The sequence below is a fragment of the Triplophysa dalaica genome, chromosome 18 (genome assembly GCF_015846415.1).
Source record: "Triplophysa dalaica isolate WHDGS20190420 chromosome 18, ASM1584641v1, whole genome shotgun sequence".
Lineage (NCBI taxonomy): Eukaryota > Metazoa > Chordata > Actinopteri > Cypriniformes > Nemacheilidae > Triplophysa > Triplophysa dalaica.
The window spans coordinates 19,360,604-19,477,489 of record NC_079559.1 but is presented as its reverse complement, the minus strand read 5'-3'; the positions used below and the strand labels follow the sequence as shown (position 1 = coordinate 19,477,489).

The 116,886-nt window shown below is 38.0% G+C and overlaps 7 protein-coding genes across 14 annotated transcripts; 1 reads left to right on the top strand and 6 right to left on the bottom strand.

Annotated features, from left to right (window-relative positions):
• Positions 1–300: 300 nt before the first annotated feature.
• si:dkey-90l8.3 (LIM domain transcription factor LMO4) lies at positions 301–6,755 on the bottom strand. Of its 2 annotated transcripts, none has more exons than XM_056772305.1 (5): positions 6,674–6,755; positions 4,509–4,731; positions 2,246–2,342; positions 1,666–1,815; positions 301–1,542 (listed from the first exon to the last, which is right to left on the bottom strand). In XM_056772305.1, the coding sequence occupies exons 2-5, from the start codon at positions 4,721–4,723 to the stop codon at positions 1,534–1,536; spliced, it is 471 nt and encodes a 156-aa protein (XP_056628283.1). In that variant the 5' UTR covers positions 4,724–4,731; positions 6,674–6,755; the 3' UTR covers positions 301–1,533. The 2 variants fall into 2 exon arrangements, with proteins under 2 accessions (XP_056628283.1, XP_056628281.1); XM_056772303.1 differs by lacking the exon at positions 6,674–6,755 and adding an exon at positions 5,874–6,604.
• Positions 6,756–9,490: 2,735 nt separating this feature from the next.
• On the bottom strand, positions 9,491–14,799 carry ccn1l2 (cellular communication network factor 1, like 2). The gene is made up of 5 exons (XM_056772300.1): positions 14,516–14,799; positions 13,661–13,874; positions 12,631–12,966; positions 11,903–12,102; positions 9,491–11,324 (listed from the first exon to the last, which is right to left on the bottom strand). Exons 1-5 carry the CDS (start codon positions 14,594–14,596, stop codon positions 11,022–11,024), a joined length of 1,134 nt encoding a protein of 377 aa, XP_056628278.1. The 5' UTR covers positions 14,597–14,799; the 3' UTR covers positions 9,491–11,021.
• Positions 14,800–28,353: 13,554 nt separating this feature from the next.
• Positions 28,354–33,016, bottom strand: LOC130440011 (uncharacterized). 4 transcript variants are annotated; one of them, XM_056772761.1, is made up of 9 exons: positions 32,975–33,016; positions 32,661–32,755; positions 32,261–32,403; positions 31,822–31,963; positions 31,434–31,500; positions 31,240–31,364; positions 30,814–30,880; positions 30,378–30,594; positions 28,354–30,032 (listed from the first exon to the last, which is right to left on the bottom strand). In XM_056772761.1, the coding sequence occupies exons 2-9, from the start codon at positions 32,663–32,665 to the stop codon at positions 29,917–29,919; spliced, it is 882 nt and encodes a 293-aa protein (XP_056628739.1). In that variant the 5' UTR covers positions 32,666–32,755; positions 32,975–33,016; the 3' UTR covers positions 28,354–29,916. The 4 variants fall into 4 exon arrangements, with proteins under 4 accessions (XP_056628739.1, XP_056628741.1, XP_056628740.1 ...); XM_056772763.1 differs by having other exon boundaries at positions 31,240–31,352; XM_056772762.1 differs by having other exon boundaries at positions 32,661–32,989.
• Positions 33,017–33,058: 42 nt separating this feature from the next.
• fkbp15b (FKBP prolyl isomerase family member 15b) lies at positions 33,059–51,361 on the top strand. 3 transcript variants are annotated; one of them, XM_056772756.1, is made up of 30 exons: positions 33,059–33,260; positions 35,476–35,582; positions 35,752–35,830; positions 35,996–36,065; positions 37,054–37,128; positions 37,884–37,982; positions 38,059–38,208; positions 38,304–38,372; positions 38,449–38,592; positions 39,539–39,666; positions 39,820–39,868; positions 40,069–40,185; positions 40,370–40,457; positions 41,490–41,566; positions 41,955–41,997; positions 42,148–42,257; positions 42,344–42,442; positions 42,531–42,625; positions 44,071–44,173; positions 44,522–44,554; positions 44,850–45,021; positions 45,569–45,705; positions 45,789–45,944; positions 46,166–46,318; positions 46,420–46,509; positions 47,465–47,578; positions 48,325–48,432; positions 48,510–49,114; positions 49,510–49,618; positions 50,782–51,361. In XM_056772756.1, exons 1-30 carry the CDS (start codon positions 33,211–33,213, stop codon positions 50,857–50,859), a joined length of 3,507 nt encoding a protein of 1,168 aa, XP_056628734.1. In that variant the 5' UTR covers positions 33,059–33,210; the 3' UTR covers positions 50,860–51,361. The 3 variants fall into 3 exon arrangements, with proteins under 3 accessions (XP_056628734.1, XP_056628735.1, XP_056628736.1); XM_056772758.1 differs by lacking the exon at positions 33,059–33,260 and adding an exon at positions 33,372–33,411; XM_056772757.1 differs by lacking the exon at positions 44,522–44,554.
• Positions 51,362–51,511: 150 nt separating this feature from the next.
• Positions 51,512–57,660, bottom strand: stambpb (STAM binding protein b). Of its 2 annotated transcripts, none has more exons than XM_056772759.1 (10): positions 57,499–57,660; positions 56,593–56,822; positions 56,103–56,178; positions 55,891–55,986; positions 54,232–54,598; positions 54,027–54,151; positions 53,735–53,872; positions 53,444–53,556; positions 53,189–53,288; positions 51,512–51,857 (listed from the first exon to the last, which is right to left on the bottom strand). In XM_056772759.1, the coding sequence occupies exons 2-10, from the start codon at positions 56,793–56,795 to the stop codon at positions 51,801–51,803; spliced, it is 1,275 nt and encodes a 424-aa protein (XP_056628737.1). In that variant the 5' UTR covers positions 56,796–56,822; positions 57,499–57,660; the 3' UTR covers positions 51,512–51,800. The 2 variants fall into 2 exon arrangements, with proteins under 2 accessions (XP_056628737.1, XP_056628738.1); XM_056772760.1 differs by having other exon boundaries at positions 54,232–54,595.
• Positions 57,661–58,543: 883 nt separating this feature from the next.
• Positions 58,544–63,397, bottom strand: tgoln2 (trans-golgi network protein 2). The gene is made up of 4 exons (XM_056730085.1): positions 63,203–63,397; positions 61,159–62,060; positions 60,910–60,993; positions 58,544–60,146 (listed from the first exon to the last, which is right to left on the bottom strand). The coding sequence occupies exons 1-4, from the start codon at positions 63,246–63,248 to the stop codon at positions 60,144–60,146; spliced, it is 1,035 nt and encodes a 344-aa protein (XP_056586063.1). The 5' UTR covers positions 63,249–63,397; the 3' UTR covers positions 58,544–60,143.
• A 5,584-nt stretch (positions 63,398–68,981) lies between these two features.
• tcf7l1b (transcription factor 7 like 1b) lies at positions 68,982–116,474 on the bottom strand. The gene is made up of 12 exons (XM_056729665.1): positions 115,642–116,474; positions 115,462–115,534; positions 115,239–115,366; positions 84,576–84,659; positions 76,369–76,501; positions 76,184–76,286; positions 74,499–74,582; positions 73,612–73,752; positions 72,768–72,927; positions 72,017–72,124; positions 70,936–70,987; positions 68,982–69,877 (listed from the first exon to the last, which is right to left on the bottom strand). Exons 1-12 carry the CDS (start codon positions 115,825–115,827, stop codon positions 69,411–69,413), a joined length of 1,719 nt encoding a protein of 572 aa, XP_056585643.1. The 5' UTR covers positions 115,828–116,474; the 3' UTR covers positions 68,982–69,410.
• Between the last annotated feature and the right edge of the window lie 412 nt (positions 116,475–116,886).

Here is a 116,886-nt window from a genome sequence, read left to right as displayed (position 1 = left end):
TCTTAATTAACTAGGCGGCAGATTAGTCCTTATTAAATTCAAACATGGGTTCAGAGTAAAGTTCAGCCTCCCTAGTGCAACAGCAGCACAGATAGCACTCTCGCACACTCCGCGCTCACATTTAATTGCTTCTGTAATGGTCCGAGCCCGAGCTCTATTCATATACTAACCCTTTGGGTAATCAGGTTTGCACCGCTGAGACCGAAGCTAATAACTAGCAGAAAATAGTAATAAACAATGAACAATGAAATCTGTGCGGTTAAAAGGAACGACAAAATTGTTTCTTGATGGATGGGGTTTGTTGTATTTTTCATTTATTAGATAATTACACCTTAAATAGACATCACATGTTTAGCAGATAATTTGCCCGTTACAGAGAGTATGCGTATAAAAAACTATTTACAATTCTACACCCTGAATGACGCCCAAAAGATGTGTTTTTCATTCATTCTGTATTTGACATAAAACATTAAAGTCAACATAACGACTCGTAATAAAATCATAATGATAAAAATACACATTTCTGGTCTTATCGTAATAGAAAACGTATTAAATGTAATTACGTCCTTCGCCTCTGAATTGATTTTCCTTTTTGTCGAATACCATAATAACTCTCCCCTTTCTTTTAAAACCCTTATTAAACGGACACAAATGAATAAAAAAAATTGGCTGATGCCACAACACCTCTCACTTTTTATCCTCTCCCCTCTAGCCACCTGACTCTATTTCTGTAGGTAACACCCACTTTTACATTTACAGTTATGCATTTTCTGATGCTTTATCCAATGCCACAATTCAAGATATAAATATTTTCAGTATGTGTTCCCTGGGAGTCCATGACCTTGTCGTTGCTAGATCCATGTATTATCAAAGCTAGTCAAATGGACTTTTTTCCTGTATATGGGTAGTTGACACACAAATTTGCAAATTTATCATATGGAGTGATGGCAAAAATGTAGAAAAAAAACTAACAAAGAAGATAAATCTCTCTTTTCCAATTTTATACGATACATATAACTAATAAATATAGATAATATAAAACAATGTAATATTAACAGTTTATTCTCTAAATGTTGCTACATCACACCATAGGACACATGTACAATTTAATCGTCAACTACTCATATCCTGTTTCACTCAATATGTAGCATGTTATCTTGTGTATACTAAGCATTATGTAAAATATAACTGCTTTAAAATGATTCCTCTATGAGGTTAGTTAGGCAGGATATCCTGTGTTAACAAATAAGTGTTGTAGTCAGATGTGAGGGGAGAGACAAGGCCTCTATATATCTCATCATGAAAGGTAACATCAGGCTGGCCAAAAGGAGTTAAAGGAAAAATCTGATATTTAGAAAGCTTCCGTTACTTTTACAGCCCATCCTCAATGTCAGTACCTTCTGTAAATTTGAGCTGTAAAAATGTAAGTGCATCAATGGAGAAATGTGTGCCGTTGAATGGCGTCAGACACTGAAGGGCCTCTGAGGAGGAAGTGAACCGAGGGAGAAAGAGGTGAAAGAGACCAGAAACCCTTCAGCAAACCTACAAGACACAAGGGTACAATTATTTCATGTTTATATTTTAGTACAGACTTAGACTGGAAACCACATATCTGTACAGTAAAATGACAAAAGCATCTGTCAGTGATCTAAAACATGTACTCACTTTTTGGTCTGTGAGCACTGGGTTATTCTGCAGGTGAGTATTAAGTAGAGCCGCTCCTGGTCGGTCGTGTTCGCAAAATAAGGTGCCGTTTACATAGTGAAAGCGGTCACCAGGGACCAGCTGGTTTCTGCACGTTGCACAGGAGAAGCACTGTAACAGAACCAGACTCAACTTTAGAAGAAACATGAGTGAATTTAACCCTGTTGGCATGCCAAATTAGCGTGCATCGCGGCTAGTCAGGGCTAACTATGCGTCTTGGCCAACGTGGCCTCCTATCGCTTCAAATGATTTTTAATGAGTCAATCCTTTTGAGATCAAGGCCGACCCAGCTTTCAAGAAATGAGCTCTAAACAAGGTTATCATTGGGAAAACATAATAATGAGGGGCTGTAATAAATGCAGCCTTCGCCCAGCCTTACAATCACACATTTAATTCAGCTCTAATGAACATCTGCTATAGGTGCTTCAGACTTGAGCTACAGCCAAATCTCTGGGACTCACGTTCGGCTTTGGTTCTCGGTCACATGAGCCGATACTAAGACAAATACAAACATTAGAGATAAAACGTTTATATTACTAACCTTGAGGTGATAGACGTTGCCTTGTGCTCGCATGACCATCTCACTAGCAGGAATGGACTGACCGCATGCACTGCAAGCACCCGTGTGCCCAAACAATCTGGAACAGAAAAACAAACATCTTGGTCAAACCATCCCGTACAACCAAGAACATACTGAGGCACTTCAAAAAAAGGAGGGTTCGATTTTATTTTAACAAACAGCCAATGCAAGAAGGTGCTTAAATTTAGAAAATGTTTAACCTTAACTTACAAACATGTTACCAGCATTTGTGATTTGTCAGCATACAGTTGTAATTGATTAGAAATGTAAAGAATTAAAGAAAATAGTCTTTCAAAGATAACTTAACAACTTAACTGCATTGTGATTTGGGTTGTTTCATAAAGTATAAAATATAGATAACATTTAGACAAGCCCATACCATTTGTTTAAATTAACCTAAAAATGTTTGACCCAACCATGGGTTGAAACAACCCAACATGTGGGGGACGGGAATACTCTTATATTAAAAACACAATTACGATTATTGTGTTGATTCTATACATGTTGTAATATCGTAAACTTAAAAAAGAGACTCTCTCTCTCTGCCTACACCTTGATTTTTAGAAACTCATTGTCCAAATTAAAGACTGTCAAACACAAAATAACCCAAATTAAAGATTAATGTTACTGATAGCATATTTATTCATTTTTAAAAAACATTTCAGTAGATATCGCAATATTCATATGAGGAATTCTTCTGAACATAATAACTGTGAGGTGGAAATCTGATATCGTGGTGGCCCTTTTATAGGGATATTGTTCACCAAAAAAATCGGTCATAATTTGCACACCTTCAAGTTGTTCCATATCTGTATACATTTATTTGTTCTGATGAACACAGAGAAAGATATTTGGAAGAATGCTTATAACCAAACAGTTTTTGTACCCCATTGACTTCCATAGTGGGAAAGATTATTTTATCATTTCTTTGTTCTGTTGAACATAAAAGAAGATATTTTGAAGAATGTAGGACAGCAAACAGATCTGAGCCACTTTTTACTACCATTGTAATTTTTACTACTATGGTAGTCAATGGGGTCCAAGAACTGTTTGGTTACAAGCATTCGTCCAAATATCTTCCCCTGTCTTTATCAGAACAAAGAACTGTATCCAATTTGGGAACAAATAGAGAGTGAGTAATTTGTGACAGAATTTTCATTTTCGGGTGAACTGTTTTTTAACAACCATTAATTAAAATGAATGAAATATTAATATAGTACAAATAATGGTTATTAAAGCGATAATGTATTACAATGTTGTGTGCTCCAGTATAGACACATTTTTGGGTATAGACGAGATGAAAAATATTGTAAATGAAAAAATCTTTTAATTTGATAAAGACAATTAATGTGTTTAAAACCGTTCATCCTTTATTACTTTAATAGTAGGTAATAGTTTATGAAAAATATTTACCAAACACTGGTGATTTGTGCCACTAATGCTATAAAAAACATAATGGAACACCAAAGTGTACCATTTCTGACTGCAAATCTAGCGTTTGCTTCGGTTTGAGTGTGTTAATGTTAAATGATCCTCAACGATGTATCTGAGATAACATGCAGTGTCTGTAATGTTCTCTGTGGGAGCATGTGAGAACGCATATGCAGATATCATCAGCACCCGGATGCAAATACGTCTAATGCAAATCAACACGAGAACAGAATTCTTGTCTGCATATCAACACAACTACTGCTTCAGACAACTTTGCCGGGCTATTTGCATTGTAAATGACTGTGGAGACTCATACAGTCTCATTATCGACTAAGGTCCTTGTTGTAATAATAATCTTGGACATAGTCACCACTAAATAAAGAGCTTGTGTGAGGTCAAAATGCACAGGTCTATGAGTTAAAAGCCTTTTTACACTCATTATTAGTTGTTAAAAATACACGTGGGAATTGTGAGTGTAAGATTGGTGTGCAGCAGGCAGAGCTCATAAGTTTAACAGGCTAACAGGGTTCTGATCTCTTTTGAGCGAAGAATTTTAATGACTTACAAGTCTTTCTTGATTACCGGATAAAGATTTGAACGTTTATACTTTGTAGTGCACAAATGTCTGTGGAAAGACAACAAACTTTTCATGATGAGCATTACTAGATATATATACATTAGAAATGGACATTTATTTCTATGAATTTCCATGACTTGGAGGACACTTGGATTTCCAGGTGCACATTTGAGTGTTTATATAGGAAGACGTAATATAAGAAGGGTGGCGTCTGACCTGATGTAGTCTGTTCTGCAGAGGATCATGCCTCCTTTACTGTAGCAGGTGGTGCCGATATCACCCAGCTGAGCCTGACAGCATGAGCACTTGAGGCAGCGCGTGTGCCAGTAGCGATCCATGGAGAAGAGCAGGAAGCGGTCAGCGATATGACCCCCACAGCCCGCGCAAGATCTGGACACACACGCTCCGCCTGTAACCTGGCTGTTCACCATAGCAATGGCTGTGAGAGCCAAATGAAAAGACAGCATGTATTAACACAAGTCTGACAGTAACAACCAAAAAAACTAACTATGTGGTGTGCTTAGCCTTGGAAATTGTGTTAGTGATGAGTTTTAACATTAACATTTGGCTGAATCTTGATTTGAAAACTATTGGATATTATAATTCTACAAAGTTGGTTGCTCACAGGGAATCTAACACATCACTGAGAACCACTAACAAAGAAACACTATAATTTTAGTGTATAAGTCTATTGTCAAATAAAAGACAGAAAAGGACATGAATTTAAACAAAAAAAACATTTATTCACCATCGTGTCAGTCAAAACCTGTATGACTTTCTTTTTCAGAACAAAAAAATAAGATATTCTTAAAAACACTGGTAACCAAACAACATTAGTCTCCATTGACTTTACATTTACATTACATTATTTACATTTAGCAAAAGCGACTTACATTGCTTTATCCTATACATTTTACATAGGTATTTGCAATCCCCTGGGATCGAACCCACAACCTTGCATTGTTGACGCAATACTCTTTCCACTGAGCTACAGGAAATGGATTGACTTCCATTGTATGGACACAAACCCGCCAGACATTTCTCAAAATATCTTCTTTTGGTTTGCGCAGAAGTTTTAAAATTTTTGGCTGAACTATTGCTTTGAGAATCTTATGGATCATTGTTTTTAAGATGAGGTCAATTATAATGCATTAATGCTTTATTATAACCTTACCTAAATAGCAATTGCATGTCTTATTACAGTTCCTGGATTTACTAATAGGAAATTGACATAATAATTGACTTGTTTGTCTGAAGTTATTATGAAGAATGTAACTCTTTGATATAAAAATGTCTTAATATAAATGTATGCACATTTTCAAAGCTAGCGCATATGATAAAGCTACATATTTATTGAAGTTCAGCCATGGAAACATGGACCCCACATCTATCTATGACCTGATAACAGCCCACGTTTGAAATAATATCTTACAGTAAAACAACTAACGTTAATGCAACTAACAGAACCCAATGACCGCTTTCAATCCACTTTGGGGGAAATGTTACGCATACGTGTGCAATTTTATAAATATTAATATCTGTTCAAAATTCGCTTGTTTGGAAAGACGTGGGGTGACTTACCTAAAAATGGTTCCAGAATGGAATGTGATGTCGACTTTATAAAGTTAAAGGTATCCGATACTTCAAGATCTCTTCTGATGGTCTTCTTCAGAGCGCGCGCCCGCACGCGCACATTGTCAAAGTCAGTGAAATAACGGCGCTTTGTTAAATGGAGACTGAAGTGTGTAAGAACTAAACACTGCAAAGCGAAGAGTGTTTCGGCTTCGACGATGTTGTTTTACTCCGTATATGGTTTCAACGAGCAGACCAGCAACCAGCATCTGCTGTCCCGGAGCTTTTAAGGACGAACGACACGCGCGTCTTTTTAACGTTTCACTGGCGTGACGTAAACAGCAACACACACTTTAGAGGTGTGCTAAAGTACACTACGCATAGCGTATGACAATAAACTACAGCTGTGCTTTTCGCATAAGTTTGATGCTTTAAGGGCGTGAAGCCAATATACTTAAATTAATTTACGTGACATCTATTAAATCTTAATATAAAATACTTGAAAAATGAAAATGAATCATGCTACAGACGAATTTGACGTCATTTATGCATGCGCTGTAATTTAAGGACTTAGAAATAGCCTCGGTCACGTATTCCAACGACTTTGATTGCGTTATTTACACATTAACAAGAATACAAGTGATTCAACACGATGGACATATGGAGCTATTGCGGCTATCTAAAGCAAAGAGAGTCAGACTGAAGTTCATTAATGTAAGTTTATCGAATAAGATAGCCTGTATGGAAACCATAGGCCTACATCAACCTATACCACACAAAGATTAATGACATTTATTGCTCATACTTACAGATGTTTTTCCATTGGCAAAGGGCCAAATATGGCGTCACACACGTTCAAGTATCCTTGACGTCTTCTGTGCTGTGTGTTTTAATGGACACCACTAGAGGGCGGTGTTTGAGTGTTTATCAAATCGAGTACTTCACATTCTAAACAGATTATACTTAGTGGAAAAATGTGGCCTACTTCTGTAGGGTGTTTAAATACATAAATATTATGAAAATTGCTTGATTTTAACATCAATACGCTTATTGTAGGTAACTGTAAGCAATCAGAAGATTTTTGTGCATGTGTACATTTAGGGACCAGTCAAAGGTAAATAATAAAGTAAATAAAGACACCAAATGATATTAAAATTGTAAGATTTTTGCTATGCAAGTTGCATTCATGAAATTTAACTGAATTAAATGCAATGCCGGATTGTTAGAAACTTTAAGTAGTATATTACATTTTATGCATTTGACAGAAGCTTTTATCCAAAGCCACTTACATTGCATTCTTCTATACATTTGTTTCTAAGTATGTGCAATCCTCTTGGTTCAAACCCACGACCTTGGGGTTAACGCCATTCTCTTACCACTGAGCTACAGGAAAGCTATGTATATATTATTTAACTGAAGTACATTATTTTAAATATTATCACTACTGTAAACTTAAAATTACTATATACCAGAACAATCTGCAATAATATAACACTCGCATGTGTGTGTGTGTTTGTGTGTGTGTGCATGTGTGTGTGTTAGCCACCTTTAACCCTGTGTTCTGGTTTCCGACATATTTCCAGTTCCTCTGTCGGATCCATGATGAAACTCAAATCTCTCTGTTAACCTGCACCAGACCTCAGTACTCTCGTGTGTGTTTTCCTGCAATACATGGTGCTTTCTATCAATTTTTTTTTAGCAAAAAAGCTGTTACAACCTAATAATCCTGCCTTGATCAACACACTTAAAATCAAGCAGTTCATTACTATTATGTACCGTTCTCATATAGTTGCCCCATATGTTTCATTTACTGGGGAAGTAACAAATTTCTTTATAGAACAGGTAGTTTCATTCGTCATCCAATGAGACATGTTCCCAAAGTGTGCGGCATATCATTACAACTGTGACTCAAAATAAGCACAAGGTAGGCTGATTGCTTCTCTATCTTTATCTCTATCAAACTCCAGATGTACAGAATTTCATTATTCAAACTGAATTATATTAAAACTTCAACAATAATCAAACTATCTGACTCAACTGAGATGTTCTAGACCTCTGAAAGGGATGCTTTTTCTGTAAAGTACAAATACAAGTTAACCAACAAATCCAAAACTACAAACTAGCTCGTCCCATGTGAGATTTTTATTTAGGTCAAAATGACTTGCAACCTAGTCTTTCAAACAGCTTTCTCTCAAAGTCTTTTATGTTGCTTGACCTCTTGAGGATTGCTCAAATTCAAGTGCTTCCTGTCACCTACCATTTATTAAAAGGGTTTTCATCACTGTATGTTTATGCATAACTGGGTTTATGACACTTGGGGCCCAAATTTCCATTCAGTACGGTTTTCTGCATTGTGATTTTCTCTCTTTGTAAGGTGTTTGTTGTAGTCAAGGGACACGTTGAAAAGTTTACAATAGCTTCTAAGAGCAGCCCGCACACAATTCAGCTAGATCATTTATTCAACTTGGCAAACAGTTTGAAACATCTTAAACCCCCTAAGGGCAAACATCCCTGAAACATATACATCAGCAATGACGTTGGCAAATGGTGAAAGGGTTGTCATGGTCATGGTGATGGCAGACAGCTCTATGAACTTCACTTATTTCATAACAGAGATTAAAGATGCTGCATATCTTGGCTGTTGCATCATTCATTGAGTTCAATTCATATTTATTTAGAAAGATATTTAGAAGAATGTTAGCAACTGAGTCTTATGGGTTAATCAAAAATTGGTGCCCCAGATTTGTTTGTTTTCCTTAATTCTTTAAAATATCTAATTTAGTCTTAAACAGAACAAAAAAATACAAACACACTTCTACTACGGTTGTCAATAGTGTCCCATAAATATCAGTTGCTGACATTTTTCCAAATATCAGAACAAAGAAATTTAAACAGTTTGGGAACCACTTGAGGAAGAGTAATTCATGACGGAATTTTCATTTTGGGTGGACTATCCCTTTTACCATTAGCCTTAAAAACTTACTGACTTATAAATGAGTGAACATTTGCAGACTTATTATACTTGCGGTTTCGATTTTAGCGATCATCCAAATTGTGTAGTCTAAAAAGATGGTCAAAGGCTATGTGCACATCGACACAGACTATCCAGGTGCCTTCATGTTTTTTCTGGAGCGCAGTGACTGCTGTCTCATGAATATTGCTCTTTTATAGTGTTTTACGAATCATTGATTCGTCTGCGGTACATCACTGTACTTTTGTGGTCATCTTAGCAGGATTTTGTTGTATTTTTTTTACTTTTTATTGTTTGCATTATTTGTTGTTCGTGTCTATTGTTATGACTAACCTGAAGAACAGATCAACATTTAAGACAGGTTGTCTAGAAATCCATGGAAGTCCACTTATACGTTGTCTTCCAGCTGTATCGAGGAAAGACTGCTTGGCAGAAGAGAGTGTGGAATTTGAGCGGAAACTGTGATGTTTGTATTGTTGAGGTCTGAAGCTAGAATCAATCTCTTAGGGTCTTTTTGTGACACACATTGTCTTTTATTAAGAGTCTAACATAAACCAAATCAATGACAAATGACACAGGAGAGCTTTTTTTCTGAAAATGTTTAATTTTTCAGATATTTTAACACACAAAAAATTCACTCCAATATAAGAGAGCGTCTAGAATTTAACGTATGCCCCGAAAAATGAAGCAGTCTTAAAAGAGTCACTCCACACATAGTGAAGCCTGTACACTGTACAAAAGACCAAGCATTTTCATAGATCCTACATTCTCTGCTTTCATATCAATCAAACACATCTGTGCTAAGACATCCCACATTTCCCCCACATATACACTCTATATGAAGAGACAAACTTTTTTTTTTGAGACATCTGTACAGCAAAGTATATAATTAAAAAAACAGCAGTTTGAAGAATGCACTCAAAATATATCTGTTTAGAAGTACAACTATTAGATAACATAGTAAATAGTCATTTTAACCTCATTTTGTCCCTTGATCAGGTAACTAATGCAAAGCTGCATAATGTGTCTCATAATCTCACGTCACTAGTTACAGCAATCTAGTGCATATTCTTACCCATCAACAATGACAGGAAGTCAATCATTCAAAGCGAACTAAATTCACTTTTCTTTTAAAATTCAAAAGAATACTTTTAAACTCAAAACAGGAGAATAAATAAATGAAAGCTTGGAAAGGACTTACAATATTTGATAGTGTTCAGGAGAATGTGCGTAATAAACATAAGATCTGGGAAATAGCTTTGAATAATTGGATGAATTGGACGGAAACCTGCCAGGAGCCTGTCCATGTTAAATTTCACACCAGAATCAAAAGAAATAATAATGAAAATAATTTTTAGATCACCAAATTCGGATTGTGACATTATTTTCATGACGATTAATCACAATGATCTGTATATATAATATATACTGTATATCAAAATTCAGATGTTTATGATAATATTTGTTTTTGTTGATCAAAAAAAGATGAAATGCACAGAAATATCGGTATCTTTCAAGAAAAGCAATTTTTCACACTATCGGCCTGTAGTTTAAAAAACAGCCAATGATCAGGGTCGATATATCCTGTCAATCAAAAGAGGACAGGAAAATGTAATGAATTTGTGCTCTGTTTATAGAAAATGTTTAGAAACATCACCGGTTTGATGTTTCATATTAATGTTCAATCTTAATATATGAATTAATAACTTTTAGAAAGTTAAGAAATATTTATTTTCAGAATCGTCGAATGTCACTATGAATAATTGGCTATTAGTATCCGTCCGAGAAATTTAGTATCAATAACTATCTATTAAAAAGAATAAAAAAAAAAAATCTTAGTTACAGTTGTGAAAAGTGACATTGCTTATTACAAAAACTGGACACACTGAGGTGATGTCACAATACAGAAAAATCTTAAGGGGAATAGACATCTTTTTCTTTTCTATATGTAAAATATATTTTCTTTTGAATTTGGAACAGGGCCTGCAGTGAGAAACACATAAAGTGCAAATTTTCTATTCATGCAAATCTAGAACATGTTGCAGCAAAATATTATAAAATAAAAATACTCAGAGAAAACAGTAGATTCGTAGTTGGGGAAGCTTCATAGTGAATGGGAATGTGTTTGCATGATTAAGAGTTATATGTCAAAGTGTTTGCGTAACTGTCAGTGTGTGTGTGTGTTCTCAGTGAGGGAAGGTGTGTATGTCATTGTGAAGGCTAAGAGAGGGTGAGCTGTCTCTCTGCACTCCACAGTATTTTTTACTGCAGCGGCACCGTTGGATCAACATGACATTACGTGTGATGTCCTCTCCGTCTGCGCAGCGGAAGCGCAGACGCACTGTTCGGGACGCAGAGGGCTGACAGCACCTGCCGTCCACACACAAGCCGCATGTGCGAGGCCGGTAGCGTCGAACTGTGGTGCAGCCGGCAAATGTAATGTGCTCCGGTTTCCGAGACCTCAGTGTTTTTCGACACTTCTGCCCTTTCTTCATGATATAAAAAATAACAGAAACTCGTTATCATACAAAAATAAGTAGTATTTCAGACTAATAGATGCTTGGTTTTTCAACCATATTATGCCTGTCTAAAACTTAATGGTTTGTTTATTGTCATGAGATTCCAAATCACAGTCTCAAATATTATATAAAGCTGCTTCTATTAAAAAAAGATGTCAAGGTGCATCATACCATGTTTTACATCAAACAATTATACATTTATCCTCAGTGACTTGCAAGTGCATTCAAGATATACATTTTTTTATCAGTTTGTGTTTTATCTGGTATTCGAACTTATCCGTTGTGCTGCTAGCACAATGTTGCCAAATGCGTTTGGATGCCGGTGTTATTACTAATCACAGCTTTTTTGAATATGCCTTTTATGCGTGTGTTAAGAAAGTTGGGTTTGGATAACCAAATAAATTATAAACTTATGATAAACATGCTTTTTGGATAAACTGTCAATTTAAATTTGTGTAAATCATAAATCCTACCCATAAATCCATTAAGAACACATGTGCATCCATTTACAAACAAACAACCATGTGCTGTAATTGCCATTATCTCACCTTCAGAGCTGGAGTGACATCACACTCTCGGATCTGACAAAGGCGTGTCTCTCTAACAAGCTTGCACTCTGCGTTACTATTGGTCACACGACTCGAGATGCCAAACCCACAGGAGGCGGAGCATTCTGTCCACTCAGTGGTCTGTTGGAAACATTCAGGGGATGGAAATGGAATCTGAGACACTGGCAGGGAAGCCCACTCTAAATGAGAAAAAGCATGTAAATAGAGAAAAGTTACACAATGGGGCTGGTTGAAAATTGCACTTCTTCCTGATCTATAACAGTGATTCTGCTTTACCAAGAGAAGTCCCAACAAAAATGACTTGTGTGGACACCACATGTTGGCTTTCTAAGTATTTTCCATGTTGTTCAAAGTGGTTGTTAGGGCATTGCACTGTTATGCTGTTTTGGTAGTTGATGGGGAGTTGCTAGGGTGTTCTCGGTGGTTTCCAGGGCGTTTCAATGCTGGTTTTAAAGGATTGATCGGTGGTTGCTAATGTATTGCTAGGCATTTGCAAGTGTGTTCTGGATGGTTACTGTGCCATTGCTGTAGGTGGTTGCTAAGGTGTTGCTAGGCAGTTGCAAATGTGTTCTTGTGGTTCCTATGGAATGCCTATATTGTTTTGGTGGTTGTACTTATAACTTTAAGAAGCAAATGTTATACTAGTGGGTCCACGAGCACCACCAATATAGTGGGATTAAAAGCAGCAAAATAAAAAGCACATTTACCTTGATAGGAGTCCATTCTGGACTGGAAGCCGTGAGCATTCTGTAAGAGTTTGTTAATGTGGTTGGTCGTTGCATGGTGAGAGCGGCCATCCGGCGGGTCTTCCCTGATGCTGTTGTCATCATCACATACCCACTCCTCACAACAGCGACCTGTCAGGGTTTCAAGACGGGGGTTGGGACAGTGTCTGTTAGGCAGGGGGACTTGGTGCGGGCAGAGGGGCATACAGCCCACCACCCCATCCATACAGTTGCACTGGTGCTGACAGCTGGGCTGGAAATCCTCTCCGTGCTGATACATGTGACCTCCGAACTCACATGGACGTCCTTGTGCATCAGCTTAAAGATGCAAACAACAACTGTCATTCTCAGTCATTGTTTTAAATATAGACTTAGATATCATAATTATAGACATAAAATATGTAAAATCGTACAGTTTTAACTATCATGTGTGCCAGGATTTCCATAATAAACTATATACAAAAAATCATATTATAATGGACAAGACTTCAACGATTGTGCAGAAAATTTGGAAAATTGTTGGATGGATATTTTTATAGAAAACGCTGCATTTAAGTATGATTCTTCATATTTAAAATATTTAAAAGATACTTTAACATTAAAGATTATTTATAGAGCGGAAGATAACAATATATTGATTTTTTTAAACAATCAGAAGAGTTGGCATAATTCAATAAGTACCCATTAAAGACATATTTCACCCCTAAACAAAATTCAGTCATTCACCCTCATGTCGTTTAAAACTTGACTTTTTTTCTCTTTGAAACACAAACAAAGATATTTTGAGAAATGCCTCAATGGTTAGGTGCCCATACACTGGGCATCAATGGGGACCAGTATTATTGGTTACCAACATTCTTCAAAATACCTTCTTTTATGTTCTGCATAGGAAAGAAAGTCATACAGGTTTGGAATATAATGAGAGTGAGTAAATGATGAAATCATTTTCATTTTTTGGTGAACCAATAACACATGGTAAGTTAACACAGATCAACCCCTCTGTTTTTCTCACCTCTACAGAGACCCCGTTGAGGGTCCTCTCCGGCCCCTAGGTGGCAATGCAGGCCCTTGATGTGGTCGCAGGGCCGTTCAGGTCCACAGTCTTGGTTAAACTGCTGTGCGCACACCTTACAGCAACCACACTCATCTAACACCCAACTCACTCCAATGGGGCACCAGGGTGGAGACGGGGGGCACGAGCAGGGGCGAGAACAGCTTCTGGCCACCTGGCGGACAGCAGCAGGGGGAGGGGGACAGATGAAAGAGGAGCGAACCGTTTGCTTTATTACATAAAACGAGGAGTTATAAATGAAAGGCTTTCAGTGCCTTTACTCCGGAGGTGGGAGTTGTCAGTCTGTTAGGACTGAGTCCGTCTGTGCTTATTTGAATTCTCTGACTTAGATGTCTGTGTTTGAAATTTGGCTTAAACTGTAAATATAAACTGCAACCAGTGAAAATGTGCAGACCTCACTCTTAATACATCACTTTCATATACATAATCACTTTCATTAGTGTCATTTTAAATTATGGTGTTTATGACCACATAAAGCACACTCTCTTGGTTCCCATTGAGAAAAAGGGAGAAATACAGCTATTTGGTCATACGAATTATTAGACAAAATGTCTAGAATAGCAAGAACCGAAAACATATTTGGTCTTTTATTTTACATTAAAAAAAGATTTCATGCTCAATACAATCATAGACAAACGAAGAACCGAAGCATCTGTAGACATTTGATACTAAAGGCTGAATTTAACTGTTTACAAAATAATGTTTGCTCTGCACAACCATCAGAATTGAATGGATTTCATCTGCAGTACCTGCGCAGTTGCATGCGTGTCGTGCAGCACAGCGGCTCAGACTCACCTCTGCTTCAGCCCAACAGACAAGAAACAGCAAGATGGGGTAAAAAAACTCCTGAGTCCTTAGATTCCTTCCAGAACACATTTCCAAGATATTCCAGAAATGTCCAAAATATATCCTTAATGCAAAAAGCGGTTATCCACTTTAAAGAGTCCACAGAGGTTGTCACGTACAGAGTTATCCAACTATTTGTCTTCCAACTATCCGTCTAATGTTTTGAGTGAGAGATCTGATGACAGAGCACACTAGTCAGAGTTACTAACCTAAAAGGTTTGGCAAGACTGAAATCCCAAATGCCTCATCAGTCCTACAGAGGATTTCCACAGAGGCAAGTCATCTTATAGACGGAGAGAGAGAGAGAGAGGGCTGGTCCTCTGTGACATCAGCATGGGTCAGAGAGGGGGGGTTCTGCTTACATTGTGAGGGGATCCCTTTATTTGTGTTGCTGGGCTCTTGGGATCAGGGTGTGAATACAAAACATGAGAAAGGCTGAAAATAGTCTTAGTGATGTTTATTAAAAATCACAGTAATTTTAAAGTCTACCGTGTATTGCAGAACCACTAAAGGAAACTTTATAAGATCTATTAACCAATACATATTAAGTAGGGTGTTCACCTGACCACACTATTTAAATGCCCATTTGTCCCGTCCTGGTGTACCAAAAAATATCATAATTGTGGAACAATTGAGAAGAGAATTCCAGTTGTTTTCCATTTGGAAAAACCCCATAACAAACTCCCCTCAAACACACACTCACAGACATACACAACTTTCTCACTCATGCGCAGACACACAAAAACACTTTCTACTATCACAACACACCTGCTGCCCCGAGTGCTTCCTGTCGAGTTCTCACCCCCTTTGACTGTTTCCTACCAGCGACCACATTCAGGAAACCCTGACTGTTCACACAGGTTCCTCTGTTTTTGTAGGGATAAACAAAACGTTCTCATTGTCATCTCATAAGGACACGAGAAGTGTTTTCTATTCATTTTGCAGGAAGAGCTCTTCATTGGGCCTCAGGTTTATATTATGAAACCCAGGAAGGGAACACGGAAAGGTTCTGGCAAACAGGAGCAAAACATCACCATGTTAATCCAGAGACTGTTTTTCAGGTTATGCACTTGAAAGCTCGGTTTACCTAAGTAACTAATCATTTAATTTATTGTTTTTATCATTTTAAAATGTTAAATTGTCTTGCTTTTGGAAAATCTCATAAAATTAAACTTTTTTAGACAATACCTTAATCTAAAATAAAAAATTTGATTGTGGAATCACATAGTTTTTCCAATTTTTTGAAAAACAAATCAAATAAAGCACAGATTTTTTTTTACATTCTTGCTCTTTCTACTTTAATTTTCTAGCTTAATAGTCATGTTATAATAATATTACATCATAAAAGTACCCTATGGCTCGGAAAAAAAGCACAGAAAGTGACCAAAATACTGTACACTATGTTTTAAAAATAGTGTAGCTGCAATATTCTCTCTTTTATACTTGTGTATACAAACATTACATTAGAAAACATTTAAAACATTAAGAAATCATTCAAATTTTTTATTTATTCAACATTTCTAGATGTATTGTGGCCATTCCAGTCCAGAGTCTGTTGAATTTTAACAAAATCAAACCTAGTGACATAAAGTCATCCAACAGCAATGTAACAAGACAATACATGTACAACAATTATTGTTGTATTTTCCTAAAAGTGAATATGAACTTGTTTTCTTTGCATTAATTGAGTTCTGAAAAAATAAAAAACATATTTTCTGTTATTTTGATCTCTTTCTCTATTTTTCATTTTCTGCAAATAAACGCAAATATATTTTTTTTATTTAAAATTTTGAAGAAAATAAAACAGTAAATTAAGAACGAAATTAAATCATTTTGAAATGTTCTCTTTTCCATGGCTGTATTTTAAAATATTGTGTCATGCAGATCTATGGGACTCACTGGGAGAACTATAATTGGGGAGAATTATATTATATTTTTAACCCATAAATACGAAAAAGGCCTCTTATGAAATGTGCATAGCGTTCGGAGGCTATTTCATGGACAAAGCATGGAAATCCTCTACACGTTGAGTTGGAACTCCATACGTCCTTCACTCCCTGGACTCCATCCCGCATGTTCCTCCCATTTCCAGCCCTATATATAAGCTAATGTTGCGACAATGCACTCATAATAAATTTAGTGAGCAGTAGTAACACTAATACAGTATATAACAGTGTTAACTACACTATGTGAACAGAACTATTGGGATGAGCAGTTTTGACCACTTTAGTCATTTCTGTGAGCACAAATGGTAATGCTACAGCATATAATGATTGTCAAGAGAATTGTGTGCTCATAATTTTATAACAACAGATTTATCATCACCCTTTTCTATTTAAACATGAAAATGCCCCTGTGCACAAAGGAAGATTAAAAAATAAATGATTGATTCAGTCTAGTGTGAAAGCACTTGTTCTACATCTACATATTCTCTTCCAGAGGTTCTGCCATACAAATAATGCAAATTGCTTCATTTAAAATGAATAATTTCATGAGGAAATATGTTGTTGCTGTGGGTGTGCGAGTAATTGAATAGTCTTGCAACACACACATAAACCTTTTCGCAAATATCCAGACTTAGGAATCACAGGGAGGTGGGTTGAGGGGTAGAGAAAAGAAGGGAAATCGAGAAGGAGAGAATGAGGTGGTAAGAATTCCAGAGATTCCTGTCCCACAAAAGCAGGATGTGTGTACCGATCCGCTCTCACTGAATGATGACGGAGAGAAGAAGTCATTAAAAGCAGGGTGTGAGAGGGAGGGTGTTACGAACATTTGCTATCAAACAGTCTGGCCCAATCCCAGCCATTGTTATTGAACCAGACAAACATTTCCAGAGCAGTGGTCAAGTGGGCAAGGTTACATAAGCCCCAATAAATTAAATAAGACGCCAGTCACATCAAACCAAACAGGTTTGATCAACTTTCAAGTTCAAACATATAAAAAATGATTCCTTGTGTTGAAAGTAAGGCATTGCCACGAACCATTGCAGAACCATTTAAGTGGAAGTTCATCCAAAAATAAAACTTCTGTCATCATTTAATCACCCTATTGTCATTATAACCCTGTATGACTTTTTCTTTTGCAGAACACAAACAAAGATATTTGAAGAATGTTGTTAACTGAACAGCGACGGAATCCTTTGACTTACATTGGTTTTGTGTCCGTAAAATAGAAGTGTTTGGGTGCCGGGACTGTTCGGTTGCACACTTTCTTCAAAATATCTCCTGCGGAAGAAAGAAAGTCACACAGGTTTGGAACAACTTGAGGGTCTGTAAATTATCCAAATCCCCATCTTATAAAGCGTATATTGCTTGGTATTGTTACACGTCAGTATTAGTACATACATTACAATGTTGACTTTTTCTCTATGGTACTTGAACTGTACAATTTAGGTTTATTTATCAGCAATTTTCCTCAAGCTGTAAAAAGTTCTCCATTTTGCATCATACGTCTGAAAAAGAGTAAAAATGCCATTGGAAATGAGTTTAATGTGAGATTTCCATAGAACAGTTTGTAGTCAATTGTAAAAAAGACTCCACCCCTCCTGAAACACTGCTATCACCCATTGTTGGAAACCAAGGCCCAGTTGACAACAGTCTAGAAAAGTTTTTTTTTTCCTAACTGTTATGTTAAACTGTAGTTTTGAGCTCAGTGTTACGCCAGTAACTTGTAATTTCTGCGTTCGAATAATAGCACCGAACCGATAAATGTGTAAAAATATTTTTTGGTTTTTCAAATGTAAGTATAGATTAATGAATCTCTCGTGAATAAATGATGTTTGTACCGAAGCCTAGGGACAGGTTGATGTTAATACGTCATATGTCAAAGAGCAAATAGGTCACATGACAATAAAACGTGGCGGATGAAGGACGTCCGAAATCTATTCTACCGCCACAAATACTTTATAGAACGTACTGTTTTAACGTTTTGTAATTCATTTAAATCAGTTCAGACTGTCATAGTATACAATTTTGGACGCAGCGATAGTGTTATTAGAAAAATGCAACACTCAAGCCCCTCCCCTATAGCCCACATAGCTCTGAACCAGCAGTCACTGGCACGAAGCCGAGTCGTAATAAAACCTACAAATAAGATCATACAAATTCATAAAAATTCTTGTGAGATTGTGTTGGACGCACCCAACCACTGGATTATAAAATACTGGGATTTTTATCCCAAAATGCTGGGGTTTTTCAACCTATAGTTGGGTGAAATATGAACACTTTCTGGGTTAATTTAACCCAATGGTTGGATTTGTCCTTTTTGGACCCAGGATTTTTAAGAGTGACTCTTTGCAAAATTAAAATAAACTTCTAGAAACCACCAAGAAAATGCCCTATCAACCACTAACAACACCTTGGTAGCCATCTGCATTTTTCATTTTTTTCATTTGTTTTTAATAAAAAAAAATGATGTATAAGCATTCCACAGGTTTTAATAATAACATGTTATTAAAACCCGTTTTGTGTTTGGAAAGATATGTATCATCACTGTTCTGAACTCAGCGCTTGTAAACACATAATATGATGGGAAAGTCATATCTGCGGTGATGGATATAAGGCTAAAATGAGTCAGTAGGACATTGGGTGTGTGAAATGTGTATAAGTGGGGTTGTTTCCCACAGCAGTGTAATGGAACTTGTTTCAGTGACTGACGCATCAGGACGCGCTAAACAAAGCTACAGTCACAGTGTGTTTACACATAAACATTATAGCAACTATGACACATTCTAAAGTCTTCACTTAAGAAACATTTGTTCAATGAAGTAATGTTGCATTGTGAGAAAAGTGCAGTTAATGCGAAAATATTTTCAAGGCACAGACAATCTGTCAGGTTTTCATCTGCCGCATAATGGTGTCAGAAGTCAGGGTGTGTAGAATCAGCTGGGTTTTACTGACACCCCCTCTACAGGTCAAAGGTCACAGACATTCCTCATGAAGATGTTCTAAAGATCTCCTGAGAGCAGGAGATAACACGTTAGAAAACATATTGCACCTGAAACTATAAACGCTTTAATAGCGAGGGGCGGTTCAGCATTCCCTGCTGGACCTCCACTGGTTCTATTGACTGTTTATTTTGCTTTTGTGTTGTGTTTGACAGATCTGTGAGGGTGTGGTGAAGCAGAGCTCATGCCTCTCTCTAATGGACGTGATGAAAACGTCTCCTTCATCAGAGCAATAACCTGCCTGATGTTTCAGCCTGATGAACAGGTGCGCTGAGAGTTAGGTTCGGAACACACACACATCCAAACACACACACACACAGTGTGCATAAGTGGACAAAAATGCAAGGCATTTCAGAGTATGAGTGAGCTGTTGGCAACTGAGGTCCGTAAATCCACGTGGTATGTTCTCTTTTTATGCATACAACAAATTTTGATTTTGGCATGAAAATCACTGTTTGAGATCATGTATTTGTGATGGGGCAGCTTAATGACCACAATTCAATATTTATTGATAAAAACTCATGTTCAATAAATTGAAAGGGGTTGTGTCCACGTGAACGATGCATTTTCCAGTGTATTTAACTCTGTAATACTAAACTTGTTGTGTATGGGGAGATATTATTGTGTTTCATTTAAAAGGATCCCTAAAGTTAAAATTCTGTCATCATTTACTCACCCTCTTGTCATTTCAAACCTGTGTGAACACAAAAGAAGATATTTTGAAGAATGTTGTCTGCCGTACAACTTAGGTACCCATTGACTTTTGTGTACGTACAGTAGAAGTCATCGGGTGCCGCTGTTGTTCGGTTTCTGACATTCTTCAAAATATCCTCTTTTGTTTTCTGCAGAACAGAGTAAGTCATAGTGTTTAGGTAAATGATTTAAAAAATATATTTTTTGGTTGAAATATGCCCTTTAAGTATCAACTTAGTCTCAGATGTTTCTCCTTAAATTCAACATGAAAAAAATTATGCAACATTATGCAATTGTTAAAATGCATTAAAAGCATGCCGGTGTTAAATGAATGATGTAGGTCAAATCATCTGGATTTAGGAAAAGTTGATGAGCAATGTTTGAGTTCTTATTAGATTTATCAATAATACTTTTGATTGTAAACCTGCCAAATCTGAGCCGAGTTTGTGAAACTGTTGAGGTCTCTACTGAAATGTTAATGGAGACATTCATGACATTTCTGTGTCTTTACATAAAATATAAGAGACACAAGAAAAGTAACCAAAAGTTTCCAATTGCTCTTCATTTAATCTCATTTATTTCTAGGAGAAATAATTAAGATGATAATTCTTGTGTCAATGTACAACTAATGTTATAAAATTTTGATTTAGGGAAATTATTGTGATGCGTGTTTATTTTTGATATTTGTACAAAACAAGGGGTTGAAACAACCGCTTTTGTCAGGTTGACCACTGTTTAATTCTCTTGGCCACTTGTCCATAGCTACAGTATTTTTTGGCGTTGATGTATGATATCAAGACAACTGTCTAAACACTTCTCGAAAAAGGTATATGACATTAAAAACATCAGTACCTCTATCCATGGAAGGTTGAATGTAAAACAACTAAACACAATCACAAAGGTGATGTTGTAGGGGCCATTCCCTCTGACACCAAGTTTCAATCTTTAGTTAGTGTGTAATGTTGCTGTTAGTGCATAAACAATATCTGCGAAATGATAAAGCTCAAAGTTCAGTGCCAAGCGAGATATTGTCTTTAACAGTATTCGCTTTTCAAGGACTACAGAGAAAGCTGGAATTGGACTACACCCCTCTACTTCCCGGGTACATGATGTCACTATTCTGAGTTTTTAAATAACCTCCCCCCAAAGAAATATGCCAAAAAAGGGGCGATACCTTCCTTAGAGAAGAGCCGCTGGAGAAGTGTTCAGTTATCAGAGACTGTAAACAATTTAACTGAGCTACACGCTAAACTACTTTCGCTTTCACCAAAGTCCTACAGCTGGTAATAAGTTTTCAGCTACACACATTCTAACATAACCAACAGTCAAATTACAGCTTCTATGACTTTAACATCGGATGTGAAAGCTGTTCTGTGTAATACACTGATATTGTGTGTGTGTGTGTGTGTGCGCATAGCTCTAAAACACTTCTGTGAAACGTACTTTGAAGTCCTGCTTGCAAATGTCTCCTGGTCAATCTGCTTGCTTTTTTATCCAACTCGGGTCCAATATAAAAAGTCACTAACGCTTCGGTTATTAGTTTTAATATAACCGGTCTGATCCGTTCGGTTTGGTTTCATTTCCCTCACCATTGTAGGAAACAATATGTGATCTTTAACAAAGATTGACGTTTGCACATGCACTAGCAGACCTCTTTTACAATTTGATCGTTCATCATGTTTTTAACTAATGAAGTGAAGTTGACGCCATTGTTACTGCTTATTGCAAAAAGCCAAAGCGTATGAATACATGTCCCCTGAGAGGGGCACCGACCAATCACAGCAGCCTGAGTAGCAGAAGTTGATATGGTATGGGTGGGACATCTTCAGACACATGCTTTAAGCGGGGAACCAATCACGACAGACCATGTCAGCTTTACCAATCAGAGCGTTTCGGGGGGAGTAACTTTATATAAACCGGAAAAAATCCAGTCTTTTTGTGAGAAGAGGGACAGCGGTGAACGATATGTAAAATATAAAGCGTGTTTTGAAACAAGAAACATGAACATCCATTGTTAAACACCCAAAAAACATAATCAAAGCCTCAAAAACAGCAAAAGAATGGCTTCTTTAAAACGTGATTATATGCTTTTAATAAAACTCTGCCCATCTGAAAAATAATGATGTAATATTTTACTTAAAGCCTTTATGTATAATGGGTTATTGAAGCGCATGCATTATAATTGTTCATAATATGTGTTGTAATACATTAAATGTTGTTAAGAATTATAACCAAATAAAAATGCAATACATTGATAAGTGTTATAATGTTTTAACAGTAGTTACAATTATTCATGAGATTTACAATGCAGAATTAATACATCAAATACTTTTATAATGCATTATACATATATGCTTTAAGTAAAGTGTTACCATAAGTATTTTAAAGATTTGATTCGACAAACCTCAGACTGGTAAATTAGTGTCTACATAGTTTCAAATTCAAGAGCCGTAGGTATCTTACAAACATGACTTTGTGTTCTGGCAGGCTGATAGAAAACTGCACACCCTGACTCTATAAAGCTTTGTATAGTAGGCAGCCAATCAGATTGAGGCTTACCCGTTTGAAATGCTATTGTCATGTTATATGTAAAATGCATTTGACAATTATAAATTATAGATGTTGGGAGCTGTATTCCTTCACTACAAGAAGCCAGGGTCCAAAATGTGTGATGTTGTGGAGAAATCTAAGGTGGCTTCATGATGGATTTAGTGTGCTGAGCACACAGAAAATAAGGCAAACAGTGTTTTGAAGTGAGGGGGTGTGTGAGGCATGGCGCTCTTACACAGGCCAGGCTGTTTACCGAGAAGCGGGAGAGGTGGAATTCACTCTGCCGGCTTCACTTACAGAGCCTGGCCTGTTGATTCCATGAGGAACAAATGTTATTCCAGAACTACCTGCAGGTGGAACCGACAAACACACTCTGTTGAGCACACATCCTTACACGGGATGCTTTGAAAGCGTGCTTATGAGCACTGACCTTGTTGCCATATCCTTATCAAACCTGCCTTGATGCATTCATCATGGGTCCCGGGACCATTTTTCTGGGTGGGTCCAGGAAACACATAAATGATTATCTTGATTATACTGTAAGTTGCTTTAAATAAAAAATCCATTATAAATTTATTAATATATAAAATAGGCCTAGTGTACCCCCTCATCCTAGACCTAATGACGCTTCTTGATTATTAAAGAGGCAGTCAGCAAGCATGAAATCAATGAAATAATCACATCATTGCTACGGCACTTTTATAATCTATGATCCCAAGATGCTTATTCGGTTCATATCAAGGACCCACATTCCTCTTCCGACAGCATAAAATCTGCCCACCAGGTCATATATTTGCTTAAATGGACCGGACCTTGCATTCATTAACCTACAGTATGAGACCTGGCAGTAAGCCTGGATGAAATCTGTTTGCCTGTGAACGATCTCAGACTTTCCCTGAGTCACCAGCCATCAAAAGACTCCTTTATCCTGCACAAAGTCAAAACTTACCTGATGCTGTTAGGTCAACGTACATAATCGCACACAAACGCATTCAGAATATTTAAAAAACAGCTTTCTCTCAATGTTTATTTATCAATTTTGGAGAAAAAAAATGTCCTGAGTTTGTCTGATCTTAGAACATCTGAATTAACTGGAGAAATGTTCTCCCAAAGCTATTCCTTATTTATTACATTTAAATATGTATACTGTAGGCTATAAGTGTTCCAGTAGTGTATACTGTAGGCCATTAGTGTTCCAGTAGCGTATACTGTATGGTATAAGTGTTCCAGTAGTGTATACTGTAGGCTATAAGTGTTCCAGTAGTGTATACTGTAGGCCATAAGTGTTCCAGTAGTGTATCCTATATGGTATAAGTGTTCCAGTAGTGTATACTGTAGGCCATTAGTGTTCCAGTAGTGTATCCTGTATGCTATAAGTGTTCCAGTAGTGTATACTGTAGGCCATAAGTGTTCAAGTAGTGTATACTGTATGGTATAAGTGTTCCAGTAGTGTATACTGTAGGCCATTAGTGTTCCAGTAGCGTATACTGTATGGTATAAGTGTTCCAGTAGTGTATACTGTAGGCTATAAGTGTTCCAGTAGTGTATACTGTAGGCCATAAGTGTTCCAGTAGTGTATCCTATATGGTATAAGTGTTCCAGTAGTGTATACTGTAGGCCATAAGTGTTCCAGTAGTGTATCCTGTATGCTATAAGTGTTCCAGTAGTGTATACTGTAGGCCATAAGTGTTCAAGTAGTGTATACTGTAGGCTATAAGTGTTCCAGTAGTGTATACTGTAGGCCATAAGTGTTCCAGTAGTGTATACTGTAGGCTATAAGTGTTCCAGTAGTGTATACTGTAGGCCATAAGTGTTCCAGTAGTGTATCCTGTATGCTATAAGTGTTCCAGTAGTGTATACTGTAGGCCATAAGTGTTCAAGTAGTGTATACTGTAGGCTATAAGTGTTCCAGTAGTGTATACTGTAGGCCATAAGTGTTCCAGTAGTGTATCCTATATGGTATAAGTGTTCAAGTAGTGTATACTGTAGGCCATAAGAGTTCCAGTAGTGTATACTGTATGGTATAAGTGTTCAAGTAGTGTATACTGTATGGTATAAGTGTTCAACTAGTGTATACTGTAGGCTATAAGTGTTCCAGTAGTGTATACTTTAAAGTGTTCAAGTGTTTCAGTAGTGTATACTGTAGGCCATAAGTATTCCAGTAGTGTATCCTGTATGGTATAAGTGTTCCAGTAGTGTATACTGTAGGCTATAAGTGTTCCAGTAGTGTATACTGTAGGCCATTAGTGTTCCAGTAGTGTATACTGTAGGCTATGAGTGTTCAAGTAGTGAATACTGTAGGCTATAAGTGTTCCAGTAGTGTATACTTTAAAGTGTTAAAGTGTTCCAGTAGTGTATATTTTAAAGTGTTAAAGTGTGCCAGTAGTGTATCCTGTATGGTAAAAGTTTTCCAGTAGTGTATACTGTAGGCTATAAGTGTTCAAGTAGTGAATACTGTAGGCTATAAGTGTTCCAGTAGTGTATACTTTAAAGTGTTCAAGTGTTCCAGTAGTGAATACTGTAGGCTATAAGTGTTCCAGTAGTGTATACTTTAAAGTATTCAAGTGTTCCAGTAGTGTATCCTGTATGGTATAAGTGTTCAAGTAGGGAATACTGTAGGCCATAAGTGTTCCAGTAGATTATACTGTAGGCCATAAGTGTTCCAGTAGTGTATACTGTAGGCCATAAGTGTTCCAGTAGATTATACTGTAGGCCATAAGTGTTCCAGTAGTGTATACTTTAAAGTATTCAAGTGTTCCAGTAGTGTTTACTGTAGGCCATAAGTGTTCCAGTAGTGTATACTGTAGGCCATAAGTGTTCCAGTAGTGTATACTGTAGGCCATAAGTGTTCCAGTAGATTATACTGTAGGCCATAAGTGTTCCAGTAGTGTATCCTGTATGGTATAAGTGTTCCAGTAGTCTATCCTGTATGGTATAAGTGTTCCAGTAGTGTATACTGTAGGCCATAAGTGTTCCAGTAGTGTATCCTGTATGGTATAAGTGTTCAAGTAGTGAATACTGTAGGCCATAAGTGTTCCAGTAGTGTATACTGTAGGCTATAAGTGTTCCAGTAGTGTATACTGTATGCTATAAGTGTTCAAGTAGTGAATACTGTGTGCTATAAGTGTTCAAGTAGTGAATACTGTAGGCCATAAGTGTTCCAGTAGTGTATACTGTAGGCCATAAGTGTTCCAGTAGTGTATACTGTAGGCCATAAGTGTTCCAGTAGTGTATACTGTAGGCCATAAGTGTTCCAGTAGTGAATACTGTAGGCTATAAGTGTTCCAGTAGTGTATACTGTATGGTATAAGTGTTCCAGTAGTGTATACTGTAGGCCATAAGTGTTCCAGTAGTGTATCCTGTATGGTATAAGTGTTCCAGTAGTGTATCCTGTATGGTATAAGTGTTCCAGTAGTGTATACTGTAGGCCATAAGTGTTCCAGTAGTGTATCCTGTATGGTATAAGTGTTCAAGTAGTGAATACTGTAGGCCATAAGTGTTCCAGTAGTGTTTACTGTAGGCTATAAGTGTTCCAGTAGTGTATACTGTATGCTATAAGTGTTCAAGTAGTGAATACTGTGTGCTATAAGTGTTCAAGTAGTGAATACTGTGTGCTATAAGTGTTCCAGTAGTGTATACTGTAGGCCATAAGTGTTCCAGTAGTGTATACTGTAGGCTATAAGTGTTCCAGTAGTGTATACTGTAGGCCATAAGTGTTCCAGTAGTGTATACTGTAGGCCATAAGTGTTCCAGTATTGTATCCTGTAGGCCATAAGTGTTCCAGTAGTGTAAACTGTAGGCTATAAGTGTTCCAGTAGTGTATCCTGTATGGTATAAGTGTTCAAGGAGTGAATACTGTATGCTATAAGTGTTCCAGTAGTGTATACTGTATGGTATAAGTGTTCCAGTAGTGTATACTGTATGCTATAAGTGTTCCAGTAGTGTATACTGTGTGCTATAAGTGTTCCAGCAGTGTATACTGTATGCTATAAGTGTTCCAGTAGTGTATACTGTATGCTATAAGTGTTCCAGTAGTGTATACTGTATGCTATAAGTGTTCCAGTAGTGTATACTGTATGCTATAAGTGTTCCAGTAGTGTATCCTGTATGGTATAAGTGTTCAAGGAGTGAATACTGTATGCTATAAGTGTTCCAGTAGTGTATACTGTAGGATATAAGTGTTCCAGTAGTGTTTACTTTAAAGTGTTCAAGTGTTCCTAGTGTAGAGTGAATAGTTTTGCATGTACAGCATACAGTACTTTATGTCTTCCTGTAGTGTAGAGTTTATAAGTGTTTTGGAAGTGTAGAGTGTATAATGTTAGTGTCCTCATAGGCCTAATGCTGCCTTCACGTGCTCTCGTAACTTGATAATTCCCTCTTTAACCCAGAAGTAACCTCTGGATTTGGTACCATTAAAAGTATTAGGAACATCAAAACATTAATGTTACTTACGATTCAGTAGCATTAAACCATTACAATTGTTATTATTTCTGGCTTGAAGTGGGAATTATCAAATTTCCGAGAGCAAGTGAAGGCAGCATGAATATAAATGCTTAAAGGGATACAGTATTTGTTTTTATATATTATAGGAGATCTTTTTGCTCCCATGATCGTTTCATCGCCAGCCAAACCTTGACCCGTTTGATCTGATCCATTAATAAATCAACAAAGAGACATTTTTAATTGCTTTTGAAATCACTTTGACTCTTCAAAATTCAAGGTGAGCACTTTGGATTGTAGAATACACTTTCTCTAACATTTTGCACATCATTCCAGTAAGCTTTGTTATACACTGCTCAAATTGGGCATATGTGCATCCACACCCTACACAATCTACATACTGAACTAATAGCAGAATAGTGGTACGTTATTGGAAATTTAATTGTGGCAATATTCCAAGCAACTAAAACAAGCCAATTACATTCTGGTTGGGGAGACGGACAGAGGGACACATGGTAAGCTGCACAGCTGTAAGTATCTGTCAGAACAAACAGTGACGGTCAATGACGCATCTCTTTGTGCGTAATAGACGAGATTTGGGTGGTAACTTTACTGCAGCTCTATTCAGCCACAGACTACTGCCTCAGTTTGTTTGTGTAGGTTGTGTTTGTTCCAGTCATGTGCTGCCCTCATTAAATTTATTAGAAGGCATATGGACTATATAGGAACGTACATCTTTTACCATTTCTGCAGTAAATAGTGTGTATATGCATACTTTGCAATTTTTTATGTTTAACCTACTACATTTGCCAAATTGAGCAGTTGGAATGAAGAGAAGTCATGTTATACAAAAATTAATGATAACAATATTACTATAATATCTTTTTTTTATGCTATCAATACAATACAATTTTTATTTTGTTTATTTTGCATTTTCACTTGTTTTGGTCTATAAATCACACTCAATATATGAGTGTAAACAGGCATATTTATTTACCATATTATCACATGTGTAGAATTTACACAATTTATATAGATAGTAATCGTGGTTTTAAAACCACAGTAGTTGTCAATACCAGTATATAGTGTCTCATCTAGTGTTTTTATAGTATCCTAGTATAATATCTCATTTGGAAGTCACTTTGAATAAACGCGTCGCTAAATGACTAAATGTAAATGAAGAGTTTGGTTCCAAAATTAGATAACTCAGTTTAAAAAATTAAATAAAAATCATGTTTTTTTATTATGTTACCATGTTTTTATTGAACTACTTAGCTGTACTTTTTGTGTGATAAGGACTTAAATCAAAACAAACCAACTTTAGTTTGATGGATATTAATTTGAGTGCACAATACAAAAACATATTTTTTATATTACTTTTAATAGAGTATCTCATTTTGGAACCAAACTCTTCAAACATAGTGACAAGTATGACTAAAGCTTTGTTAGTACATTAAGCATATAACTAAATCTTAAGATATTTCTTGTGCATAAAAATCAGACTTTATTTCCAAAAAGGTAAACTAGGTGCCACTTGGCTATAGTTTGAAACATTTGCAACTGCAAAATGGCTATTGTTTTGCATAATAGTAGACATTACACAGTATATACTGCACACAGTATTTAGTAAAAAGCTAGTATTCCATTTGAAACATTCAGATGCACATTTAGGAAACACCTGCACATTTGAAAGGAACCTGACTGATAAACAGATCTCATGCCAACCAAGAAGTAAATGACACAATTTGTCTGGATGTCACATGGGAGCCTCAAAGCTGACGTTGGTCCACACCTGGGGCCTGTGACACAAACATTATGTTCACAGTCTCAGCATCTGTGTTCAGCAGGGACCAGACCGTATCCTCTTCTGGATGTCAACAGTGGAAATCCCAGTTTACGGAGGAAGCCCCGATCTCCCACTCCCAGTTTTTCACCTATTCTCTCCTGCATAACACACTCAAACTCTCTGTGCTAATGGAAAAAAGAGAGCAATGGGTGTGTGGAAAGGGGTGTGTGGTGAGACTGAAGGTTCTCTGGCACTCAGACAGTGGCTGGGTGTGAGAAGTGACCCACAGTGGACACTGCAGCTGTGTATGTTTGTACCACCGTGTGGGCTGTCAAGGAAAAAACAGTGACGGAACACACAGAAAAGAAGATTCTGTTCACACTGAGGACTTACAGTTCACTGAGAGAAGCACATGGCTGGAAGTACACTAAAAAGCTCACAAAGACTGAGATTTCCACTCCGGAAAGTTCACCCAAAAATTACAATTCTGTCATCATTTACTCCCCCTCTTGTCAATTCAACGGTGGTACCCGTCATGTCTATCCTTGAATGATTTAACTCGTAGGATATAGACAGTAATTATTAACAAGTAATGAAATACTTTTTGGAGAGAGCAATTTGTACAGTAATCTAATTACACTATTAAAATATGTAATTAGTAACTAGTAATTAATTACTTTTTCAGAGTAACTTGTCCAACACTGGTTGTGATTAAATTACTGAATTTTCATTTTTGAGTGAACTGTCTCTATGAACAAATCATCATTAACACACCTTTATGTTTTCTTAACTATTTATGTTTAAAACCTGAAGTATTTATTGTAGTCTGTTCAAGGCAGCTGCATTACAGCTTTGCGTTCACCTTTCATAGTTAACCCTAACACAAACACATGTGGATAAGAACAAGGCCGATGCATTGCAGGTTCAGTTGCTTCTTCAGAACTTCATTGATCTCAAACTCAGGCTTAAGAGCGGACTCACACTCCTGCAATGGTTTGGGTGTGGTGTGGTTAGACTTGGCAATTTTTGTTCCAGTGATCCACATCCTGTATCTGTGGAGAGTTCAGCGATAGAAAGAAACAAATACACATAGGGATAAATCAGGTTAATTACAAAGATGTTGTACAGTGCATATATATGTTGGTTTAAATTGAGTCCACTAAAAAATCATTTCAATGATTTTATTATAAATTAATGTAGCTGTTTATTTTTGTGATAAATCCACAGAATTATTTTTTAGACCGAAGCATAAAATTGATTAAGATTAGGGTTAAGATTGATATAGGGTAGACATAAAGAATGGCCACATGCATTCTTTTGTTTATTCGATGTTAGTTTGCTAACATTTCCATGTCAGTTTGATGAAGGGACAAAACCTTAAGAACCTCTACACACACCTTGAAACAGTAAACTGCGGGAGATGTGATGTGGGGGGATTTTGGAAATGGGATTAAACCCAATGCCCACCCAAACATCTTCTGTTAATAGAGGAGAGCCGGCTCCCTCTAGTGTAGAGTTTCTACCTCTCTGATCTCGCCATTTACGATGATTAAACCTTTTCCTTAGGTTGGCCTGCCTCCTCTGAACCTGCCAGTTCAGTCTTTCTTCAGCGGTCTGCTCAACACAGGAAACATTTTATCAACAACCACTGCAATAAAACAAACTGGACTGACTAATAAAAGAGAAGCAGTGGCAAATAAACATTATGAATTTAAAAAAAAAACGTTAGCCTTACGAATATGTTAAACCATCTACAGTTTGAAAAGTGTTATACAGTACTGCTTGGATGTCTTTATATTACCATGGATGTGTAACAAGCATTTAGTTACTCACCACCTTGGATGGCTTTGGAAATGTGGGGCAGGTTAATTCTTTAATAGCAACATTTGGAGATTGAAATCTTTCAAATGAAAAGTAGATGCACAACGTCAATTAAATGGGATTAAAAGAAGTATTTTCAATGTGCTTAACCTTATCAAACTATTACACAAATTCTAAGTATAAATGAATTTTCCAATAAATCTGATAGCACTATTCAATACTTTCAGGCTTCACGTTTTTCGAAATGATTTACAATTTAAATCTATATAATTTCTGCTAAACGTGTTTGGACTACGAATTAATGTATTCAACAAATATTTTATACACACATATGTTTATATCTTTCCTTAACTTGGCAATAAAGCTCTTTCTGAATCTTTTGCATGTACAGCTTATAATAGAAAACATTGTAAAAGATGTATTGTGGAACAGGCTTACTTGTTTTGGTTAAGCCACTGAGGCACATGGTGTGGGTTGGGATTCCACATGACCACTGGGCATTTTGGCATTTCAGAATAGCCGATCAATGGACTGATGTTAATGGTATTTAACTGTATTCGACACTAGTCAGAATTTATTATTAATTAAAAACATATTGTAATGGGGGATAATTAAATATATGTTTTTTATACCTTGACCATTTTCTTTGCTTCATTGGTGGGTATGCTGGAAAACGACCTTGAGGAGGATAAATCTGCCCTGTCGGAAAATAGATTGTGAATAGTGGGATGGCATACACACACTTACATTATAAAAAATCTTTAGCGAATATCAAACTTATATGTTTCAAAGTTTGTTAACTTATGTTTTACTGCTTCACAAACCCATTTCTAAAGAGACCTTGCTTCATACTCTATTTATACATTATGTTTTTATTTAAACTAAAAAAGCACTATGTCATTCTGTGTTTTATAGGATTAAGATTAGTCCTCACAAAAATAGCCAAACCAAGGGCTTTGGTTGAGTACTTTCGTCTCATATAATATTCCATTTATTATTGTAACATTGTATGACACTCACCTCCTCATCATTTCACTGTCCTTTGACTGTTTGGTTAATGAAGTAACGTCATTCAGTGATGCCCCTGCATGAGCTTTGTACAACGGCCTCCTTCTTCCAACCCATTCAGAGACATTCACAATGCTCAGCGACGGTAAATCATCTTGTAGTCAAACAACATTTTACACACAGAAAAGATTTAATGGATGAACACAAACAAATTCACTGTGAAAAATGATATGCTCCACAGGTCAACTTGTGATTTTTTTTAACTTAATTTGGTAAGTTATATGAAAAGCAACTACATGTTTAAAGTCCTTTTAATTGCTGTAAAGGCAATTTGAGTTTTTAAGGTGAATTTCCAGAAGTTACAGGCTCAGGTCAAATAGTTGGATGCATGCAAAACATATCTTTGTAAGGCAAATGAGCCAGAATAATAATAAATGCAATGCAAACACACCGTCTCTGGGAGAGGATCTCTTCACCTGTGCTGGAGTATGGCGCAGGATTCCTCTGGCGCAGCGGTGTTCTGTGTCCCAGCAGCACGGGTGCGAACACAGCACCCTGAGACAGTGAGCTTCATTCACCTCTGCACCCTGCTTACTGTCATTCAAACACGTGCAAAATATTTTTTTTATCATTTACATTCAGTGTTATTAGTGTGACATGAGGCCATGTTATATATTCACTTTATTTGATTGCTGAATTGAAAAGTAAACTAATAGCGACGAGTTATTAAGCATAGCAAGTGTTGTAGGCTGTTTATTCTATAGACGCTCCTTTGGAACATTTTATTTTTTTAATAAGTTTTCATTCGACTAAAGTTATAAGAAGAGCTAGATGACGAATTGTATACTTACGTCATTTGTTACAACAAACATCACAGTACATGCTAGTTTTTGTCGTCTTTGGTTGTGTGAAGTCAGGTTGCTTAGCAACAGTAAAATTCCACTTTCTACGAATCAATGCAAATCATTAATATTTTATTTTTAGTATTTATAATAGAACGATAGTAAAAACATAGTAGATTTGCGTATTTAAAAAACAACTTCCTAAATTGGCTATAACGAAGAATTAAGTTAAAATATAAACATTTACAAATTATATAAAATGTCGCTGTTACAGTGTCCTTATGCATTTATAACGACAAAAATATGGCATTTAACCGAATTACCGAAACATTTGTTGTGGGTTTAGTTTGTCAAACACAACGTGCAGACGTGATCAGTGACGTAGAGCGCTCGTGACGGGTCACGTGCCGTGTCAGGTGACTCCAGCAGAAACAGGAAGCGACTTGAGAGAGAATTATTAAATGTTATTATTTTCTCACCGCATGCCTGCGTTTCTTGCTTCGTATTTGTGTTAAAAGTAAATCCTGCGCATCTTTTTGTCTAGTGGTGTGAAGCGGACATGTTCGCAGCGGACGATGAGGAAGGAGATTTTACGTCTCCCACTGGAGGGTGAGCTCGTGCACGTACAGAGATACACAATCGGGCGTCAAAATTCAGCAAACGTTCTCTTGATCTAAATCAAGTTTTCTTACGTCTACAGTATCGTAACAACTTTGATTCAGCGGGGATATTAAGGTCATAAATGATGGTGCAAGATTGTGTAAGAGGAGTGTAATGTCACCTATTGCCTAATAATAAAAGATATTAATATAACTTAATATAATATCATCATGTAGACACAATAACGTTACTTTGAAGGACGTATTTTTAAGGACAAGATTAGAGTTTGTTCTGTTAAAACAGCGAATTGTTTTCATTCTAACACTTATATGTTGCATTCATTCCTGCATAACACCCTTGGCTATATCATTTTTAATATTTTAACAGTCTAGTTAAAGATTCTTGGATAGGGTGTTGCTGTCATCCATTACACTGAAATCATGTCAAACTTTGAGCTAATCTTATGCTGAAATGGTTTCATTCTGTACCTACAACCTTGAACTGAAATCTCACAGCCCACTAAAAAGACTTCCCTAAAAGTTTTTGTAGATCATCACAATGAGAAGCAAAACACACATTAGCACCAAACATAAACACTTAAAATGCGTCAGAAATAATGTAATTTGCTTTTATATTTTGTTAATCTTATGCATTAACATTTATAAAATACATCTTAGGTGTACAAGTTCTCTCTGGTGAAATCAAAGTCATTTCCAAGTTTTAAATCTAGTTACAGGGTTCCTACACGTTTTGGAAGAGAATGGAACTTTATTTGATTGTTTTCCAGGTTTGGATTAGTATGGAAAAAAGAAAACTGAGTATGGTGAAAATTATGAGTTTCCAGACTATTGCCCTCTTTGGTTTTCTAAAATATAAAATTAAGAATTTCTGACATCGAACATATTTTAATGAAGTTTGGTGCATGTTTCGAGCGCTTTCGAACCCGACGGTCCCAATTTGAGCGTGCATGACGCCCGTCAACATTTAAATAATGAACCTGGCTAAATGTCCGATTGTAATATCCAATAAAGCAAACTACAAAATGCTTAACCGATACAAAGACATGACCAGACCTTCATCAGTTTATCAGCAATATTTGTATAAAAATATCAATTGGCAATGTGTTTACTCATCATGGATAAAAATAAAAAGACAGACATGCTTTTGTTCTAAAATCCACATTCAGTATGTAGGTTAGGAATTTTTTTTTGGAGACAAACTTGTTTTTGTACCTTGGTATTTGTAAAATCCTACGTATGGGCTGGATTAAACAACATCAAAATTTGAAAGATGTTAATGGTCTTCAATTCAATTTTTTTTCTTCATTAATTTATTATATTTCACCAATCCTTCTGTTGCTGTAGTTTGAAGGTTTACAGTTATTTAATTTGACAAATTGTTAACATTGCACAAAATTCCAATAAAATGTTGTGCATTGAACACATTGGTTTGGTGTTCATTCATTTGTACCAGGAATAGCCAGCTATAACAGTCCACTGATTATTTGGCAAAATAACATAATAATATACCACAACTTTTTTCAGCTGTCAAATAAGGTGTGAAAAATCTTCTGGGAAGTCTGTATGTTTGAGTCTGTAAAAGTATGGAATTTCCTAATGGAAAATGTGTAGGAACCCTAAACTTAATTGATGTTCAGAATGGGACCTATATGAGGTATAACTCTAAGAGTCTGTGATTGAGTATAGAGGTTGAGAGTTAGTATGTTAATACTCTTCACATGCTGGTGGTTAGAAGTGCCAGATCAAAGCCGACAGCATGCACAAGGTCTCAGTCTGGGACATCTCACAGTCACGAGGAACACAACTTCATTCCCTGTGTGTAGGCTTTTCTAGACCTGCTGAAAACATCTGATATCAACCAGAAGTGGACATTTAGTGGTATGAAGTCCATAAATGCATTGTGGAGTGAGTCACTGGCCATCCTTGGCTAGTTTTGCTGTAGTCAACAGGTCAGTTGAGTATGGCAGTAATGCAGGACGATGCCTACGGATGGAAAGAGATTCATGGGTCAGTGCGGTGTTTGGCTGTTATGTGGTTGTTACAGTGGTGTTATGCAGGTGATTGTTGATGTTTTTGAGGCTAGGCCCTTCAAACTGGAATGCTGTTTTGAGACTCGTGTGGCTTTATAAAAGCAAAACGATGCAATGGATGTAAGTGGATTTGTGTGGGGGAAAATTCTCTCACACTTTTTGTATGATTTCCAGAGCAAAGTTAGCTTCTCTTTTTGGAATGGATCAAGCAGCAAGCAAGGGCAACGAATCGTTCCAGTACACGGCTCCAAAACAGCCTCGCAAGAGCTCCGGGAACTCAGGTAGGACTCGAGGAACCTACTTGAATATAAACTAGGACTTCAGTCTGATCTGAACAAATGTGCAGCATCAAAAACTTTTATTCTTAGCTTCGACGGACAGAAGTCAAGAAAAGGCCAGTTACTCTATTTGAGACATACCTCTAATCTTGTTTGATTTTTTATATTTTAGGACCTCCCAGCCGAAAACCAGCCCCTTCTTCCAGCTCCCCTGCTGTTATCTTTGCTACTGCAGTACAGGCCTACAGATAGTAAGTCTAAAAAAACGTTCAGACACAATATTTTGAGCCATTTTTAGTAATTAAGCAAAGGCATTTTTGTTAAGTTAGAAAGTATGATGGGAAATATAAATCAGCAGCGCTACGTTTTCGCAAATTTAATAATTCATCTCAAGCACTTATGTTTTTTCTGTGCAGTGTTAATGGACAGTATGTGAAACAAGGCAAGGTTGGAGCTGCGGTCCTTGGAAATCACACAACTAAAGAGGTTAGAACAGGTTTTGTGATCATTTTTGAGTCTTAAGTCATTTACTCATCTTTAATTTGTTCCAAATCTCTATAAAAGTCTTAAAAAAACGAGTGACTACTATAGTGGGAAAAGAAATCTACCGTGGTAGTCAACAGTGCCCCAGAACTGTTCACATTCTTTAAAATATCTTGTTTTGTGTTATACATAAAGAATGTAGGGCTGGGCGATATATCGTACGATTCTTATGCTCTCAGTTTCTCAATGACTTACGATTAAATGCCGCCACATCCAAAAGCCAGAGTGCACTCTTGCGGGAAACTCCGAATATGGGAAACAGAAGAAGAACAATTAGTTCCAGGAAATGCCTGTGGTCATATTCTATCACGGTTCTTCAAACCTTTTCATGTATTTTCATGATAATGAAGGTAGTATATAGTTATGATGATAGACGAGTGTTGCTTTTTCAAATACACGTTATTAGCGACTCATATAGACTTATATCTCATATAGATTTAAAATCGAACAGATGAGCAGTACTTCCTATTGATCAAACAGCAGTAGTTCACGGAAGAGCTGTGCATTTAACATAGAATCAATTTCATAATCGATTTAGACATGTATAATTAGCATATTTATCATCCAGCCCTAAAAGAAAGTTATGTAGCTTTGTATAGAATTGAATAATTTTAAAGAATTGTAAAATTTGGGTGAAATATCCCTTTAAATGGATATGAAACATGACAGTGGATGGATGGAATGCCGTTGTTTTTGAGATTTTATATTTTTGATTTAAATTATACATTATATGTTAACCCTCTAAGTAGCTTAAGTAATTTACTACTTTGTAGTTTCATATAATGCATCTAAAAGAGCAGCTTAACTGTTGCTTTAGTTAACTTTACCATTTAAGTTTATTTATGTTTTCTGTTTTCATTACATGTTATTTAATTCAGTTACACACAATGCATGGTGTTTATGACATGCACATGTCTTTACCGTTCTTCAGTACAAGCTCCTGCTGTATGTCAGTCAACAGAAGCAGGTGACGGCAGCCAGAATCCACACCGGCTTCATCCTCACTGTGAGCTGCTATCCTTCATAGTTTCTCATTTAAAGATAGTTCAAGAATGTCTATGTGTATATAATGACTGTTCAGTCCTTATCAAACATATCTAAACAAGGTTATTAGAGTCTTCAGGTTGAATAGACATGTCGCATCGGCAGCTGAGTCGTATGGCAGTGACGCCATATTAGACAGGGCAAGACTGCACTATAAACACAAGTGAACGGGAGCCGCTGTCTTTTTTTGATAAAACTCACTAAAACGTTTACATTTCTCAACTACTTTCAATGGTTAATGGTGGTTTACGGTTTCATTGTCATTAAATCAATAAATGACATGATTTATTGTAATTATGAGCAACCCAGTGTCCGCGACTGTATGCGATAAATTAGACTTGTCTACAAAAGTATGTGTGGTTTACGTACAGTTCTTGTCTTCGTGTGATAAAATATTTGTTCTGTGTGCAGGTGATCAAGTGCTCAAACTCACACATGAGGCCCATAGCCCATATTATATCAGAAAAATACATGAGACCTGTTACTAACTAAATGTATTATTTGATATTAGAAAACCCAATACAACATTAGAAAAAACACCATACTCCCCCATTCACTTGAATTTGTATATAGGACAGTCTTGATCCAACAATATGGTGACGCTGTTGACACATCCCAGCATCGTGCCAAATTTGATGAATAGGGTTAAAGCTAAACGCTCCAGGATCAAAGTTCCTGCTTTATATACATGTTGTATCTCATTGTTCTCCCACACAGGTTCAGCCCAATAACTACTGCACATTTTATGATGACCAGAGACAGAACTGGTCACTGATGTTTGAATCGGAGAAAGCAGCTACAGACTTTTGCAAAGAGGTTCGTGTTTTCTGAAGTCTATCTTTATGACAATCTCTTTTCTTTGGTGCTTCATTAAGTGTGTTGATTGTTTTAGGTTTGTCTGGCGAAAGTGAACTGCGGTGGTCTGTTAGACTCTGTCCTGATCCAGGATCTTCTGCTCGGTGAGGGGAAAGCCGTGGAGAATGGAGATTCTTTAGAGGTTGCTTACACTGGCTGGTTATTACAAAACCAGACTATTGGAACGGTAAAGATAGTTGATCAATGTTTTAACACCAGTTTTGATCAAGGCCCTTAGTGTGGCAGGGGTTCTTAGGCTTGCTCGGTTTTCTGCTCTTCCAGATGTTTGATTCTAATCTGAATAAAGACAAACTGCTGAGACTGAAACTTGGGGCTGGAAAAGTCATCAAGGTGAGTGAGATGGGCTGAATTGAATAAAGTCTGGGTTACTACTGTAGTACAGCGGTCTAATCTCTCTCGTTCTCAGGGCTGGGAGGAGGGAATGTTAAACATGTGCAAAGGCGGAAGAAGGCTAATGGTGATTCCACCTAGTCTTGCGTATGGGTCAGAAGGCGTTCCAAACCATGTCCCACCAGATAGCACGCTGATCTTTGAAGCAGAAATCCGCAGAGTAAGTCACATTCTTCACCTTCCTACTTTCGTAAACTTTATCATGGTTCTCTGACTGTATCCCAATTTTTGTGGTTTATAAAATCTATAGCTCGATTAATCATATCACATTAAATGTAGTAGAACAAAAGTGCTTGATATACTTTTGCATTAAAGCGGCCATAACATACGCGGTTTCTGCCAACCTCATATTAATGTTGAGTAACTATACAGTAGTATTGCATAGTTTGTATATTCGAAGAGTATTTTGTTTGATCACATTTATAAAAGATAGAAACAGCTGTAGGATTATTTCTGAAACCATACGAGTGTGCACAGTGGAGGGGTAGGCTGAACTAAAGCACGTGCGCACCCATTGCCGACAACAAAACACAGACATTAGTTTCACTCACTGCATGCGGTTCATGTCCGGCATCTTTTAGCGCTGGGACGGCTCCATATATGAGTTTCAAACAATCTCCAAATACAGTGTGATATCCACAGTCTATATAACATTCATCACCCAAATGCAGTGAACAAACAAACACCTGAACTTCACGAACAAATACTTTCTCTCTCTCCTGCACACAAATGAGATTGACGTCTGCGCATGCTCCTTATCCTGCTCTCCTTCCTGCCCTTGTTTTTTTCCTGAGAATTGTCCCAATACTGGACTAAGAGAAAATGTTACGAAACATTTTTAAATGTCTGAAACATGTACGATCGCTGGGGGAGTGTATCGAGCACAGACATGCTACTTAATACGCACAACTCATTTTTTGAGAAGCTGATCATGTTAAGCATGAGAAGACAGCACGTTTAACATTGTAAAGAAGTCAGAATGCATGAAACACGTTTTACGGCCACTTTAAAGCATGTGTGAGTGCATGTTTTTTATCTTTTAATATTACCCACAACCCCTTGACCCACTGTAAAGTTTGTGATGGATTTTTTTGGTGTATATGCAGGTAAAGTGTGCTAAAGATGGAAGTTCGAGAGATTCTGCGGCTCCCTCTCCAGCTCCCAGTGTGGACAGTTTGGGCCCTTCTGAGCTCAACCAGCCGCTCGGCACCGCTCCACCCACCAACAAACCAAAGTAAGCCAAAAAGACTGGATTAATTAGCCCTGCGTTCCAACTGGGATATATCGCCCTCTGAACGGCCCTTAGGAGTGACAACAGTCATGGCCGCCATACTGAAGCGTATAAAATATATTATTACGGTTTGATATATTTTCTTTCCGTTGACAGTGAACCGCCTCTTCGTGCAAAATCCAACTCTCTAAACGAACATCTGAGTGTAAGTTTTTATTATTAAGAATTTTTCAAGAGATGTATTATTTATTTGTTTATTTAATATTATACTTTTAATGTGCAGTGTAGTTGGATACAAGGCTTCAGATGTGTAAATATAGTCTGCTATATCCTGGTCGCCTGACAAAACATGAAGTGAAGTATTTAGACTATGATTGTCTATTCTCTTTGTTACAATGTCTTCAGAATCCTGATGCCAGTAAAGCTAAACTGATTTCTCGTATGGCCAAAATGGGCCAACCAATGCTGCCCTTCTTCACCGGTCCAGCCTCACATCCAGACTCCAGCGACTCAGAACTTGAGGTAAGAAGTGATGTGTGAGTAAAGTTGTGTAGAGTACTTCAGTGTCCAAGACTAGAACTCATAGACTTCCCACTTTCCCAGTTTGCTTTAAAAAGGAACAGAAAAACTGCTTGACGCTTGTTGCATCATGCAGCGTTATTTGTTCAACATTAATTCTTATGTTCGATCTTGATTATTTCTGCAGGATCCCAGTGTGTCCAGACATAAGGAACATAGCAGTGCACCATCACCTCAGCCTGTACACATCTCTTCCTCTCCGATTTCAGTGCATGGTAACGCATTCACAATTTCAGATTCTTATATATATTCTGGGCTGACATTAACACTCAGCAACCCGCCAAATGCATTTGATTTCAGCTGGGACGAGTAAGACAGCCACATAATTCCCAAGTCATGAGAAACTAATGAGCACACCCTGTGCTGGCAGTAATGCGCCATATTGACCGACATCACACAACACATATGTCTTTTTAAAGAAGTGAAATGAATGAGGAGCTTATGTGGCAATTTAGCACAAAGTTCACATTAGGTTGAGAATGGCTAGTATATGACCCAGACAGGTAAATAATGTCCTGCATACCGGCAGCATGTTGACTAAATGGGCAAAGACGACAGGTTTACAAGATAGTGTGGGAGGGAATTCTGTTGTCCTCATGAAGTCTCACACAAATTTATTAAAGGGGTACTTCCCCCAAAAATGAAAATTCTGTCGTCGTTTGCTCACCCTAAGGCTGTTCCAAACTTGCATAAATGTCTTTGTTCTGCTAAACACAAAAGATGATATTTGGAAGAATGTCAGAAACCAAACAGATCTCCGTTCCCATTGTATTTATTTTCCCTACTAAAGCAGTAAATGCGGGTTGAGATCTGACATTCTTCGAAATATCTCCTGTTGTGTTTAGCAGAACAAAGACATTTATACAGGGTTGGAACAAACCGAGGGTTAGTAAAGGATGACAGAACTTTCATTTTCAGGTGAACTGTCCATTTAAATACTGCATGTTAAAGCTAGCTCAGTCTAGTCATTTTGACATGAGTCAATTTGTGTTGCTGCTCTATATATGCCTCACTAAACTGCATGTTTTTGTGCAGCTGAATATGACGTGTAGTTATGTACCTGCTATGTGTCACAGTCAACTTTGAGCATTTCAAATCTATTTTCCCAGCAACAAAATTGTGGCCAGTGAAAATGCAGAGTGAGCTAAAACGTTAACGTGTCGCCCTGTATATTTAACTTATTATAATTATTTCTATTTGTAAAAGCTAAATTTATTGTTTATTATCACATGCATTTTTAATTGCAGGTTCCGCCCTTCTACCCGTTACTATGGCAACAGTCAATCCACAGCCCTTGATGCCAGGAGCAGTCCATGCCTTTCAGGTAGGTTATTTCTTGCATATGTAGTTCAGACAGTTTGTCCATTGTTTAATCAATGTATTGAAAATAATTGATTCATTCTCAAATGTCCCTTAAAGAGAGAGGAACTTGAATGAAGTTTGCATTAAAATAAAGTAACGATTGAATGTAAATGTAACAGTAAATGTTGCAGATTACTACCCATTTCTAAATAACAAAAAATACAAGTGTGATGCATGCTTCTCATATTGCTCATACAGTTGGGTTAGAGAGTCAAACTTTCATTCTGAGAATTCAACTTTGGCCAGCTTTACAGAATATAAAGGGCAGGAAAATACTTTAGACAGAGATTGAAGGGACATTATTTCTCAGATGTCTATCAGTTTATTTGAATGTGACTTCCTCTTTTCAGCCCGTCGGACAGATGTATTCCTCACAGACGGTTCCTTATCAAGGTAAAGTGCATTGTTGTAAAATATCCACAATTTGATGGTCCTTTGTAACCTACGATGAAAATACTGTTTTCAGTCATATTCTATATCTATGTCTGAATCATTTCTTGACTTCAGCTGTTGTTGTAATTGTAAACTCTGTTTTTCTACTAGGATCTAGTGATGTCACATCCTTCTTAATGACAGAGGCTCGACAACACAACACTGAAATCCGATTGGCTGTCGGGAAAGTGGCTGACAAACTGGACCATTTGTCCTCTAAGGTCGGTACATAAGTACACACTTTTACATACTGTACGTTTAGACGTACACGTCTTAGTAATCTTTGTTTCTGTTTTCTATATTTTAGATGGATGACATACAAAAGCAAGGCGGCCTTTCATCGGGCTTATCTAACGTATCCATGGAGACAGCTATGATTATGCACAACATTCAGAGAATTATACAGGTAATTGGCGCTGAAGTGGCAGGTGAGCATTGATTGGTCCATGAAACCTTCCTTCAGAATGTGATGTATTTACCCATGATTCATTCAGGAGAACGAGTGTCTGAAGAAAGAGGTGTTTGAGAAAAGTTCACGCATCGAGGAGCAGAACCGTAAGATAGGCGAGCTCATCAATCAGAACCAGAGGTCAGAATCTCAGGCTTACTCCAATGGGTTCACGTTGCACTGATGACGCGCATTAGTTCACACTGGATGCGTTTGTGTTTACAGTGGATATTTCTCAAAGCACTGTTGTGTTTTCTAGTACAACTATTTTGTACAAATTAAATCATATAAAGATATTAGTCTTGTTTAATGAAAGAAAAGAAGTATCGAAGGTCTGTATGAAATTTAGCGACATCTAGTGGTGAGGCTGCGAATTGCAACCAAGGTCTCACCCTACCCCTCCAACCCTTTTGAAGCACTACGGTGGCTGACACAGGACTAAGATTTTGTCCATTTCATTATGTCAGGTCTTTATACACCACTGAAGATATAGTTATGTATTTTATATTGCATATCTGTCAATAGATCAACCAGTAAGAATAAACAAGCTTGAATTTAGTTTGATTATTTTCTGGAGTACCTCATTCAAATTAATTTTTCTTACCCCATTGGCAGATTTTTTGCTTGTTCTTATTCATTATTTAGCGAGGCTAAATAGTTTTCTTTAGTCACTTACCTAGTCAAGTAAATGTATCTCAATTTATTGTCATATAAATATTTGTTCCAGAAAACAAGACAAAAAGGCATAGTAAGAAATTAAAGAGATAGTTCACCAAAACATGAAAATTCTGTAATCATTAACTCACTCTCTTGTCTTTTCAAACCTGTTAGATTTTCTTTCTTCTGCTCAACACAAAAGAACAATGTTGTTAACTGGCCTTCAATCTCTTGAATTGGTTTGTCCATACAAAGGAAGTGAATGGAGGCCACTGCTGTTTGGTTACTTACTTTCTTCAAAATATCTTCTTTTTTGTTTTGATGAAGAAAGTCATAAGGGTTTAATATGACGAAATTAATGGTGATTTTAATTTTTAATCGATCTATCACTTTAAGTTGATTCATTAATAATTAATAAGCTTCAGCGAAAAAATTATAATAACCAAAGTTTTTTTTATATTTATATATTTTTAAATGTATGTACGTTTAGAACACTATACTTTGTATTATAATACCGTCCTTGGAATATATTAACCATCAAATTAAAAGAAAATGGTAAACGCTAATGCAAGGATGTTTCTTTTAAAGCTCCCATGGAAGTCACAGTAAATTTGACATTATTTTCTCTTTTGGTTGCCCTCATCAGACTCTCTATTTTTATTTTCATTTTGTTGAAAGAAGTGAAAACACTAGAGTTTAGTTTTTCTTTTGCTATTTGAGCAAATGAGAATGCAAAAATATATTTCTGGTAGTCTCCCATTCACCACTTCAGAACGTGAGAACGGTCCATTAATTGTTAACATTTCGAATTGATAACCAGACATTCCTGTTAGCAACCCCCTTTTCCCATCAAAAACCAATGTCAGCTGTTATTCTCAATAAATACAGTATGGCTGCATATACAGATTCTGTTGTGCTTTGTGCTGTAGGTATATGGAGCAGAGTAACATGCTGATGGAGCAGAGAAATGACTCTCTGAAGAACAGCAGTGAACAATGTCAGGCCAGAATTCTGCAAGCAGAACAAGACAAGGTACGATACCAGCAGTGACACTTCACCAGACGCTTCTGCCTTCTGAGCTGCATCAGAACCGTCATTCAACCTCATAAATCCTACAAAAATAGCTTAAATTTGTTATCTGATATGATGTGGCACAAACATTTTCCATCTCACAATCACATTACATACAACCATAAACTATCTTACAAACACGTTCTTTCTGAATGAGATGTTGGATTTACCCTTCCTTAATTATTTATTTGAAGTATAAGGCAAACATTGACGCTCCTTAAAAATCTGATACACCTTATTTTCTGATAAGTCACATGATTAACTCTGTTTGGCTGAGAGCTTTAAGTGGTGCCTGCTCTCGTTTCCCAGCATGCACCGCCACTGGAATTGGGCTGGGATCAGGTGAGCAAGCTGTCCCGCCTCATTCAGTTCGTCATATCTTTTAATTCAGTTTATCATCTCCCCTGTGCTCTGTTGTGTTTTAACTGGTGTTTTAACAGACCAAACTCATTAACCAATCAGCTTTCAACAGGGCTACACACCTTGACATCCTCCACTGTCTCCACATGATGTCTCGCTCTGTTATCATTCCAGTCCCATCTTAGTTTGTTCCCATCTGAGAAGTTTAACATCACAGTAGCAGTTGTTAGCAAGATGCTTTGTTGTCAGACTCGCTTTCTTTCTCTCTCTCTGGAAGGTGCGGTTAAGCGAGGAGTTGGCCTCCTCCACAGCGCGGGTGTCAGAGCTGCAGCTGGAGTTGACGTCACAGCAGCAGAAGGCTGCGGTCCTGCAGACCAAACTGAATTCAGCCCTGCAAGACATCCAGCAACAGAGTACACACATCACAAGTCTAGAGACGCAGCTACTGGGTGAGCAGCACTGTTAAGACGCCTTCACATCACTGACGATAACATATTAATCCAAAATCTGTGTTCTGGGAAAATGTCTCGGTAACATGTTTCACCCCCAAATTAGAAGAAAAACAGGAAACAAAAACTGTAATCATAAACATCAGCAATACAACCATTGTATATAAAAACTGTGTAACATATAAAACATATAAAAAACATATAAATGAGTTATGATAACTGAGAGAAATTTGGAGTTTTTCCCTGCCAAATACATGAACAAATGTCATTCTTTTGGTGATAATTTTAATGCAAATGCAATGCAAGAATTCACAAAGGAATATTTCACCCAAAAATGGTCCCCAAAATAACTACAGTCAAGTCAATGGGGACCATTTTTGGGTGAAATATTCCTTTTAGAAATCAAGAATTATATGAATATTATTTAATCCTTAATTTCTCTTGACTGGCTGTTCTATTGTTGCTTTATGCTCCATTTTTTCTTTTAGTAACGACAGGAAAATTACTTGGCACTGAAAATGTGTGTTTTTTTGTATTGTGTGTTCAGAGTTTAAAGAAACAGCAGAAAGAGTGCATAGCCAATACAAGATGGAGAAGCAGAAACGGAAGGAAACGGAGCTGAAACTCAATGGTTTGGAGGAAGAGCTACAGGACGTGAAGACAGAGAAGGACAGCATGGAGAGAGTGAGGAGCTTTTTGAGACTTAAGAAGAATTTGTGTGAGAAAGACAACATGATTAAACCTTCTATGTGACTTTTTTGTTTTAGACTTTCTCTGAGAGGAAGAGGAAATGGCAGGCGGAGAGACAACGCTCTGATGAGGAACTGGAAGAGGTGAGGAGGGCGGCCCAGCAGGAGATGGACAACCTCAGGAACCAATTACGGAAAGCCAGAACCAGCACTGACCACGCTGCTGCTGGACAGGTGAGTTTTCTGACCACACTTGACCTTTTGTGTTTATCATTGCTTGCAATCTTCATTAAAAGTGTGAATGTTTAGATTTTTATGAAAGAAATTGTAAATTTACAAATTTTATAAAAATATGTTACTCTGAATAGTTTTTAGTAGTATTATCAGCATGATGAAATCAATAGTAGTCAATATAATGACCTAACTTACGTCGTGACAAATATATGTTTGTGTAGTTGACTCAGATGCAGGCTGAGCTGGAGCAGGAGTGGCAGATGAAGTGTGATCGGACTCTTGCAGCAGCACGTGAACAGCATAGAAGAGAAATGACTGAACTCACAGAACACAGAGACACACTGCAGATCAAACTCACACAGCTACAGGAGAAGGTACGCTTTTTTGATCTGTATTATTATTTGTTTGCAGACAATCTCTACTTTTATCCAATTTTAAAGTAAACCTAACACAGTATTTTACCTGTTTCCCATAGTTTAATGCGCTCAGACAGTCCCGTGATTCAGAGGAGCTTTTAGTGCAAGATCAGGACCAGAAACAAGAGTTAGAGTCCTTGAGAGAGAAGGTGAGGCATCTCTAGTATCCAGTTATTATGTGTTTTATGCATATGCAAATGACTAAGTTAGGATTTGGACAATTTCAGTATTATGGATGTGACATGTTTAGTCAAAACTTTTCATTTTCAGAGAATGTATTTATTACCAATTTATTTAACATCAATGTGTATTTGAAGAGCTCTTTTCCAAAACGCTATAAATCCATTTTAATATTTTTCATGAAAGTGACATTTTTTACCTAGACCCATACATTTTGTTAAAATTCAATTTATCCTGTTAAAATGGTCTGTTGGCTCAGTCTGAACATGTTAAACAATGATTGTTAAATGAAACAACAATATTGTCGATTATAAATTCAATTTTTATTTTTTTCAAAACGCTACAAATCCATCCTTTTTCAAAAATGTTTTGGTTTAGTTCTTTTTAAAAACAAACAAACAAGAGAACATGAAACATATGACATCAGGGCTCATACTATAAATTAATATAAATCAAATAAATGCAAATGCATGAAATAAATAACAGCCAAATAAAATAAATAGTAACAAGCTAAATAGTAAAATAAAATAAATATTTTCAATATCATGTTTCAATATTTTTCACCACATACAACAAACAATTTAAAAATAACACATACAAATATCACTAACGAGCGAATTCTGATTGGTTGAGAGGACATATCGCATTTAGGCTAAAAACAGATTCGGAATTTATAGCGTTTTGGAAAGAAACTGCATCTTGCAGTACATTTTAAACAAGGAAATATAGCGATTTGGCATGAAACAGTGATGGAGCAGTAAATAGGTTTAGTACACAGCAAAAATAAAATTAAACCCCTGACTGTAGAGTCAGAGAAACACACAAGTCTTCTATTTTAGAAAAAATGAAAATGTGTTAAAAGAGGTCACAAGTGACAACCCTTTTGATCACAAGCTATCTTTTGTGTTTTTGTGTGTGTTTCAGTGCTCTGCGCTGGGTCAGAGAGCAGAGTATCTGAGGCATCAGGGAGAGGCGCGAGTGTCTGAGCTGGAGAGAAAACTGGCTGAGCGACAACCACAGGCTGACACAACAGAAGAGGTGAAAATCCTACCGTACATTTAAAGCAATAGTTCATTGTAAAAGAAAAACTAATCTCATAATTCACTCACTTTCATGAGATCCCAAATGTATTTGACATTCTTTCTTTAGTTGAACGCACCCTTTTTTACGTAAGAATTTTATGATAAAATGCTCAAGCCGCAATTTCAACATTAAAGTCTGTTATTACATCTTTTGTTACGTTTGTGAGAGAATACATTTAAATAATAATAATAGCAATCCTACTGGCTGCTGCGTGTTTCATGACTAGTCGTCACTTGTGTGTTTTATCTGTTTTAATTTGGCTAAATCAGCTCACAACATTGATTGTTTTCTCTCACAAATGTATTGTTTTGATCTGGAAAATATTTATGAAGGTATTTGATATACTACACTTTACCATTTTGAGTACCATAAAAGAGAACATGATGGCATTTTAATGCAATTGTTTGTTTGTGTTCAACTGAAGAAATGAATTCATATACTGTACTGTACATCATGGGAGTTCATTTTGGGTGAACTATTTCAAGGCATGTATTTGCTGAACTGTGAAAATGGCTCTTTAAAGATGTTGTTTTTATATCATTTAAATACGGTGTTGAACAGTTGTGTTTCATTGAGTCTAATGCTTAGATATTGAGATAAAATGATGAGATTTTAGTGCAGAGCAGTGAACTAAAGGCTACTGCAAATATGTCCTAAATCCAAGACTCTCACTATCCGTATGAAACTGTGTCTGTTGACAGGTAAAGCGAGTGATGAACGGCGTGTTCCAGTCTCTGAGGGGGGAGTTTGATCTGAATGAAACCTACACAGGAAGTGCTGTACTGAGAGTGCTGGTCAACACCATAAAGGTCTGCCTCCATACGACACAACATAACACTTCTTATAACACGTATTCAAATGCATTTCCTTTTTTTTCCATTCACAGAATATAACACTGCAGCACCTTACTAGGAACGAGAGATCTTCATCTGAACCCACCGAGAAAGATGAGGATGCAGATAAAGACGAAGAGAACGAGGGTGATGAGCAGAAGGTGCATATAAATGGCAGCAGAGAAGAAGAGGAGACGAACAGAGATTCTGTAGGACAGGATGAAGAAGTGGAGGAAGATCCAGCGGAGGAAGATCCAGCGGAGGAAGAGGCAGAAGAAACAAAGGACCTTGAAAGAGAAGATCATAGTGAACAGGAAGTCGTAGAGGATGGAACTCAAGAGGTAGTGGTTGAAGAGAAGGAAGTGACGGTTCATGTTAGCCCAGAGGAGAATGTGCCGGATCAGGTTGTGGAGTTGGACGGGGAAACTGGTACAGAGGGCACACATGAAGAAGACACTGATAATGATGACATCACCCCCAAACAGGAAGTGATGACAGAAAAATCTGACGACGCCACTTCCACACAGGAAGTGATGGTAATTAATGATCCGTCAGTTGAAGCAGAAGTTACAATGTGTGGACCTCCTGTGAACCCACCACCTCCACCTCCTAACGCTTCACAAGATGACTCTACCGCCCCATCTGCACAGCTCTCCAGGTAGGTTGAAAAAGAAAATGTCATTTTGGGGTTAAACTGTGCTTTTAATTTAGTCAAAAAATGATTATTTCCAATTCTGTTGTCCCCACATAGCTGTTCGAAAGCACAAATACTGTAGGACACAAATGAGATTTTGCAGCAGTGGAATTTATCTGTTGAATGCTGCATTCCAATTCACACAAAACAATTGGATTACTACTAGATTAAACACAAATCATCACAATGAAGCGTTCACATTACTAAATCGAACTCTCTGTGCATTAACTTTTAAATGTATCAACTAATGAACCACCTGTAATCTATCATGAGATCTTTTCTCCTTATAACATGTGCGTCCCTCTATACCCTCAATGTTTGTTTTGTCTCTCCGTGTGCTCATCCTGCTATTCTCTCAGTACATCTGAGAGAGTACCAGAGGAAAATGGGGAGGATCCATTTTTCCAAAGCTCCGCCTCTCCCCAGCCCACACCTGCACCTGCTGTAGATGAAGAAGAGGAGGAGCTGGTGAGAAGGACACACGCACACACACAACCCATGTATTCATCTGCTGTTTTACAGTCTCCCGTCATTTATCCACTTGGTTCAATTGTAGAAATGAGTAATAACACTAACCTCTGGAATCACATAGTTCAGACCAGTATTCTTTTTCATAGTGTGAAATAACGTTTAATATGATGTTTGGTATGGTGGTTGTAGTTCACCTAAATATGAAAATTGTCTCATAATTTACTCAATTTCATGCCATGACAGTCTTCTTTTCTTCAGGTTAAGACAAAATATATATATGTTTGTATTTGGTATCTTACACAACACTGTGTTGCTCAAAAAGCACATCCATTCATTGTTTAATTTCTGTGTTCTGAAGTAAAACAATGCTCGTAAAAATCATATTTTATGCGTATTTAGCAAGTGATCCGTCACATATCCTCATATCCATAATATTAGTGTGTTAAGTCCAACTGCATCATTTGTTCTTGTGTGTGACATTTTCATGATTTTTATCGATATGTCGCCATAATTGAATCTACCACTTCGATCTGCCTGTTTACATCTTTTTTATAATCTCGAAATATTGTTTTCTCGCAAATTGTTTTGCTTCAGAAGACATTTATTAACCCTCTGGAGTCATTTTGATTACTTGACTGATGTATGTATTTGTGATTTTTACCATTTTGAGTACAAAAGAATCATAAATCATTAGGGGTATAATGGTATGTGTATTCGTACACAAATAAACATACATTTTGTATTTTCAATTTGTTTATATATATATTCTATAGCATATTTTTTAAACATTTTTAAATTGTGTTTATTTGCAAACAGTCAGGTTTTATGCTTAAGTTATGCCATTAAAACAGCGACATCTGCTGATGGACACCATGCTTCGGTGTTGAAGAGAATGAGGAAATTACGTCGCTGCTGATATCACATGAGTTATAAAAAAGAAAATGACATACATAATCTAGATTTTTTTTTTACTTTAAGATTTCACAGAATGCATGCCCAAAATAGGTTTGTTGTGTCATTGTAATCCAGTTTTCATTAAGTCATTGACAAATATTTAGCTGCAATGTGCAAATGTGGCCTAAGTGTACTTGTACTACTCTGTGATTAGTCAATAAGCCATATTACTATATGTACTGATTAAAATAATACTGTGTTTTCAGAGTTTAAAGGGATGCCCTCCTCCAGCTCCTCTATTTGGTGAAGATAGCGAGGATGAAGACCTGGATTGGCTAGGCTGATGTGACCTTTCACCAGTTGTGTGTCAAAACACCAGTTCCAGGTCTGATGTCAAGGACAATTGATAAACTCTGACATGATGGACGCAAGCTTTGTGTGTGCTAGTTGGACAGCAGAGGACACTGGACTTCATGTAATGGGTTCTGGAGACAGATCGGTTTGAGTAACCATAAAAAAAATGCTTACCCAAGACCTTAAACAGCACTCATTGATAGAGGTTTGACTGACTGCTGCTTATGAAACTGCATTTTGATAAACAAGCACATAGAAGTAATAAATGCGTTTTACAAATCATCTCTAAACATACTGTAAATCAAAACCATTGATTTTTCTCTTCTTTAAAAAATGTTTATTTAGTTTGTCCTATTAAGGTTCAATGCGTAATGCTGATTCTCGTTCTTACAAGTATTTTCAAGATTTTGTCATTGTGCTACAGCCATATAATATAAAGCAATTAATAAGGCCAATTTCTTTTTAAAATTATTAATAAACTGATAAAACACATAGTGCTGGTTTTCATGACAGACACCTTTATGAATGGCCCAACCCTGCAGAATTGACCTGCTCAGCTGGTTAACAAAGACAATCCAAATTTATAGTTTAAAAACTTTGTTTTAATGTCGTTTCTACAGATAAGAGATTTTCGTGTGTAAAACCACAAATAAGCGCAGGGCAACAAAACATCAGGACAGAGCCGATTCAAACGGGTTTATGTGAAACGGACAGGTTATTGTCCTGCGGATGTGCTTGCGTTCCTGAGCACCCAAATGACATCGTATGACACTGTGTTTAGTTATTGTGTTCATACTTTCAAGTGCTTGCTGCAGACAGGTGTGTCAGTCTCTTGAAGAAATCCCATCACCGATTAAAGCTGATCAGTTTCACGTATATGAGGAGATATCAAGGACAACAGAATCTGGATTTAGAACACCAGAGAGGATCATCATCGTAGGTCGAGCATTGATACAGTGCCTTCTGTGATTTGAATGTGGCTGCCATTCTGGGGAAAACAAAGACGACAAGATTTTAAGTTTACTAACCAAATGCATTATAGGAAATTAAATTCTCAATATAAGCTGATATTAACTTGCTAAAGATGTTTTTAAAGAAGAACTAAAATTAATAATTGTATTGGTGTTATTGGAGACCTGACGTAAACCATCCTGCTACTGGAATTGAAAGTCTTACATGTACATTTTTTCTTACTGTCCTTTACTTATTGCTATTGTATAATGTTCCAAGTTCGTATATTAGGCAAAACATGCAAGCGTTGCATTTGGCAATTTGTCAACATTTTCCTTGTGGAAAAAAAACGTATAATACTCCTATGCAGAGGGGATTCTTTCTATAGGCAAACTATGCAAGTTGCATAGGACCCCTGCACCACCAGGGGGCCTCCTTGAGGACCGAAACAAAAAAACTATAACGTAAACAAGATGCGGATTCAACTTTCGGAGTGTTCTGTTACAAACTTTACATGAACCATTAGGGGGGCAAAAATCAATACTTAATTAATTTACGATGACATACTCGGACATCATGCAGTGCGTGCAGGTGATGACATTCACCTAATGTGATGATGTGTCTTACATATGGCTTCAAAACGAAGCTATCCGTCTGTAGCGGGAAAAAACCAGCAAAAACGTGAAGCAAAAGAACAAGAACTTGAAGGCATGTGTTTTTGTACAATTTCAAAGTCTAATAAAGCTTTGTCAATATATGGAAGTACATATTTACAAATTGTCCACAGTATTGTATGTACAGTATTTGTCGACTGGCATACAGTTGGTTTGACTGTGGACATGAATTTAGGGACATTGTCCAAAGTTACATACACATTACTATTCTAACTTCAATAGCATTTACAAGGAATGACTTAGTCACAAAACCAGCTGTACAATGTTCATGTGAGACTCGGCTATAATGCACATCACTGTATTTCGTTTGCCCATGATAAAGTGTCATTTTTGTGTCATCACATTTAGAGAGTAAATGATATGTTTTTATTATCATATTTATCACGTTTTATTTGATAAGTAAAAAGCTAGATGGTTCTAGAGTCATGTGTTACTATAGGAAGAGTATTATTTACATGTAAATCAAAATGTGAATTTAATTTATACTTAATTGTTCTTACTGTCAGTTTAAGGTTTCTGTCTTTCAGTTTTAATTTGTTTAAGTGTGTAAATTGATTTAGATATAGTTATTGTTAACAGTTCTGCTCATCTTCTTAAAACATATTATGACAAAGGCCCCACACAAAGATTTGCATATGGCCCCAAGACGTCTAGGATCGGCACTGCTTTTATGTGATTATTTTATGTTATTTACCGTAAACAGCGGAGGTTCTTTTGGATGAGGATGAAAGCCTTTCTGAGTACAGGTTGAGATCTCCTCCATGCCATAGTCTGTCAACCTGAAGTAGCCTGTCCTGTGATACATGTCCACATTATTGGCGTTTAACATAAGCATCTCCATAGCACAATATACACACCCATAACTGCACATCAGTTGAACTCCATTGGATTTACTCTGTAAAGAGCTCTTGTATCTATGTTTATCTCTCTCCTTTGTTTCTGGACTTACTCGTTGAACTTTGGAGAGCAGACGATGGCGATGGACTCTGGCAGCATCATCTGGTAAGAGCAGTGTGTGTGCAGGTCAACGCTGGAGAGGAAAGCTGTCTGTGTGGGGTGGGTCTGTGAAACAGAGAGAGACGGTAACATGAGGACCTCCAGTTAAATGCAGGCTGTAGTAAAACTGAATGCTCTCTGATCCACTGCACTACTGATGTTACACTATGATGGGGGTTATATGTTATGTCATTTGTGGTCAAATAAAACATTTCAAGGGGAAGATGAATCTCTAGTGTCATACATGTATCCAGCCGAGCGTAATGAGGTTGTGCTGGTCCTGCACCAGGAAGAGCTCTTCTTCGTTCTCTGTGTCACAGTAATCTGGACCACCGCACTGTTTTGGCACGATCACGTGCGTCACTGTGAAAGCGTTCCTGTTCTGCAATAAACACATAAACGTTCACTATGAATGCATCCAAGAAAACATTTACATTGCAAATGTGATCATATTGTTTTTGACAATGTTAATGATTTCTTTGTCCCAGATGTTTCTTGCATGATATAAAGTAAATGGTGGTGTACCACACACTCACCAAGCTCCCACAGAGAATCCCACACGTCTCCACTGCTCTGATGGTGTTACTATTGGCCAGTTGCAGGAATTTGCTGCAAAGCTCTGCAGGAATAGCTATTTGCTGTAAGCCTTCTACCATTGTAGCTAAAACACAAATAGAACCATTCTCATTAACACAAACAACACACAAACACACTTCAGTGAGGTTTAGGGACGATGCATACTATTGTTGCTGAGATGATCCGGTTTGAGTGAGCGATCAAACGTGGGAGTTGCGGCTGGGCTGTGAGCCGACGGAGCGCCGTGATTGGCTGAGGGGTACTCCGGACTCTGAGGGGGACTGGGTGGTGCTGGGTAAGGCACGGGTGGGCCCTGGACCCCGGGTATGAGGAGGTCTTCCTGAGGACGAGCTGGGGTGCCGAACTCGTGGATGATATGCTGGCGCTCCTGCTGACGTATCATCTCCTCAAACTTGCTGAACTGCTCCTGCTCCAGCTGTCTTCTCTGCATATCCGCCACACGCTGCCTTTCCGCCTCCAGCTCCCGCTGGCGAGATAACTCCCGCTCCATCGCTGCTGTTTCTTCTCGCTGCTAAACACACGAAAGAACAACATTCATAACGTTTATAAAGGATTAGTGATCGTTCACCCAAAAACGAAATTCTGTCATCCTTTACTCACCCTCTTGTCATTTCAAACCTGTAAGGAACACAAAAGAAGATTTTTTTGAAGAATGTTGGTAACCCAACGTTGGAGGTAGCCATTGACTCAATTGAAGTCGATGGGTCTCGCCGCTGTTCAGTAACCCCGTTCTTCAAAATATCTTCTTTTGTGTTCTGCAGAAGAACTATATATAGTGCTGTGTGTCATCCACACAAATGAAACGCCGTAAATGTTCTGCCTTGAGTATTAAATGTTTACCCCAGATATCAGAAATGTTGCGAGACTGACCTGTGGCTCCCCCCTTTGGTTTAATAGGGTGTGTGCCCAAATTAATATCGTGCGTCTTACAACTGCGCTCCTCTGGTGTCACAGAGAAACAAGAAAACCGGATCATTGTGGTCAAGGAAACTTACATTTGAACATCTTCATAATATGAATAACATATACCATAAACCTTGATTTTCTGCACTAAGTTTGATTTCTATTGTCTAGTATCGGGTAAAAGTTTCTCTAACTGGTAGCGAGTGTTGTTAATATCTGAATGTCGAATTAATAAAACAATATTCAGCCAGCGGACTGACATATATGACATGAGCAGTTGTAACGTTTAAAGAATGCCAACGTTATGGTTCCACGTGTTTTTCATTTTCAGTGTTTATACATCCAGAACGTATATAACATACATTTATAATATGACTGGTGGCAATTTACCTCATCGCCACAGCAACAGATGATCAGTGCTGTCAGAGTAATACATGTTTCACGCAGCACGCGCAAATTGCCGAACCACACACGGATCATATTCGTGTCACAATAGCAAATTTATGAGCAAAAACTCTCTACGAAGCTCACTTTACCCTCTACGTGGTTTATATAACTATATCATTTGTGCAGTTTTCGTGGGAATTTACACTTATGAGTCAAATAATCTTAAAAATGATCAAAGTATTAAATTAGCCGCTCTGATTCAAGGCTCGTCCCTCGCGCCACCTGGCGGTAATGTTACACGCGCCGGACTGCCTATTACTGTACATCAGATGTCTTTGAGTACCATTCCTGTTACACAATCATTTACTTAGACAAAAATAATTGTAAAATTATGATATAGTTTTTCTGTATATTAGTTATTAAAACAAGACTTTTAAGGCATTTACAAGGGGTGCTTTTTCGTAACCTTAACCATTACATGAGTATTTTTCTGGGAAGGGAAATACGCATTACCTTTTTGCTGAGATACTCAGCGTATTCATTCTCATATCTCTTTAGTAAATGCTTCTTCAGCAGTTCTGCTTGAGGGAAGGCTATCTCCTTTAACTTCTGTTTAAGAAACAACAGCAAAACAATGTCAGCCGATGTGTTATGTCTATTGATCGATCATTATTGTCCTCACATTCACAGCAAACTGTTTTAAAGTTTAAACCAAATCACATTACCCTTAAAGTTTCCTTCTTCTCAGGAATATTAGGAAGCTTATATTCTGGACGCTTGGGGAGCTTTTCGATAAAAAGCCTGATGGATGGAAACAAAGAAGTTCAACCTTTCAAAATAATTAAAAGAAACAAATCAACAAACCTATTTGTAAAGAATAGTTATAAAAAGGGCAGAATGAACGATTATTTTACACTTCCAAATAATATCTTGTTGTTACTGGTTTGATGGTTATTTTAACGCATTTAAACTGAAGCCTCCAATGTTACCACAAATGTTAGACGGCTCATAAATATTAAGGAGACCAGAACGTTCAGTGCATACAAGAAACCCAAATACGTAGACTTACGTACTTAGATATGCGATGTAACACGAAGAACAATACGATTTTTGAGAACAGATCACTGTCCTATTAGAGAGTCTAAAACTTTAGCCTTTTCTATTTAACCCTAAATAGACGTTTCAGAAATGGCCAGAGTTCAGAGCTCTACTTACGTGATGTATTTATTGTAGAGAACAAAGGCATGCTCTGTGTTGCCCTCCTCTGCATACACATGGGCCATGCGGATCATCTCCATGCCCGAGCGAAAGTATCTGCGGAGGGGGACAGCTTCATTCATGTCCACCGTGCTGCCCTTCTTGGTCAAGGCCCGCACCCTCTGCTCCGGGGTCAAACTCACATCTGCGTGGTCCAACATTATACTGTCCGTGGTCGAGACCTTCAACTGTGATGCAAAAGTAGAAACAATGGAAAAAATGATGTGACCGTTAGCTTTGCAGGTGTTCAACTGTGTAAACAGAAGTCTCTTTCAGCTTAATGCATAAAATATACAATGCTACACATCTCTATCATCAGTATTGCAGTTGATGGATTACCAGGAGAGTGGATCATTTTCTGAATATTAAATATATTAATACTATTTAAACCCTAATAATTTTTTGACGAGTCGAATAACAGTATTGTACATGATTATTGCGTACACTAAATCACGACCATTTGTGAAAAACATGAATTCTATTTGAATATTTATTTTATTTTGAATAGAGTGACTTTTAATATGCTATTGGAAAATGTTAAACGTGTATAAGAAATACAATTAAAGGAATATTTCATAATGTGGCCTTATCTTTACGGTTATATAAATAAGAATACATTCTTGCAATAGTAAGTATATTAACAATTAAGCAGTCAATGAAGAAATAAAGGATGGAAAAAACATGTATTGCTCTCAACAGATAATGTATAAAGAGACACTTTACCTATCGTTCAGACTTAGTCGTGTAAATAATAATAAACTACTGTGCGAATGTTTTAGAGATTTATTTGATATTATAAAAGTATGTGCTAATACGTGTGTGCTGCTGCTAGCTGGCTAACAGTTAAATGTTTCTGACTCTTACCCCGACAATAATAACAGACTGCGTCTGCTGAAGCTCATTCACATTAGCAGAAAAAAGTCGTCCATTGCACTATAGATTAGATATTTTATTGAAATCAAATCTAGGTGCGTTAAACTGGTTTCTACGGCTCTGTTTTCCTCCTTTACGCTTTTATTCTCAACTACTCGCTTCCTTTTCCGGTGTGACGCAAACAAAACGCCCACATAAAAGTCTATTGATAACAGATTAAAAGCTCCTTTGCAAAACTCTGTTTTTAAAAATGTTCAAAAATCATGTTGTTTTAATGTGAATTTCAAGTCATCAAACTGTGGTTGAGTTGTTTAACAGAACTAACAGAATACAAGCATAACCAAAAAACATGATTTGGGGATTTTTTAAAAAGTTTTTGTGAATAAAACCTTCAGATGAATGAGAAAACGTGTTTAATTTCATGGTGCCTTGTCTAAACCGATAGTTTAATGACATCAAAGTACCCCGAACCATTTGAAAGCTTTCAATTTTGTTTTGCTAACAAAGGCCTATTTATATATTACATATATTGATCTCTGAAGGAGTTTAATGTAATTTCCAACGCAAAGTGGGGAAACTTGTTTAACTGTTTATGTAACTTTTAACATTTATGTGACATAAAATGAGATTATGTGACATAATATGTATAAATGTAACCGTATATGCAGACATTTTTTTGTTTTGACACATTAAAATGTTTCACAGTTTTATTGATATTATCCATAAATGTCCTTTATACAGTAGGTGCAAACTGTATATTGTATCCCCTAAACAACCATCACAGAAAAAAATCATTTTCAGATCCTGCAAGGAAGTATTTGGCCCCAACTGTATATTAATATTCTACTATTATTAGATGTTAAACTTTTGATGACAAGCTTCATGTTGGATGTAGCTAATATGTTTAACCATGTAGACTGGTGCTGAAACAGATGAACCATTATAGCCTAGATAAAAAAAATATATTCATAATGCTAAAAAACCTCCTTTAAAACAAGGAAAAATAAATGAGAGGGGAAAGAGGGGAAAACTCAAACCTTATTCCATTTCTCTTTATTTTAGAAAGAATATATCACCTGTGAAAACATTGCAATAGTGATAAAACACAGACCACAGTAGAACCCCATCATTTCTTCCCAGATAATAATTAAAAATAGCATCTCAAGAAACATTGTTGGGCAAAGCCACAGGTATAAAGCTGGGCTGATAACACAGTACATCCCCAAGTGACAATTTATGACATGGCACAGAATAATAAATGCATTTTTATTTTGAGTATTAAGTGTCTGTATGAGTGTATTTTAAAACCATCACAAATTTCCTTATTTCAGGAAACTATTTTGGCACAGGAATTATGTTTTTCCTTTTTAATAAATAAGTAATTTTAATAATTATAATACCACAGCTAAACCTAAGTCAATTTTTTTTTATGCTTTTTTGTTACAGATAACATCATCCTCTCAAATATTCCTTTAAACAATGCATAAATTATAGTGTAAAACAATACATGCTTAAAATTTGACCGACCTGAAAAGGAAAAAAAAACACAGGACAAAGAACCTGACGTGCCACTAAGAAGGTTGTTACTTCATCTACCTGAAAACAAGGAGTGCATTCTACTCATAATAATGCTGAACAATCAGCACACATGGACGGCTTATTTGAACATGACTACTTCGAGACAAGTGGCTTCTTTTCTGAGCCAAGCGGCTTGACTGAAATCAGTTTGTAAAAATCATATTTTTAGGCATGCGAGTACAGTCCACTTAGAAAATCACAACCAAACTACTAACGGACAAATTAAAATACAGTGTTAACAGATAAAAACACTTCACAGCAAAACTGGACATTGTATAAGCATGAGTAACAGTTACTGTATATGTATTTAACCAAACAAAGCGGAGCTTAACAATAATCAACCTAAAATTTAACATTTACCAAAAAGTTATCTTGTCTTTCTGACACCAGTGCAAAAAAATAAATGTATCGAAAATCCCTATTATTGAGCTTGTATTAGCATTTATGGACAATACATCCCAAGCCTAAAAGAAAACAACAGCTCACATCCTATTTTACAGAGGGAAAGAAAGTGCATGAATCATTAACATCTTTATGAGCTCATATTTTAGTTAAGGCAAAAACAAAACCCTCTGAGCAACTATACTAAAACAACAATCACACCCTCAGGAACACATTCATTCCCATAAAACAAGTTTCACAATCATGAAAAAAGCAGCGAATACATTCTTCATTTAAAAATATACATGTTTCCTTCCCTGTTAGTCTAGTAATAGATTTGAAATAAAGAAAAAACAGAAAACAAAGAGAAACTCACAACAAAAAAAATTGACTGCTAAACTATAACAGGCTGTTAATTTAACCGAACACAACATCATATGGAGAATTTCATTCTTGTATTAGTATGCTTCAAACGTGACTGAAAATCATTTCCAACATACCTTGGTGACATGCTTTGAACAGTTATGATGATTATTAATATCAATTTTTTATGCGAGTTACTGATAAATAGTGTACAGTGGTTAGAAGTGGTAATGACTGCCCGATGACAGAGAATTTCAAGATAAAGGTCACAGTTATTTCGATTCATCCATCAAGCTTCATCAAACTGGACTTTCTCACTGTAAAAGAGAACCAAACACATTTTTTATTTCATGCTTCAAGAACAAAATTCAAGTTAGCCGATTATTTGCTGTGTTTTAGTTTATAAAACCTTGCTATGGGTCTCGACCAGCCGTTTTATAAAATCAATAAGCCCAGTGAAGACTTGGTTTGCAGTGTTTATATAACAGCGAAGGTGGTTAAGGCATGTTGGAATTGCCCAATGGAGCCATTTGGATTACCTTAATGATAAATGGACGTTCTTTCTAAGGGGTCAGTAAATTATGAGTAAATTCTATTTAACTTGTGTTTTAAATAGGTTACAAAATAACTGGCAAACTCACTTGACATTGTGTTTTATTAGTGAGATTGTATTGACATTTATACAACAGTTCTTTCTGGATCTCGATTCTGATTGGCTGTAAGCCGTGCAATATTCCACCAGTAAAGCACTATACATAAAATAAATTTCCATGTCAGCTTACTACTGTAAACAAGCGCATGCTTACATTAAAAAACAATGGAAAGTGCCGCAGTGCAATGGGAATAACGGATTCTCGGCAAATTGCCTTTCACAGTCTCTCTCTTTCATTCACACCCCTTATTTTTTCACACTAATATCTTCACTGAAGCAGCACTGCGCAAATTTAAAAGAAGACACTCTGATGTTGTTTCTGGTTTATCGACACACTTGTGACGTCAAACTGTTCAAAAGATGCAATCGCGATATTGCATCATTGTTGCTTGACTAGTGGTAATTCCAAACCCTGGGTTGCTACTTACATGCTGTTCAAGTTTTTGGTAATCAGATGTTTTTGGTCTCCGGGATCCTCTCGATCTCCGGCCCTCAAGAAAAAAGGCAAGGATCTGTAAGAGAGAAAGAAACAAGTCACAGAATTTTACTACTTTAACATGACTCACCAGTTAAAAGAAGACAAACATTAGTAGGTGTTTGTTTCACAACAGGCAGCCCTCAACATTTCTACATACATGTCTTTGATAAAAAGCACACGTAAAGACAAATCAACATACCTTGCGCTTGTTGTGATTTGCTATGTAGAGCCCGGCCACCAGTATAACAGCACACACGAGATAGGCGAAGAAATGGCTGCTCTCTGCACTGTCCTCTATCTGAAGATTGTCATTCCCGTTCCTCTGTTTGCTCCCAGAGTTATTCACAACTTTGCGGATGGGTGCGTTATTATCAGACTCCGGTAAGTTCAGAGCAAGATCCTCACCATCATCCTCAGTACCATCACCACCCTCAAATGATGGAGTGGTTTTCTCTACTGTGGATTCTTTATTCTCGTTAGCTTCATCTGAACCGTCTTCATAATCTGTCGTCCTATCATCCTGATCGACATTCTTATCCGCGACGGCCGACTTATCCTTATCAGCCTTCTCATCATCCTGCTCGGTTATCTTAACATTCTCATCGCCCATCTTATCTTTAGTGACCGCCTTGGTGTCTTCAACCTTTTTATCAGGTTTACCAGGCTCAACGGTGTTCTTAGCCTTCTCATCAGGCACCATAGTAACCTTAACTGTTGTTTTAGCCTCCTCACTGGACGTTTTATTGTCCTGAAGGGTACTGTCCATAGGACTTTTAGGTTCCGTGGGCTTCTGCACACCAACATCAGATTGCATTGATGAGGTCTGCTGTGATTTATCGTCTTTTTTTTCATTCGGAGAATTCTCTGCATCATCTCCGGTATTTTTCAATAAAACTTTGTTCTTCACTAGATCTTTATTACTTCCCTCCAGAGTATTTGATGGTTCATCTTTGTCACTTTCTTTGGCCTCCTGCGGCCCGATTTCTGGTTTAACTTTATTTGCTTCTGTGGTGGGGGAAGTAGATTTCTCATCGGGATGCACTTCTTGAATACTAGTTTCAGCGAGGACTTGATCTTCATTTACCGCTGGAGCACTGGCCACTGAACAATAAAACAAAACTTGAATAAAAGCTTGGACCTCAACACAAGGTGGTCGCCTGGTGCAGATAAATCATGAGAATATACCATATGTTCATGCTGAATTATAAGGAAATTTGTATAATTATTTAATCAGTAAGATTTTTTTATATATTTGAAAAAATGTCACACCACAGGACACATTCACGATACAGTTAGGTAAAAATGTTTAGGAAACAGTAGGGATGCACGATAAATTATCGGCCATGATAATACATGTTAGACATATAGATAGATATATTATAGCCGATAAATCATAAATAATTTCCTCTGGTTAAACTCTTTCAGCTGCACGCTGCTCTCGGTTAAAATACTGTAGAGTACAATATTTCTTTTTCTTTTCACTAACTGCTATTAGCAAAACAGTGTGGATGTAGGTACAGTTTGTAAATGCAATATTTATGAATGTGTAAATAGCAGGAACAAAAGCATATTGTTTGAGTTAGATTGCTGTCTGAATGCTTTCTGTCTTGAGACCTGTTAGATCTGTGGCTATAAGGAACATTTTTTCTGGGTTGCTCGAGAAGAACATCTATAATTTGTTTGCTGAATAAAAAATGTACCAGAAAAGTTTGAAGGTTAAATAATCTATAACTAGTATAAAGGCTTGGTACATGATTTCAAGTGTCTGTTTGCCTTTTGTTTCAGTCTTAGTAAATGTTATATTAATATCTAGAGACTGTATATCGGCCCATATATCAGTTATCGGCTTCCAATCTTATAGAATCACCAGTTATGGTTATCGGTCAAAATTTACATATTGGTGCATCCCCAAGTAGAAGTATTGACAATATAAGTGACCCTGTATATTTCATAAAACATAAGCTTTGACATTAATTTACATACATTTTAGAAATGTCTTAATTGAGTGAACTATTGTACCAATTCTAGACAGTCTTCTTTATTTGAGCTCCCAAAACAGGAATGTGGTTTATCCACTCTTGCGTACCAACACTATAGATGTCAATCATAAGATATTTGATGGTAATTAAACACGCAGATACGTTTATTTTCACAGTCATATAGCGAAAACAATGTCGATGAATTAAGTGCTTTAACCGTCCATTACCAGTTGACTTAATAACTACATGAAGACAGTAACTTACCCAGAGACAAGCAGATCAAGAGAACACAGAGAACTGTTAAACGCATCGTGCTTTTGGAGAACAATGGAGTGGTAAAATATAATAAAAGAACAATGCTGTGATTTCAGTACAAGTGATAAACACACTTCAGCAAACGCCAACACAACGAATCCGACTCAACAACTTCCGTGTTGACACAAAGGGCAGACGTGTAGGGTGTAAAACGCGGACTGGATTCAACCGCAGATAAACGTCTGACGTGCAAATGTGGGTGGGGTTTAAAAAACGTAAGGCACGCACGATAGATGTGTACGAATGAATTAACTTCATAGATCAATAACTTAGATTATATATCATTTAATAATTGTTGGATATTTCAATTTTTATCTTTAAAACATGATGTTTTTGTTTTTCAATTGTGCTTTATTTTATTTTACTCTCGTTTGAAATTAGTTTTGTATTGTTTGCCTTTGACTTCAACTTTGTGACTTTCTCAGTTGTTTATGAGACTTTTGCATTGCTATCTATAGTACATAAAGACTTGAAAGACAGATTAATGAATGAAAAAGTATACACATGGGAATCGTTTTGCTGACTTGAAACATTGTGAGAAACATTAGCTCATTAAAACAAATCGTAATTGTAAATCTATACACCAATGTTATTTTGCTCCCAGTAAAAAAAACCCGTCAACCATTAAGTTTGCAGCTAAAAGTTTCCAAAAATAAACTGATGTCAATATACTAGCAAAATATATGTATAATTCATTTTTCAAGTAAAAATAAAATAAATGCTTAACAATAAATTAAGATAAAAGATTAAAATGAACGCTTGTAGTCAAATCTGGACAGCAGGGGGCACTGTAAGACCGTTCAACTATTAAGTCTTGAGAAGTCACAGGACTGTGTATTGTGCAAACAATTGGTGCCAAATCGGTATTTCAAAGATATAGTTATCTATCCCTAAAGCAATGAATATAATTATATGTGAATTAGAGTACGCTAAACTTGAATGCTTAAAATAAATCGAAATCATTTCATTTAATGCATTACTGATGTAATACACATTTGAGTGACTTTTTAAGGACAACATTTAGGTTAAAAATCTATGCATGCAATAGGATTGTCTGGAATGCCAAATTCTGAAATATGGCTTGAACATCGTGTCACTCCAAGAGAGAACAGTAATCTACAAGACAGATTCTTAGAAGGCAGACTGGTCCAGCAAATTTATAATGCTTTCTAATGTCTCTTTCACAGCAGATGCCATCTTTTCTTTTACTACCAAGACAGAACGCTTTATGTTTCTCCAAATCTGTCTGGTTGTTTTAGAGAAATACTTCACACAAAAAATATTTATCCCATGGCATGACTTTCCTCTATGGAACATTCTGCTGTTTGTTGTCATCCATAGAATATTGTGACCAGGGGTCGTCAAGCTCCAGACGTGGAGATCGGCGGCCACCAATGCCAATGTGGGTCATTTACATCAAAATAAGGAAGGAACCGATGTCCAATGAAAAATGTCTGTGACTTTCAGGTGGTTTATATGCTTTTATTGTATGGAAAAAAATCATTTAAATTCTACAAATGAGGGTAAATTTATTACCCACAGCCTCGTTGATGTTTTACCCCACACCAGATCCCGTGTAGAACCAATGTAAATATGTTCTACAGCAAAAATCATAGGCTTAATGTTTATCTAGCATGACCTTACCAACTGCTGTGAATAATTTGTTACGGCAACCAAAGATTTGCACAACATTCAAATCATGTTAATGTTAATGAATGTTTTACTGCTCAGCCAGAGACAAAAAAACCCCTGCAACCTCAAATTCTCTACCAGCTCTAATTATAGTCCTGACATTTAGTGCTGAAAACCATCCCTCTTATTCTTTATCTGCATTTCCCCCTTTAAGGTCAAATGGTTGTAAATAAAACATTAAGCGGCAGTCGTGGGCACTTCGCCAGGTCTAACCTGCCTTTACAGGGACCTGCCAGCACAGACTTTGCCAGATGTAATGACAGTGTTGTTCAACAATCGATGAAACTGTTCGATGAGGTGTAGACAACAGTTTGCTGTGTTAAATCACTGCATGGTAAAAAGAGCACCAGAATAACTAAAGGCATTCAATGAGTTGTTGTACACAAACAAATAAAAAACAGCATAAAAGTCTTCGAACTCATCTAGTCTTCATTTTTAGACTTCGCAATAGAATAATATTGAAAATCAATTACATCCGCAATGTATAAATGGTTCAGTAAATAAAGTGTCACTTCCATGCCCGCTTTCGGGTCACACAATCTGAATGACAGTCTATTAATTTCATGCTTCACTCAAAGTGATTTATGTATTCTTTTGTTTTAATATTGAATGTCGGAGTGGAGGAATGTAAACACAATGTCAAGCGATTTTGAAACATCAAAGGCCTAACCTGGCACAGATTCAGGATCAAAGCAGAGCCCACAGGCAGAAGCTTGGCCGGGGGCCAGTGCACTCTAATGAGCTGAATTAACATGTATTAATTCTGACCTTGTGAGAAGCAGACAGATGTCTCTTATGAGAGATCACCGCACACTTCTTTGTTCCATACACACATTTAAAGGGGAAGGTCTCCTGTTGGGTCCCGATGGCTGCATCTGATTATTACATACGAACCCCCTTAAATAAAAGACATAATAGGTTAGATCCGTGCAACATTCAGGTTGCATGTATTTTGTTTTTTTTGTAATAGACAAAAGTACAGTATACAGATTGATGAGCACAAGAACTTGAATATTTCAGAAAGTTTCACACCATTTGTGTTTACTGTTCATTCATCTTTTGGATTTTTGTTGTTGATGGCATTACAAATCTGCTGATATCTGTGGACTTTGGTTCATAATTCTCCCCCCCAAAATTGCTGGTATCGTAAAAAATTATTATATATTTTACTATTCTATACATTTTTTATTTTCTCAGGTATGTTATTTTTATTTAAATAAACTATTATTCATTTCCAGCATCCACCACCAGTGTGTCCTTGAGCAAGACACTTTACTCCATGTTGCTCCAGGGGGATTGTCCCTGTAATAAGTGCACTGTAAGTCGCTTTGGATAAAAGCGTCTGCCAAATGACTAAATGTAAAAGTTTATTTATAAACTTTATCAATACGTTATATTATTTATATTTTATTACAGGGCTGAAACCACCATACGCTTTTTTATATTATTGGTCAACTTGCATTGGTTTGGATTGACATATATAGCCTAAATTTAAAAACATGTAAATGTACAATCATCAAAACGAATTCTGCATAAATGTCTATACTTTAGATACGACGTGTTTTATTCAGATGTTTTTCTCTGGAGACTAACATGTCTAGATTCAGTTTTCAAATTCAGATTGCTATTTGTTTGTTTTGTAATTATAATTGTTATTTTGTTTCTCAATATGTGATATTACCTGCGAGAAAAATGACCTTAAAATAACTTGCATTCCACTACAAGTTGCACATGTGCATAACTGTGTAACCAATAAACAAACAATTTTCACTTGAATTGAAAATGACTGAGAAAGGCAAAATCTAGCCAGCCTGGTCTCATCGGAATTCTTCACTATTTTACAAGAAGGCGAATCGCATGTGTTAAATACGGATGATAAATCGTTGTAAGGCTATGGTAAAGCAATGGAATGAAATGCCATTAAATAACTCCGCTGTGCCTGCAACTCCGATGGAGTTAACGAGCACTTTTCCAAGAATTGACTGGGAGAAAACAAGCTTGAGAGAATAATCACAGATATCCTGGCTCCAGCCAATCTCTCTAACAGGCCAGTCATATTAAAGTCACTCAGGCTGGCTCGCTGTCGGTAGCGCGCGTGTGCGTGTGCGTGTGCTCCATTGGCGGGTGAACGGAGAACGGGCGAGCGCGTCAGAGTCCAAGCCTTAAGGAGCCAGGCTTTCTGTGTTGTCTGACAACTCATTACCTTTAATTTGGTTGATGGCTCTAGAGCTACGGCTGCACACAGACACGCGGGACCCCAGAGAGCATTGCAGGGCCCGAGATGATGCAAGGCATATTTCCAGCTTCTCTAATGACTGCCGAGCAAAATAAAATATAAGCTTTTGCGTGCGCGCGCGCGCGTGTGACTGACAGGTTTGTACCTCACCTGAGGGCATAGAGGGAAATGAGCGCTCAACGCGTGTCAACCTGTCTATCTGCGCGCACACGAGCGAGCGCACACATCTCTTGTCATGCAGTGTGTGACAGACGGAGCAGTCAAACGGTGTGCTGTTAAAACAGCTCATGGTTGAGTCATATGGAAACTAACACACACTGTAGAACATCATTAAGCAATTAGTGATAATGAGGCATTGCTTGTCCGCAAACGTGGCTTGATTGGCTATTACTGACAGTGTGACGCGCGTCATTTAGGAGGTTGATATGCCTCTCGTTATTGCGCATTCTAGTGCGGCGTGCGCACACATTCAACTTTACACCGATGGTGAAGCGCTACTTCTGCTCAACTGCTAAGTATCGATTTTATAGACAGGTTTTTAGATATTAGTCTATTCGCGGTGTCACCACCCTGATGCCGCGTTTGAATAGACCACCACCCCATCCCGTCACTCAGTGCAGACACCCGCAGGATTACGAGGTCTGTCAGGGGTGTCACCTACGGCCCGTTTCCCAGCTGCGGGGAAAGTGAAAGGGACCGTTCTTGGCATCTCCACCCGCTTCTAAAGTCCCCAAAAAGCAGGGGCCTCTACCTTGTGTATTTTCCACTAATTGAAAAGACTAATGAGATCCCTGGAGCTCCATCCTATTACCTCTCACTTAATTACAGCGCCAGCAGCAGCCAAACCACAAATAAAGACGCAACGTGAGAAAAAGCCGGAGCGAAGGCTGGCTTTGACCTGCTTTCGTCGTTGTTTTGGGACTTTGCATTCCAGGAAGGAACAGATGTCTATTATTTTTTTTATCCGTGTTTATTTTTGGCAGTCATTTTTGTTGCTCTGGCTTAGCTGTTTGTTTTCCAGTGCGGTTTGCCTAAATTCCACCTATTAAAGATTTAACTCTAATTCCTCTCACATATCAGCAGGGTTCTTCAGTACATACACTTACTGCAGTTTATTGTGCTTTAATAGTTTAAAATCGCCTGCTCGTTTTAGGCAGATTGTGAAACACGAGCACTAATAAAAACATTGACGTGTTAGTTGTAACGACCTTGAAAATTCCTTTTTGCTGAAAGAACACAACATTTCTAGCTTGTTGTGAATGCATGATTTTTTTTTTTTAAATGCCATTCACAAAGAGCAAATGTTGACATACACTGTCTTCAACGAAATCAGAAACATGCTTTTGGCCTCTTTTAGATAATAGCGTTTTGGAAGCCTGAAAACGGAATTTAAAGTGCAATTTTGTTGAAAACAAGTGTTCACGTCTCTGTGTACGTATACGTGAATTTGTGAGAACGGAGATCTCATGCGCATGCGTAATAGGTTCAGCACTGACGCTCTTTGTATAGGTGCTTACAGGGTTAAGTTGGCTGTCATGCATAAAAGTTTTTTCTTCGATTTTATGTCCCATATATAAAACTAAAAAATATCTTTTTTTACACAAATGCATTTCCTTCCGTTTTAGTACATTTTTTTGTGTAAACATATCCTTAATTTGACTGTATATACCCGTAAATCACTTCTTCACCCTAAAAAATAAAACCAAAATTTCCCCAACAATTGATGTAACTTTAAGAATTTATTATACATTAGTAATTGATAACAGATTCAAAAACGACATAAACAACAATTTTTAGAAACAATTTACAAGTTTTATTTATCAAGTTCACACACTTCAAAACTGGGGAAGGGGGGGGGGGGTCGTTGCAAAGAGGTCTAATAAAATTGCCAGTACTAATTAAACTCCAAAACTACCATTAATAATTACAGGCAAGCTTAAAATTATTTTGTTCCTTCTTGTCTTTTTAAAAGTAGTTTTTAATACATGTATTCTTTATACAAGTTTACTGGATAAATGCATCAAATAAGAAACCAGTTCCAAAGTAGACATTACAAAAAATACATTGTTTTATACAGACACAGAAAAGCAGATGATCAAATATTGACCAATAATATTTATTTTCTTTTCACTTATCAAAAAAGTTAACCTGACATCTATTTCTCAGAAAGGTAAAAAGCAATATACAGCATTATTTAAAAGAGAGTACGAGAGAATTTCTTTTGAAGAGTCAGTCGGCTGATTTGGTTACTAAAGAGAGCGGCTGAGACTGGAACAAAGCATGATGGGAGTGAAGGGCAGCCTGATGGAATGGGGAAGACGGGGACAGGAGGGAGGCATGCAAAGAAGAAAAGGGGAGTGGCCGAGAGAGTAGGGGCGGAGTCAACTGACTGCCTGAGGAGCTTGTAGGTAGAGAGATGCTCGGTTGGGAGGAGGAAAATGTTGAAATAGATGACGATGATGATGGTTTGGAGAGAAGAGAGAAATGAGGATGGTGTTGACGATCGGGCTTGGTGGTGAGGGACAGCGGTTGAGCCTGCTCAGAATGAGTAGCGGCCGGGGCGGAGGGCGAGGCCAGGGCAGCAGAGGGCGTGGCCGGTGAGTCCAGCATGCTGCCGTGGGAGGAGGCAGGACTGTCAATCATTTTCTCCTGAGGGAGGTACTGCACACACGGCTTTTTATTTGGCGCCGAGTAATCTGAGAAGGAACAGAAGAAAGGGAAAATTAATGGGACGAATTTGCGGATGGTTCGAAATGTCATCTGATGCCGTGTCAAGTGAATGTAAGCCAATGAATGACAAAATCACACCATTCGAGCGGCTCTGCTCGGGGATACGAGAGGAAATTTAGCCAAGTAAATGATATCCTATGCAATAATTGCATGGCATAGTCATGGCAACCTGAAGTACAAAAATTATTCACAACCTTTAAAACTTATACACAGGTGAACCATTCGAACATGCCCGGGTTTAACCCCAAAATCTCAGCATTAAATACTTCACAATATATTTATTTGACTAAACACAATTTTTATAAATACGACCATAATATATAAAATGTACTTTATAATCAAAAAATGCATGACTGTAATTTTTTCACATTACAGTAATGATTAAACAACCTAATGCTTGGGAATGCAAGTAATCCATATTTTACTTCAATTGATTTTTGGCTGAAACAGGACCTTGACAGGTTGTGTAAAATACACCTATCGGTCACAACATGGAAATGGTGTTGTGTGTGCATCTGCCGACATCACAGTATTCGAATGGAAGTCGTTTGTCGTGGGTATGACCACTATGAAGAGACTGCTGTGACCGTCACTGCCTGTCTGAGGGGGCGTTAACACAGGACTCCTTCTTGCAATAAAAATCTGTGTGTTCTTATGCACATCCTCCATTGAATGTACACACTCAACATTCATATCCTGCCCGTGGTTCATAAAATTCAGAAATATAAAAGAACATCTCCTGGGATGCATGTCAAAAGATTTAAAAACATGGGACTCTTAGCGCATGATGCAGAATAAACATCAAGACGTATATGGTGGGGCAATGAACTATTTTAAAAAACCAGCGCAGACAGAACGCAGAAACGTATCCTGTGTGAGCGGCCCCTGAGCCCGCAGACATACCTGCCTGTGCTAGCACTGGACTTCATAAGCTGCATGTCACAGAGCAGGGAGGAGAAAGCGAGGTTAGAAACGAACAAGGCGAGGTAGAAAAAGCTGTGTGAGTGTGTATATCTGTCCTCACCCTCTGGTGTTGAGTCTATCTTATTATCTCTCTTCCTCTTCTTCCGCTTACCCTGCAGAGAAAATAATACACAGTGAGTGAGCGAGAGAAACAGCGCCAGAAATGGAGAGACAGATAGAGTCAGCAATGGAGACGGAAGGCAAAAATAAATAAATAATAGTTTATCAAAAAACACAAAAATCTTGTGTTTATTTAAAAAATTTGTGCAATGTTTATTTTGCCTTAAACTTTCAAGTACAACACAGAGACCAAAACACTGAACATTAAAACCATAAACGTGTATATGACTGGTGGTACAATCTTCTGAAGACATGCAACAGCTTTTTCAAAACTAGTCTGAATGATCTGTACATAAACCAGAAAATTTTTAAATGTGCAAAACAGGTCAAGCAAATGTCAAGATAAAAAATAACTTGTATTTCATTCCATATATGACTTCAAAAGACTTAAAATATTGTGCGATATAAATCGTATGTACCACCTTTTTTGGTAGTTTTATGAAATGTGTGCTTTTTTAAGCTTTAAAGGGATACTCTGTCATGAACTACTCCAACCCCAAGTTGTTCCAAACTTGTAAAAATTTCTTTGTTCAGTTGAACACAAACAAAGATATTTGGCAGAATGTTAGCTGCTGATATTTCTGGGACATAAATGACCTTCCACAGTAGGTTCAATTAAAAAGGTAGTAAAGGGTGCTCCAGAACGGTTTGCTTTCCTAAATTCCGATCTAATGATACAATCATTTTTCTACTATGGTTGTCAATGATGCCCCAGAAATGTCAGTTGCTAAAATTCTTCCAAATATTATACTCTGTGTTCATTAGAAGAAAGAAATGAATACAGGTTTGGAACAACTTCAGGGTGAGTCAACGATGACAGATTTTCCCTTTTTGGGTGGACTATCCCTTCAATGATCCAGTCCCCATTAAATATACTTGCAACCGAAAAGAGCTGCAAGTACCTTCTTTAAAATCTCTTCTTTTGGGCATTACAGAAAAAGTCGTGCTAGTTTGAAACATAAGAATGAGAAAAATAACTAAAAAAGCAGCCGTGTGTGTGTGTGTATGTGTATGAGACTCACGTAGTTATCTCGGGCAGACCAGCCGGGGTAGAGTTGAGAGTGCAGCTGCCTTTCTTTCCTGGCCAGCTCGTAGTACTTGCTCTGTTCCTCTCGAGATAGCGAATGCCACTGCGAACACAAACAACAAAGTCAGCCAAAGGCCCATATAAATACGTATACTGTACACAGAGAAGCTGCGTACACTAGCAAAAACTGTGCCTTCATTTACACCTATATCACGTGACCACACAGTCAATTTGCAAATCTGGTTCATGCGTCCTGTTAACACTAGATTTACAAAGACCCCAATAAACAAAATTGTGTTGAATCTTTTAGTCTGCGTAATCTGAAGCTTCAACGGTGGTGTTTACACTAGCCTGTTGTCATACTAAAACGGCGTTCTAAAACGAAAGAGATCCTCCTTTATACTGCCGCTTCTATACGCATTTTAAAAAAAATCTGCGTTTATACTACGCTACTGAAAATGCATGTCACATGACCATTCAGAAATGCTGGGCATGCGCAAACAAATGTAAACATTGGTTGAGGTAATCCATGTTATCAGGCTTGTTTGAAAACGTAGTATTATAAACGCAGCCTAAAGCTTTCATCTATCCACATTTAAAACGTACAGCCTCTCTTACACTTAAGTAAACCAAGTAAAGCACTACAGAGATTACTGTCTTATTGATACTGCTCTAGATTGAGAAACACCACTACACTATTTGGACCAGCAGGTGTAAATGAGATCACACAATCACAGTTTGCTCACCCTGCGACCCAGGATTTGGTTGATGGCGGCGCTTTCCTTCAGCGTGCATTCGGCCACCACTTTGGCCCTCATCTCTTTCATATACAGCATAAATGCATTCAGAGGTTTCTTTATGTGTGGCTTTTTGTCCTCCTCCTTTTTATTCGGGCCTGGAGACTTCCTGCACACATAAGACAGGTGGTTGTTAATCATGTGTTATATGTGTGTGATGTGTGTAAGGGAGTGCCAGGCAGAAAGAAGTGTGTATATCCAAAATATTCAGGTTAAGCATCGCTTTATTATATAATTAAATGTTGCAAATTTATAAACATCGCAAATAGTTTGCCATGACATTGTCAGATTTGTTTTTATGTACTGCAACAAAGAATTGTTGTTTTCTTTTAGAAGTTGTAATGATGCTTTCTTATCTCAGGAAGAGTGTAATATAATATATATGAAGAGTTTGGATCCAAAATAACTCTGTTTGTATCGCACACATGCAACACTATTACATTTATTTGTACCATACACCGATTTTTTTATATCGTGTGCAGCCCTGATATAAAAACTGTACAGCCCTGATATATATATAATATATGTTTTATTATGGAATAATAATAAAGTTCATTTTTTAAATTAACTTAAAGCATTACTGCATCACATACTGAAAGAGGCATTATTTTTCGTCAATAACATGAAGTGCCATAGGTATATCTATATTAAAAAAAGCATAACTCATCAGAACATGAATTTAGAATGATTTTTGTAAAATGTTGTAAGAACTTATAATGTATACTTGGTTCGACTGGTTCAAGAAGTAAAGAAAATGGAAAGCGGAGATTAAGCGAGGTGAGCGCATACTTACGTGTGAGACGCTGGGCTGTGGTCTCCGTTGGGTTCTTGTTTAACAGCCGGGGACACAATAGCTGGGTGAGGAATTCCTGTCCGATGAAGACTGTGAGGATGATGAGGAACCATATGTGGAGAGAAGCGGCTGGATACCAAACTGAAAATCGACAGAAGAATTTGTTATTTTCATTGACGGTACAGAAAGATTCAAATCTAGGTCTCAATGTCAGTCCTGCATTCTCCACGTGTCTCTTGTATGTGTGCCAAACGCTAGGTTAAGACTACATATACCAGTCAGCACAGTTCCCACTCCTGTCTGTCCACCTCACACATCTTGATTCTTTAACTCTTAAACATCCAAGAATAACACGCAGCGTTTGACTTAAACAGAGCAGCTTATGTCATCCAGTTAACCCGTCTTGATACTCTGTCTAGACTTACACACTCTTATTTCTGTTCATGTCATTTTCCGTCCACATAAACACGGCTCAAAAGCTCCTTTATCCACTCTTGTTAGAGGTGAAGAGCCGAGTGTGCCGTTACTATGGTAACGCAAAAGAGAGCGACACCTGAGACCCCCATCGCCCCTAAACCAAGTACACCCCTTTCCAAAATCTATACAAACCACTTCCTACGACAGTCTGAACGGGACACGTTTCAGATCCCAGCGCTGAGTTTAGTGAGGTAAACGCACAATGGAGCTTTATGTTGCCCTGGAAACAGTAAGCAATGTTTCATTCTTTCCTCTGCGATACTCTCAATAAACGATCTGAGGTGTAAAATAACAGCAGACTCCTAATAAATTGAAAATAATAATCGCTGACCAGTGCTGTTAAGTAGTGAGACTCAAACCTCTTACATGTCGAGTGGCATGAATGTGTAATGTAGGAATGGCACGCTCACCTGGACATGGACGCGTTCATGGCAAGAGCTTGATATGGGTGCCGGAAACCTCCAGCAGTGATGGGGTACATGTGTTGGCCCTGCCTAAGAGATACGGAGAAAGAATATTATATATAATATTGCAGCATTTATTGTAAGTAGTTTATCGACGTGGGTCATTTGTTTTTTAATTCATGTGCCCTCATAATCTTGGGCAAAAATCTGAAAACACACCTCTGCCTCTAGTGACTATCCATCTCAGTGTCATTACCTTTATTTTTCAGAAACGTTCAGTAACTACTGGATATGCATTGTTGCAACAGAGAGAATATTAGACCATGAACAACATGTATCAGTTCATTCAGTCTCAATTTGACTCAATTGACTGGTTCGTTCAGTGAAGGACGTATTCATTCAGTAAATTCAACCAATGAAACGCTCTGACAGAGCTCACAGTCAACGGCTATTGGCTCACGTATCTTTGAAGCTGCGCCGTCTTTACTTGAGACAGTAATGAATGAGAAATACTGAATCTTTTAAATGGAAATAATACTTAAAATGTATTACATTTCTTCAATCATGCAAATCATATATTTGGTTCGATCTTTAGCATGTCAATTAATCTTTTAATGTACAGTGCGATTCACTTCATCGCTTCTCTAATCGGTACAGCGCTAGTTTCTTCAGACAGATTTTGTTGCATTTCAGGTTATTCAGCAGATCACGTTAACAGATAAATGAACATTGACATATAAAAACATTGTGTTTGCCTTTGAAATGAGTTTCGGGATGACTCGCCAGCAGTCACGCTTCAAGTTTGTTGTGTTTTACCAGCAATTGTGAAGGAAGTAAGACGTTTTGTAAATCATGTGGAGACACAGATTATATCTTGTGCTTCCCTTTCTCCCAGAGACTACTCTCTACCACATGAGTGAAATAAGCACATGTGACGCGCTGGCGCAGTGTAGTAGCTAGCGCCTTTATCGCTCAACAAATAAAATTCGACATATAGTAAAATATTCCCATCTCTCTCTACGATGTTCATTGTAACATTTTTGCATCGCGAAATATTGTACTACGAAGTATCGTTACACCCCTACTGCCGACCCTGGCGTCCCAAAAGCTCTTGTGCAACTAGCGAATTGGCAGTGAAAAAAGGCAAGACACGCCCACTATTTTCACACTCCAAATTCCGTTTCATTGGGAAATGCGTCAAAATACGGAAGTGAAAAAGGATTGCAACTTCCGGTTCACGGGAACTTTAAAGTCTTGATGTCAAATCTCAGTTTCTTTAAAGGAGTGTATTGGTTCTTATGTTGTGGTAAATAAATGCTTCTCAAGAAGTAAAGGATAAAATGCTTTTTTGTGAAATTTAAGATGGTATCCAATGGCATCAAGCGATCATAACCATTTTGGTTCTAACTTTAGGGCTTCCTTTATGCACAAAGAAATGCGTAATGATGTTATCGGAGCATCTATTGAAATGTTTTAAATGATGTAAATTCATCTTACATTATGTGTTTTGTCATAGCATAAAAAACGGAATAGTTATCTGTTTTTGCAATTAAACTCTTCCATAATTATGTTTCTCAAAGTTATTGTCTATAACGTTCTATTGTGATATCCCTAGTTCTAACCAGAATCTGAATCTTGATGAATGAACGGAGTTGTGCGTGTAGTAACATAATCAGGTTTGAGAAACTCACTGTGGAACGAGCCACCCCAAAGGATGAGGGATCTGTCCCATGCCTCCAGGGGACAGGGGGTAGTAAGGGGACAGCTCTGCGGGGTGAGGGGTCCGTGGAATACCTGGAAACAAAGTCGTATAATCAATAAGAATAAACAAAAAGTCAACAGAAACGTCTGAATAATGTGTGTGTATGTGTAATACCTGTCTTGGGGTCCAGTATCTCCGGTGAGAGGTGGGATGGAGGAGTTCCTGGTGAAAAGTGTTCATTGCTGTAGGTGATGAGGGGAGTCAGGGGATGCATGTGAGCGTGCTGGACCACAGGGACCTTATTAGACTGAGAGGAAGAAAAATGAAGAGTAAACGGATTATTAGAAGACAACAGAAACATGACACCTTTTACTTTCTTAATAAACATTACAAAGATTTTCATTGTTCACATCAAGAAAGTTGTTTGGCTCAAATTATATTTCTATTTGGTAGATGTCATAAATTTCTTCAAAACCCCCCAACCATTCTCTGTGTATACGTGTGGTCATTTAAACTGCAATGACTCTTGGACATTAGAAGAGCGTGGTTGCTCACGCTTGAGGCTATCTGTCTTTAATGTGTGTTTGGGACAATAAGTCCATGAAGCAATCTGGCCCTGCACCAAGGAATGCTGGGAGAAGCAAGTGCTGTGCCAGACAGCCTCACACCCACTGCCACACCAAATATCTGTGTGTACACAGTCTGTACCTCATGACAGTTCCTAAATATTATCACACGGCTATCTGTCCTTACTGACCTGAAAATACTTCTGAGAAAATGACACCAGAAACATAGCGTGTATCATTTGATCAGCTACTTATTCACTTAAAGAATTGAAGCCCAAATCTTTAGGGCTGACTGAAGTACTGCAGTGTAGTTTATGTTTGTTAGTAAAAGAGAGTGATAAATGTTGTGGTATGCAGAGCACATGTGTGAGACTGAAGAATGACTGCATCAATTTGTCATCATCCTGAAAACATTGCTGAAAACCGCAGCAAAGTAGTTCTAGGGTTTGGGCGTGAGCAGAACAGATTTTAAGGTGAGGAAAGACAATGTAAACCATCTCGCTTGGCATCTATCCACAATTTTTATTACCATTAGACTGTGAAACATTCTTTGACAATATTGGACAGTCAAGTCGAATGCTGACAAAGCAGAGAATGAACAAACCGTGTCAACTCGAGGCAGCACATTTTTCTCATAACGTGACATATTTCAGACAGATTGTCTGGAACGGGAAAAGCAGGGTAGAAGATGGGCTGACAAATAAAGAGGGCATTTTGATTCCAACCGAAGTCTGCAAGGCGTACGAGATGAATAGACTTGCACTTACATGTAATAATACATGCAGTGTTAATACTAGGGTTGGGCCGATAGACGATGACATCGTCTATCCCCAATGGCTGGCAGCCATCATGTTGGGTCGGCATCGTGATTCCCCTGCATGACGCATTTTTGTCATCAGGAGGATCCGCGGTCATCCGCACATCCCGCACGCGTAAAGCACATTCCCGGCCTAGACAAATGTTGACAACAGATTCCACAGTATGACATTCTGCGCATGTGCCGAGCTGGTCCATTCATGCTGATCTGCAGTTGAGTATGATTTGGAAGCTGCGGGACGCTTGTGAGCACGAGACGGAAACGGACGTAGTAAATAAATCGTAGTAATGCGCTCACGTTGTGTATGTGTGTAAACTTGTCGATGATGACTTGAACTGTGCGCGTCCGCATTGGCACCGGTTAACATCAATGTCGCGTGACCCACGCTTAACTTATCACACACACGCAGCCTGGACTAGTTGGCTCACAATCTACTCTTCTTTCCACATGAAATAACAACTGGAAGAATCTCCAAAGTTGCAAATGTGCAAAAAAATTTGAATGCATTCTTGAGCATTGATATAATTGTTTTTAATGTTTTGGCACTGACCATCTAGCAAACTGATATACCCCAACCCCAACCCCCACGATGTTTCACTGTAGGCATCGTCCGATGCCAATTTGGTAAACATTGCCCAACCCTAGTTAATACCCTGCCTGTTAGCACACATACATCTCTCAAATACGAACCTATATTTGGCTGTATGCACATCTGCAATATGTCTCAGAGATTTTGAGAATTTAAGCAAAACTGCTTTTTTAAAGACGTTTATCTGATGTTTTTACACAGCAGATGTTTTCCAGATCTTTAGCAGACATCTTACAGACGTACATGTGCTATCTGGGGTATATCGCCATAAAAGTCCAAGCAATTGCTGTGATGTGAAAACTTGATACGACCACATGCCAGTACAGAACAACCTGCACTGATAAATCGTCAGACCAGGAACGTGAATTAAATTGAAGTGTAATGGTTTGTTGTCTGATGTTTCCTGTCAATACGAGACAGGCTACAGCGGAGACGGTAAATCCGCAGTGTTGAAAGACCCGACTGCGTTTTAAAATACACAAACAAACGATTTCCATGCAGTCCCTGCCAAGTTCATTCCATTTTGGTATCCAGTATCTAAATGGGCATGATTGTCAAAAATCAGTGCTGCAGAAACTAAGAGGTTGACAGTTGAATGGCGCTGGAGCTGGCGCAGGATTCGAGCAGACTGCGCAGTGGTGGTGGTCTAGCAAAGGGGGCAAAACTCTCCCGCCAGACTGAGGAGACAGGACTACTGCCTGATGTGGAAGCCGTCTTGAAGAGGAGAGGAGAACTTTGCTCCGTACATGATTCTGAATCCTTCACATCTGAGATCAATTAAGCAACAGCCCCTGGGTACAAGAGTTACCAACTAACCAAACAAATCTCCTGAGCTCTCTCTCTCTGTGTGTGTGTGTGTTCTGTCCTTTTCAAGTGGGAGGTTTTCAGTCTTTTCAAAAACTCAGAGAAAAACAAGAAAAGAAAAAAGGAGAATGCATAGCATGCTGGGATAGCAAAGTCTTGTTTGTCGCCCAGACAGGAAGTGGATGTGAGAGTGGGCAGAATGTGACATCAGGATTTCGAGTCGCACACACACTCTCAAAAGCAAACGCAAACGCTCAAGTGGTCGATTGGTTTGTGTATTTATGTGGGCATCATTTCAACTGCTTTTCAGTTCCAGGGATCCTGTCAGCTTAACAAAGAGGTAACATTAACAAAAAACACAACTGGCCAACATGCACATAAAGAGAACACACACATTCTCACAATCTTTTATGAATCTGACTGCAGTGCGACTCAGTGTGCCCCATTCATGACACACGAGCAGAACGAATCAGTGTAAAACTATCTTGCGTAACCTGTTGCGCTGAATCAAACGCGACAACTAATGTAAGAATTTATTCTTTCAACATTTTGTTATTGGCTTGTTGCCAAGATCGGGGACCAGCGTCAGGGCCAGATTGGAAGTTGCATCGCCCGTTTGTGCACTTCTGATCAATGTGTTACTCTGTAAAGCTTTCATGAAATACTCCTATGAGGACGAACGTGGAAATGTCCAAACGCTCCTTCACTACAAAAGCCACGAATCTCCATTGTTGTACTAAAAAAAACCTCATTCGCAACCAGCGTTCGGTTGTGTACAATATAGAGCCCCAAAGCTCAACCCACACAGCCCTCCCTTCGGAGCCCTTGACGCTACGCTAACCCAATCAGCTGGTTTAACTTATCACATGCTGACACACATTAAAACAGTGTGTCAGTCAGTTCTCACACACACACAGGGTCCAGGAGGTGCGGCAGAATACTAAGCAAACCTGTCTCCTGAATTATTGAACGTTTCGGAGTGAACAGAATAACACATTAGCATAGAGACCTTATGGGCTCAATCTGACAAAGCTCAGCTTGCGAGTGTGTTTTTGAGAGAACGATGGCTTGGAGAAGTAATGAAGGTAGAATGAATACTAACAGTGGATTGGCTGTTTAATATGACACATTTCGCACATTGTTGTAATTGGAGTAAACATTCAAGTGGAAATTCAATTATGTTATTTTTTTAAAAGGGAAATTATGCTAACTAACTGTGATGGTAACAGGAACATTTCGGGTTTAAAATCCTCATCTAGCCAAAATCAAAAGATGTGAAGTGGCTATGTACTATAGTACATCAACGACGCATCGGTGTCTCATTATTATTTATGAGACTATGTTTTCTTGACCAATGAGAAGACTTCTAATTATTTATGAAGGCGCCTTGTGACTGGAGCGCCCGTATCCCATGCTGGAACCTTCGGCGGTTTAACAGCTTTTCCTCTCACAGCGTTCAAGCACATTTTAATAACATTTAAAAAAAATGAAAGTGAGGTAGAATGTATCTGAAAGGGCAGGTTTCGTGACACTTTAATGTATTTAAGAATGTGCTTGTTTAAGCAGCTCTGACTAATATTATATTCCTATTTTTTGTCTACACAATAAAGCAATAAGCCCCGAGAAGCAGTGGGTTACAGTGCATTTTATAACAGCTAAGGGTGTTGTGGCACGACGTGAAGCAGAGTCATTAAAACCCCCTTAGCTGTTATAAAATGAACTGTAACCCAACGCTTCACGGGACTTATTGCTTTTATAAAACGGTTATACCACATGCGTAGCATGGTTTCATAAAATAAAGTTAAAAAAGTGATATTTAGGCTATGTAATGCGGTCAGCTGTATAAATCGGGGTATTTTATAACGGCTTAGAACTTTGCTCAACCACTCTGAATCAAGCACTAGAGACCGACAGTTTTATAAGTTTATCCTTATAAGTATATCCTGCATATAAATTATAACATGTGATTTATACCTTTTGAAACTAGTAATATTTCGCACAGTATCTAAATAAAAGCGGCAGTCTGTAACTTTTGCCTGTGTACCACCATCACTGTTCGAAACATAGAATTGCAGGTTATTGTACATTTATATCTTTACAGATATGCTGTATTTTTATAAGTAGGACCGGGTCTGGGGGGGCTAGGGGGGCATTTCCCCTCAGATTCTTCTTGGGACCCTTCCAAAAATGTTGAGCTGACAATGAAAGTAATTAAAAATGAATTAACTTTTTATTCAATTATTACTTATTATTATTATTAATTGCGTAACGAATATGCATGCAATGAACTATGATTATATATCTGCCCAATCAGAATATGTGTTTGCCCCCCCATTTGAGCCAGCCTAATCCCTGGCCTGTTTATAAGTTTAGCATTGTGAATCGTGGAAAGGTAAGGAGACCGTTAGATTCATATACTTGCTACATAACAAATTTTTGCTTATCTTTATATTACAAAAGTCACATATTGTAGCTGTAACTAGAGCACAAAACTTCATGCATTACAGAAAAATCTGCAAAATGTCATTGAAAGCTTTTCCAAGAACCATGTGACACAGCTGGACACATGAACTACTTTGCAATTCTTCTGTCCGGCTGAATAGATATTAAAATGTTAATGAAAACGCCCGGTGTCCATGTGCTCATACACATAGTAGCCACACATTAGGATCATACGTGTGGTATTTTTCAAGTACACGATGGACAGTTGCTGTTTGGTGATACTTTGTGCCCACCGACGTCTGATTGAGATGTATAACATTAAATAAAAATACACCCGAGTTCATCCTTCAGTTACCCTCTTCACGCTCAGACGCAAATTCCCTCTCATGGCAGTCTGACGTTCGAGATCAGATGTTTTTCTCAAACAATTCACGAGCCAGCGCCAAGGTTATGCAAACGTCTTGGTTCCAGCTGTCTGCCGTAAAAAAGGAGCAAGTGGGGCGTCAGGGTGGAAGAACGCGTTCTCATCAAATCCTTGATACTCGCTGTCCAAGTACAGCTAATGTGATTGCCGTTAGCGGTTGCAACATTTTTTGCTGCTCCTGTAATGCGGGTGAATGCACTTTATTAAGTTGCAAATTGGGCAAATAAAATAAAAGCCCATTGACAAGACTGGGGGTGAAACAAAGACCACTTTGTTTTTTGAGGACAATCTCATGGTGTGCTTAAGGGTTATTGTGACAAAGTGATTCTGAGCTGGATAGAGAAGACTGAAACAAACACACGCACGCACGCAGATTACCCTCGGGCCAAAGACTAAATAATGACATTGCCAATCATCTTTTCAATGAGCACCCAGTTTGGGAGAAGGTATAGACACGTCTCATACTAAATAAGAACAACAAATTACTCATAAAAAAATCGAGGGCTGCCAAGTAGCTAAATGGTTCTTTTGAGCCTGGGAAACACAACTGTAGATGACATTGCACACCTCATTAAGTGAAATGATGTCATCTAACAGTACATTTTTCTTATAATCTGATAAACCAAATAATAACATGTCATGAAATCGACATGTGCAGTGGTCCCTAAAAAGTACTAATACTTATTTAAAAGGTTTTAAATGATAAAACAATAGAATAACTGTTCAAAGAAATTTAACATAAGTATAGTAATGTAAATGCTATATTGAAGTTTTATAAAGGTCAAAACGTACAATTTATCTTTTATCAAAAAATTTAAAGTGTCGAGATCAGTGGCATAAAATCTGTTTTACAAAGATTGTGATAATATCATGAAATATTGTGTTAATATTATAAAATATTGTGATAATACTATGAAATATTGTAATTCTGCTTGAAAAAAAAGATTGCTATTAGGTTGCCCACCTAAGTCAAACTTGAGGGTCTGTGTGCTGAAATTTACACCCACAAATTTACACAGGTTTGGTTGGGGTCAATTTGCCTGACTCACCATCTCTCATATTTGTGTTTGTGTGTGCCTTTGTCTCACCCTTACACTTTCCCACACGCGCCACCACAGCAGGAATGTGACGCTCTGATTACATTTATCACCTCTCATCAGCAGGGTACCAGCTTACCAGAGAAAAATCTAAACCACACGGGTTAGCCGAGGACATGAACTACCTCCAAACAGAGTTGACCAGCCTGTCTACATAGCTGCTCGACAGGGAAGTCAGTTTTTATCCAACAACGATCATTGTAATCTAAGGAGTGGCATAGTCCTGTCCATAGTGGCATGTTCCAGCAACTCAACCGGTGCTGACAAGTCGGTAAAACAAAACGTTGAAATGTATAGGACCTTCACGTCCGTTAAACGCGTAGAGCGCAAATGACAATATTTCCATCTGCCCAGTAAAGGTATTTGACTGCTTTTCCAGCCACAAGAGAAACCCAGAGCTGTTTGTTTAATGCAGAGAACACAACTGAGCTAACAGATGCTGCGAGTGTTGCCAACCACATCAATTACAAGATCAATACATGCTCATGAGTTTCAATGAAGTCTATCTGACACCGCTGATTAAAACACTTCCCATGAGTCTACTACGTTTAACCTGCTGTTGAGTGTGAGGTGTGTATACTAAAAGGGTTTCAAGAAACTTATGCAACACTCATTAATGCATTTCATTGCTTTAGAGAGTAATATATTCATCCACATATTAATTAAATAATCTAAAATGAAAGTGGAATTTCCGAACAATACGGTCCAATACTGTAAAAATTTAAATTTGATCTGAAATTTTAAAGTTACAAGTCAGAAGGTTGTGCAACGTTTACACAAATCATCACATCCAAATTAAGAGTTTGTGTTTACATAATAGAAGTTTGTCTACTGTGCATATAAATTTTGTATATATAAAGACATACATGAACATCTATATATTTAAGAAAAACATACAAATTAAGACTTAAATGTTTATCATTTAAATTATATATAATATAAATAAATACATGCGTGTGTGTGTGTGAAAATAAATACAAATAAAATATATATGCACAGTACACATATATTGTGTAAACACAAACTTGGGGTAAACACTAACTTTTTTGGGAAACTTTTTTTTCCACAACCCTTTGTACAATCGCTACACACCTAAACTTGTATTAAACAGACTAACTCATTTTAATATTATATACACTATAGGGTTAAAACAATTTTGCAACGATGTATCACAACCATAATAAAGGATTGTGTTTCAAGCCAATTTGATTTAAAAAAAAAATACGTAAATAGATTAAATGTTTAAAATGTTTATAAAAAACGTCATAATTATAATCCTTTAGGAGAGCCAATTTTGCAATTTTAACAAACACAAGTGAAGACACTCCCAAAATGTACTGCAAGAAAGACAACTGAACACAATATATGTGTTTGCTATATATTCTATGTGTCATACAGTATTGTGATATTATCTTAGCAATAAGATAACATCAAAATCTATTTAATTCCATTGTGAGTCGAGACACCCATTTATGTTATATAATGTGCACCTTGAGTGCCGCAAACCGAATTCTTGCCTTTCAAGAGCAAGTTTGACAAGCTGACTTTAGAGTTTTTTTATTTATTTGATGGATTACCCTTAACACCTAAAATACTTACAGTATAATACTCGTGTGTGTGTGTGTGGATGTGTTACACTCACTAAGTGTCCAGGGGTTGGTGATCTTGAGTCTTTGAGTGCTGCTGTGCCTGGAACATCCAGTAGAGGCCATTTCATCTGCAGATACTGTGAACACACAAACACCACACAGATCAGACACCATAAACACTAATTATACTTCAATTACACATACAGACGGGCCAAAGGTACAAATCTCCCTTTTCACTTGTGTCAATTGAAAGCCTTTGGCATAAAACAGGTAAAGAGAAGCTTCACCTCAGTGGGTGGCAATGCGTTTTTGTCAGACCTGTTTACAATAGCACTTTATGAATACAACGTGTTTATGTCTAGACAGGTTTTTCTCATGACTCACGTTAAATGAACAAACAGTGCACTGAGAACAGTTCAGTCAAAATTGAAACTGTCACCCCTGAGTCACTCAGGTCTAATCCGGTGTTTCTCAAACTGCAGAGATTACTAAAACTAGCAACTGTAATCAATGTTTCAGTGGTTTTGTTTTGCGCTCATTCAATGGGGGTCAATGTTGTTTGTTTACCAACATTTCTCAAAATATCTTCTTTTGGGCTCTGTACTTGAAAGAAACTCATACAAGTTTAAATTGACATGAGGATGAGTAAAAAATGAAAGAACTTTAATTCTTGGGTGAACTATCCCTTTAAATGTGATTTGTTGGTTGGTGTGCAAAGCCAAAAAGTATTCATATGGATCTTAACATCTCTCGTTACAACAAGCTGCCGTTACATAGCAAGCAAGACCGTGCAAAAAAATCCAAAAAATTATGGAAGAGTTATTAAGTGAAGACAGAATTGATCCATTTCTTTAAGAGTACCTTCCAGTATGAGACACACAAAAAGTCATAAATAACAGAGCGGTCAGCGGAAAGCCATTCTACAAGCAGACACCTGTGTGTCTGTGTGTACGTTACAGAGAGCGAGAGAGAGTCATCGAGCGTGAGGAATGGCAGCACAGCGGAGAGAGAGGGAGTGTGAAATCTGTGTTTGTCTGGGAATGTGTTCCTACAAGAGTCCAGCTGTGGGTGCCTATCGAGGGATGTTGTGTGTGTGGCGGAGAGGACAGCTGAGAGGAAGTCCCATGGAGAGAGGTGGGAAAACGGGACCGTGGTAAAAATGCAGGCACATTTATAACGCTCGAGTGAATAGATCTGCACTTTTGACCTCTCGCTGAATCGCAACCTGCGTGATGGTCACTTGTTTTAATCACACAAACATCGTTCACTCTCTCTGTGTGGCCTGCATGAATTCCACTTGGGGCTAAACAGGTGTGTTGATGTTCACTACTGTACACTGCCATTTTTTCAAATATTTCATAATAAATCCAGGGCTTTTGTTTTTTTATCTTTATCAGATCTTCTCGTTTTGCTCCATTTCGACTCATAGCTCATAGCTGGGGGTCTCAGCGGAGTTGTGGTTCGAAATCTCAGTTCAGACATCTGGTTTGAATATCAGATTTTTACAGCCCGGAAACTCCTGTTTTTATGTGCATTTTTTGGGCTGCCCAAGAAAATTCGATTTATTAAAACACATTTTGCTTGATGTAAAACTCACATTTATATTTTTAGGGGTGCGGCAGTTTATTTCACCAAAGTTAGGTCACCTAAGCCTCAATATCACACTACAATACTGCAGCATCGATCAATTCTCATGATTTACAGCATGTCTGACTTTCTAACTACCAGAGATCTTATACAACACTGTGTACTCAGTCTGTTCAGGTGCAGATCCCACATGGAACTATTCCGGACAGCTCGTTTGCATGGTTATATGTCAAATATTTTGTCCCTGATCGATTTTCCTGTTGCTCAACTAGTAAAGCCTTGCAGAAGTGGTGCAATGGAGCTTGGGTTCGATACTAAGGGAAGCGTCTGTCAAATACATCGATGTTAATCGTGTTAGCAGTCCAAATGGAGAAAACACAACACGACCAAATCCTTACATGTCCAAAGCAGCCGCAACATAACAGTGGCAAAAATATCTGTCCTCAAATAGGGCCGTTAAACGATTAATCGCGATCAATCGCATCCAGAATAAAAGTTTGTGTTTCCATAATATATGTCTTTGTACTGGGCATATTCATATTGTATTTATAAACACACAAACATACGGTATATATATTTATGAAATATGTGCATGTATATATTTATATACAATTTAAATTATATATACTTTTTAATATTTATATTTTCTTAAATATATGCATGCATGCGTATTTGTTTATAATACAAATTAATATGTATATTCCAAAGACATATTTTATGTAAACAAACATTTTATTCTGGATGCGATTAATCGTGATTAATCGTTTAACAGCCCATTACTCAAAAAAAAGTTGCATGAGCTAACCAGAAGACATTTGTTATTTAAAATAAATGTATAAACAGAGGGATGTTGGACCAATGAGATTTAAGTGTGGGGGGGAATCCAACACAATGCGAAAGAAAAACAGACCAAGCAACCAACAAAATATCCTGTACACTTATCATAGCTTTAGAGTAAAACGTATTGTTTTTCCAGCTGGTTAGGCCATGACACTAAATACAAATCAGTAATGAACAGTCTTCAATAAATTCTCAAAATTAAGTGAGTTTATTCTTTAAAACCAGTTTTTCTCATTATATATTTCTTATTTATTATAAGCATATATTTGCTTAATTTAACATTTCAATAAAAAAGTAGGACTTAATATTGTAAGTCATTCGCTTTTAAAATAAATGAATTCTTATAAAGGAATGTTTAGGTAATTTTTGTAACAAAAATATAGAAGAAAAAAAATGTGTTGCCGTGTAAACAATCACACTGGAAATGATGTGATGATTGGATGTTGGCATTCTTCAAATCAAAGCAATTGTTTATCTCTGTAATGCTGATTGGCTAATTGTCTACAATGTTAGTGCAATCAACATTTGACTTGGAGACAAACTCTCCAAAAAAACAATGGAATCTGACGGTCCACCTGGTTTGTCTCCCAGCGTGAATAAGAAAAATACACAGCCCAGATTATCATCTTTTCTCTCATTAAACTCCACAAAATCTTCCAAATGCCAGTTTCAATGATAGCCCCAGGGGACCTCAACAGCGCCACTGACGACAAATGAATTGATGTGGGGGTCCGGTCCACTTCTGAACTTTCATACCTTCGACCTTGCGTTCAAGCGTAGCGTTATGAGGAAGGAAGTTTACATGGCTATGGTTAAAAATGTAAAAGACATTACAGCACAAAAGGAAGAAGGGAGGAACAGAGAGAGAAAAAAACACTTTCAGGAATGAGTTTTGTCTGAACAGGCCAAGGGTATTGTTTCCTGACAGCTGGGTGACTGAGGGGGGTTCAGAGTGGGCCCCTCATTCCCATCCGAAAGAGAGGAAATTCTTAGGGTTGACATCAGTCATCTCCCCCAACACACACACACACACACACACAAGCCTAAAGCTTGAATGTTAGAGTATGAATACTGGGCCCACACAACTGCTAAAGAGAAACAGAAGGCCACCATTACTACTCTTCAGTTGGTCATGTATTTTTCCAATAAAGGATTCCAGGCCAAGATATAAAACACATACAGAATTGCATATTAAGCCATGAAAATGATTGTTAACAATACAATCGGTTCCAGGAAAGATAGCTTGTTCCAGTAAAGGTCTCTAGATCTGTCTCCTAGCATTTAAAACGATTTTAGCCAGACCCCTGTTAACATTTACAAACCTAAGAACACATGATATTACAAGTAACAAGACGTAACAATCCGTAACATTTGCCTCTTTATTGGCATGTTTGTTTAAAACATAAAAATGCAGGTTCCTTTAAGTACTTCTTTTAAAATATCCAAGTGTGTTGATAAACAACTTTACACAATATTTGATCCGACAACTTAAATTATAAACCGTTATTATAAGTGTCCCATTAAGCGCACTTCAGCTTTAATTCAATTTACAGTTACACTGTACAATAAGTTTGTATTTGTCAACATTAGTTAACGCTTTAGCTTACATGAACTAACACAAAACAAGCATTTATTAACAGCTGTTTGTGTTAATTTCAGCATTTACTAAGGATGTAACAATATCAAAATCTCACTGTACGACTTCTGTTTAGAGTTCATAGTGCAATATTTAATGCTGTATTTGAAATGACGAATGATGACTTGGAAACGTGCCATAAACTTCCTCTTTTCTTTATCCTCTAACCATAACTGTTGCTCAGAGGTATGACTTACAGTATGAGATGAGTCAAATGATCTAAAAATTCCTTTTCTAAAATAAAATAATTGCGCAAGTTGGACCTTGCCAAAGGTAACATCTACTATTTTTTCAAACATTCTCTATGTTAGGTCCAGGAGACCTATCGTTTCATAACATCATGTGACCCCGATAATATTGCGACAATTTTGCTATTAAGATAACACGATATCGATGATATTGTTACATCCCTAGCAAAATAGGTAGTTGTAACATTAACAAAGATTAATAAATGCTGAAAAATGATTGATAGATCAAGTAATGCATTTACTTATGTTAACAAACACAACCTTAGGAAATGTAGCTTGTTTTTTAAATAATTAAATGTGACCTTTTAAAAAATATATGAAATAATTGGCATAATTTGTGTATTTATTCTTTATATTTATTTTAAATTTTAATACAACACCAGTTTGAGGTGGTCAATTAAAACAAACCCCTTCAAACAACAACGTCTCTTTATGCCTCTACAGTGACTTGGTCAATGCCTTTCCAAACATGAAGTTTGTTTGGATCTTTAGAGGAGTCTTGAGGCAACAGTAGTTTCTGGTCAGTTACGTGCACTTGGCCTGTAGGTTATTTCCAGTTGACTTTGGCGTGTCAGTGAAAGCTGACCAAGATGAGGAAAACCTTCACCACCCAACAACACAACTGTAAAGTTTACTCCCATAAACTACTGAAATTATTTCTCTCTTTTGGCTTTGCAACCATTTCCAACACCTCAACCTGACACAACTCCCTTCGCTTTTGCGTGCTGGCATCCTGTCCATTTAGCGCGTCGGCGCTATCCAAACAGTGGTGCAGACTACAGCACTGCGGTCAGGGCCTGGCCCCCTAAAACTGTCCTCGCGCTGGCACAGAAGACCAGCGATGAAAAAACCTTATGCTGGTCAGCAGAAATTTGTTTCCGAAAGACAAGGGTGGTTACAATTTGAGAAGTGCTTTGGGCAGAACAAGAGAGCGGAGAGTTTCTTCGATGCAGCCCTGTAAGTGTTTACAATGACACAGGAGTAGAAACACACATATAAACTCGATTTCCCAATTACCCTTTACAGTATGCTTCAGGCAGTGTGCTAATGTGTTACAGGTGCCCTTGAGTAAAGCTTAAACAAAGCAACAGAGTCATAAAAAGAAGACGTAAAATAAAGACTACAGACTTGTTAATGCATTTCATGCAATCATGTTCAAGTTGTAATGTTTCAGATTTTTAAAGAAAAACCTAAAATCAGAGGAACAAATACAAAATATTTGTAGATATATAGTAATATACAGCAGTCACAGAAACCAGGCAATGTTGTTCTTACACTAATAAAAATGAAGGCTTAACATCAAAACTGTTGCAAAATAATTCAATAAGTTGAAATGGAAAAAGGAAAATCATCCTTTGCTCACCCTCATGTCATTGCAAACCTGTATGACTTTCATTGTATGCACACAAAACCACCGAGATTTTTATTTTAGGATGAACTATCCCTTTAACAGTGGAAAATCTAACAATTGAACCAACCGTCCAACTCTACTCAACAAAATCTGTTTCACAAAAGCTATATGCGACGGAGAAGGATTACTTTTATCACATCGCCTTTGCTGCAGTTTCGCATTCAGATGCATTTGGAGCTGGATTATCTTCAACTGCTGTATTAGACACCCGATGTCCTGGACTCAACATCACGCTTAAAACTTCCCCGCCAAGTTCCACAGACTGTGTATCAAGTCCCTCATTCCTCATCCTACATAGTCTCTCAACTTCAAAACTGGGCCTCTGACAGACACTCAACCTCCAACTTTATGATCCATTTCTATCATCTCTAATTGTCTTCCAGCTTTCTGCCTCGGTCTCCAACGCACACTGCTAACATCAGTCAAGCAAACTCCTAATGAGAGAGAGGACACAGATGCGACAAAAGGTGGCTGAGAATTTTCCAGAGAAAAGCCAAGCACCGAGGCCTTTGGTTTGGTGAACAGAGAGAATATGGCATATGCTCTTGGGGTCGCTAGGTGCCAATGCCAGAGTCCAATTGTTCGGCCCCTTTCATGGATACAGAAGCAAATGGGGGGGCCAAGAGGGCTTTGTCAGCTCGGAGGAGCCGCGGCAACACTGCCAGGGATGCTGCGAGGCAGATGTGAAGGACATTTGTTACTGAGGGAGTGTGCAGCGACTGCCAGCGGCACCCAAATAGAATCGGCCTGACAAACTTACGGCTCTGCTGTCGAGGTAATGAGGGGCTGACGCACTTTCGGCTGCTCAAGATCTGTGTCGCTATCTGTATAGGAAGTTAAGTTTGTAGGCTAAAAAAGTTGAGAGTAAAATTCCATATGATGATGGAATCAGAGACTTTTTTTTAAATAATACATTTACAGTTATGAAATAATTGCAATAATATTTATAGTGCAACACAAAACATTTTTAGGGCTGCACTATAATGTGTAAAATAATAACATAATAATTTTAATTGTTTCATGGATATTTTGCATATTATTATTAATTCATATAACAATTTTGCTATATTTTTACACTTTACAGCCAACTAATACATGCTGCAATCTGCTGCTTTTAAAATTTTTTGCTAAAAGAAAATACTCACATTAATTCTGTCAGTTTAGGAGATTTTTTATTTTACTTCTACACATTATTATTAATTCATTTTATATTCTTAAGCTATTTTTACACTTTACCGCCAATTTATACATGTTGCAATTTGCTGCTGTTAAATTGTGATCACAGTTCTTTAAAAAAATATCACGGTTATTCTGTCAATTTAGAAGTGTTTTATTTCACTTCAGCATATTATTATTATTAATTAATATTATTATATTATTACACTTTACAGCCAATTACACTAAACAATCTGCCACGGTTGAACTTCTGCGACACTATTTCAAAGCATATAAGGCATATCTATCAACATGATTACATAAACACAGTCAATCGTAATCACAAAAAAACATCTAAAAAATGAACATCTTGACGTGGCTCCGCTTATATAAATAACACATATTTAAAACATTGATTTGTGATTAAATTGCGTATTTTAAAGTACAACTGTTTTATCACACAAGCAGAAAGACAACAACGAAAACAATTAGAGAATCAACTACTTAAAAGAAACTTGCAAGTGCAAGTAATTTGCAAGTTTTACTGCCAATCTGATCTTGTATTTTGGTAGAAACGGCAGTTTTCATTTCAAAGAGAAGGCCCCTTAAAAAAAAATCTGGGGAGAAAGCTGTTCATTTTCACTCTCAATAATTTCAAACCCCCGATTCAAACCAGCTCTAGCTGATATGACTGCAGAAAGCAATCCTATTCATAACCACATCTCACTTCAACCCCATACATGCTCTCAGCCCAAGTGGATGACGCCAATCACCCAGCTTGTGGTCTGTATTTATATAGGACCCCCTGGTGAAGCCAAATGGGCCTCCCAGTGGCCGGTGTGTTAAAGCGTTAAATCACATCTCTCAATCTGAGCAGCCCATCACTGATAACACACGCAGTCCTGCCCCACACGACTGCCTATTGTCAGAACAGGCCAGCATCCTAATGCAAGTCATTAACACCTACTGTTAGTCCATCCTGACCACACAATCACCACCTACCACTGACCGCACACAATAGAGGTGAGTACAGCCCGACTAGTTCAAACTAAGCTCCATTGTTTAGGTGTGTTGTGGGTAATTAAACAATTATACAACTCATTGTTAAGCAAACGACAGATACAATCATGCTAATTGGAGGGAGAGGTTAACTATGACTCAAACTGGGCGGAACTGCCACAGCGCTCCATTACTGAGATCAGCAAACATTTGACGATATGACGAGTAATAAGTGGAGCAAACCTAAATGTCAAGCGAGCGCTATGTGACAAGCCTACTGAATGTTTCAGGTACATTTCGCTATACAGTCCCTTACTGACCTTGTTTGTGTAAAGGTCCTTCCAATGAATGAACTTCATCAATAACTCCAAGCTTCACATACGTGTAAAAATACCACAAAGCCTTAATCCGAAACAGTAAACACAGTGCAAACTCCACCCGTATAAAATAAATTGATAGCCAACATGCATAACCATAAAACGTTCCAATGACTAAATAATGCATTACCAAAGGTTATTTAGATAGAAAACTATTTCAAAGGGATAATGTTGTTACCCTGGTGTCCTCTTATGTCATTCAAATCCTTTATCACCTTTCTCTGCTGCACACTAAAGAACATATTTAGAGAAATCTAAATGGTTTTGTCTCTTTAGAATGAAAGTCAATGGGTGCCAGTGTTTCCACGTTCTTGAGTTCTGCAGTAGAAAGTCATACATGTGTGTAATGATAAGAATGAATAATTAATTAAAGAGATAATTTTTTTCTGTGAACTGTTCCTTTAACATGAATACTTATAAGGCACCTTTTAAAGGGACAGTTCACCCAAAAATGAAAATTCTGTCACTCACTCTCTAGTGTACAAATCTCTTTGTTCCGATGAAAACAGAGAAATATATTTGGAAGAATGCTTGTAACCAAACAGTTCTTGGACCCCATTGACTATCATAGTAGAAAACAATTACAATGGTAGTCAAAAGTATCCTTGTGGCTCTCCTACATTCTTCAAAATATCTTCTTTTCTGTTCAACAGAACAAAAAATATATCAAATATTGTTTCTTTCATTGTAGTCAAGATCTGTTTGGTTTTAAACATTCTTTCAAATATCTTTGTGTTCATCAGAATAAAGACAAGAACAACTCGAAGGTGGGTAAATGAAGACAGAATTTTTATTTTTGAGTGAACTGTCCCTTTAAGCAACTCTGTCAAGTTAGTCAGCATGTCTAAAGATCAACATCCCCGCGTGATTTCCTCCGTCCCTTCGGCTGGACGACAGCACGCTCTCATATGCAAACTCGGCCACATTAACAAGTCTGCTCAAGATGCAGGTATGTTTGTTTTGGCTGTGTGAGTTGTTTACAGCGCGGCTAGACGAAACATTTCAATGAGACTATTTATTTGAGCTTTTCAGAGTCTGCTTCTGAACACACAACCCTGCAAAGAGATAAGACAACTTTTATTATGTAAAATGTATCCACAAGTCAAATCTCCGTCCGTCTAAGAAGCTAGTGAGAGAGTCTTTTTGTGCAGTTTACTTATCTTTTGTTTACATGTTGTAAAACAAGTTATTGGGTTTGTCAAGTGAAAATCTGATATGGCTGTATGTAACTTGCATGAAACTAAAACTTTTCTGTAGCTGAACATCAATGCATTTTTTTATATATTTTTAATAATATATAAAAAAAAACACTCTCAGGATATAGCTTAACATCAATTACTGTATGCAAGTAATTTGTTGGCTGACCTCTAAGAGAAGTACAAGAATGAATACATATGATACATGAACTTTGTATTAAACACAGATGCAATATTTGTAGAGGACAGGACGAAATCCAGATTCTCACAATGATCTACAGCCAGATTCAAACTTGCATTACCCAAATGAGCATCACAGTCGTGTGCTAACTGCTAAGCCACAGCTTTCTTAAAAATCATTACTAAGAATGAATAAATACAAAATTGAAACATGACAAGGTAATACCTACAGAGTGACCCCAAACTGTTTACTCGAGATCAACAGTTCACAAATCAGGTGCCTAGTCATAAACATCCTGCACCAGACCGCTGGCACATTTCAAGCATTTCTCAGTCTCTCTGGACCGACTGAAGTTAAGAGGTTCTGACAGGGTTCTGCTGCTCTCACCGGGGCGTCTATTGTAACCTGGGCGTCCTTCTTGCACTTCCATTCATTGCCTGACAAGACTAAAAAATGGGTCAAAGGCCAACCTGCCCTAATGCACACGTCTCCATGGCAATATGGTCCTATTAAGGCAGGGCTCATGGGCCTCTTAACATGCTCTTGTGCACAAAAGAACTATTAGTAAGAAAGGACAAATGGAGATGCGCGTGAGCTCCTATGAGCGTGAGGGGAACAGAGCAGAGGGCCAAAGGTTTAACTGAACAATTGAGAGATTCCAAGGTCTGATCGGGACTGATGGATGGTTTGGGCTTTTAAGGTAAGCAACAGTCCATCAGACGGGGCCAGGGCAGCATGGACAGCCAACTCTATTGAAGTCCACTCTTGTTTATCAGCTATGGAAAAAAGCCCTTCAAAAAGCTTTCATTATGGCCAACACTTGATCTACACTGTGGAATGACACTAACCAAATACACTTACAAATATTGAAGAAGTATAATTAGTTATTTTAATACATGTGCAATACAAATCAATAAGTAACGGCAATATGTTTATAACATTGAAGCATTCTTATTGCTCAGCGGGATCATCCGCCGCGCCGCAGTTGTCTTGCCGTTATGGTTGAAATGTGCCGGTGACTAGATGGTGATCTACGAATTCCTCCAGTAGGGAATAAGAGAAGACTGTTAGAATGATTTTAAATGGAGAACAGCACATTTTGAATAATACGGTATAATTCACCATGGAAGGGCTTATTATTCGCACCGCACTCCGAGAATGAGCAAGAGCTGATAGAGTCGGGCACTACGGCATAATTGAGCTATTGTATTCTACAACACAACGCAAGGTCAATCGAAACCTCACACATAATTAGAACCACAAGAAAATAATCAGGGCATCTGGCAAGTACTGGCACCCGCTCAAGCGCTGAGGGCAGGCGGCCATATTGTTTAAGTCAATTACCACTGTGTTCGGAGGTTTCTCTGGGTTACTGGCATATCCCTTTACTGATTTAACCCTTGACGCCGAGATGCATATCGTTCAAGCTCACTGATATTCAAACTGATATTAGACTCAAACATTTCTATTATGAACCCTAGAAAGTGTGTCAGTAATTGTGTAAGCATGTATGTGAATGCTCAACAGGCAGTCGTTCGAAATCTAACACCATTTTTATTTTGTGGGCAAAAATTACACCACACTGTTGTTTATCATAGATGATATGTAATCAAACTTTAGAAAAATAATACCACAGAGCAGTGCAACCCACACAAGGGGGGCCTTACAATGAAAAAGTTTGAGAACCACCGGTCTTTGACATGTACTACGAGTACATGTGCTGATATTTTATGTGTGTGCTGCTTATGTATCAACTTCAGAATTCTGTAACCGTCATTTACAGTCCGTCAAATTCTGGCCAGATGTGAACATACGAGGCGCCTTCACTTTTATAAATACGCGACATACAAGTTTTCCCTGGCAACATAAATTCACATTTTTTCATAAGTTGTACAGACATAACAAGATGAGGCACATGTATCACGCCCAGGCTTAAAAGGTCTTTAAGGTCTCTCTTTGCAGCCGAAAAATAAAAAATAAATATTTGCTCGAGTGTAAATTTAATCGTGCGGCTCCTCAATAAGGGCTTGTGCAGTGTGAGGCTAAACATACACTGCTACCATTTAAACTGGCCTTTTCACTGCAATGACACATCATTTTAGAGAGAGAGAGAGAGAGAGAGAGAGAGAGAGAGAGAGAGAGATGGTGGAAAGAACAGACAAGGCTAAATTAAACACATTTGTTTCTGCTCACACATACCACAAGTCTTATGAAAACAGAGCGCTGATTGTGTCCACACTAAAGCCCCCCTGACACACACACACGCACATGCGCATGCACACCCGCACACACAGCTGTCTATAGAAAGCTCGATGTATGTTTGCCACTGCAGTGGAAGCATATAGAGACAAGCCTAGACCTCCTGTGAGCTCCGACTCAACTTTACAATCCAATACTCAATCTACACATCCTGCTCTCCCATGAAATACACACACACACACTTGTAGCAACCATGCTCTTTTACTGCCTCACACTGTGGCAAAAGCGTATACCAAAGGCACAAACACAAGCTTTCATGACAGACAACACAAATATGCACACATGCAAAAGCTGGTTGCAAATTAACTCGGTTACCTCATTGGATTCATTGCAATCTAATAACAAACACAATTTGTATTTGATATGACAGGGAGGCAGTGAAATGTTAAAGGCACAGGTTATGGCTGGAATAACACAACAAACTTTTTTTTAACTAGACATCATACACTTGGAGACTTTTTGAAAGTTTCCGATAGAAACACAGCCTTTCTTCAACAAGTCCAGAATGAAAATATGGGCAAAATCTGAGTAAAAGTCTTGTAGGGTATTTTACCCAACATAAAAAAGTTATCGTTTTTGGTGTCTTGTCTTAACTTTCTGTCTGGTTCCCATACAAAGCCATGATATGGTTTCAAAAGACTTCTATAGCACTTCTGTTTTTTTTTGGGATCTTGCAAGCTAGAGGTTCCCATCTTCATTTATTGTATGAAAACTCTTCAAACTCCTTTGGCGTTCACAGAATATAGTCCTACCGGTTTGAAACAACTTTTATGTTGTTGATTATGGAAGAACTATTCCTTTAACGTGCCACTCATTGATTTCTTCATTCATTTGAAAGGCATCCTTTACGTGTAATGCGACAATAGAAGTTCATCGGCTGTCAACAGCAGTAAGCCTCCTTCACAACATGTTCCATCATCTGTGTTTTTTCAGGACAGACCAAACAGGAAAGCTCACCACACAATGAGAAAAGTAAACACCTTCCAGACCTCGCTGTGTGAGGTTCTGGTGATGTCCACATAGGAGCTCCATAGTGTGGACGTGGCCCACGCCGAGGGTCTGAGGGGGTCATGAGCCCTCTCACCTCTACACGGTTGAAATGCTCACCCTGAGATCTGGATGATGGAAGGGAAACCAAACTGAGCCGGATTCGACTGCGTCCAAAATGCGTCAGGCGCTAATGGAGCAGACTGCGTGCGTGACACATTTGAGCTACACAAGTTAAACTAACAAGCTAACAAAGTCCCTTGTTTTTATTCGCTCCCGAAGACTTCGAATGGGATTAGAAGCCTGCCGTTATGTGGAAATTCATTGTGTTGCGCGGTGAATGTTCGGAAAACAAATGTTTTTTCACCCTTATTCTCTTCACCAGGGAGCAAAAATAAAGCAGGACGTGAAATCCCCCAAAAACTTTGCAAGTAGTCAAGGATAAGACATATCCACGCCATAAACTGTAAACGGCTATTAAACACATTTGCGTCAGCCTGCTGGCGTCTTGAACGTCTTGTAAAAGCTTGTAATACTTTGGCAACGTATTGCAAATGAAGTTATTTTAGGACATTCCATCACTTAAAGCTGAACGCACATGAATCGTACCCGGTTAACCTGCCTTGCGGTTGTTTTGTCTGACTAATGCTTTGTGGTATTATTTTTCTGATGTTTGATTACATGTCAAGAAAAGCGTGAATTTTTTTGTCCAGAAAAGCCGGAATGCGTCTTGTTATTTTTAACTGAGCTGTGAACTAGGGCCGAGTCTCGATTCAGATGTTACGATTCAATTCGATTTCGATTCTCAAGCTCTCGATTAGACTTTGATTCAGTTCAAGGCATGTATACAGATAAAAATCAAAGAAATTTCTTTAAAACGAACTGTAAGCATCAGATTTCAATGGTGAATGAATAAAAAGAAATGAAAAGCCACAAACGTGCAGTGTTTCCGCTTGGAATTTGTGGAACTGTGGAGTTTGGTGATGTCACACACTAATTAACATATTTGCGACGTCATCGTCATTCATAGTTTTCGAGTTGCATTTTCAAACATGTTTCGCTTCTACTCTCTGAACATTCTGTATTTTAATACAGCTTGTTGCCCAAAGAAATCATCCAATTTACATATATTCTGTTGTCAGTCTGATTCTGTTCTTTTATCCGCGAATTGGCCACCGTAGAGTGAATTAAATGTGCTGCTTCTCCCTGTTGCTCACTGCATAGAGTCACACTGCGAGAGAGACGAGCCCATAGCGAGACTTCACGCTCGCGGGGCAGTACTGCAACATTAAGCTTCGTCTCAACAAAACGCGACATACTTGCATCCGCCATGTTAATTAAGCAATGAATGAACGATAGGATCCCCGTTTTAAAACGTTGTAAAAACAAAAGAGACATCTACAGCTAAACTAACACACCAAGAGGGAAAGGTTAAAAATGTGCTTGAAATAGAGGAAGAAACTAAAGTCAGACATTATATGAAGACCAAGGGTTTGAGTGCACTGCTTGTTGACACAAAGCTAAACACAATGGCTTTGAAAACGTATTTGATTTTAATATTACATAAAAATTAGGACTGTCAAACGACGGATCAAGATTAATGGCATCCAGAATAAAAGTTTGTGTTAACATAATATATGTCTGCGCATATTTATTTTGTATTTATTAACACATACACGAATAAACATTTAGAGGTAATGTAAATGTATATATTCATATTTACCAATAATTCAAATTAGTGGTAAGAGCATGGCGCCAACAACGCCAAGGTTGTGGGTTCGATCCCAGGGGATTGCACATACTTAGAAACAAATGTATAGGATAATGCAATTAGGTCACTTTGGATGAAAGCGTTTACCAAATGCATAAATGTAAATGTATTGTTCTTAAATATATGCATGTATGTGTTGGATTTTATAAATGCAAAATGAATATGCACAGAACACAGACATTTTATATTTTATTCTGGATGCAGTTAATCGTTTGACAGCCTTAAAGTGTACCTAGCATGTGTTTTTTTAGGTCCTACTTTGGTTTATGGAGTGTCCAACAACAAGTTTATGATTATACAATGTGTAAAAATGTCGTAATAATAGGCAGTTATTGGTACCTTACTTCTTGACTGACTCTCAAATTATTCGTTCCGCGATTCATTCGTCTACGCCCCGTCTACCCGCTAACCTTGTGTCATGTGATTGGTCAGATGGTGTAGTCTGTTGTTATTGGTCAAACGCGTTCATCATTTGTCGCAAATGGAACCCCCCACCATCATTACAGGATTACTGTTTGGATGTGATGTATATTATATGTGTAGCTAGAGATGGCGGCGGTTTTACCGTACCAATTTGAGCCCGAGTCTGATGAGGAAGAAGACGCTAATCCACAACAAACTCCACCATGACGTTTGTCAGTGGCAAGTGACAACCCTTGTCATAAAAACTCCCAGTGTGACAACATGCATGTTGTGCTTTTGCTCAGCAATATTTTTTCTTAAAATACTGTTAATACGTTAGTAATACTGTTATTTCGTCTTAACTGCGCATTGTCATGGTACATAGATCATTTCAGAAAGTCGATGTTATGAAAAATGATAAATATGAAACCCAAATATATCTATATAGGTGCATGTGCGGCAAATGTGTCAAAATGCAAAGTTAATAGCAAGATAAACAAACTGTAACACCCCAGAAATAACGGTACATGCTAATGTTAGCGTTATATGCATTAGCTAAACACCGACCTAAGGTACGAAAACATTTCTTGAAGTTAAGACAAAGATCAAAAGTCACACTTACAGGTTGGGATTCGGTGGAGCTAACAGGTCCAAATACAGTTTGTATTCCCCCTCTTTCAAGGATCGTCGTTTCACATATCCTGCAGTGAACGCGCCAATATTATTAAACCAATGTTCGGGGAAATGACGTGCGCACCGTACAAACCTGCGGTTATACTCCTTTGGTATCGTTGGAAAAATGAATTGTAACCATTTTTCACTCAGACGTTCTTCCTTTGGTAGTTGAAATAAAACGGACTTCGTGTCACACCGTAGAACACAGGTTCTAGACATGATACACACTTATCACGAACGAGCGACAGTGTTTAGGGGAGGAGAGATACGTTTTCGCGGCAGTCTCAGCATGTGTAGTGACTATGTATAGTGACGTAGATACGCAGGTGAACTATTCAACGTCTCATTTGTGTGATTCAGAGTCGACTCCCATTTTTACAAGCAAATAACTGTTATTTATTCACCTTCGTACTTACAACTTGGCAGACAGCTTACTTTCAAACACAGCAACAGAACAGAGACCATGAAATGTCATTTTCATGATCTCATGCTACGTACTCTTTAATAAAAACACTTGAAACACAATAAGTGACTGCATTGTACTGGAAATGTACATTAAAGGGATACTTCACCCAAAAATGTATATTCTGTCATCCTTCACTCACCTCGAGTTGTTCCAAATCTGCATACATTTCTTTGTTCTCATGAACACAGATATATATATTTGTGTGAAGTACCCCTTCAAACAATCCAAGGACAAGTCGTGATTTTGATTCATTTTCTGTTTTGCTGTCTTACACCGCTAAATCTAAACTAACTTGAAGCAAAACGAGCCAATGAAAACAGAACAGAACGGAGGAAGCATGAGACATCTAAAAGTTCACAAAGTTCATCAGGCACCTTCATATGAAAGATCCTTTCAACCCATTTGCTCTTTTATATTCAAGTTAGATTGGCTTTTGCCTTCAAGGCTGCGAGCATCTCACTCTCCTTAACCTGATGTTAATTCACATAAACACCTATGCAACCATCTCAAAGTACTTTCACATTAACTTGTGACATGAAAATCAAAAATCGAAACAGCAACACCCCATGTAGATGAAAGCATTACATTGAAAGCAACCAAACAAGACGAGGACACATGTAATAAGAACAGAAAATTCAAGTTTGTGAAGATACAGGTTATAAAATCTTCTCGAACAATATAGACACATAAAAAACTATATCTATGTGAGCCTGTATAAGCAGCATTCATTAATCCTTAATGTCGAGCGGCTGTTATTGGAAAACTTGAAAGTTATAAAAATGCTATAAAAGTATGAATGAGCAACATTGCACTGACTAGGTTTGATAAAAAGTTTTTGAAAGATCTACTCGATGTATTGTACATTTCTACCCACCATCATGCTTTGTGGTGAAGAACAGGCCTGGAGGGAGACAAATATCAAACATTTATGCGTGTTGACTTCGATCTCGATTCTGTGAAGATATTGAAGCTCGGGCTTGAAAAACGCATTAATTCACACAAACAAACATGTCTCAACAAACCCACTCAACTTTCTGACCCTGAACCTTGACCTTTCACCGTTAACCTAAAGGGCACACAAAGTAGTGAGTGACAGCTAAACCAGAGAAGCAGAGTAAGCTTTTAGGCGTGTGTGTGTGTACACAGGCACAGACTGACCCCTTGGCACCGGAGCAGCGTGTTGGAGCTCTATTAGGTGTTACGATTACCCTGTGGCCTCAGCAGTGAATTCTCACCCGGTGAGACTAATTCTGGGTCAAAGTCTCTCCGGCATTTAATCACATTTGTTTGCCAACACCTTCACATTATCCGAATCATGTCAGAGATTAACAACTATAGACAAGAGAGGGATATAGAGAAAGAGAGAGTTCTGGTACTTGTTTAGGATCTTTTACGGAGCTCAAACTAATGAGTAAAAAACCACAGCAGGAGACTGAAGGGAAAAACTATAAAACATACATTGTAGACCCTCTCACTGAAACACAAATAAACAAGCGCTATATTCTTCTGAAACAATCATTCATTTTTATCTGAAAGAGCTGTGTTTTTCTAACAGCTTGTCAATAATAGCGGTTGTCCAATATGGGTTTGACAATACTAATTATATGATAAACTGAACAAAATATCTGAACAAAGACTAGGAACCAAGTAAGCAAAAAAGAAAAATTTGGTTCCCAAATGAGATAACTCCGTTTTGAAAAGAATTCTAAAATCGTGTTTTATATTATGTTATAGTTTTTTTATTGTGTTAGTTAGCTGTATTTTTTTAGTTATTATGGCTTCAATAAAAACAAACCAACTGCAGTTTGACTAATATTGATTGGAATGCAGAAAAAAACAAGATTTAATTTTTTTTTAAAGCAGAGTTCTCATTTTGGAACCATACTCTTCAAATAATACATAAGGAGTGTGATGAGATCTTGAACAGAATATCCTCATTTCATATTTTGTTGTGGTGTGACCCGTTTTCATGATTATCCATCCCGCTGCGCTACTTTCCCACTGTTTCTCCATGTAAACATGTGCTAGACGGATGGGTTTCAATATTCGCGTGTGCCTCTCGAGTCTGCAATACCTCGCGCATAAGCACTGTTGTTTATGTTGATTACACGAAAAAAACGCTATAAAGCTCTTTTTCAAAAGCATTTCAAACCAACGTGTGGCGATATAAGCCTAATCATACAGCCGTGTTGGCCAATCAGAAGCCGGGAATCTGATGTCAAACAAAGGAGATCGCGGCACACATTCAAACGTCATACGCCAAATCTCCTTTCACCGTCTACACGACAAACTGAAACCGGAGTTTCTAAAAATCTTCACCACAAAAAAGTTCAGTTTCAGTGACCGAGTATTGCATTTGCGCGTGGACGAACGGCCAAACCACATAGAAAATACTATGGTTTTGAAAATACCTGTGTTCCTGTGGATAGGGCCTTTAAGGAACAGTCCCCTGAAATCAAACTATCTTATAATTTTGTCACCCTCCCGGAATTCCATATGAACATGATTTACTTTCTTTAGTCGAACAGAAGGATAAACACAAAAATATGTCAAAATGTTGGCTTTAAAGTCACCATGAAATCAAACAGGAAAATTCTAAGTGTTTTACACAGTGTTGGCAGTGATTATTATAAATGATTTAATCCGTGCACATCACTTTCATCAAAAACATTAAGCTCATTAAATGACGTGAGCAACAAAATAGAGGTAGGACTATACCGATTGTCCAATGGACCAGGGATTTTTACAAGTGGTCCAGTGGCCCAACTTACAACAAACCAAACAAAAAGGGAAGGGCAAAATAAAGCCCCGCCCTACATTTTTTTAATTCCAGAAACCTTTCATTTGGATATACATCACTATAAGGAAAAGAAGTCAATCGTTTCATGGCGACTTTAAAAACACATGCATTTATCATGGTAGGTTTGTCTTCTGAAGTGAAATGATGCGTTTCTTTTAGGAGAAAAAAAAAGTCATATTATTTAACAAAGTCATCCATCTATGATGTCATGAGGGTGAGTACATTGAAAGGAATATATCCTTTTAAAATTGAAGTTTCCTCAAAGTTTTTGTTTCTGACGGCACTGTCATTTGATAATTGTACAGAATCGGTTTATATTTGACCTTGTAGGTGTGGTTTCAGTTTGTCTGTGTGTGAAAGATCTTTAAATGAGAGTAAGGTGTGTATATGTGTGTTAGATGTAAGATTCTGAGCTGCTGCTCTTGGTTTCTTTGTCCTGTCACACATGCCAGTCTTAAACTCTCAAAGAGCCCATTCACCACCATGGCTGCAATTGCCAAAACAAAAATACACACCGTCCTTTCCTTTCTGTAACACACAGTCCAATGTAACACACGCATTCCTTCTTAAGTGCTGAGTGCAGAACACGGCACAGCCGACTCGCTGCCGTTTAGCCAAAATGGGCTTTGAAAACTCAAAAGCTAAATCCTTTCAGAAACTGAACATCACGTGAGCGGGGAATCCTGCACATGCTAAACCGATTAAAGTCCCTTTCAATAATATCCCTTTACAAGTCCAGTTGACTTAGTATGAGACATTAAGTATTCTAACCCAACCACCCTGTGGCTAAAAACCATGTGTAAAAAAGGACAACATGCGAACAGACTTTTTAAACATGCTGTCCTCCACACCTGTCTTCTATTGTTTGGACAAACAGCAAGTCCCGGCCCAAGCTAAACAAGAATGTGGACTGCATGAACAAAGTTTTGATAGCATCAAAAAGTCAAAGTCGTCTTTCTCCAGGAAGCCAAGCTACTGCACAGTATTTGAACATTTGAAGAGAAAAAAGCTTTTTACTGCTTTGTAACAACTTCCTCGAGATCACAATGGAAACGGTGACTGCTCTGATTTGATGCTGTGGAAAGTGGCACAGAAAGTGCAACAACGCTGTTTGGGATTGTTGCTGCTGCGAAGCGTCTTGCCTGGAGCGGCCTTGTAAAAGAGCTAATCGTTTACATCTGGAGTTTCGCAGAGGGAGGGGATGAAGTGGGGATGAAGCAGGAAAAACAGTGCAGGATATTCAAGAGGTACTGTGTGAGCACAGGGGCACGTTGTGTGACGATAGGATTTACCTGAAAACCAACAGAACCTACAAAATAATAAAAAAAAAGATATGCATCGTTCACGTGAAGTGCTAGAGGTGTCGTCTTATCATTAGTATGCCTGCACTGCTGTGCTTCAGCTGTCTTTCCAAAAGAATATCAGTCCTGTGACCCTTGGGTGTTTTCATGGCCTCTGTCTGACCTGCGGTGTGAGGCAGGTCCTTAAAACAAATATGATAGTGATCAGAGATACAGATCTGGACCACATCGGACTTGGTCTTATTAACCCAGATGTGCTTGGTCATCACATTATACAAACACAATCCTTTTGTACATAACATTTGTTTTGCATTACTATCTACCTCACACTACAACTGATGGAGTTTTTATATGACTTCTGTGGAACACAAAAGAAGATATTTAGTGAAATGTCTCGGCGGTTTTGTGCCATACAATGGAAGTCAATGGGGGGCAATGTACTATGGTTACCAGGGTTCTTCCAAAAATCTTTGTTAAGTAAGAAACTCTGACAGGGGTGATATGAGGGTGATCAAATGATGAAAGAATTTACTCATATTCACCCTCAAGAAGTTTAAAGGGATGGTATAAACCAGTGGTTCTCAAACTGGGGGGCCCAATATGGATCCAGGGGTTTTGTGGCATTTTATGAAATATAAAAATTGATCCTCAATTTTATGCAGTCAAACATCAGAATAAGAACACCACCAACCAAACGATCAATGTTTCAGCATTGTATAACTGAATGTGTTTTTGGTTTAATTAAAATTCCAAGATTAAGATTTTAAGTCTTTATTAGCGGGGGCGCAAAGTGATGCACCCTTCCCAAAAGGGGCCTTACAACAAAAAGTTTGAGAACCACTGGTTTAAACTACCATTAATAATTATAAAACAAATTCCTTGTTACACAGTAAACTTAAATAACTGTGCATGCACATTTATTAACACGCAACTTCCACATATTACATTCAGAAACTACCCTGTTCAACATTTCTTCTATCTTCAGACTACACCCCAGTTTCTTTCTCTATCCCAACCCGTTTTGTCTTTAACTTATTTCCTTATCATCACTATCACTTTTCTCTCCTTCCACCCACCAACTGTGCAACATGTCACCCCCGGTCTACCTCCTCTCTCCCTCTCTGCTAAGCTTTAACTAAAACCATCTGCTTGGAATACCAGACTGATGAAGGTCTGGTTGGGAGTTCCCCCCCATCCCCATTTCTCTCTCTCTCTTCTCTCTCTCCCTGCACAATCAGATTTTATTAGCGTACACTCTAGCACTTAGCGTTCTGGTTTTAAGCGCGCCGATGGCTCTTAATGTGAAATAAAACCCTAGTATCCATGTGAGGGGCCACACATGATTCGAAGGGGCCCCGCTGTAGTTGCGGGGGTGAAGGGTGCGCAGAGCCCTGCTATCAATCAGCCTAAGAGCCCTTATCACCCTGGAGAGAGATGGATGACCCCCACAACCCGCCAACCCACCGGGGGTTAACCTTGGCCCACTGGCTGGGGGGGTAGGGGCACCAGGCTGGCCTTATTCAGCCTAGAGGGGCAGAAGGTATAAGTGGAACATATGATAAGTGGAGGCACACATACTTGTATACTTAGACATGTGACAATTTGGTATTAGTTTGACATACGACAAGTGTGAACTGACTAACATGCAGACACAAACAGGACTAGATTTCATCATGGCCATCTCTTTATTTTTGACCAGCGAGCAGCTGTGATGTTTTGCCAGACCAACAAAAAGTTCAGCGCATTGTTTTCACAAGTGTTCTCCACATTATATTCTGCTAGTGCTCGGGTTGAGTCCTCACATACCGACATTTAGCGTATCTAAGGTTACAAACAGCAAACCTCTCGGCTCATGAGCTTTTGCATAGTGTCTAACTGGGTTATGTACAATTCAGCTAATAAACCAAGAGATGCCATATTTAATTATAAATGAATACAAGGGATTTAACAATACATTCACCCTATTGATATAATATCAATATGGTTTCATCGCAATATTTCAAACTAAATCTATTCCGAATTTTTAGGAACTAATTTCAACAATATTCTGTATGTAAATTCATAAGGATTGAAGTTTATTTTTCTGTCATTGAGTTTAAGAAATATGTTGCTAAATTCAATTAAAATTAAGAAAGATTAAGAACGCTAAACCCTAAGAGTGAACTTCTTATAGCAGTAAAGGCACAAATTATGTTGATGAAGGTCAAATGTGGGAAGCTCATCCAACAGGATTAAACAGACGTCATATCGTAAAGTAATCGCCATAGTTCTACATAATCTTTACTTTTGTGCACTGCATGTCAAGATGCATGTGTATGGGTGCAGACCGCTCAATATACATGGGTGTTACTACATACCATGTGTGTGTACACAAACAAACAAATACTAAACTAAATTAGGTATGAAACACGACCTGTATGTAGGACAACAGAAGAGACTGTACTTCTCCTCCATAGTCTTGTTCCCGCTTGAAATTTTCAAATGAAATATGCCATCTACCCCAACAAGGGTCTAGAGACTCTTTAAATGACACTCAATGCAAAATACAAGTGGGTTATTATTATACAAAAGTCTTTAAAGGATATTAACAGAAACCCATCTGGAATATTCCATTTGGGAGCGCAGACTGGCTGAAACCATGAGAACACGATCACGAGAGCTAAGCTGTTTGAAACAGCCACCACGCCACCGGCTAACAAATATAGAACCTAAACTAACAAATCAACTCCCACAGTAATGAGGGCTTCACTAAAGTCGCAATATTTCTTGCGGTTTTCCTGTTTTTGGCACTCATTTTTAATGTTAGATTACAGTAGTCAGTGGGAGTATTTGTTGAGCTAATGTTGGTTTTAGCCAGCTCCCTAAATTGAGCAAACCTACCACAGACAAGTCAATTGTTAGAATGAACACTTGAAAATAGTCAACATGATATCAATTACTTAGTAGGTAAGTATGAGATACCCTCGGCTAGTTTGACATAACTTAGACAACCATGGTAATGATGTACGTCTTTAAACATATTTACAGACTGCAAGAAAAAAACTAGATAACTAAACATAATAAACAAGTACCACTGCGCAAACCGTTGCGCATATAAAAAACTACCTTGAGATTTCAAAATAACCTGTTTACGGACTTGTTTACGAACAGCTGGTTTCAGACGAAGGAAACATCTTTGCCTTCCTCACACACATGAGAGTCACTCATGTGTGTATTACTGGGAATTAGCACCATAAAAACATTCCAATGAGAGTTGAAAAAAGTCTTTAAAGATCGGGGTAAACAGCTCTGCGCCTTGTCAAAAACATCCCAGCGCGGAATTAAAGTGGGCATCTTAAAGCGCCGAGCTCCTGTCTGAACCTGGCCTGCACCGAACTGCCTGCCTCAGATTAATAAATTGATGAAAAAATACATTTATATACACGCTCATCCCGAGCAGCTTCAAAGGCCTTTTCATTGATGTCACAGAACATGGGGAGTCGGGAGTGTGTATGTGAAGGGTTGGTTGGTTTGCCAGGCCTCACGGGGGGTAGAATCTCTCCTGAAGGGCCCTGCTCTTGAAAAACTAGAGAAGGCTATAAACAGAATATGTAATGGCTGGGATGGAATAGAGGGAGGGATGATGGGCAAGTGATGGGTGGCAGAGGGGGTCCATGCCAACTCCTGCTCTCCTCTGAGAAACGAAGGAGGGGCGAAGGCCAAGGCTGGCAGCGTTTCACACAATTCAAAGAGTATTCAGCGCAAACACGTCCGCACATCCTTATGCTCGATGCAAACGCGTGTGCATTTTTTCTAGGACACGAGTTGAGTGGTTGCTGGCTTTATGCCGTTCACATTTGACGAGAACCTTCAGTGTAATTACTTCCCGAACACAAAGCGACTTTGAATGCAAGAGGTCGTCAAGTTCCAAGCATTTTTCCACAAGTCTCTAGTATTAATATCTCTTACATTTGCGTTAATTAAAAAATGCTCTTTAGTCTCTGAGCTGCCCTGAAATGTATTTAAATTGAATAAATAACAGCATGAATAAACGTAAACATATTAAATACCTAAGCTAGCTGGGACCCAAAAGACATCATTTCAATGCATGAACCTTTAGTCGTAGGTCACGTCTTAACTGAAAGAGATGCGCTTGTATTAAAAGGCGAAATCCTTTCTTAAAGATCTATGTAGAAATCATTCAAGACTGTTTACACAGTTGTGATAACAGCATCAGCGGAGTGAACATTTGGCAACCTCCCTTCAGATTGCCTTCAAGTATCTGTTTCTTTCTCGCTTTCGATCTACGGCGAGCAAACATACTTTAAGGGTGTAGGCACAATGTTCACTCTGTTGAACTTAGTTCCACTCATCACTGTAGCAGCAGGAGACGAGAGGCTTAAGAGCCAAACAGGTAGAGCCCGTCTTCCTGAATACACACAGACAATTTACTCATGCTCTTTAAAAACCAAGTACAATAGCACTATTGACTCAACAGTCTCGAAGATCTTTAGCTCCAAGACCTGCAGGCAAAGTGAGAACACATGAATGTGGAAAACTGCCCATGCAGAGTTCTGTTAAAAGACATGTGGCCTGAGCTACGATGACATGCTCAGGCATCACAAACGTGTGTGTTTGATGGGCAAATATACCCGGCGCTATTCTTCTCGAGGAGACAAGACTAAACAGTTTAAAATGTGCTTCCACTGAGGTGTGTTTGTTTGCCAACGTGGGCGCCGTGATACAAAAGCAGTTGCGAGGTTTGCCGAGTGACTCTGTTTGCAACCGTTTTGTACTGGCGAGAGGATTCAAATCCGACTACATTAAAACCACAAAATCTCGTGCTGAAAGGTTTCGCGGCCTTGGGAGGTACAGTCTCCAAAATTGAATAAAAGGAGCCTGAAAACAGATTACGCTTGAGAGTTTCGATGGCTTTTCCAGGAGAGCGGAGACTTTACCAGAAAATCTTTTCAGCATGTAAATGTGCAACATAAGTACAATGCTAGGAACCACCAGGGGTCACTGACTAATATTGAGGATTGAATCCATATGTTTTCAACTCATTAATATCCTACATGTCAAAACCCGTCATCCAAATGGAAAGCGGTATTACTGTAATGTGAACATCCTGTAAAACAGGAAATGATGTGACTGTTACGAGATTATCTTTAACGGTCCGTACTGACACACAACTTTATTTTTGGCCCTTTTTGCCGTCTTTTATTCACGGTGCAGCGAAGACAGGAAACACTGGGGAAATGAGAGCAGAACCTGAAATGGAAATGTGTTGAGCTAGAATCGAATAAGTTGGCTGCTAGGACACACTAACCTCTAACCCACAGCTCCACAATTATACATTTTTATGGCTTTACAACTGGCAACTGAATGCATGTAAAAATGGTCTTGGCTGGTGACTAAAACCACACAATTAAACTTAATTGTAATAAGGATCATCTGAATGTTGTTGATGTAAGTGACTAATCAAATATACCAATGGAGTTGCTCAAAGATGACATCTTTTTTAGGCTAAATTGGCTAACCCAGATGCGCCGCGCCGCTTACCTCGACCAAAAGCCTATGCATTTTTCCAATAGACTATAGGAAAATCGCAAAAAAGAAGAACTTTGAGTTTGATTAACAAATGTTCATGATGTTTACAAGATTTTTCTATCAAGATAACCTTTATAGATTAATACAATATTTGCTGTTGAAGCCTAAATACAACCGCCAGAAGTAAAATACTAACACAAGATTACACGCATGCTTCATTTGGTCGCTCGATATCAACGTCACCACCACCAAGCCACCGATAACTTTCTCAAACTTTACTAAAAACTTGTTGCATTATTTGTGAGATTTATTAGTTCAATGACGTCTAACGTCCCCGCCAAAAGGAAGTAGTCGCTTTTAGCAAATTGTTAGCAACCGCCGTTTTACAATAAAGGTTTAAAAAAAAAAAACACACGTCGGTTGGTGTGTTTTATGTCATAGATTAAAACGTGAAAATATTTATTATAGTTTTGTTAGCTAAAGACCTTATTTCATGCCATTTACCAAAAACCCATTCAAAAAAACCTACTGACTTCTGGGCGATGGAACCAGAAGTTTTAAAATACTAACTTGGTTCCGGGATTTACATACAAAAATATGTCATCTCTGCGGCACTTTATAAACAGCCATTGAAATTTGTCTAGATTTTTTTAAGACAAAACAAAAATATGAGAAATATGTCTTAAAAAAAAAGTTTAATAGATGGTAAAATACTTCATCTTTTATTTTAAACCCTAGTAGTACTTTAGTCGTAGTAATGTAACGTTCCGTGTTTCTCTTTCCATCTTTCTTAAACTTCCAACAACACTCCTTCAAAACAGATGATTCTTCAGGCCAGCCGCAAGCATTTATCTCTGTGACAACCACTGAGAAGAGCTGTAGAGTGGACTGGCCGACACACACAGTCCTCAAAAACAGTCCCACAGGATCATCCAGGAATTTCAGCTTTGAGCAGACTTTAAATCAATCAAGAGGGAAACGTGCACCCCTGCACTCCCCACATTTTGCTTCGGTCACTTCTTGCCTTTTTTCCCTTCTTCCTCTCATATCATTCCTCTTTTCAGCTCTTTTTCTTTAAACTTGACTATCTTTTCTGATCAGAATGGAAACCTTCACTGCTAACTGAATGGAAATCTGAAATCATCAATGGCTTTAACTATTGTAACTCAAGTGATTCATTTTTTATCAGCCTGTTTTCCCAAAAAAAGTGCAGGACATACCGCAACCATCAAAAAACACCTCTCTGTCTTGTGTATGGTGGTAGCTGCCGGGTTTTAAAGACGATCACATATTTTCTATAATGGTTTAACTGTGTAAACGGCTAACACACAGCAAGCTGACATTAACAAAAAACGATCAGCAAAATAAAACAACAACAAAAAAGAACACCCCTGCTTGTCTCGTGTTAGATGATGAGAATTACGGTCGCATTTCTTGGTATAATTCATCAGTTTGTGCTCAAAGGCTTTCTTTCTCCCATTCAAGGTTAGTTATCTGAATTCCTACAGACACGCAAACACGTACCTGAAACAGCTTTGAACCCGATAAAGCCCTAAAGCAACATATAAAACCTACAGGGATTTATTGCCAACAATAACAATCTGATCAAACTGAAGCAGAAGAAAGCATGTGTGTGACCACGTGTGCGATGTTGCAGTTCCATGTTAAGAAATTTCAGGGAATTAGAATCGGTTTCACCTGCTCTCCCTCAGCCACAAACACAAATAAAAGACACAAATAAAAACAATAAATATTTCATGAATCGCCAGAATTTAAAGGCAAACTCAACCCCGGGGATATCATCGACGTTACTCACAACAAACCTACATATTAGTTTAGAAGCAACATGTTTTGCGATCGCTTCAGGCTTCCTTTTATTTTGCCTTTGCAAAAGTTGCGTCTTCTCAGCTACCTGTAATGTGTTTTGTGCACTTTTTTTTTAAAGTCAGTCAATAAATGTAAAAATGAAAAAAATAAATGTAGTAAGGCCATACTTAGCAGAACCAGAAGCACAGTGATGAATTTTGTACAGCACAAAAAACTAGTGTGCCATATAGGAAACACATCACGTTTCCACTTGCAAAATGTATTTACGTAAAATATTGTTGTACGATTTTTTTGAAAAAAATTGCAACAAAAAAATCTGCAAATAAAAAACAATACATTTTGAAGCAGACGCAATATTTCATTGAATAGCTTTCAATCCCTCACAAGGAGCATGTTCTTCATAACAACACTACATATTCTCCACAGCTAAATATCTTTTCTACTGTAACCCGCTAAACATAGCCTAGTGAATTGTCAAATCGAAACCGAACGCAGTGTCAAATTATTCCAATTCTAACATGAAATGTGGAAACAGAGCAGATCTACTCGTTTCCTGGCAAACAAACTCCACATTTGCGCATCCGTTTAAAAGTTGGAGGATAATTCAGATTCTGAGGGGCTCGTCGGCTTTGTTTGGAAAGTTCCTTATGTGATTTTGACAGCTGTGACTGAGGCTGTCTGAGCGCGAGTTTAAGATTAGTGTGTAAATATCTGAAGTATGCCAACCTCTCATTGTCTGACTCGCAGCTCAGTCTAGAGGTGCCGAATGACAGGCTAAGCTCATCTGCCTCAGCGACCCCCCCACCATGCACACACTTGACTAAATCTGATAGACTTCAGGGCAAAAGCATCTGTGAGATCTTACTCTGGGATTATCTGTATCCTTAAACCTTGAAAATAAAATATGAGCGCCAATCCGCTCGGGTTCAGGAGGTTACTGTGAGGAATAATAAAAGAGTTAAATGTGGACGCTGCCTCTTTTTTCAAAACAGAAAGATGAGTCCAGGCTGGATATTTGTCTCACAAGTGGATGTATTTGGTTACGGGTCATTTTCTGTGGGAACAAAATCTTTCTCTACCCCGATCAGCTAATCTAAATAAGAGAAAGTAAGCCTTATCCTGAATGACATCATCTGAATATTTGTTAGTAAGCCTGTATTAGCCTTTGGCTCTTTAATGCGCATTATGTTAGTGATAATAGAGGTCGGGGGTTGATGCCGTAATATGGGCCTGACATTGGCTTTATACACCAAAGTTTTAGTCAATTGGGCAAATACGATGTTCAGATCGCAATAGATTACTTCTGCGAATACACACTCCACACATATCATTAAAACAAACTTTAAAAGTTTAAAACTCAAATAATCACATGTACAGCCCGAGGCGCTGAGGGTGGGATGAACTAGGGAACCATGTTGCTTCGAGATAATTTAAACCAATTGGCTCTCCCCAAAACAAAACTGTATAGGCTGAGGAACAAAAGAGAATCCGAGCGCTACGACTATGCATCTAGCCTGCAAGGAGCAGCCATTACGCTAATGAGGGCCTATGGAGATCCCAATGAAGCCATCAGCATTCACTCAGAATGACAATGCAAGACTAACGCCTCAGGAACTGAATGGACGGGATTGGGAAGGAGGGAGAAGTGAAAAGAAACGGGGAGGCCAAGAAAAACTTGTGCGAGCGTGTGTGTGGGGATCATAACTTTTCACTCAAACGCTTGGCCGAGTCCAATCAAATCACATTGCAATTCAGGGTGAGAGAAAGATGTGCATTGGGAAAAACAATGGCTTGTAAATTTGTGGAGATAACACAGAAAGCCTGAACCGGGAGAGTTTCTCTGTTTTTTTGCAGATACCCAAACTTTCATTCTCTCTTTTTTTCAGAGCGCTGACGCATAACACCGCAAAGCCATACATGAATGCCCGCTGGGTTCTTTGTAAACTGCGCTGAAAAGACCCAATGCTGAGGCTAAAAGGGCAGTCAACCTTTCCCAGACACGAACACAAAACTCACAACACATCTATTGGGAGGGATCAGGCAAACGCTGCGGCCCTCTGACGAAAAGAGCGAACGAACACCCGGACAGAATTTCAGTTTGACAGAGCCGTTCTTTTGGTCATACTAATCTTGTTTTAAAGCGAGCTAAACAAGCGGCCCCAGAATGCTTAATTGCAGTGAAGTGCCGTACGGCTCAGAAAAAGATTCAATGTGCATTAGCTCAATAAGACGAACGGTTCACAAACAAACAGGAGGAAAAATCTTCAGCGTATATTCGACCTAAGAGGCTCAAACTGGAAAATTATGGGAGGCGAAATGCCACAAAAACGTTTAGCAAATCTGATCCAGTAAACGGTGAATTGACTCTCTCGAATAAATAAATACGAATCTGTCAAAAAGCTAAAGCACACAATTACAACCAATTTTAGTCTGCCGCATTTTCAAACAGCTTCAAGCCATAGCAATCCACTTGAGGGTTTGATACGAAACAGCCTTGTGTAGTCTTTCAATGTTAGAAATAAACTGGACACACTAGATCAGTTAAGTCAAAAGCAACACAATTTGATGTGCCAACGTGCTCTTCAATCCGCAATGCACATGTGTTTTTCATACATTCCGCGTATGTGGAGAGAACTTAAATCCTATTTAATTTACTAGTCGGTTTGATTTAAAGTGACTACCAGTACAGCCATTGACAGAACAATACCGCAAAGTGATAACCACAGATTTTAAGAGGGGACACAATATTCAGAACTATAATGTGCCAATACGGAAGTTCAGTGAGTGATTTTGAAACTTTTACATTCTGTGCAAAAAGTTCAACATTCTTTGTTACAGTTCATGTAGCATCGTGATGCTTATCAACCGAGAAACCACAAAGATACACCACTTCCAGACTAATGTAATGTATAACAAAAAAATGTATGTGATTTAAGGCAACATAGCGTTATCGTATAGATACAACAGAGGATGAAATTTAAAGGGTGAAATTCGTACGTGAAGTTTCTCGTTGACCCTTGAGGAGCTCCAGGGATGAGCTGATGCAGACAGTGTTTTAAAGGCACTCACCGTTCTCGCGCTGGGAGACAAGGCGCCGTTGGTCAAGTAAGGGTTGCCAAGGTCTGGGATCATTATGAACGGGTAGCCTGGATAATGGGGGCTCTTAAACAATCCTCCATCTTGCTGTCTTCTCAAAGCTTGACAGAGGAAGAAGATAAGACAGAGAAAAGATCAGGGGTGAGTGCGTCAACCAAATGCCGCGTAAGTTCATTCAGCGCGAGCAAACTCTTACCTTCAGTAAAATACTCTCGGGCTCTCTCATAACTTTCAATATCAGCTCTCGGTTGACTGCGCCTTTCGGTTTGCTGAGGAAACACGCGAGAAACGGAGAAAAACAAAGCAGAAAAGTTATTTTCCGTCGGCAACAACCACATCCACGGGTCATGACAGCGTGCGGTTGCGGTCGACTTACCTCTGAATCAGACGAACTGCTGTTGTTTTCCGACTCGTTCACTAAAGACGACTTCACATCGTCCAGATCTCTTTCGGCCGACACGTCTTCGGAGATTTTCTCTTCTTGCTCGCCCTCATCTTTAAACGAGATCATCTCATCGTTCGCCCCCAACTCATCTCCTCCGCCTCCGTTAAGCTGTGGCATGCTTGCGATTTTTTCGCAACAAAAACACTGTTTGCGTTACCAGCCGACTCCGAACTGCAACAGAATGGTGTAGTCTCCTCAGCGCATGAAAATCACGCACGCGACGTAAACACAAGGTCTCGAGTCTTGTTGCGGTTTCACAATTAATCCTTGACGGGTGAAATTAAATCCAATTTGTCCATGGTTACTTTAAAGAAGCAGTCGCACAAAGGCACGGCACTTTTACTGCAACAAACTTTGCAAACTCAGCTCCGCAGTATCCTCTAACGTTAGTCCTGAGAAACTTGAACACGTAAAAAAAACTCGCGCGTAATTTTGAATCCGTTTCTACATTCAAACGATTTCAGACCATCCGAACGCATAAATTGCGCGACTTTTCCTTTAGACACACAGACGTTACCAAAACAAACGTACTGATTGCGCGAAGAAAGTTGCAGCTGCGGTCACGTCGTCTCCGTATTCCGAAAGGTTACTCGGTTAAAACACAAATCCCTCCCCAAATCAGCCGTGTATGTCTTTCACCCTGCTTGTTAAAAGCGTCATGTTTCATAAAGTTAATCGCGAACGCTCAAAACTGTTTCGTTTGGACGCGATGAGGCTCCGTTTCCCTCCACGTTTAGCTGCTGATGGGGAATGCGCAGGCAGCGGAGCGCGCGCGTGTGCTGGAGGAGCAAAATGCAGAGGAGGAGTTAAGGGCTGAAAAACGACACTCCATTCAGACTGCACACACACACTCACAAAGTTTAAAGGAACAGTTTGTTCGGGGCTTGATTCTTGAAATAGTTTACTGACACTAAGTCCTGGGATTGCCTTATTAATATTTATATAAGGCATTTCAGGAGGTAATGTTCTTAAGTCGAACACATAACATTGTCCTGAAGGTCCTACTTGGACCATTTCAATGTTTAATTCGTTTTTAAAATGTAAATGGTGACTTATGTTAGCATTGCCATTTCTATTGTGAAATATTTAACTTTGGTGCACATCTTTGTTTCTTAAGACTGTATAAAGACTCAAAGCTATGTGCTATTTTTCGAAACGACTTACGTAGCTTCAATA

Bases quoted from the DNA above. Each gene is read 5' to 3' on its own strand.
- LOC130440011 (XM_056772761.1), bottom strand. The intron at 31,964-32,260 runs GTGTGTTTGCAT...TTTGACTACAAG, and splicing joins GAGATCCTCTCCCAGAGACG to ATGATTTACCGTCGCTGAGC. The intron at 31,365-31,433 runs GTATAAAAAACA...AATTCTGACTAG, and splicing joins AAGCAAAGAAAATGGTCAAG to TGTCGAATACAGTTAAATAC.
- tgoln2 (XM_056730085.1), bottom strand. From the start codon at position 63,248: ATGCGTTTAACAGTTCTCTGTGTTCTCTTGATCTGCTTGTCTCTGG. The intron at 62,061-63,202 runs GTAAGTTACTGT...TTTATTGTTCAG, and splicing joins CTTGATCTGCTTGTCTCTGG to TGGCCAGTGCTCCAGCGGTA. The intron at 60,994-61,158 runs GTATGTTGATTT...TCTCTCTTACAG, and splicing joins CAAATCACAACAAGCGCAAG to ATCCTTGCCTTTTTTCTTGA.
- tcf7l1b (XM_056729665.1), bottom strand. From the start codon at position 115,827: ATGCCACAGCTTAACGGAGGCGGAGGAGATGAGTTGGGGGCGAACGAT. The intron at 76,502-84,575 runs GTGAGTGTAACA...TCTTCCTCTCAG, and splicing joins CACCAACCCCTGGACACTTA to TCTAATAAGGTCCCTGTGGT. The intron at 73,753-74,498 runs GTGAGCGTGCCA...GTCGATTTTCAG, and splicing joins ATGAACGCGTCCATGTCCAG to TTTGGTATCCAGCCGCTTCT.
- fkbp15b (XM_056772756.1), top strand. From the start codon at position 33,211: ATGTTCGCAGCGGACGATGAGGAAGGAGATTTTACGTCTCCCACTGGA. The intron at 35,583-35,751 runs GTAGGACTCGAG...TTTATATTTTAG, and splicing joins CAAGAGCTCCGGGAACTCAG to GACCTCCCAGCCGAAAACCA. The intron at 35,831-35,995 runs GTAAGTCTAAAA...TTTTCTGTGCAG, and splicing joins GCAGTACAGGCCTACAGATA to TGTTAATGGACAGTATGTGA.
- si:dkey-90l8.3 (XM_056772305.1), bottom strand. From the start codon at position 4,723: ATGGTGAACAGCCAGGTTACAGGCGGAGCGTGTGTGTCCAGATCTTGC. The intron at 2,343-4,508 runs GTCAGACGCCAC...TTTCTGTTCCAG, and splicing joins TGCAGAACAGACTACATCAG to ATTGTTTGGGCACACGGGTG. The intron at 1,816-2,245 runs GTTAGTAATATA...GTTCTGTTACAG, and splicing joins GCAACGTCTATCACCTCAAG to TGCTTCTCCTGTGCAACGTG.
- stambpb (XM_056772759.1), bottom strand. From the start codon at position 56,795: ATGTTGGACCACGCAGATGTGAGTTTGACCCCGGAGCAGAGGGTGCGG. The intron at 56,179-56,592 runs GTAAGTAGAGCT...TCCATCCATCAG, and splicing joins CTCTACAATAAATACATCAC to GCTTTTTATCGAAAAGCTCC. The intron at 51,858-53,188 runs GTAAATAACATA...TGTTTTCCCCAG, and splicing joins AAGAACCTCCGCTGTTTACG to AATGGCAGCCACATTCAAAT.
- ccn1l2 (XM_056772300.1), bottom strand. From the start codon at position 14,596: ATGTGTTCTGGAAGGAATCTAAGGACTCAGGAGTTTTTTTACCCCATC. The intron at 12,103-12,630 runs GTAAATGTGCTT...TTTCTCATTTAG, and splicing joins CAGAATGGACTCCTATCAAG to AGTGGGCTTCCCTGCCAGTG. The intron at 11,325-11,902 runs GTGAGATAATGG...TATATCATGAAG, and splicing joins ATGTCACTCCAGCTCTGAAG to AAAGGGCAGAAGTGTCGAAA.